This window comes from Artemia franciscana, chromosome 7, assembly GCF_032884065.1.
Source record: "Artemia franciscana chromosome 7, ASM3288406v1, whole genome shotgun sequence".
Classification (NCBI taxonomy): Eukaryota; Metazoa; Arthropoda; class Branchiopoda; order Anostraca; family Artemiidae; genus Artemia; species Artemia franciscana.
The window spans coordinates 39,093,354-39,237,532 of NC_088869.1; the positions used below are offsets into that span (position 1 = coordinate 39,093,354).

General features: G+C 35.1%; 6 protein-coding genes across 9 annotated transcripts in view; 3 read left to right on the top strand and 3 right to left on the bottom strand.

Annotated features, from left to right (window-relative positions):
- Positions 1-3,464: 3,464 nt before the first annotated feature.
- On the top strand, positions 3,465-42,100 carry LOC136029261 (probable 18S rRNA (guanine-N(7))-methyltransferase). The gene is made up of 6 exons (XM_065707502.1): positions 3,465-3,621; positions 11,976-12,013; positions 29,289-29,467; positions 33,482-33,675; positions 35,376-35,611; positions 41,931-42,100. Exons 1-6 carry the CDS (start codon positions 3,586-3,588, stop codon positions 42,076-42,078), a joined length of 831 nt encoding a protein of 276 aa, XP_065563574.1. The 5' UTR covers positions 3,465-3,585; the 3' UTR covers positions 42,079-42,100.
- A 5,442-nt stretch (positions 42,101-47,542) lies between these two features.
- LOC136029262 (lipoyl amidotransferase LIPT1, mitochondrial-like) lies at positions 47,543-67,424 on the bottom strand. Its single transcript, XM_065707503.1, has 2 exons — positions 67,336-67,424; positions 47,543-52,845 (listed from the first exon to the last, which is right to left on the bottom strand). Exons 1-2 carry the CDS (start codon positions 67,336-67,338, stop codon positions 51,703-51,705), a joined length of 1,146 nt encoding a protein of 381 aa, XP_065563575.1. The 5' UTR covers positions 67,339-67,424; the 3' UTR covers positions 47,543-51,702.
- An 85-nt stretch (positions 67,425-67,509) lies between these two features.
- LOC136029263 (translocon-associated protein subunit delta-like) lies at positions 67,510-78,710 on the top strand. Its single transcript, XM_065707504.1, has 4 exons — positions 67,510-67,670; positions 74,563-74,681; positions 76,803-77,024; positions 78,530-78,710. The coding sequence occupies exons 1-4, from the start codon at positions 67,622-67,624 to the stop codon at positions 78,632-78,634; spliced, it is 495 nt and encodes a 164-aa protein (XP_065563576.1). The 5' UTR covers positions 67,510-67,621; the 3' UTR covers positions 78,635-78,710.
- A 1,216-nt stretch (positions 78,711-79,926) lies between these two features.
- Positions 79,927-80,442, bottom strand: LOC136029690 (prenylated Rab acceptor protein 1-like). Its single transcript, XM_065708194.1, has one exon. It carries the CDS (start codon positions 80,440-80,442, stop codon positions 79,927-79,929), a length of 516 nt encoding a protein of 171 aa, XP_065564266.1.
- A 24,154-nt stretch (positions 80,443-104,596) lies between these two features.
- Positions 104,597-144,179, top strand: part of LOC136029265 (methylthioribose-1-phosphate isomerase-like) — a 42,705-nt gene continuing 3,122 nt past the window's right edge. Inside the window, exons 1-6 of one of the 2 annotated variants that reach the window (XM_065707507.1) lie at positions 104,597-104,779; positions 116,449-116,684; positions 124,068-124,273; positions 128,833-129,041; positions 136,001-136,157; positions 141,947-143,493. In XM_065707507.1, coding sequence (XP_065563579.1) covers positions 104,615-104,779; positions 116,449-116,684; positions 124,068-124,273; positions 128,833-129,041; positions 136,001-136,157; positions 141,947-141,954 — 981 coding nt within the window. In that variant the 5' untranslated portion in view covers positions 104,597-104,614 and the 3' untranslated portion in view covers positions 141,955-143,493. Of the gene's footprint in view, positions 104,780-116,448; positions 116,685-124,067; positions 124,274-128,832; positions 129,042-136,000; positions 136,158-141,946; positions 143,494-144,179 lie in introns of those variants that run through there. The other variant, XM_065707506.1, reaches the window with a different exon arrangement.
- The window catches only part of LOC136029266 (uncharacterized oxidoreductase TM_0325-like), a 55,360-nt gene continuing 38,978 nt past the window's right edge, over positions 127,798-144,179 (bottom strand). The window contains exons 4-5 of one of the 3 annotated variants that reach the window (XR_010618005.1): positions 136,339-138,465; positions 127,798-128,160 (exon numbers count right to left, since the gene is read on the bottom strand). The gene's annotated coding sequence lies outside the window, so the exon portion shown is untranslated. The remainder of the gene's footprint in view (positions 128,161-136,338; positions 138,466-144,179) is intronic. The other 2 variants (XR_010618006.1, XR_010618007.1) reach the window with 2 other exon arrangements.

A 144,179-nucleotide genomic window follows, 5' to 3' on the forward strand; every position in this document is an offset into this window, starting at 1 on the left:
TTATTGTAAAAAGACAAACTTTAGCGTAAAGAGTAAGGTATTGAAGAGGGAACGACTTTTCAAATTTGGAATAGTTTCGGTTAATTTTTCAAATAACACCGGTAAACCTGGCTTCATATTTATGAATTATACCCCTCCACCCCACGAAAGAACTCCTCCGTGGAAATTTTATCTAACGTAAAGTGATCCCACCCCCACCAAACTCACTCCAGATAGATTCTTCAACAGATTTCCAAATCGAAAAACAAATCATCGACTGACCAAGTCTTTCTTTCCTTGGAACTCAGGACAAGCAGAAACTTCCTACTTGAAGCAAAACTTCCTAATTCCTACTTCCTGCTTAACTCTTTCTAATTCTTTTGTCAATTGAAACACCCTTGAAGAGCAAGCACATTTCAAAGACCTCTAAAAATGTTTTTTTTTTTGCGTGTACTGATCGGTTTAAATGATAACAAAATTGGTTAAACCAACTTAAATTTTTTGTCGCAAATATGAAACTGTTTGAAACCAAACAATATTAATTTACTTACTTGTAATTGCTCCGAAAACAGACGCAAACATCAAACCGGCATCAAGAAAAATCTATATGGCTGATTTCCACTTGTCATGGTTCTGCGCCATCTCTTCAGCAAACCGGAGTCGGCAGTTCACTATTTTTTTACCAAAATTCTGAAATACACCAATGGTATCGAGGTCATTTTCGACAGTTGCCCACCAATTTTTAATTGACCGCCAGGACTTCTGCACCAATCTGACAAAGGAGCCGATAGAAGCACTTGTTTGATCATATGGTCATTGGGCCTTCTCAGGACATGACCAAGCCAGTCTTCTCTGCTGGACAATCATAGCTATGGGTTGAGTATTACAACAGCGGTGACGCACATCATCTTTTGAGATTCGAACCTTCAGGATTTCTTGTAAAAGGTGGCATTCAAATACTTTCATAGCTAGGGGATAAAATCCTCAAGTGGCCAAGTCTCAACTGTATACTAGAGAACAGATCTAACAGCTGATTTATAGACATAAACTTTATCTTCAAACTAATCTTCAGTTCGCTCCACAAATGGTGGCTGGTTGAGAGAATATGGTTTGGACTCTATTGATTTTGTTCTTTACATATAGAGTACAGCCTCCACGATAGTCTATAAGTGAGCCAAGATAAGTGAAGCAATCGATTTTTTTCAATTTTTGTCCGTAAAGCATAATCTGATAATCTGACTGTATATTTAGGTCACTGACTTTAGTTTTGACTCTGTTGATCTTCATACCCACTAGCTAATAGAAATACGCTATTTCATTTTGCCTTGCTTAGGCAGTTGCTGGATCAGCAGCAAGAGCAGCTCATCGCATTATCTTTATTGTATCTTAAGGGACCAGCAATAGGTGACTTACCGGTCATATCTTTGACAGTTTTACACAACCTTCTCATGACACTATTTCTGATTGTTTTCTCCCTATTTAAATCAACCTCATCCCAGAATTGCTGACGGTCCCCATGTAATCTGGTTTTATTTTTAAAGTAATGACTTTTTTTTATTAATATTAATGTGTATGATGGCTTTCGTCTATCATAACATAACTTTAACAAATTCTAAGATATAATTTTTTCTTGGATTTGCCGAGGCGTAGCCAATAACCTCGGCAGCAGCCTATTCAGTGGTGTCCCAATACTGTTTCCATAGGATAGTGGGATCTTCATCACAGTCTGTCAGGCTTTTGAACTGGTTCTGTAACTTTAGGTAGAAGTCTATTTTCACTGATTGAATTGGCTCTTTTTCAAGCTTAACTTCAGGAGTGTCATTGGATCTACAAGCGTATAATCACTTTCAGAGTTTGATCCCATGCACACTCATCTCTAACCTTGAGAAATCATGACTGAGGAGAACCAACATTGATGGATCAATACATGGTCAATTTGGCCAGCTATGGAGCCATCGTTTGATTGCCAAGTCATCTTTTTAGAGGGTTTGTGATGGAACATAGTGTTTATAATGGAAAATTTTGGGATCTCGCGAACTGGATTAGTCTATCCACGTTGAAGCACCGCTCTCCGTCAGGGCTACCAATTTTTTTTTTAAGGAGTGTACCATATTTGTTCCAAAAATGTGCTTTTTGTATCATCTCAGATTTCATAATGTGTTACAAAATGTGTCATATTTTTTGCTAGAAATGGTCCAATTTTCATTTAGAACTTTGAATATATAATATCTTCCAAATCAGCTCAGAAAGGAGTAAACGTAACCTTATCCTATTATCTAGGGATCATGAACCTTTTATGACGTCATATAAAGAAATAGAAACATTCGATTAAATTAATGTTACACACTATGAATTTGTGTCCGGCGGCCAACGAGGCATGTTTACATTTAAAAAAGTCTTAGGGACTATTCGACAGTAAATTGAAAATAGACTTTTCGCATGAAGTCCTAATCGTAATCGGTTCTATACGTAATCAGCTTTATTAGCTAAGCTTTTTATTTACTCAATATGTAAGCCATTCAACCAGCTCCAATCTAGTATTTTTGTCATATTTGTCGGTGCCTTTTTAAGCGAGATCGATTATTTTGAGGGAAAGACATCTCTGGGAATTTGTAATCTTGTCCGAGGTGGGATACCCCTCCTGTACTCCTAAAAATCGGAATTGGTGCTTATGCATACAGCTTTGGTAAACTGTATGCTGTTTACTTTTTACTATTGAGTACGTACTAGTTGGCTACATCAAATACTCAATCAAGAAGCCAATTAAGTTCAGATATTCGGCATGCATTTTGATCTGAAATTTACGCCTATGGCTGTTTTCTTCGCGTGGTTTAGATTTCAAATATGTTGATGGCATCCATCCTGTATTCTGCACTGTTTGTGTACTACGGCCACAGTTAGGCAGCGCTATTCCCATCCATTAATCTGTGGCTTTTCTAGAGGTAGAAAATTGAAATTTTACTTTTCTTTTATTACCAATTAAAAAACAAGACTTGGATGACAAAAATGTGTCTTTTTTTAAAATGTGTCATTTTTTTTGAAAAATGTGTCATTTTTGTCGATTTTGTCATTTTTTATTAAAAATGAGTCGTTTTCTTTGATTGTGTCATCGTTTCGGCTGAATGTATCATTGTGTCACGCAACATCAAAGTGTGCCATTTTGACAAAAAATTTGTCGATTTGGCAGCCCAGCTCTACGCAATGGAACTGAAAAACAATATTGTGATTGGGGTCTGTTGGGTCAACACGGGAGATCCAATCACACGCTAAAATCAAGAAGTCTCATTTGGGGCATTTTTGAATTAAAATCTTCAGACCAGTGAAGAAAGAGTCTTTGTCAATATTTGTTGCCGTTTCTGCTCAAACGGAATACCCTCCATAAAATGCCGACTGTCCTCAACCATAAAGGAGACAAATGGTTATGGACGTAAATTTAATAAGTTCTACAGCCCTGGGTTCGTTTTAAATGGTTCCACCGAGCTAAAGATGAAGCAAAGGAAAATCTGGCAGATACTTTGAATTTTCAGAACGCGTGATTTGAGATTCGGTTCTTTTATAAAAACCATAGCTAGTTTCTGCAACAGTTAATTCGTTTTCTGACAAAAAATGTCTAGACCTGAACATCAAGCACCACCAGAGATTGTAAGACAACATGATCTATCTTAGAGTACTAAACTCAATTCAACTTTTTATTTTAGACCAGGCTACAATACCTCTTAAATCTCGTCTGTGCTATTATTTAGTAGCTGTTTACTATTTTGGAAAGATGAGACGATTTTTACTTAAGTAATCCTTCACTCATAAGGAAATACTGTAAAATTCTAGAAATTAGGCCTACTTTCAAACACTTACTTAAATCATTCCTAAATGTAGATAATTAAGCTTAAACCCAACTCCTCCACCTCCAATAGACAAACATTTAGCCCAAATGGTAAACTTATAGCAGTTCATGTAACTGGCTTACCAATAAAGTGAATACACCACTTGATGCTTTTTTTATGTTCTTTATGAATATAGGCTACTTGACTTGACTTTATTAAACAAGAAATGATATACATAAATCTTATACAAAGGAGATATTATACAAAGGATACAAATAAATAAATAAATATATTTGCAAATTTGATGGTAGGCTGTTAAGCCTATATTATAATATAGTAATTGTTTCTACTGTATTATCAAATTTAAGCACTTTTTAACCTAAACAAGTTAAAATTCTAGTTGAGTGACTTCTTGCAATCTCAGAAAAAGGTTAGATTAGGAAAATGAAACTTTCAGGGATGGGTCTGCAGGCTGAAGTGTGTCCCAGGAAGGTATTTTGAAGTACCTACCTCCACTCCTTCTCCCTCTAGAGGGCCCTGACTTTGATGAACTTCAAAAATATGTGTGTTATTAAAGTGAAACCTTGTAAAATAGATCTTCTGCTTGAATGAAGTACAACAAAATTGTTTTCATCTTCACAACTTTGCTCAATCCCAATTTATAAGGTTTTAAAGATATGCAAATACATTTCCTAAATTTGGTAAAATTCTAGTTGAGTGACTTCTTGCAATCTCAGAAAGGGGTTATGTTAGGAAAATGAAACTTTCAGGGATTGGTCTACAGGCTAAAGTATATTGCAGGAAGGTATTTTAAAGTACCCACTTCCACTCCTTCTACCTCTAGAGAGCCCTGAAATTTGCCTACATGACAGGTCTATACCTGTTGAAGTTTTGACAAAACAACATTTTACCTTAATTTTCAGTTACCAGTTACTTTTTCTCTGCCTTTAGTTCTGAAAATGCAATTCCTGTTATTTGAGTAGAATTTTGAGCCATATCAATGTTTTTTTTTTGTTTTTTTTTTTAATATAGGAAATGTACTTGCATATCTTTAAAACCTTATGCATTAGGATTAAGCAAAGTTGTGAAGTTGAAAACAATTATGTTCTACTTCATTCAAGCAGAAGATCTATTTTGCAAGGTTTCACTTTTATAACATACATATTTATGAAGGTCATCAAAGGTCAGGGCCCTCTAGAGGGAGAAGGATTGGAGGTAGGTATTTCAAAATACCTTCCTAGGATGTACTTTAGCCTCTAGACCAATCCCTGAAAGTTTCATTTTCTTAACCTAACCCCTTTCTGAGAAAGCAAGAAGTCAATCAACTAGAACTTTACCCTAAACTAACCTTATTATAAATATTTTTAGCACTGAGAAAACATAGCATAACTTTTTGAAAATGATTGAAAAAGATGGTGATGAGAAAATTTAGTATTATTTTGTGGAAAACAACTGATAACTCATACTTTGATTGAAAATTTGTCTTTTTTAGGAGCTCAAAAAGTGCTTCAATTTGAATTTGTGGTATAAGTGATTATTATATTAATAAAGAATATAAAAAAGTTATTGAGTGGTATGTTCACTTTATTAGTAAGTTAGTTATATGAACTGCCATAATTTTTTGAAAACTTATCATTTTTAAGAGCTCAAAAAGTGCTTAAATTTGAATTTTCAGTAGAAGCAATTATTATATTGATAAAGAACATAAAAAAAGGCATTGAGTGGTATATTCACTTTATTGGTAAGCCAGTTATATTAACTACTGTAATTTTACCACCCAAATTACATATACCCAATGAATTTCAGTAGCACAACTCTTTTCTTCCTACAAAAGTAGGCCCAGTTCCTAGAATTTTATAGCCTAGTGTTTCCCTATAGAGAGAAGGAGTTTTAAAGTAACAGGTAAAGTTCAGTATTAGGGACTATTGAGAAAAAAAACATGTTAAGAAAACAATTTTTACTTTACAACAATCAAAAGAGTTATAAGAATTGTTTCTATTGCTTGTTTAGCCTACTGCTTGCTATTAAGTCATTCTACTAAAAATCAGTTTTGTACACCTTCAGGCTATATATTTGCCCATTAAGAGGGCTAGGGTAGAGGAAAGATATAGGTATGCCAAGTAGGTTATCTAGAATTTTTAAGTAGGCCCAGTTCTTGGAATTTTATAGCCTAAATTAATAGTTAAAGGTCTACATTAGAGGCTATTGAGAAGGAAGCATATTAAGGAAACTTTCATTTTTCACTTTCATTTTTGACACAACTCCCACTGTTGCTGGTAATTTTTGCTACTGATTATTGTTTAACTGCACATTTCTTTGTTCTCGTTGTTGCATATCTTGTAAACATAGTTTTCTCTGTTCTTCATTTTCATTTTGATTTGTTCTGATCCTCATTGTTGCATGTATTGTAACTGCATATCGTTTTTGTTCTTCACTTTTGTTTTTGAGATGTTATGATTCTTGCTGCATCTTTTAATTTTTTCTTTTAACTGCACTTTTTTATGTTGATCAATTTTGTTTTTGACTTCTTCTAAGCATAGGCTTCACTAATATTGTATTTATTTGATCTTTATTTTTGTTTATCATTCCTTCCAACATTTTCCTGGTTCCTTTTCCCTCAGCTGCTTGGATTGGTCTTATCCCTTTTGATGGTCTTGGTTGTTCAGTATCACCCATATATTTACATTTCTCAGGTCATTCTCTTGATCTTGTCTCATTTGGTGGTCTTGTTTGTTAGGTTTAACTTACGTTTTTGTCCTCCTTTGTTTTTTTTTGTACTCACTTTGAACTCATCAGTTTCCATTTGTCTCTTTTATATATTATGAAACTGATTCAAATACCTTTTGAATTTTATGTCACCAAATATGGGCACATGAACTTACATATTTCTAAATTTTTGTTCTGCAAATGCTTCTAAAACGGTTTTAATTCCATTTTCATTGTTTCTTCTCTTTCAATTAGCATAATTGCTAAAGTATTTAGTCTTATTGGTTAGTCTTATTTTTCTTATTGGCTTTGGCCTGGAAAATATCTTTCTCCAGAAGAAATGCTTACCAGAGTTATTAATAATATTCCAAAATTTCGAAAATCAATTGTTCATTTTTATGGCAGTGCAGGGCCCAAATGTGCCCAATCATACGAATCATACTTTTCCAGCCCTGAATTTCTGTCCAGTCACTTTGACCTGCTCCTTCAACAAGTCTGCATAGTTTAAATTCTTATTTCCAAGTCCCAGCATGCACAGTGAGATTGCTTTGCTGAACTTTTATTTAGCTTTTAATGTGCACTTATGTGTATCCATTCTTTGTTTTACCCATTGAATACAAGCAATAAATTAATAATTTAGCCAAAAAACAGGGCTAAACCTTTCACAAAAAGCTAAACAATAAATATCTAATTTCTTCCATGAAAAAAAAAGATTTAAAAAGTGCTCCAGTGACAAGCTATTCATCAATCTATCCATAAAAGTGCTAATTAAAAAAAAATTGAATCTTTTTAGATAGGGTAAATTGAATAAAGCTAATAAAATAAGAAAAGCAATTAAAAAGGAAACATGTAAATCTGACCAATCCTACAACAAGAATAAGGCCAAAGAATTGTTTGCCAATAAACCAAAAAATTGGAATTTCCAGGTATAAAAGTTGTTTGGCAGGAGTCTAGACCAGCTTGATTCTGACTTACCTGAATCCCCAGAAGTTACGTCTAATAACATTAACAATTTCCTTGCTTGTATCATCCAGAGCCTTCCAGCACTGTCTTATCAATTTCCTACTGATATTCTCCCATCTGCTTTCCCCTCCTTATTCTCCATCTCAGATCAAAAGAAAAGTTGGAAAGCTACAAAAAACAAGTGTCTGCCCTTTAGATATCCCACTTCCTCTTATTAGTACTTTCAGTGACTTTCTCTCAAAGCCCTTGTCTGCTATTTTCTATGAGATTTCTGAGTTTGGTCAATATATGCAAATTTGGAAACAGGGTATCATAACCCCCCTGAAAAAGAAAAACAGAAAACCCATTTTGAAGGTGTTCATCCTGTTTCACTCACTCCTATATTCTCTGAACTATATGAAGGATTCTTTGCAGACTGGCTAAAGCTAGAAAATCCTACCTTTTACTTACCTGAGACAATTTGGGAACATCAAATCCACTTCTAGTCCCCATTACCTTGTTTTTCTTATTGACTCATTTGGAAAATTCTTGAAAAACTAATTGCTGGCTAAATTTAATTTCCATTGACCTTCAAAAAGCATTTGACCTTGTCAATTACAATATTTGGTTGCGAAACTTTTAATTGAAATCAATATTGGTCCTTTCCTGGTTAAATTGGTTGCCTCCTTTTTATCAAATAGATCACAGGTAGTCAAATATCAGATTCGATATTCCAATTCCCTCCCTGTCCACAATGGAGTATGCCAAGGTACTACCCCTAGGTTTCCTCCTTTTTTCTGTTATGACAAATAACCTTGCTAAGGAATTTCTTGACAGATGGAAATTTGTGGATAACCTAACGGCTGTTGAAACCTGTTACCAAAGTTTAGTAAGGAACCCTATGAGTATCCTCAGTGATGTTGCAGATGATACTGCAATTTTGGACATGAGAGTAAATCCCTCTAAATCTATGATAATGCCAATATGTTTCTTAAAACCTCACCCCTTTTCCTTAACCCTATCCCCCAGATATTTCTTTGTCTTCCTTTAAATTACTTGGGGCTACAATTTCCTCTAATTTAAAGTGGGATATCCATTTTAAAGATATTGTCCCTAAAGCTAATGTGTCCATGTCTCTTCTACTGCTATTGAATAAATTTACCCCCCCCCCCATCCCATTCTTTATGTATCCATACTTCCTTTGTCAGCCCACATCTTGAATATGCATGCCCAGTTTGGCATCCTGGTATATCCCATGATGAATAATGAAAAACTGAATCCACTCAAAAAAGAACCCTGAGAATGATTTTTAAAGAAGCTAAGGTACCATACTCACTCCTTCTAAAAAAAGGCCAAGCTGGTAACTCTTGAGCACAGAAGAGGAACATTGTGCCTCCGTTTTGCAAAAAAATGCAATGATAAACCTTTGTACAGAAAACATTTTCCCCTAAAGACACTCCCTATCCAGACTCTGCCTAACACTTACTGTTTCTGAACCTGTTCCTATCTTGTCCCCTTTCTGTTGCTTAACCTTCAGGTATGAAAAAACCTTTCCCCCTTCATTACCAATAAAATGAACTGCTAGTTTTTTTCTTTGATACTGGTGATACCCAAGCTTTATGTTCATGTGATTCTTTGTTCCCTCCCTATTGTCTATATGTACTCTTTTAAACGTTTTCAACACTAATTTTATCTTGCTCTTTTTTTGTTTTGTTTTGGTTTTTACCTTTTTTTAACTTTCCAACATTCAGAAAAGCCTTTTTTTTTTTTTTACTAATCAATGGTTTTTATGGTTTTGTGACTCCAAAATGCGAATTCAGTTCTTCAGGGCTTGTGATAGTCATTTTTGAAATTAAATATTTATCTTAAAAATAGGGCTACATTTTGGGCTATAAACCTACTAGATATACTCTCAGCCAAAAGATGAGGCCCTAAGGATAAAGGGAGATGTTATTATGTTATATTGATTAACCAAAATGGTGATATCCACCTTTGGTTTCTTCAACATTTCTAAAATTACATATAATTTTGTATATCAAACAAATACAAAGTAGAAACAATAGGGAAAATCTTTTCAAGACAGTGGAAATCAATTCTGTGAATATTTCGGCCCTATGTCCAAGGGCCGTCTTCAGCACAATACTAATTCAGCTCAACCAGGAGTCCTGGTTGAACTTTGTTGAAGTAAGGATGGTTGCTTTATGTTCTTTGAACTACTTTGAACGAAATACCTGTCTCACAATAGGTTTTTGTGCTTTCCATCCTGATCTTTAAATCAATCATCATTACTTCTATAACTTGCTTTATGGAGATAAAAAGTCTCTCCTCAGGAGACAATGCAACAAGATTCATCATCTGTAATTCTTCTTGGGAATATTTTTGGTTTAGATACCCTGTGGGATGTCAAAATTGGCTCTAGACTGACGTGTTCTGCAGTTTCTGTTGCAGTTTTTCACCACAGATTTGGTGTATTGAAAAATTACATCTTTCTTTTCAATTTCTTTATTTACTCTGTTAATTTCTCTTAACATTTCAGCCCATGCTGCCAGATACAAAAGGAAACAATGACAGAATCAGCATACAAGAGGCTTCTTGCTTCTAACTTTGTCTCCAGTGCACTATGCCCCTCTTAAAGCATATATAATCTCTATTATTCCATCAACTTTTTTTTTATAAGTACATGGGCAGCTTCAAATTTAGCTGATCATCTGACTTGTTCAGATGATCATCTGACATCAGTCTGACTTGTTTCTTTTGAATTAGTTTTAGTGTGGATTTTTATTATTTCCCACTTTTGAGATGAGAATTCAAAAAGTGTATATTCTTTGAACCATTCTAAATACTTGTAGAAGTTTCAGCCAAAACAGATAACATATTCACCTCAACTAAATGAAGTGAAGAGCTATACATAAAACAAAAATAACACCTTTGTCAATTTCTTGAAATCTTCTCTTGTACATATTTGCCTGGGCATATTTGCCCAGGAAATCTTCCTGGGCATATTTGCCCGGTTGTCATGTGACTGGCTGTTGCAAAAATTAATATCTACTCTGTTTTTTGTTTTATGATAGCCATATTCAAATGTTAGTGTTCTTCTAACCATTTTTACAAAATCAATAACACTTTCTTTAACTTAGTATTAAGCTTGCTTATTTTGTGTAACATATCAGATGACTTGGCTCATTTTTTGTAATGGGATGCATCTGGGGTGCAAACAGATATTATAATATAGAACTTAGCTTTCGCAGTGTTGCCAAGTAATTTTGCACTAACACAATTACTCATCATTTAAATAAGTTCTTTCCACAATGTCTTGGAGAGGTGTTTAATTACTGATAACCCATGTTTAGTCTAGGAAAAATATATAGTTGAAGAATAATTTAGAAAAACCTACTGTTTTTTCCAATAATACTAAAAATTCATAAGGAAAAACCTAATATGGTAACCCCTTGGGTGGTTCTTTCCTGTGAAATCTGAACCAGCCCACAACTTCACTAAGTGAAGTGAGTCCTTAATTATAACAATATAGATTTCTTTTTTAATATTTAGTTAGTCCTTTTTTCAGGGTTATTTTTTAATTTTGCTTTTCAGATCGTTTTGCTATTAATTGAACTATTTTAGTTAATTAATTAAATTAATTATTTTAATTCTAATTATTTAATTAGTTTTATTAAAAATTGAATTAATTTTATAAATAAATTTAATTATTTTGCTATTGATTAGAACCAGCTCTGCTTGGAGGGCATTTCTAAGATACTGCCATTTTGTGATTGCTTGGGCCTAGAAGATTGGATACATAGCAGGTTTACACCAATCTGAACTCTGCCAATTAATATTTAACCTTAATTTTAAAATTTGAATCTCTTTTTCTTTGGCTTTACTTCTGAAAATGTATATCAACAGTTTCTCATAAATTGGAGGGATAAATTTACAGATCTTTTTAACCAAATAAATTGGGATAAATTAAAGGTATTACTGAGGGGGAACTACTGAGGGGGATTGAAAAAAATGTAAAAAGTATGTATTTCAAGGTAAGGTGGTTTGAAATATAAAGTAGAGTATTTTCAGACCACTGTTTTTAAGGACTTCCAAGGGTAACATCTATTGAATGTCTGTTTTTAAGGTATAGCTTATAATTCTGCTATCATCCCTTGTATTTAGGTAGTTGTTCCGGGTAGGTTAAACAAAAATCTAAGGAAGAGGAAGGTCATCCATTGACCAAAATGTGTATCTTCTGGCGTTCTGGAATCCATTTCTCTAGGGGGAGTGTGTTTGAGGCATGAGGCAAAATCACCCCTCTTCTTTGCTACAATTCGACATAGGCTCACCCAACAAGATGTTTCTGCTTCTAAAAATTTTTAAGTATACTTTTTCCTGAGAGCTATTACTTCTCAATTTTGTTTATTTAGTGACAATTTAGTATACCAATAGAAAGTATTCTTTTTTTATTGGCTGATTTGTGTTTTCTGTCTTCAGTTTGTTGTCTTTAGATCTTTTTGGTCTGCATAAAGTTTTTTGTAATTTCAGTTCTATAATGAAGATGAAGCAAGGAAATACAGTCACAAGTAAGTTTAATTGTTTATTTTTGCTTAAGTTGCAATGTCCAGTTATGTCTTAGTATTAACTTGTTAAAATAACATTAGAAAGTGGAGACTTTATTGAAGCTTTTGGCAGTAGGCTCCTTGCCCTCTAGGCTAGAGGGTCCTCAGGGTATGGTCCTACTTACATGGTCAGGGTATATGGTCTTATCTATTGAGCAGTAAACCTAAAAGGGAATGAAGAAGTGCAATATGAAGAAGGAGCAAGAACCTGTATTACAAATCAAACAATCAAAGTTGAGCACAAAAAAACAACATTTGTCTCTCAGGAATTCATTTTGTTTTTTATTAACCAGTATCATGGTTTCCACTTTGGTCTTTTCTTTTTTGTTTTTCTTATTTTTTTTATTTTTTTTTTATTTGTATTGTGTTCATTTATGATTTCTTTACTATCCAGGGGACCAATTCAAACCATCAAATCTAAGTACACAATAACAACATTTGTCTCTCAGGAATTCATTTTGTTTTTTGTTAACCAGTATCTTGGTTTCCTCTTTGGTCTTTTCTTTTTTTTGTTTTTGTTGCTTTTTTTGTTATTTTTTTATTTGTATTGTGTTCATTTATGTTTTCTTTACTATCCAAGGAACCAATTCAAACCGTCAAAGCTAAGCACAAAATAAAAACATTTGTCTCTCAGGAATTCATTTTGTTTTTTGTTAACCACTATCTTGGTTTCCTCTTTGGTCTTTTCTTTTTTTGTTGCTTTTTTTGTTATTGTTTTTATTTGTATTGTGTTCATTTATATTTTCTGTACTATCTGCATGAAACCTAGATAATTTACTGTGTAGACATGGACTTCAACTGTCAGTGGAGCTCAACTGTCTAGAGTCTATGGCATGTTGCGGTTTTTTGTAGTAACCTTGTTGTAAATTAAATCCTAGATAATCTTAATTCCATGGTTTTCACCCCAACGTTTCCTGTTCTGCAGTTATTTATTTTAATACTGAAAAAAGTCAAAGCTGAGCACAAAAAAATTAATTGTGAACCTACTATTGAAGTAGGTAAAAAAAAAAAACGTACACCACACGTTTAATGCTAGAACAGGTTTGACAGCCCTTATTGAAACAAAATAAGAATTTCAAACTTATTGATAACAAGAGCTAAGAGCTCATATGGCACTTGTGACGAGGTGGGAAGAGCCAAGAGCTCATATGGTATGAGCTCTAGAAAAATTCCAAGAATCAATAGATTGCTTTATAAGGAAAATCAGAGGCTTAATCCCGGTCGGGATTTAAAATAAGAGCTCTGAGTCAGGAGGTCCTTCTAAATATCAAAATTCATTAAGATCCGATCACCCACTTGCAAGTTAAAAATACCTCAATTTTTCTAATTTTTCCTCTCCCTTCAGCCCCCCAGATGTTCGAATCGGGGAAAACTACTTTATCAAGTCATTTTCTACAGCTCCCTGACACGCCTACCAATTTTCATTGTCCTAGCACGTCCAGAAGCACCAAACTCGCCAAAGCACTGAACCCTACCATTTAACTCCCCCAAAGAGAGCGGATCCAGTCCGGTTACGTCAGTCACGTATCTACGACATTTATAAGCATTTTCCAAATTACTGGTTTCCCCCTCCAGCTCCCCCAATGTCAACAGATCTGGTTGGGATTTAAAATGAGAGTTTAAAGCACAAGATCCTTCTAGATATCAAATTTCATTAAGATCTGATCACTCGTTTGTAAGTTACAAATACCTCATTTTTTCTAATTTTTCCGAATTACTCCCCCCCCCCCCAACTCCACCAAAGAGAGCAGATCTGGTCCAGTTATGTCAGTCACCTATCTTGGACTTGTGCTTATTCTTTCCACCAAGTTTCATCATGATCTCTCCGCTTTAAGCGTTTTCCAAGATTTTGCCCCCCCCCTTAATGGCACTGGACCCGGTCGGGATAAAAAATAAAAGATCTGAGTTTCGAGGTCCTTCTAAATATAAAATATCATTAAGATACGATCACTCTTTCGCAAGTTAAAAACACCTCATTTTTTCTAATATTTTTAGAATTAATCTCCCCCCCCCCCAACTACCCCAAAGAGAGCAGATCCATTCCGGTTATGTCAATCCCCCCAACAACCCCTTCACCGGATAAGGTCGAAATTTATTATAAGAGCTCTGAGACATGATTTTCCTCCAAACATCAAATTTCATTTAGATCCGATCACTCCTTCGTAAGTTAAAAATACCTCATTTTTCTAATTTTTCAGAATTAACCCTCCCCCATTCTCCCAAAGAGAGCGGATCCGTCCCGGTTATGTCAGTTACGTATCTAGGACATGTGCTTGTTTTTTCCCATCAAGCTTCATCCCGATCCCTCCACTCTAAGTTTTTTTCCGAAATTTTAGGCCCCCCCCCTCAATTCCCCCCGATGTCACCGGATCCAGTTAGAATTTAAAATAAGAGCTCTGAGACACGATCTCCTTCTAAACTTCAAATTTCATCAAGACCCGATCACTCCTTCGTAAGTTAAAAATACCCCATTTTTCTTATTTATTCAGAATTAACCCCTCCCCCCAACTCCCCAAAGAAAGTGGATCTGTTCTGATTATGTCAATCACTTATCTAGGACTTGTGCTTATTTTCTCCACCAAGTTTCATCCCAAGCCCTCCACTCTAAGCGTTTTCCAAGATTTTAGGTTCCCCCCTAAATTCCCCCCAATGTCACCGGATCCAGTCGGGATTTAAAATAAGAGCTCTGAGGCACGATATCCTTCCAAACTTCAAATTTCATTAGGATCTGATCTCTCCTTCCTAAGTTAAAAATATCTCATTTTTTCTAATTTTTCAGAATTAACTCCCCCAAACAGAGCAGATCTGTTCCAGTTATGTTAATAACGTATCTGGGACTTCCGCTTATTTTTCCCACTAAGTTTCATCCCGATCCCTTCACTCCAAGCGTTTTCTAAGATTTTAGGTTCCCCCCTCCAACTCCCACCAATGTCACTGGATCTGGTCGGTATTTAAAATGAGAGCTCTGAGACATGATATCCTTCCAAATATCAAATTTCATTAAGATCCCATCGCCGGTTAGTAAGTTAAAAATACTTCATTTTTTCTATTTTTTTCGAATTAACCGATCCCCGCTCTCCCCCTCCAGATTGTCAAATCGGGAAAAAGACTATTTCTAATATAATCTGGTCCGGTCCCTGATACGCCTGCCAAGTTTCATCGTCCTAGCTTGCCTGGAAGTACCTGAAGTAGCAAAACCGGGACCGACAGACAGACAGACCGACAGAATTTGTGATCGATGGCATCCAAGTTCCATAAAAATGTGCACATGGTTAACAGAAGAATATCTTGTTTTTTTGTTAAGTAAATAAATGCTGCTATATTTATACGATAAATTACTGAGCTGCCAGCACATGAGATGTAATTACACTCTTCACATTTGACGAGGTGCTTTCTATTAAAGTTGTCTTCCAGGTTCTGTCAGGTTCTCATTCTGGGCTCCTTATTCTTGGTCAGAAAATATTCAAGACTTTTTAACTTAGAGCTCACTATTGGTTATGCCACCTTTCGTTTTCTTTTTAAGAGGATAGTGTACCACCAAAATCACAAAAATGTTTTTTTTTTTTTTTAGCAGCATCCAATTTACAGTTTGTGGTTGCTTTCTGGTGGTTGTTAATCTGCTTATTTTGCTTTTAAGCTAAGGTGATGGCGTATTGCCTTAACTATCGTTTTCAAATTTTTACGGATTTTAAGCTTTTTCTTAGCAGCAAAAACAAGATATTTTGATCTAATAACTCCGGCCCCTACCCTTCAATATTGATAAAATGAGCTAAAATTTATTCTAACAAATTATGTTTAATTAAAGACGCCTATATAAAGGTTAGAGTGTAGACTTAGAGGGAGACAGCGTTCAAGTTAAAGAATCGTGGCATAACAGCCCTTTGAAAGATGGAAATGGGGGAGCGGGAAGGAAACTACCAAAACTTTTATAATTTTTATTTGCAAATGTTTGATTAAAGGGATCCTCAAAGTGAAAAGTTTGAAAATTATAGATAACAAGAGCTAAGAGTTCATATGGCCGGAAGAGCCAGAGCTCATGGTATGAGCTCTAGCTAAATTCTAAAAATCAATAGGTTGATTTAAAAGGAAAATTGCTTCTTTAAAGGAGGGTTAATGCCGGTTGCGAGTTAGAATAAGAGCTCTGAGTCATGATGTCCTTCTAAATATCAAAATTCATTAAGATCTGATCACCCACTCGTAAATTATAAATACCTCATTTTTTTTTAAAATTTTTCCTCTCCCTTCAGCCTCCTCCCCCCTCCGGTGATCGAGTCAGGGAAAACGACTTTATCAAGTCAATTTTTGCAGCTCCCTGACACGCCTACCAATTTTAATCGTCCTAGCACGTCCAGAAGCACGAAACTCGCCAAAGCACTAAACCCCACCCCCTAAATTCCCCAAAGAGGGCGATTACAGTACGGTTACGTCAGTCATGTATCTACAACATTTGTTTATTCTACCCACTAAGTTTTATCCCGATTCCTCCACTCTAAGCGTTTTCCAAGATTTCCGATTTCCCCCTCCTACTCCCCCCAATGTCAACAGATCTGGTCGGGATTTGAAATAAGAGCTCTGAGACATGAGTTCCTTCTAAATATTAAATTTCATTAAGATCCGGTTACCCGTTCTTAAGTTAAAAATACCTCAATTTTCTAATTTTTCCACATTAACACCCCCAGCTCCTCCAAAGAGACCATCCGTTCCAATTATGTCAATCACGTATCTAGAACTTTTGCTTTTTCTTCCCTTCAAGTTTCATCCCGATCTCTCCACTCTCTCCATTTTCACTAAGATCAGATCACCTATTTGAAAGATAAAGATACCCATTTTCATGTTTTCCAAGAATTCCGGTTTCCCCCTCCAACTTCCCCCAATGTCATAGGATCTGGTCGGAATTTATAATAGAGCTTTAAAGCACAATATCCTTCTAAATATCAAATTTCATTAAGATCTGATCACCCGTTCGTAAGTTACGAATACCTTATTTTTTTTAATTTTTACGAATTACCCCCCCCCCCCTCCCCCGCCCCCAACTATCCCAAAGCGAGTGGACCCGGTCCGGTTGTCTGTCGCGTATCTTAGACTTGTGCTTATTCTTTCCACACAGTATCATCCTGATCCCTCCGCTTTAAGTATTTTCCAAGATTTCCAACCCCCCTACTGCCCCTACCCCCAATGACGCTGGATCCGGTCGGAATTTAAAGTAAGCGATCTGAGTTAGGAGGTCCTTTTAAATATGATGTTTCATTAAGATCCGATCACCTCTTCGTAAGTTAAAAATATGTCATTTTTTCTATTTTTTAGAATCAACCCTCCCCCCAAAAATAGAGCAGATTTGTTCCGCTTATGTTAATCACGTTTCTAGGACTCCGGCTTATTTTTACCACCAAGATTCATCCCGATCCCTCCACTCTAAGTTTTTTCCAAGATTTAAGGCTCCGGATCCGGTCATGATTTAAAATAAGAGCTCTGAGACACGATATCCTTCTGAACATTAAATTTCATTGAGATCCGATCACCCGTTCGTCAGTTGAAAGTACCTCATTTTTTCTATTTTTTCAGAATTAAAACCTCCCCTCCCCCCAACTACCCCAAAGAGAGTGGATCCGTTCCGGATATGTCAATCACGTATTTAGAACTTGTGGTTATTTTTCCCACCAAGTTTCATCCCGATCCCTCCACTCTAAGCGTTTTCCAAGATTTTAGGTCCCCCCCCCCAACTCCCCTCCCCAATGTCACCAGGTCCGATCGGGATTTAAAATAAGAGCTCTGAGACACGATATCCTTTCAAACATCAAATTTCATTAAGATCTGACCACCCGTTCGTAAGTTAAAAATACCTCATGTTTTCTAATTTTTACGATTTCACCGTCCCCCCACTCCCCCCCCCAAATGGTGGAATTGGGGAAACAACAATTTCTAATTTAATTTGGTCTGATTCCTGATGCGCCTGCCAAATTTCGTCGTCCTAGCTTACCCGGAAGTACCTAAAGTAGCAAAACCAGGACAGACAAACCGACAGACAGGCCGACAGAATTTGCGATCGCTACATGTCATTTGGTAGATACCAAGTGTCTTAAAATCAAAATCGCAAATAAAAATCACTCTTTAACCGTTACTAAGGAAGGGTCATTATATTTTAGTTTTGTGGTTTGTTTTAAGCTCTTTTTTTTTTTTTATCTGTTTATTCTGCATTGTGGACAGTCAAGCGGATGTCTTGACCGAAATATTTACATAATTTTCAATGTTTTCACTGGCTGTTTATTGTCCTCGTTTTTCTTTTCTTTGCGATTTTGTGTTTTGTCATGATTAACCAGTGTGTTCTCAGAAATTATTTAAAACGATAAATACATTAGAAAAATCTGCTTTTTATTCTGATACCCAGTGTTACGTTTTTCTGGTCATGTTCTTTTGAAGGGCGATCCCGTTTACCCCCACCTTATCTGTGTAGCCTTCTTTCTCATTCGCTACCGCTCCAAATGGGTGCGTATCCATTTGGTGCTATAGATACTGGTCATAGTATATTCACTTTCTCTCGACCAATCTGATCCAGCGCTCCAGTTTGCTGGTTTTGAAGACCCGAGCTAGCGAGGGGTAAACTAAGAAAGTTAAGATTTGTTGAAGGTTCTGGTGAATCCTGAAAGAGGCAAATTTAGGTGACTTCTTGTACTATATTGCTTAAAGAACACAATAGAAATATGGCATCTAATAACGTTTAGCAAAAAACAAAAACAAAAAAAACACTCAATTAAATAACACCTACAATCGAAGCAACCTGGGCCACCCCGAACGTACCATACTCCAGTGGTACCGTGTATCAAGCTGTATCAGCTAGTTGGTGGGGGCGCTTCGCGTCCCCCCAAGCCCCCCCGCGCTCGTAAGTCGTTACTCGCCATATTAGTTACGCGCCATTGTAGTTGTGTCCCTTTCTCCCACCTGTGAATATATATATATATATATATATATATATATATATATATATATATATATATATATATATATATATATATATATATATATATATATATATATATTTTTTTTTTAACTACGTAAAACTTGCGAATATACAACATTCTTGGCTGTCCCATTGTCTGTGCATATACAAAGCCCTATATACCTATAATGCCGTCATATGCAAACGCTCTTTTTACAAACAAACATGCATACATACAACTTATTTTTGTATAGATAGATAGATATACATATACAATACAAATTAACTGCGTAAAACTTGCGAATATACAACATTCTTCGCTGTTCCATTGTCAGTGTGTATAAATGATTGCCCTTGAGCTTTGTTGATGGTGATTGCAAATGCTAATCGAATTGGGAATTGCAATATTTTAAATTGAAAAGGCAGATCCGTTGGAATCATAGGAATGCGATGGGAATGCCTATCATGGGAATGCCTATTTTTAGTTGTAGCACGTGTGGTGGAAACCCTGGGAGATCCAGGGAATTTAAAAATTCAGATGGATAATTAACCGCCTCATTTGGTTCCAGAACTTTGTCGACTGACTTGTAAAGGACTGCCTGCTCTCGAATCTTGGTCAAAACAATATTGTTGATTTCGTGGACGTCTTTATTCTTGGCTGCCAGAATCGCTCGTTCACTTAACCATTTATAATTTTTATAATTGGTTAGAGTATTCGGAGATAATTTTTCAACCAATTCATTTTTGGACGTCACTAAATTACAGAATTCAGCAGGCAGTTGTATATGTCCTGAAATTGAGTCTACTGGGAGCTTTCCGTTTCCAATTGCTAGCAATTGATCTGAAAATGTCTGACCAGAGTCATTGTTTTGCAATTGGACACGCATATTTGTAGTAAATTTTAATGTCTTTACGTGTGACCATAAATTAGAATTTTTCAGGCAAGCATTCATTTCTTCTGCAGGGTCGATCTAGGTATTATAGGTAATGTTTGCCTGAAATCTCCCGCAAGCAATATTAATGTGCTGCCAAAGGGTTTCGAATTCCCTCGCAAATCTCTCAAAGATTTATCCAGAGCCTCGAGTGATTTTTTGTGTGCCATTGTGCATTCGTCCCAAATAATAAGTTTGCATTGCTGCAATACTTTACCCATCCCAGATGATTTGGAAATGTTGCACGTGGGAGTTTCTGTAGAATGAAAATTCAGAGGCAATTTCAAAGCGGAATGAACAGTTCTTCCACCAGGCAGCAATGTTGCGGCTATTCCGGACGACGCAATTGCCAACGCTATGTCATTTTTTGATCGAATTGATGCCAGAATCAATTTTATCACAAATGTTTTACCAGTACCTCCTGGCGCATCCAAAAACAAGATTTCTCCAACGTTGTTATCGACAAAATGCATTATCTTATCATAAATGTCTTTTTGCTCCGACGTTAACTTAGAAATGTTTTTTTGTACATACGACAATAGATCACTCGTGCTGTAACTTTGTTCACGATCCAGTTCTACACATGCTGAAACAGCAGTGTTACGATTAGGTGAAGGCATTCCCAAACCCTGAAGAGGTTTGTTTACCATACATACGCACAAATCTTCAATAATAACTAAAGTGTAGTTATAAATTTCTGATGTAAAATCAAAAGTCATATCTGATATCTTCAGCCGTTTTCGATGGAGTATATCCTCGGCCATTTTCGATTTACATTTTTCCCATAACTCTGTAGGAGCTGAAGGAGCGCAAATTGTTAGTATGATTCCAAACAATGGACGAATTTGACTTGGAGTTGACGTTTCGCACGCGTCATTGATGCAGTTATCCCAGTGTTGGTCATTCTCCAATAAATTCAGAGCTTGACATGCACTACGGTAAGTGTGATGTATAATACCGTTTACAGTTCTCAAATACTCAAAGAACGTCGGACCGGGTACATTTACCAAAAGCAGGCGGAGAAAGAAGCATTCATGTTGATTGGGGTGAATGGTGTAGAATCTTCCTATCGTGGTATCTTTGAAGATGGTAGGTTGGCCGTCGACTGACTTACCCTTTTTTCGACGTTCAAGTACTTTATTTTTAGCATTCCACGTGTAATATGAAGGCACTTCAGTATACAGCAGTTTTTTTGCAAAAGAATCATTTTGACTTAACGAAATAAAGCAGTTGCCTGAGAGTGGTAGAAGGGACCCTGCTCTATGATAAATTTGCCCTTTTACTTTGAAAGTAGGCATAAATTGATCTGGATTTTCGATTTGGGCACCAAACGACGTCATTTGGAAACATGAGTTATATTTTCTGATCTTTGATAAAAAAAAACGCTTAGATTCTGACGTAGTTCCAGTAAGCAAAGTCTTCAATGGCTCTGGTGGTGCAGCCATTAGAGGAAGTTTAACTTTTCCTGAGGCGCAACACATTCCCATTGTTTCACCATTAAATTTCAAGGCCTTGCAATAGGGACAAATTTTAGACATAGTCCCGATTTGAACACATCTATTCAAGCTATAATCATCGACTGGGCTGTACCTGAATGCCAGGCAAAAATTTTCAGGTTGCTCTTGTGATTCCTCGGCACGCTTTCTTTTGGTGATTTCTCTTTATGACGCAAGCCTGTTTTCATGCTGTTGTTGTGATTCCTCGGCACGCTTTCTTTTGGTGATTTCTCTTTTAGACGCAAGCCTGTTTTCACGCTGTTGTTGTGGTTCCTCGGCACGCTTTCTTTCCATACTTTCTCTATTAGCCTCAAGCCTGTTTTCACGCTGTTCTTGTGATTCCTCGGCACGCTTTCTTTTCATACTTTCTGGTTCCTCGGCAAGCTTTCTTTTCTTACTTTCTCTATCAGCCGCAAGCCTGTTTTCACGCTGTTGTTGTGATTCCTCGGCACGCTTTCTTTTCATTCTTTCTCTATTAGCCACAAGTCTTTTGGCATAGACTCTTTGAGCAGCTTCCTCGGCTGTTGCCATTGTAGGTTCTTCTGTCATTTTACAATTAAAAATTTCTCTTCAAACGATCTTCTTAAATACTTATAATGACGTCATATACTAAGCCTCGTCATAACAAACATGACGACAAACAACTTCATGACGACATACAGCTCAATCCTTATAATGACGTCAGTCGACAAACATGACATCAGTCGACACACAAATATGACGTCAGTCAACAGACACAAACAAACAACTTATTTATATGTATATACTAGCTGTTGGGGTGGCGCTTCGCGCCACCCCAACACCTAGTTGGTGGGGCGCTTCGCGCCCCCCCCCCCAAGCCCCCCCGCGCGCGTAAGTCGTTACGCGCATTATTAGTTACGTGCCATTGTAGTTGTGTCCCTGTGTCCCACCTGTGAATATAGATAGATTTATATATGTGTTTCAAACTACGTAAAACTTGCGAATATACAACATTCTTGGCTTTCCCATTGTCTGTGCATATACAAAGCCTTATGTACTAATAATGACGTCATATGCAAACGCTCTTTTTACAAACAAACAAACATGCATACACACAACTCGTTTTTATATAGATAGATAGATAGATAGATACAATACAAATTAACTGCGTAAAACTTGCGAATATACAACATTCTTCGCTGTCAAATTGTCGCTACATATAAATAGATTGTCAGGTTTACCGACCCTCGAACATGCAACGTACAATTGTCCATGGGAAAAACAATCAGTATTAAGATCTATACCACATTTTTCTAATGATTGACCTTGAGCTTTGTTAATGGTGATTGCAAATGCTAATCGAATTGGGAATTGCAATCTTTTAAATTGAAAAGGCAGATCCGTTGGAATCATGGGAATGCGAGGAATAAGAACAGCCTCACCCTCAAAAGGCCCTGTCAAGATTGTGGCCTCTATTAGGTTTTCCATTGTTTTTTTTACGGCAAGTCGCGTGCCATTGCAAAGCTTTGGTGGGTTGATATTTCTTAAAAGTATTATTGGTACGCCTATTTTTAGTTGTAGCACGTGTGGTGGAAACCCTGAAAGATCTATGGAATTTAAAAATTCAGATGGATAATTAATCGCTTCATTTGGTTCCAAAACTGTGTCGACTGACTTGTAAAGGACTGCCTGGTCTCGAATCTTGGTCAAAACAGTATTGTTGATTTCGTGGACGTCTATATTTTTGGGTGCGAGAATCGCTCTTTCACTTAGCCATTTATTATTTTTATAATTTTTTAGAATATTCGGAAATACTTTTTCAATCAATTCATTTTTGGACGTCACTAAATTACAGAAATCAGCAGGTAGTTGTATACGTCCTGAAATTGAGTCTACTGGGAGCTTTCCGTTTCCAATTGCCAGCAATTGATCTGAAAATGTTTGACCAGAGTCATCGTTTTGCAATCGGACACGCATATTTGTAGTTAATTTTAATATTTTTACGTGTGCCCATAAATTAGAATTTTTCAGGCAACCATTCATTTCGTCTGCAGGAGTTGATCTAGGTATTATAGGTAATGGTTGCCTGAAATCTCCCGCAAGCAATATTAATGTGCAGCCAAAGGGTTTCGACTTGCCTCTCAAATCTTTCAAGCATTGATCCAGAGCCTCGAGCGATTTTTTGTGTGCCATTGTGCACTCATCCCAAATAATAAGTTTGCATTGCTGCAATACTTTACCCATCCCAGATGATTTGGAAATATTGCACGTGGGAGTTTCTGTAGAATGCAAATTCAGAGGCAATTTCAAAGATGAATGAGCAGTTCTTCCACCAGGCAGCAATGTTGCGGCTATTCCGGACGACGCAATTGCCAACGCTATATCATTTTTTGATCGAATTGATGCCAGAATCAGTTTTATCACAAACGTTTTACCAGTACCTCCTGGCGCATCCAAAAAGAAAATTTCTCCAACGTTGTTATCGACACAATGCATTATTGTATCATAAATGTCTTTTTGTTCCGACGTTAACTTGGAAATGTTATTTTGTACATACGACACTAGATCACTCGTACTGTAACTTTGTTCACGATCCAATTCTACACATGTCGAAACAGCAGCGATACGGTTAGGTGAAGGCATTCCCAAATCCTGAAGAGGTTTGTTTGCCATACGTACGCACAAATCTTCTATAATAACTAAAGTGTAGTTATAAATTTCTGATGTAAAATCAAAAGTCATATCTGACGTCTCTAACTGTTTTCGATGGAGTATATATTCGGATATTTTTACTTATATTTTCCCCATAACTCTGTAGGATCTGATGGAGAGCAAGTTGTTAAAATGATGCCAAACAATGCACGAATTTGACTTGGGGTTGACGTTTCGCACGCGTCATTGATGCAGTTATCCCAGTGTTGGTCATTCTCCAATAAATTCAGAGCTTGGCATGCACTACGGTAAGTGTCATGTATAGTACCGTTTACAGTTCTCAAATACTCAAAGGATGTCGGACCGGGTACATTCACCAAAAGCAGGCGTAGAAAGAAGCATTCATGTTGATTGGGGTGAACGGTGTAGAGTCTTCCTATCGTGGTTTCTTTGAAGATGGTAGGTTGGCCGTCGACTGACTTACCCTGTTTTCGACGTTCAGATACTTTATTTTTAGTATTCCACGTGTAATACGAAGGCACTTCAGTATACAGCAGTTTTTTTGCAAAAGAATCATTTTTGCAAAGCGAAAAAAAAGCTGTTAATGTTTAATCCGGTGGATTCAGGGCTCTTTGTTGCACGTTGGTTTCCGTGAAATAAACATGTTGACCATTCTGTAAATGTACCGCTAAGTGAACAACAGCTGGACTACGTTCATGTATCGGAAATGAAAGAATTCGCCAAACAGCTTCATTACTGCTTATGTATCTTCCAGCCTGATATTGTACGATTTCGTCGAAATCTTTGATTTCGGGCTGCAAGCCAAAAACTGCCATGTCACTGCCTTTGTTGACGTATTTACATATGTATTTGATTGCCTTTACGGAGTTACAGTATTCAACGTTTATGTGTGCACTAAATGTTTTTGATAATAATGGGGAATATGGAACAACCCAATGGTTATCTACTTCGATGGTGGTACCGTTACGCTTCTTTATTTTTGCTGTTTTACCGCCATCTTCAGTAGATCTTCTTCTATATTGTGGGTAACCATCATTGCCAGTAATTGTCTTTGATACTAAAAGTCAAGGATATTGCTTTGTGCACCTTCTTTTGGCCATGCATGGTGAATTTTCGTTCAGTGCACCGCAAGGTCCATGTATCATATTTTTTACAATAATATCATGTAACCCCTTATCGACATTTTTATCAGGTATTTCAGCGGAAATCACATCATCAATTTCGTTCGAAGTAATTTTTTTATGTAGCCAGATTAGTATATGTGCGTGTGGCAAACCTCGTTTTTGGCATTCCACTGAGTACATCCAGCATCGCACTGACCCAAACACTTCAAGTTTTACTGTGTAGTTTATCAGTGATTTCAACTTTTGCCGGAAGACACGGGCCGTAATGTCATGCCTATGAACTGCCGATTGGCCTTGAAGTAAAAGCTGCAGTATCTCGTCCCAAGATTGATAGAGACGAACATACGCAATAGCATCTTGAGCATATTCATGCATATGACGGGGACTGCCAGCATATGACGAGGGTAAAATTGTTAATCTTCCAACGTTTGTGGTATTACCGTCAATTATAACTGCATCTCGCAAATGAATGTATTGTTCAGAGCGGAGCTTGGTCTGATTCAGGCGGATATATAGCAAACGTTCTGATTCAATTTTAGCATACATATCAACGACAAATTGGTGAAACAATTCACGGCATTTTAAAATATAATTTTCTTCATCCTGCCGAATCATTAGTCTATAGGAATAATAATGCATTGCACTGCATTTCTTATTCATTTCTTTGTTAGTGGCCGGATTCATCAATTTAATATTAAAGTGATAGCCGTCGGCTCCATCCCAAAAAATGATAGGATATTGTATGGCATCGTAGCATCGATGAGTTTCAGCAATTCTTAACAACTGAGCGTTTCGCTTATGAAGAATAATATCTCGAGGTAAAAACTGATCACCGACCATAACGATTGTCACTTCATCGATAGTTGGAGCATTGTATCTACGCACATGTTGGCCAGGAGGCGTTTTGTCAGCGGAAATAACAATTTTATGCGTATCAGTAGGCATCAAATCGATGGCTGTTTTGAACAGACACACTAAATTATTATTTTCGTGGAAAAGATGTTGCAATTGGGAAACGTATGTCCTTTCAACCTTGAGAGAAATTTCGCAACTTGCATTCAATTCAGAATTTCTATCACTGATGAAGTACAATTGTAAAAATTTATGATTCTCGCCTGAGAATGGTAGAAGGGACCCTGCTCTATGATAAATTTGCCCCTTTACTTTGAAAGTAGACATAAATTGATCTGGATTTTTGATTTGGGCTCCAAACGACGTGATTTGGAAACATGAGTTGTATTTTCTGATTTTTGACAAAAAACGCTTAGATTCTGACGTAGTTCCAGTAAAGAAAGTCTTCAATGGCTCTGGTGGTGCAGCCAATAGAGGAAGTTTAACTTTTCCTGAGGCGCAACACATTCCCATTGTTTCACCATTGAATTTCAAGGCCTTGCAATAGGGATAAATTTTAGACATTGTCCCGATTTGAACACATCTACTCAAGCTATAATCATCGACTGGGCTGTACCTGAATGCCAGGCGATAACTTTCAGGTTGCTCTGATTCCTCGGCACGCTTTCTTTTCTTACTTTCTCTATCAGCAGCAAGCCTGATTTCTTGCTTTTCTTGTGATTCCTCGGCACGCCTTCTTTTTTCACTTTCTCTTTTAGCAGCAAGTCTGCTTTCGCGTTGCTCTGGTAGTTCCTCGGCACGCTTTCTTTTCTGACTTTCTCTATCTGCAGCAAGTTTTTTGGCATAGACTCTTTGAGCATCTTCATCGGCTTTTGCCATTGTAAGTTCATCAGTCATTTTCAACTTAAACATTAATAGATTTCTACGTGAACATATATGTCTTAAATATCTTTAATGACGTCACCGTCATAGCAAAAATGATGACAACTACACCGTCATAGCAAAAATGACGACAACTAACTTCATGACGTCAGTCGACACAGAAACATGACGTCACCTGATCCACAGACAGACAACTTATTTTTATATATATAGATATAGATTTTTCCCAACCACAAATTTGGGCTCTTACGCCAATTTCTTATTCCTTATCTCTTATGACTTCTGGGAAGGTAACGCTCATCAAAATGCCCTAAACATGCGGTGGGTTATATACCATCTACGCTTTCTATTTGTTCTAGTGCCAAAATTGCGATTGTTGGCTCTTTTTTCTTTATTATACTATTTATTTTAGTTGATCTTGCTTGCTATGTGAAAAGCTGTAAACCACAACCTAAGACAATTTTCTACAATTTCAGAAAGGAGGGTACATCCCCTCCCCCAGAAAAAGGTGTCAACTTGATGCATATTACGTTGTCAAATTAAACCGGTCTGAAAGCCCTGGGAGAGATTTCATCCCTTTATCTATGGAAATATGGAATTATGTGGTTTTCATGAGAACAATTCACAAATACATGATTAATTTCTTTCTTTTTTTCTTTGGAATGATTATGTAAAACCAGTGCTTACAGAATACCAGATGAGGGCTCATTTAGACAGGCTGATAAGGTTCTAGTGGCACACCGAAGCGTCATTTTCGTCCAGAAAATTATGCCACTAAACAGTAATTATGGCCTACAATGAGACGCCATTCTTTTGAGCAAACTTTGTCTCAATTTATCAAAAAATGTTGCGTTAAATTCACCTGTTTCCGAAGATATATGTCATACAGTAGAGCATTAGTCTATATGTGCAGGTCAAGCAATAGGAACCATTATCTTGAGCAATTTTGTATAAGTAGGGGGAGGCAGGGAGGGGATGCCCCCCTCTTGTTTTGGTCAGCAATATTTAAAATTAATAACAAAGAAATATAAACTTTGGTTGAGTAAAATTAATGAAAATGGATGGGAGTATAGGGCAAGGTTTTTTATGATTTATCTAATTTAGATACAAAAAAAGGATTTTTTGAATTCTATGGGGGTGGGTAGGTATTTTATTCTTTTTTATATTTTTTTTTACCAAGATAAAAAAGAGTATCTAAAGAAAATCTAGACTAGGAACTAAAGATTGGAAGAAATACAGTGAATGCTCATCACCCATTTATTTTGGAATTCTTGTCCCCCTTTTGACAACCAATTAAAAGAACTATAATTGTTTATGCATTTGTTAATTGAGCGTATCTTAGGTAGTGAATGTTAGCTACTTGAAAAAAGGAGGAACACTCCAGAAACTCTGACTAAGAACCTTTGAGCAACTTTTGTAAAGGTCATAGAGCATATTATAACCTTATATTATATTATATTATAATACAATATGATTATATTATATATTACATATAATATATTATAATATAAACTGTTCTTATATTAAAGCGCCACACCAACAGCTAATTATATTATATTATAATAACAATATTATTATATTATATATTGCATACAATATATTATAATATAAACTCTTCTTATATTATAACCTGTTAGCATTAGTACGAAATTAATTTGTCATTAGATTTTGTTTCATTTATTTCTGATAAATTAAATTGTGTTAGATACTATATACATGTATAGAGAGAGAGAGAGAGAGAGAGAGAGAGAGAGAGAGAGAGAGAGAGAGAGAGAGAGAGAGAGAGAGAGAGAGAGAGAGAGAGAGAGAGAGAGAGAGAGAGAGAGAGAGGGAAGAGAGAGAGAGAGAGAGAGAGAGAGAGAGAGAGAGAGAGAGAGAGATCGGTATATTTAAAAACTATCGTAGCATAGCTAAATTTAGTTTTTTACAAAATCTTGCATTTGAACAAAAATCACACACTACAGCTCAGCATTGAAAATCGATGTGAAGAAAGGCACAAATGAGTTGGAGTAACGACTAGCTCGTACTTTAGGGGGTAGAAGTTTATTTTGTAACTGAGTTCGACAGTTGGGAGGGGCTGGTTCGGCTAGTAGTGATCGGTGGCTCGTATTGGCTAGGACGGATTTTCCAAATTGCAGAATAAGATGTTCAAGCCGGACTTTAAGTAGAGATTTAAATAGGTAGGCCGGGAGGGCTTTCTCCTCAAGATTTTTTTCTAGTAACTATTCAGGGTGGAATGAAAATAGACATAGTCATGCACCCCCTCCCTATAATGCTGCAGCAAAATCGCTTGGGACCATAAAATTTGTATTTGTTTGGCTTCATTCTTTTTAAAGGGTTGTTTGAGCTATTTTTTTTTTTATATAATATGTGTTTTAATTTCAGTTCAAGAATTATGGAAATTCAACAAACAATGGCGGAAAGGGCAATAGAATTACTAGCTTTACCTGAAGATTGTCCTAGTTATATCCTTGACATTGGTTGCGGGTCGGGACTCAGCGGTGAAGCACTTACAGAACAAGGTCATCATTGGGTTGGAGTGGATATATCCTCAGCTATGCTAGGTAATACAAATTTGTGTCTTTTTTTTTATCGCTATCATACTTTTGGACTTATTAGTAGACCAACTGGACTTAACATTTATAATAGAATGTATACTGGAATTGGTTTTAATGCATTTGAACATAAAAGTATAAAATATTTCATACATTTAGATTGTTTGATCCGCAATCATCTTCAGCGGAGACCACCATAACAATAAAAGAATTGAAATACAAAACATTAGATATGTTCCCCCTCCTCTTGACTTGTAGACTAAAACCAAATATGATTCGTCGAATATTATACTGTAAAAAAGTAACAAAACTCTTATGGTATAGTTTATATTTAGACAGACGAAAAAACTCTGCCTTCTCCGTTGCAGAGGTCATTAAGTTGAAGGTATGTTATAATTCCGAAAAATTAGGTGTCCATATTTTGTCTTCAATAATTCCTGGGGAAGGATGAATATTGCTAAAGACAGCTTCTCAAACGCTATTTCTCATGTCTGATTTTCGGAAAATTATTAAAATTACTCAATCTCTGGAACAGTTCAAAAAATTTTGAAATTGTTTTTCTTTTGTTTTTTTTTGTTATAGAAAATTGACTTATTAAAATATAAAAGGGGGAGGAGCAGAAGTGGTTTTATGGTGGGGGGGTTGTCTAGGAGAGTACTTGCCCGGGAGAAGAATTCTTAGGGGCCCAAATTAAAAAAAATATATTTAAACGGTTCGTTTTGTAATGTTTAAAATTAGTTTTTATTTAAATAAAGTAGATGGCACAATTGGCAGTAAGTATAAGCAAATTGGATTTTGATGTTTTTTGTGATATTCTGTATTCAAATTTTGTAAATAAATGAATATATTTTTAATACATGAGAATTCTGTTAAAATTTGTTCTGGAAATTTCAGGGAGACAGGGGGAGGGGGAAAAGGATGAAACTGAAGATTTTGTGTTGGGTGCAAGAGAGGCCAGAACCGCCATTGGAGTAGAGGGCAAAATACATTTTCAAATGTAGAGGAGGGGGGATAATTAACCTAAACCGATTTTGACGACACTCGTTAAGAATTGAAAACGTATGATGCTATGCATCATACAATTCGCTGAATATTATAGTTTTGAACATTACATTACCCAAATTACTTCATGAGTACATTCTTATATTTGCACCTTCCCCTCCCAATGAGCAAGACCCTCCTCCTTCCATTCTTTTTTTATTTTCAATGAAAATACCCCAAAAATGGCATGTTTCAAGTTCTGAGGGAGGGGGTTGGTAAATTCCCCACAGCCTCCTCCTTCCGAATTGATCTGAGGAGTGTAGTCTAGGACTTGTTTACAGCAATAGAAATTATTATATTTTGAAAGTGTACTGAAATAGGAATTAAATTGTAAATCTGTCCTTTAGGTAGCAAATTAATCACCTCTTCAAAAAAATTACTATCTGTCCTGTAGATTTGTTTCAATTTGTTTCAGTAGATTTTATTCAGAACACAATGCTTGTCTTAGGCTATAATGCTGGGTGTTCTTTTTAGGGTAAGGAGTAGTAGCAGTAAATAATAAGTAAGTAAGACGGCACTAGACCCTTAAGGTCCAAACAGGTGGTGCTGATCTCCGTTTCGTGGCCCTTCAGCCAGGAAATGCAATGAGGGGTTGGGGGCCAACCATCCTTTGCTTTCACATACCCATCTTGCTTACCTTCCCCAGTATTCTCCAGGTACCTATTTAGAGCTGGGTCGATTCTGGCTGAGCTTACAGAGTCATGCCACTGACCCCCGTCCCAAACCAAATAACTGGCTACGCCTGGGATCGCACCCGTGCCCCTTGGACAAAGAATTCTCAAACTAGCGCAACAACCACTTAGCCAGGACGGCTAAGGAAACAAGGAAGAAGGAGATATCTAAAAAAAAAAAAAAATCTAGTATAATTTAGGCTCCGGATCGATTCCTGAAGTCATTCATCTTTACTAGCTTGCTTCTCCAGATAGTGAATAGTCTTGAAACTAGTAATAATTCGGTCTCAAAGCTTTAGGCTACTTAGGCTACAAATTAATTTCTGGAAGTTTTATATGTAAATTTACCCTTTAACCTAATATAAAACCAGATAAAAGAAACATCGTTTGATTTTCTGTATAATGTTCTTTCCAAATGTAATTATGCTAGCCTACCATTCCAATTGCATTCCAGCCTCCCCCCCCCCTCTAATGTCCAGATAAGTCTTAGGCTACATACAAAGCTTTGCTTATTTTGTGGGTTTGTGATCATTTTCTTAGTGCTTGATTAATAATGCCAAATATTAATACTACTAACTACTCATTGCAGCACCAAGTCACCGGAGGCAAACACAGCTGAACAAGCTTCTTCTCCACATTCCTCTTGTTTGTCAAAGCTTCACTAGTGACCCACTCCCAAGAAGTTCTAATTTTTATGAAATCCTTCCTTATGACCCATTCCCACCCCGTTTGGTAACAATCTGATTTTGTTTGGCCCTAGATGGACGGCCAAAATCAACAACCTTTGGCAATCTGTCAGCCTTTATCTGTAAAACATGTCCTAGCCGTTTTAACGGCTCAATATGTTCAAAATTTCACCCTTTACTCCCTCCCATCTATTCCCTTTTTCATTCAAATCTTTCTTTATAAAGTGTCCCCAGTTCATTTGAAGACATTCTGCCGTATAGAATTCCGAAGCCCAGAGTTTTTTTGGAATATACCATCTTTTATCCATGAAATGTTACCTAACCATGTTAACCTTTCTTTCATTGTAGCCCTAGGAAATGAGGGTGAACCGCTATTTTTGTACAGGCTATTCTTTGATATACGGTCGTATAAACGAGTATCCTAAACTGTCCTTAGATAATTCCATCGGAAAACGTCTGAAATATCTTCTTGCCCTTTCGAAGGGCACATAGTTTTCCGTATCTAATCTTAGTTCGAGACTTACCTTTCTATTCTTGCAAACCTTTGCAACTGTGAAAAAAAACGTGTCTTGGCTGTTAGACTTTTTACATCTTCACTGTACTTACTGTTCTTGCTAATACCGCTACCTAGAGTGGAACTTTCCACTCCGTCAGTATTTTGTTACTTCGAATCGCCTCTTTATCCTCATTTACTCCCTTATTCTCTTTTCCGTAAATTGTCGAACCTAATGTCGCATCTCAAACTCTCAAAACTACCAATACAATTTTTATAATATTGTTATCCATGACAACCAAACCCCCAGCATATTGTAAGTCCAGGAGTGTTATACCTTCGCTGTTTGACACTATTTTCTCCCATATCCCTTTGGGGATATGGGGATATTTGGGGATATGGGGGATATCCCTTTGTTATATACCTTCGCCGTTTGACACTATTTTCTCCCATAACCTTTGCTTTATCCCTTATAACATAGTTCATAAAAATAATCTATAAAGCCGGAATAAGATACAAATCAGCTCAAATCCCGACTCCCTGCCGTACCAACTATTATCTTATGAATACCTCCCCCATTTAACTGCATCTCATTTCCCTTCATTTTCCTGTATTATTATCTCCGACTTTTTTTCTTGCCTTTTACTTTAGCTGCTCGGATTCATTCAAAATAATGTATGATTTGGCATGCCGTCATAGATACCAAAAAACTTCTTTCCCAGCTTTTCCTCAGTCGTTATAATTTTGCTTTATTTGCGTTGTTATATAATTCAGTAGAAGCCAGGAATGTTCCTGTTCAGTATCACTTGTCATCCTGTGTAATTTTGCACGTGTCATAAATACTAAATTTTAATTCCTCCTTTCCATTTATCAATAATAGAATCACACACCCTAAACTAACATGTTCCTTTCATTGTATTATAATTCTACTTTGTCTTCTAACAGCAGATTTTGTTGTGAAACTTTTCCTTTGCTATTCAATGTGATTCATGCTATTCCTTGTTCCTTCAGTAAATGTTTTCTGTCAGCCTATGCGTATAAATGTGTATAAGATAATTTATAAAACATGGTAGTAAATGGGTTTGATAATCAACTGATCGTTGATTGTTAAATAATATTTAGATTAATATAGATGTCGCCATCGAAAAAGAAGTTGAAGGTGATTTGGTTCTGAACGATATTGGCCAAGGGGTACCATTCCGACCTGGCAGCTTTGATGGGGCGATAAGCGTTTCTGCAATTCAATGGCTTTGTAATGCAGACAAAACTTCACATTCACCTGCTAAAAGGCTCCTTAAATTCTTTTCAACTCTTTATGCATCTCTGGTAAGGTCTTTGCCTCCAATTTAATTTGACTGTAATTTTAGATTAAGATTTAGTTAGATACTTATTCTTATTTTATACTTGCTTCTTATTTTTATGTTTCCACTATTCTTGTTATTATTTCTTCTATTCTCCGCCTATTATAGCGCAGTGGGTTGATCTGCTTGACAATACGGAGTGCCAGGGTTCGATCCCTGCTGCAGCAAGGTTAGACGATTATTCAGATGTTCATATTATCAGAAAGTAATTCTTCTATTCTTCTTATTCTTCTTATTTCCACTTACTGCTTATTCTTATACAATATTTGTAGTAGCATAAATATATACATATTTATGTGTTGATTCTATGCAATTTTGTTCTTTCTTAATATTCGACTCTAAGCTTAGATGAATATCTTTAATATTTCAGGGGTCTCTGGGGGAGGATTTTGTACCTGAGGCTGTCATTTTAAATCGAAAAAACAGCTGATGGTGCTCTATTGGGCTAGTCCTCTGAAGGAATCTTGACCCTCTAGAAGAGGGTCGAGATATATATATATATATATATTATATATATATATATATATATATATATAAATATATATATATATATATATATATATATATATATATTATATATATATATATATATATATATATATACTATCTTTATAAACGAGCAATAATTGTATATGTATGTAGTTAATTATTTATGTATCTTTTCTCGAAAACGGCTCCAAATCTTTTCGGGAAAATTGGTATCTTGGGATATTTTCGCATAAAAAAAACGATCTAGATATGTCAGAAGTTTGAAGCCTTAAGTTTGGTTTTTGCAAATGTCGTCTGTCGAGCTAGTCCTTATTAAAGCTAGAGCTATCAACTAAGGTCCCTTTATAAATAGACCCTAAATCTAACGCATTTATCTGCCAAGTTGACATAAAATCTCAAGAGGTCCTTTCGTACTATCATGAGTAAATTTGCCTTGGGGGTGGAAACCAACCTGGCTTACGCCGGTCTGAAGGCCAGAAAAATGAAAATTTGCACCATCGACTGGGACAACACCAATTCGGGCAGCTAAAGCAAAGGCCATTGCTAAATTATCTGAAGTAATCAAAATCCATAAACATAAAATGAAAATGAAGAGCGGACACGGGAGGTTAGAAGATATGCGAAAACGACCATTAGAGCCTGTAAAAAATGAAAATGAAGAGCAAAGACACGCGTTTAAAAGACAAGTGACCCCGAGCATCTGAGCGAGTCAAAAATGTAAATGGAGAGCAGACACACGCGGTTGGAAAAAAGCGGCGGTGTGTCAAAAATGAAAAGGAAGAGCAAAGACACACATGGATAGAAGACATGTGCCACCTAGCAGATGAGATCGGTGTCGTATGTCTCGTCGTACTCAGTGTCAAATTTTTTTTCGTACTCAATATCAAATTATATAAGTATTTCTGGCTATGAAAATAATTATTTATTTTGGGACAAGGGAGCAAGAGCTACTTTAGGGATTGGTGGCCATGACCAAGAAGACCTGTTTTTTTTTACATTAAATATCAAATCATATCGTTTTACTAGCTACAAAAATAATCATTCCTATTTTCAGAATAGAGCCAAGAGCCGATTTTGGCCCGGTGGTCGTGACCACAGTGACCAGGTGGATTCTTTGGAGCAAATGTCAAATCATATCAGTAGTTCTAGTTACAAAATTAATTATCTTATTTTCAGAACAGAGGAGCAAGAGCCGCGTTACAATTTTACCCAGAAAACCCAAAACAAATTGAACTGATAACTACTCAGGCAATGAAAAGCGGTTTCACTGGTGGTTTAGTTGTTGACTTTCCCAATAGTACAAAAGCGAAGAAATATTTTTTAGTTTTGATGACAGGTGGTCCTCAGCCATTGCCCCAAGGCCAAACTGGAATGGAAGAAGGAACCTCTAATCAGGCCATTTTTAGTAAAAGGCAAGTAGTAAATTCAAACACTATATTAGGTAGACATTACTTTAGTAGCATTTGAACGACTATAAAAAATATATTTAAAATCAATATGCTCTGTCTTATAGCCTTACAACTAATGGTTGAAAAATTATATTTATAGATTCTATTTATATGAAATTCTGCTTATAATTCTAGTGATATAAAATCCTATTTATAATGGGTATGTTCCGAATTTGTTAGCTATTCTGTAAGAACTCTGTCTGAGGCTTATTGAGTGTTACTAAATACCCATATTACCATGTTTTGGTTTAATTCCAAAGTGTATCAGAATAAACATCAGTGCTGGAAACAGACTGACAAATTATTGTGTAGCGAGATTAGAAATATAACAGCACATTGTTCAAGCTGAAATTAATATATTACTACATTTTTATTCATGTAAAGATATTAATTATTTATGAATCCTACTTTTTTCTAAGCATTGTATTCAAATAATCTGTTTTTCATACTTTCTTAAAATGATTTCTTTGAAAAAACTACCTTTCGATTTGTAACTAATAGAAAATATAGTTTGATATTTTTGTTTTATTTTCCAATTTTCTATCTTTCTCACTTTCATTAAATATGACTGTGGTATGCTTCTTCTTGTTTGGATTGTTTTTGAGACGCTTTTGCATAATCTCATCACCAGAATCAAGTTCCGGGCCCGGCAGTCTGTCGTTGCAGGCGAGTTCGAGCTCCTGGTCCCGCAAAACCAAGCAGAGATCAATCTTACTGGGTTACTACAGGACGCGTAGGCATATACTTACGATTTCTTGAATATCCCTTGTTAAGAAGCCAGCCCCCTACCTCCCAAACTAAGAGACTTGGAGCTAGTTCAATTGTGCAATTTCTCTCGTTCAAATAGTTTTAACTCCGTGTACCCGGGCTCATCTAAACTCCTGGAACGGTCCAGAGTAACTCAAGGTTAAGTCTGAAACATAATAAATGTTACAAATACTCTTTGAATGCAATAATTATATTTTACGTTTACCTCGTGTACTACTTTAGGTGTATTATTTGTCAGCTCATTTATTGAACAGATGGTGTTGTGATAGTTTATCACAATGTTTCAGTAGATCTTTAATTGAACAGATGGTGTTGTGATAGTTGTATCACAATGTTTCAGTAGATCTTTAATTGAACAGATGGTGTTGTGATAGTTGTATCACAATGTTTCAGTAGATCTTTAATTGAACAGATGGTGTTGTGATAGTTGTATCACAATGTTTCAGTAGATCTTTAATTGAACAGATGGTGTTGTGATGGTTGTATCACAATGTTTCAGTAGATCTTTAATTGAACAGATGGTGTTGTGATGGTTGTATCACAATGTTTCAGTAGATCTTTAATTGAACAGATGGTGTTGTGATAGTTGTATCACAATGTTTCAGTAGATCTTTAATTGAACAGATGGTGTTGTGATGGTTGTATCACAATGTTTCAGTAGATCTTTAATTGAACAGATGGTGTTGTGATGGTTGTATCACAATGTTTCAGTAGATCTTTAATTGAACAGATGGTGTTGTGATAGTTGTATCACAATGTTTCAGTAGATCTTTTCACTAAATCTAATTTACATTTAAAGTTCACCGAACCCTCAAAAAGAGGTAGAAAGCTAGAGCTCTGGTGTCAAGATCCGTGAAGTGATACGACATCTGTAACCCATGGGTCCTAGCTGCAGTAGCTTTGCAAATCTGTTTAGCTTCAAAATTACTGTTGATAAAACTTAAAAAAAAATACTTTGTTGGTCATACTGTAAATGATTTGAATTTCAACAAAATCTCAACTTAATTTTTTCTGGTTTCAATGTTTACATTGTAATATTCTTTTATAGAAATAGCCTAACATTTTTGAAACATTATTAAGAAACTTCAAATTTTTTTTAGTTTTAGTCGCATACGAGTTACCAACTCGATAACCAAAGAACGATAATTTTCCAAAACCAAATGTTTATACGGTTACTCCTCTTGAATTATCGATAAATATATGCGACACTCCATAACTGACATAGGGATAAGGTGAATATTTCGGGTCGTCATTTATATTCCCTGTGTCCCGGTCGTCATTTGTGTCCCAGTCTGTAATTTATCTTTGAGTGTCCCGGTCGTCATTTATATTCCCTGTGTCCCGGTTTTTAGTTTTCTTTTTCTCCTTTATTTTTCAGTTTTTTCCTTTTTTTTAGTTTTTTCTTTTTTGTTTTTTTTAGTTTTTTTTATTAGTTTTTAGTTTTTTTTTCTTTTTAGTTTTTTTTGTAGTTTTTACCTTTTTTTTATTTTTTTAAATTTTTTTTTTATTTTTTAGTTTTTTTACCTTTTTTTTATTTTTTTTAGTTTTTTTAGTATTTTCTTTTTAGTTTTTTTGTAGTTTTTATCTTTTTTAGTTTTTTTTCTTTTTTTGTATTAATGCTAAAGCCAAGGTTCGAACCTGGAACCTCTCGGACCTGGAACCTGGAACATAACGCTTTACCAACTCAGCTACTTCGGCTTGAATATTTTTCTTTGAGGTTCCCGGTCCGTCATTTATATTCCCTCTGTGTCGGTCGTCATTTGTGTCCCGGTCTGTAATTTATCTTTGAGTGTTTTTTCTTTTTATTTTTTTTAGTTTTTTACATTTTTTCAGTTTTTTTCTTCTTTATTTTTCAGCGTCACTATGAAGTACATATCGCCGAACCTTTGTTTTTTAACTTAATCTGGTAGGCATTGATGACCTTATCCAAGTCAAAATCCCAAACCCAATCATCATCGCTATCATTTCCAGTTTTGATATGTTTTGACCCTCGCTTTCCAGGTGGATTTTCATCTAACTGCGCGGTTTTGCGTTCTTTAGCCGCAAGCCTGTTTTCTTGCTGTTCTTGTGATTCCTCGGCACGCTTTCTTTTCTTACTTTCTCTATCAGCTGCAAGCCTGTTTTCTTGCTGTTCTTGTGATTCCTCGGCACGCTTTCTTTTCTTACTTTCTCTATCAGCAGCAAGTTTTTTGGCATAGACTCTTTGAGCAGCTTCCTCGGCTGTTGCCATTGTAGGTTCTTCAGTCATTTTACAATTAAACATTTTCCGTGAACGCATGTCTTAAATATCTTTAATGACGTCACCGTCATAGCAAAAATGACGACAACTAACTTCATGACGTCAGTCGACACAGAAACATGACGTCACTTGACAGACAGACAACTTATTTTTATATATATAGATTATATAATATTAATAATAGGCATTCTGTGTCAACAAAGATTTGAATCGGTGGTTCATGCAACAGGAAAGTTTCAAAGCTATCAAATTATTCAATGATACCTCTTTGGTGGTTTTTAATGTTTTCTAAACAGGTATACTAGAATATTTTTAGAAACTGTCCTTTCCTGCACTTTAAAAAGAGAATTGTGATGGCAACATTGCTGCGTATAATGGCACACCACCTTACTTCCCTTACCACAATGCCGCAGCATCTTACTTCCCACCAAGTACGATTCATGTAGGACCTTCTGTTTTTGCGGATGTGATGGCTAGAATGGAGGACCCCTTCCCCCCACCCCCACGAGGGTCAAATTGGGAATAGGCCTCAAAAACCAGCTATGACACGGTTCTCTTGCTTTCTACCAAATGTAGCTGGAGTTTGATAACCCTCTCTGGTGGATATTATGATAACTAGAATTTACGTACAATCTTACCTCGCCCACCCCCTCCCCAAAGAGATGGGATTGGGTTAGTATACATAACAGGCACAATTAGGATGATAGCTATTACTTTCCACTAAGCTTGGCTAAGATTTGACGACGCCTTCTATAAGGTGTCGTTTTGGGTCACCTTTCTTCTTTTCCTCAGGGGTCGGACTAGGTATGGACGTTCAGAAAGCGGACATAGAACACTTGCTCTTACTTTCTATTTGAGATCCAACAGCCACATCTGGTAGATATTCTGATGACAAGAGTTAAGGAATCCACCCAACTCCCCACAGAGATTGGACGGGATCAGGACTCCAAAAGGGTTTCATGGGGAAAATTAACACTCGCTTTCCGCCAAGTTCTTTTGATATTCAGTAATCTGATCTTTTAGATATTGGATTAGAAAAATTTGCCCTTTCTCTAGCCCCCATAGAGGTAGAATCCGGCACAAGTAGGTTACTAGCCCTTATTTCCAGCCATATTTGTTTAAGATTTTTAAACTTTTACGGTATTAGGAATTTATGGATTAAGCATAGGTTGTACCAAGCTAACCCCCCCCCCCTAAAGGTCTAACAGGACACTACAACTAGGGCTAAAACGGGCATTAAAACTAGGGCCAAAATATACATTATAGACATAGGACATTACAACTAGGGTTAACTAGGGCTTAAGTTTTAGACTTCAGATAAATTTGTATCTTTCATTAAGCGATCTTTGTATTGAAAGAAGTTTCTAATTTTTTGTCTTACTGTTACTACACAAGAAACAAAATATTTCAACGCAGTAATTTTGCTCCACAGCATAATGATAAAATCATTTTGATACCAGCAGCGAAACCCGCCGGATAATGGGCATGGAAAAGGCAAAAAGATTATATAATGTTTTATGAGGATCGAAAACCTTGTGACTGTATAACGAGATATACCTACTTGGTAGGGTAACTTCAGGTACTCGTTGTGCACCGTGCATTCAAAGCTAAGAGTTACTGCGGTTAATAGCAAAGCATATGGGATATATCGAATCCCAATGTACCCAATTGTTCAGTTAGGGACGGGGGTCAGCGGCGTGACTCTGTAAGCTTAGCCAAAGTCGACCCAGCTCTAAATGGGTACCTGGAGAAATCTGGGGAAGGTAAACAGGAAGGGTGTGCGAAAGCACAGGATGGTTGGCCCCCAACCCCCCATTGCACTTCCTGGCTGAAGGGCCAAGAAACGGAGATCAGCACCGCCGGTAGGGACTGTAAAGTCTTATGCCGTATCCTTTACCTTTTACCTTTACCATATAGGTATTTGTTATTGGGCGTATAATTGGATATACTATTTCTAATGTTGGTATATTGTTCTAACGTTAATTACTTTTTTTGAAAGTGCCCTCTAAAGCGGAATACATAGCTTCCGATTGATACTTTTACTTATTTTTTAAGATGGCACTGCCTATTTTCCATAAAAAAATAAAGAGACTACTTTACAATTTATGGTTCATGGGAAACCAAAGAAAACCAACTGAATTATATTAATTTACTCATATAAACTTATTAATTTTCAATAGCGTTATTTTCGTAAAAAATTCTGATTTCAGAATTTTTTTCTCTGATAAATTAAAATTTTTGATTTAATGAGATTAAAGATACAAGTTCTATAGATTATACTGTTCTAAATCCCCGTTTGTTCCGTTTTATTGTTATCTTTTTCTCTCTAACTACTTTTAAACATATGTTTTCGTGTCTACCAGTGTCCCTCCTCGTGTGTGAATCCATCAAAAAAAAAAATCAGTTTCCAGCCTCTCTCCCCCTCCCTACTCCGTGAAATAGAGCAAAGGGTAGAGTATACACACGCACTGTAAAAACTTCAATGATTTTTTGTAAATAAACTATTCCTAGGACTTATTTAATAGAAATGTAGTTCATCATGGTTAATAGATCAAGAAAATAACCTAAGGTTTTCGGTTCTTGGTTTTCGGGGTCTGACTAAAAAAAAAACGATTAAAAGTGCGTTCCAATAGCGAATGACAATTTCGAGTATCTAATTTATTTAATCTGTTTTCTTTTAGACAATTTTTGTTCCTTCTCTTTAATTCATTAAATAAATGATTCGTTTGTCCTCCCTCGCCTCCTCTTCTCCTTCCTCTATTCTGTTTGTCTCTTCCCCCTTCTCTACACACCAAGGAGTCTTCGTGGGGATTTTCCGGGGGTACAGTGTGTTCATTGTTTGTTTTTTTTGTTTCATGATGCATAAATATTATTATATTTATTATTACGTTTATCCTACACAGTGGTAGTTCTTTCCTCTGTTACGTCCGGGATAAAAATTTTGATTAGCACCCTTGTTTCCCAAAAACCTGGTGCATTGAAGAGGCATGCAATATCTCCTTCTTTTATGCGCGGTATGTCAGTTTTGAATATGTAGGAACATATTGTCAGGGTCCAAGTTACCTCTTAAATGTCAAAATCTATCATTTTTGACAACCCCTATAATAACGCCAATGGACCCCTCCTCCTTTTACTCAAGATATATATCTAGATACACAACTGGATTCCAAGAATTAGACTGAAGGTTGTCTCTTATCTTGCCTATGGAATATATGTTTGGATAATTAATTTCGATTCAATTAACTTATCATATTTATTTGTGTTTTTTCATTATAGGGAAAGGGTAAAGCAAATAAGACAATCAAAATCGGTTAAAAAGAGTCGAGACTGGATTTTAGAGAAAAAGGAGAGAAGAAAGAGGCAAGGAAAGGAAACACGTGAAGCTACTAGATTCACTGGACGTAAACGGCCTGGTCATTTTTGATAATAAAAATTCATACACAGTTTTAAGTTCTTTAAACGTATTGCAATGGCTTTGGAAACGAAAGAACGCTGGTCCTTCAGAAGCTAAATTTGTTGAGGCTAATTAGGGTAGAATATTGGAAGCTACAATAATGACAGTGGTCAAATATAGCTCTGAAGCATGGGTGCTCCGAAAAGTGGATGAAAATTTACTAGATGTTTTCCAGAGAAATTGCCTACGGATTTTTCTGGATACCCGGCTGACTGACCGTATTTCAAACAGTAGGTCGTACGAAAAATGTGGTTCAATCCCGCTTTCTTGGGCTATAATGAAAGAAAGGTTGAGATGGCTAGGCCACGTTCTGGGGGTGAAGGATGACAGATTGTCCTTTTGGCCATCCGTCTGGGGCTAAACGGAGAGCAGGTCGTCCTCGTTTGGGGTGGGGGGATGTCATAAATAAAGATTTAAAGGAAATGGGAACTTCCTGGGAGGGTGTAAAGAGGGGGGCCTTGAATAGATTGAGTTGGAGGAGGAGCGTGCGTAGCTGTGTTGGCCTCAGACGGCTTGGTGATGCGGTGAGTTATTAGTAGTAGTAATTAGGGTAGAAAGATAAACAACCCGAAACGAAAAAAGAAATTATGGTCTTTGAAGATTGAATCATTCTTCTGGCGTCAATTTGACTATTCGGGAATAAATGTATTGAAATATATTTTCTTTATTCAAATATATTTGAGCAAATATTTTAAAGTTATGAAATTTATTTTTCTAGCCGGATGGTCAAAACCAGCCGTGTACCTACTTTGATACTTTTAACTGCTGTTTGTTTAATGGAATATTTTTAACTGTTGCTGAACAAAACAGTTTTACTAAAAGGAGATTTGTGACGGGGTTCTCCCCCAAGTGAGGTCTTCAGTACCCGGGCCGGTGCTTCATGGGATCTTAAATCAGGATAGTAGAATTTTAGCTTCGGACCCAAAGGCATCTGGAATCTGGTGCCCTAGACAATCCAATAAATGAAATACATTCTATCAAGGCCTTATCCAGGGGGGTTACTGGGTTTTAATCACCCCCCCCCCGGACAAAAATCCTAGATACGCCCTTAGGTTGTATGATAGTATCTCCCTATATAGAAGGAGGTCCCTGTATTACTTACATACTGTATCAACTAAAAAAAAAAAACACTCTGACAAGTTTTATAATTTCGGTACGGAGGGTAGGATCTCTGAGAATTTTTATCCCAGATTTATTTCTCGGTTAGGGTAATCACCCGCATTACAGCTACTGCGCAAGACTTTTTAGTTATTTTCACTCCATTTTTATTCTTGGTGGCAGGGGAGGTTTGGAGGTAGTGGGCCAATGACGATTTATCCCCAGTTTTTCCCCTCTATATTATTGAATTTTATTCTCCTAACATAGCCGTTTTTGCAATTAATGATCCTATCTGTGACCTTTTTATGTTGGGGTAATCAAGGGGTTGCCCGCTGTCCGCCACCTGGCATTCATCTCGGAGCGCCACGTGTGCCACGTGTGCCATACGGTTCAGCCACAACTGGTAAAGTTTCACCACGCTTGATATGTGCCACCGGGTTTATATGACTTCTGAAAGTATGTGACCCCTTGGAGATATATCTTTACACATTATTTTATTAATCTCTTTATGTCACTGAAGTTAGCAGTCAGCATTGCCAGTTTCAGTCACCTCTATGAGTGTACACGAGCATCCCTTATTAGGCCACGTGCTTGCTGAAACTCTTATGGACAGCCAGGCAACCAACGCTTATGGTAATCAGGATGGGAACGAGGAATACCAACAATGGTCACGTGCATTTTAATGGAAACATCGCTTATTTACAGGTCACTGAAGGTTTACCATTTTCACGACTTTACCCTGTTCTGGTGACAACTGTCAGGTAGACAGTCGCTTCCCGAGTTCTACAGTTTAAACCCATTCCGTGATAGCAGAAGCCTCAATATCCATTTTCATTCTAGTTAGTTAGTCATAGTCATGATTCTAAGGGACATGGGTGTTCTTTACAAAATTAGTCAAGTCCATTTTCGGAGCTAATAATCATATTGGCTTTGACTACTGAATCAGGTAGGCTATTCAATCGTGTACAGCTTAAAAGATCAAAAACATGCCCGAGATTTACTTATTGCTGTTAATTTAAACACCTTGGTTTAAAACCAAAAAAAGGTTTACCCTTTTGTTCTCTGCATATAATCTCATATATTCTTCAATTTTTGAAAGGATCTTATGGTTTGTTTACAAGTAACGTCACTTATCCTGCATTTTCTGGGATTAGCAGGTATAGCTTATTCAAGAGCTGATCCAGACCGGTTCAAGTAGCTCTCCTAATAATCTCTGATGTCAATAAACTCCCGTGAAACGCTAAAGATAAGTAATCAAGCTTGTTGGATAATTGGTCTGATCGACCCCATCACGTGTTTCTTGAGCGCCGAAAATAGAAACTTGCTGTCCCGACTTCAGATCCACAAGGTCCCGACCCTGGTATTGAGCAACCAAATTTGATTGTCATTTAAGCGTGTCAAGTATGTATCCAAAATGAAATTATACCATGATAAGAACTCTTTCTCCAACATGAAACTAACTTGGCTATAGAATAATAAAAAAAAATAGTAATAATTATTTTAATGATGTGTAATCACTGAAATGCTCGAATATACTGCAATATATATATATATATATATATATATATATATATATATATATATATATATATATATATATATATATATATATATATATATATATATATATATATATATATATATATATACTCTGCAAATACACCTTGTATATACAAATGCTCAAATACCAAGAGCATATCCAGGATTTTTTTTTCGGGAGTTGGTTTACATTATTTTTTTTTTACAAAACGCATCGAAAGTTTTTTCAGATACATTTTGATACGTTTTCACGGATCTGACATTTTTTTTTTGGGGGGGGGAGTCAAAACCTATTACTCTCCCCCCCCCCCCCGTTCGGCTTTGTTAAGTACATTACTCAACTTAAATACTCAGACGTATTAAAATACACTTGATCCTCAAAAACATAGGCAAACACAAACAAACTCTGAATATTACCCACCAGGTTACTAATAATTTACCAGGTAAGAACTACAGGTTTGACTTCTTGACACCAGCATTTCGGTATATAATAGAGGTAATTTGGCTACGGTAACATGGAAGGCGCCTTTTATCTATAGCTTAGATTTGCTCCACTCCTAAAAACTAAACATGCTACATTGATTGGTCCAATCTGTCCTCGCCTATTTTAATTGGTTCTCAGAAATATTTAGAGGTTTCAAGTTTGTCGATTAAACATTAAATTAAACGACCGCTTTCCGGTCAAACTTAATGGTATGAAGAAAGTACTTGAGTTTGGTGAATGAAACCTACGGAGATTCTTAGGAGTTTATATTAGTGGAAATTCCTGTAAGTTTCATTCACCTGTTTTTTTTAGGTTCTTTAAATATCGGAGATTTTTTCTTTTTGAAAATCAATTCCTACTAACATAACTCACTGCACCACCAAACTTTCTGAAGCCGACACAGCTGCGTGCGCTCCTTCTCCATCCCAATCTATTCCGAGCTTTACTCTAAACGCGTTCTGAGACCATACTGGCTGTGTATACGACAAGCTTTACTCTTTACCCCCTACCGTGAAGTTCTATTTTCCTTTAAATTCTCCTTTACGACCTCCCCCACCCCATTAGGGACGACCTGGTTTATGGGTTTTTGTGTCTCTGAAATGCTCCCTTTCTTACGAACACTTAAGAAATAATGTGATTTGTTTGTGAAATACGTTGCAAACGTCAACCAATGAAACAAATTCACAATTCTTACCCCAAAGAATAGTAATTTCTTTTTACTTCTTTGTTTTAATCTTTAGATAAGTATGTCTTGCTTTTTTAGAAGTTTCATCAGTGAGGTAATTTCGTCAAAATCCTGGGGAGGGCAAAGTTAGAGCTAATTTTCCCAAATCCAGTCAAAATGACAGTAAAAACTGAAAAATGAGTCATTTGGTACCATAAAGCTGCTTTACAGTACTACAAAGGTAAATGTAAACTAAAAAAACTGATCCCCTTCTGTTGATACTTGAGTTATGCAGACTTATCTTAGTTTTGACAAGATTTTTGAAGAAACTATGTTTCGGCCAGGGGAGGGGGGTCAAACCTAGTTTTGGAAGGGACAGTTGCCGCCCCTCCCAATTTTGAATTCCCCTTTGAACCCCACTGAATGCAAATATAAAATGATAAATTACTTTTTATTCACCGTGAAAACAATGCTCCTTGTAGCACTTGCCCCCCCCCCCCAAAGAAAAAGAACTTTAAACACAATACAAATTTGTTTCTATGCATTTTTTTTACGTTTTAACGAGTCGGATAAAAATATCGGAGGGGGGGGGGGGTCAAACAACAGTTGATGAAGTGTGCGAAGAGTATTGGGTCAAACTTTCGCTTTCCTACCGTATTTACAATTATATATTTGAGAATGGCAGACTAGTCTCAAATTCTGCAAAGGTTTTGTTGATAACGGCATGAAATAGAGGAGCAGGAACAGATTTGGATTTTTTGGCCTGATAACCCAGTGCCCTGGAAAAATCTAATGCCCTTCTTAAGCGTTAGGATGAGTGCACCGACGATGAGGAAAAGGTATTTAAAGCAGGTAGGATTTCGATTCTAACAGTCCCCCTTCTACTAAAATAATGGTAAGAACTCGTTTTTTTTTGTCGATAATTTTGATGTAGGCTACTCTTTGTCATCATGGGAATGCATCAACCTAGCTGATTTTATGTTGTGGTAGCTGGTGGTAGATGCTCTAATTTTATGTTGTGTTATGTGGTATGTTTTTATGGTTATGTTGTGGCACTTTGGTTTTGACTTGCATTTATTTTCATTTTCGGTGCCACCGACTTCGGGTTATTCTGAGAAAGTGGTAAGGGGTCTAATCTCTGCAGTTTTACGGAAAGTGTAGTACTTAGGGTGGATTGATAAATACGACAACAAATTTTAGAAAGGTCGGTGTGATTTTTGCCTGGGGCAGAAATGAATGTTTTTTTTTCTTTTTTTTTAGAGCCAGAGTCAACAGTGAGTGAGAGGAAATTAAGTTTTATTGTCCATGTGAGAGACGCCTGAAGGTGTTATGCCACGAGTTTTTTTTCTTCGACCCATGTTCCGGCTTTGACGTAGAAAGCGCTGTTTAAACAAGCAAACAGGCACCGCACTAGTTTCAAACTGAAGTTGACCAAAACCTAAAAGTGCTGGAAAGGTGCAGCGGTTCCCTGACTCATCGCAAAAATGTCTTCTTAAAATAACGAATAAAAAAAGAATTGTTTTTCCAATGGCCCAAAAGAACTACCATTTACTATTACAGGCTATTGATATTACGCTTGTTTGTTTTCATTTTGTCCTTCTTTAGCGCAAAACTATCCTATCAGCTTCGTTTTATAAAAAAATAAAATCTACCCAAAAAGCAGACTAGTCTTTTTCCTAGATTGTAAATACACTGTTATAGTTTGCTTTATACATACATATATATAAATTATTGAGTAAAAATATTAAATAAAAACCTTTTATATAATAATAGTAAGTGATAATAATGTACAACAATGAATAAAATATAATAATCATAAGTTTCGTAACAAAAATAATACACTGCGTTAATTGAAACACAAACTCCAGTAAAAGTAAAATAAACTTGAAAAATATAACAGAAGTAAAAACTAAGAACAAAACATATAAATACGAAAATAACAAATGTACATAGTGAGAAATATACATAGTAAGATAGCAGTCAATGAATTTCAAACTTTTACTAAAGTAAAAAGAAAAGTATAACCCACATTTTTAAAGGTGGGTCATAAAATCACTCTTAGGGGGCAGTTTCACCCCCTGTGTGCATATATATATATATATATATATATATATATATATATATATATATATATATATATATATATATATATATATATATATATATATAATATGGAAAAAACTTCGTTTTCTTAAAGAGTTAAAGAGGCTGCGTCCCAAAGTCGAACCTTAAAACGTACAGGAATTAGGAGAGGCAGTTGGGGGGCTGCCGCCCCCCAAACCCCTCGCTTTTAAAGACTATTTTGTAAAGGTTTTTTGTTGTGGGGGCTGCCGCCCCCTAACCCCCCGCTCTTGGCTTCGGAAAGGCCCTCTTTTAATTAACAAAACAAAAAACCTGTACAAAAGTCTTTAAAAGCGGGGTTTTGGGGGGCGGCAGCCCCCCCAACTGCCTCTCCTAATTCCTGTACGTTTTAAGGTTCGACTTTGGGACGCAGGATAACGTTATAGGGGGGCTGGGGTTGGTGGGTCGAAACTTTCGGCCAGATTTTCCCCATGAAGGAAAAGTCGGAGGGGGATGAAATTTGGCAGGTTTCTTAGTTGAAGCTCGGGCTACGAAATGCATCCCTCTTCATCCCTCTGCGACCACTGGAACCGAAGATCGCTTAACATTGTCGTGGTTCGCCTCTTTATAGAGGCACGAGTGTGCCTCCTTGATATATATATATATATATATATATATATATATATATATATATATATATATATATATATATATATATATATATATATATATATATATATTGTACAGGTTTAAAATACGCAATACTAAAATAATACATAAAATGAACGTTCGACAGTGTGATTGCTGGAAGAAGAAGAAAATAAAATCAGTAAAAGAACAGAAAGTATGGTCGCTGAAAGAAGAAAAAATAGTAGACGAACTGAAGATCCCTAAAATTTCAAATAAAAGTGAAACTGATGAAGCCTACGTATATGAAACCCAATGAGTAAGAAACATTGTTTTGCTTTACGGACAGTTAGATAAAACGAAACGGGAGGTTTATGGACGAGATAGTCGTTTTGGAATAGACCGAAAGTCGAAAACTTTCTATGAAGTTCGAATCTGCAAGATGTGGGAGGAGGATTTACCCCCAAGGAACTCCATTCATTTGGAAGAATGTATCTGGACTAAGCATGCAATTCCAGTACAAAGGAGAGAAAGACTCCATTTTATTGTGGGTGTATTTGGATTTAAAATAAAGGACTATATTCATACGGTTGCATGTACTCAGGCAGGTCTCTTCCTTGAAAACAAAATTCTTTAGAAGTTTGGAAGAACTCTTAACTATTCACAGACGCAGGATTGTTTTGGTGGGGGAAGGGGCACTATCTTGGGCTTAGAGCTGAAACTTTCTGTGGGGGAAACCTCAATTCCATGTTTTCAGATGTAATTTTGATTTTTGTAAAATCAAGTTTTTGGGGGAAGGTGAGAGAGATTTCCCTTAATTATGGAAATACTTTGATTGCAAAATTGACAATTTTATTCATATACCCACTTGCACAAAGATGGGAGAATAGGGGGCATCCCTAAAAATTATACATATATCCTCTTGAAGAACCTAAAAATTATAATAACTTTTTGAAATAAACTTGTTTGATAACTTTTTGAAATAAACTTTTTTGATAACTTTTTGAAATAAACTTTTTGCTCTAAGAAACTTTTTAAAGCTTTATACTAAACAGCGTGGGTTGGTGGTAAAACTAGCCCTGTTCATATTTAAGATAATCTTATTTGATTCTGTAAGGCAAATATACTTAAATAAACTATTTTATTGTTGAAAAAAATGCATTTTTTTCTGAATCTTTCTTGTGTAGACACATCTGAATATACTGAAAGTCAGACGCAAGTTGACTTCGAATTGCGTGTCGGGGGTATTGTGGGTTAATATTTTTTCTTCAATGCTTCAATCTAATCACAAAAGACCAAAAATTACAGTTTTTTTTTTAATATTAAATCTTTTAATTTAATGTAGTGCACACTTTCGTCAATTTATGTATAGCTGGCTTCAATTTCTGCTTGTTTTTCTAAAAATTACAGTGATTGGAACGATTAGTGATTAGAAGTGATTAGTATGTCCAACTACAAAGTTACTGGTCATTGAAAAAAAATAAATTAATGTTCAAAAACTTAATGTCATCCACTAGGCTCGTTTACTAGTAAAGCATAAGAGAAAAAAAAAGTTTAAAAAATTTAAATTAAAGAGCAACATCAGAAATTACAATGAAAAGCAATATTCCTGTGCATGACAGTGACTCCCTTCGACTTAACCCATTGCTCTTTTAATAAAGTTTATCATTTTTCTAAAAGTCTCAAGCATGAATAAATCAAACATAAGTTACATAATCGGAAAATTTATCCCAACATTTTAAAGATAATGGGTAGTTTCAGTTGTATTTGCCTGAAGCAATAGATTTTTTAGTACAAAAGTTTTAATAAGCAGCCATTAAATAAAATACTTGAATTTACTAGCTGGTTACACCTGTTATATTCTAAAAAGCTTTCAGGAAAGCACTTAATAGGCCCCTTAACAGTACTTAATAGGAAAATAGGCTCCCTTATTCAGGATAATCTGTATTCATTCTAAGTTTTAACTTTGTTTTTTATATTATTAAAAAAGGAACATTTTATTTTATGATTTAATAGCTTCCAAGTTGACAGCTAAATTCTTCCGTCATTTGTATTATTTTGATTATACTGAACAGGGATGTTTTACCACATAACCACAGTGTAATTTTTGACTCTTCACCAATTGTACTTATTCAAACACTATACAAAATTAGCAATTCAGGGTTTTAAAGTTAAAAAAAAAATAAAAAAACAATTGACAATCATTAAAATGTCTAATATCAAACTTCGTCCAAGTTATACAATCTTTTAGTAAGTAAATCCGATTTTTTTTTTCAGAACCACGTTTCAACTATCTTTCCATGCTTTACTGAAAATATTTAAAGAGCTTCCAATTTGACCGCTAAATTTTATAGGCACTGGTATTATTTGATTGTACTGGACATGGTTTTATCACACAACCATTATTTAATTTTTAACCCTTCACCGATTGTACTTATTCGAAAATTATTACACTATGCAAAAATTAGCAATATCCAAGTTATACAATTTTTTTTAGTAAGTATATTCAACGATTTTAAAGAATCACTATCGCACAATCATTGTGTAATTCTTAACTCCTCACCGATTGCGCTTATTCGAAAAATTGTTAAACTTGATCTCCTTTCTCCTCATATTGCCCTTTCTGGCTATACCAGAGTACTAAAATCTTAGAACTCGCTGATCTCATTCAAAGGTACGAATAGAAAACTGAACAGAAGACTTCGACGATATTCTATCGAAGTCCTTGCACCACCAATCACAGAGTAAACTCTGATTATCTGAAACAAAGGCAGAGCCTTTCATCATATTTTTCTTAGCAAATCTTCTTTTTGTCTAAAGATATCAGAACAAAGCAGACTGGGCCTTATTGTAAAAAACGGAACTTGAAGAAAATTTTTCTAATGCCCCATCGCCAAATTTTTTTTGCTGTGTACATAGGCATAAATTCCAATTACAGTTCTCCTAAGATTACACTAAACGATAATATAGGAGCTCATTTACACGTGGATATAGGCAAATGATTGCAATAAGATTGGAAAAGTCATTCGAACTAATACGTCACTAAAAGCAATCTTTTCTTAAAGATTAAAAGCAAACTATTAGTTTGTCAAACTATCTTTAAAATGGAGGTTTAAAATTGCTACACTATACAAAAATTAGCAATGCAGGATTTTAAAACTTCAAAACAAAACAACTGACATTCATCAAAATGACTACTATCAACTTCACCCAAGTTATATAATTTTTTAGTAAGTATATCCAAGGATTTTAAAGGATCACTCGTTTCAACTATTTTTCCATGCTCTACTGAGAGGAAAATATTTAAAGAGCTTCCAAGTCGACTCCCAAATTCTATAGGTACTGGTACTACTTTTGATATGCTAAACTTGGGAGTTTTGTCATAAATCCACTCAATACTTTTAAGTTCGTTGATAATAGCACCTATTCCAGGAAACCATGATTCTGTAGGGTTAACACTTTGTATACCACAATTTAAGGATGAAGATCCAACTTCTAAATAGGTATTAGCTACAGCAGATGCTATACCTTCTACATTCACTGTCGGGGTATCTTCTACCAAATTTTTTGTCATAGATGGCACACTAGCTGTTGCTCTACTAATAATTCCTATGTCCTCAGGGGTTAGTATTGAATTTAAAGTGCTTGTATCAACATCAACAAGCAATGTGCAGTGATGATAAGAGTTGGTTGCACCGAGTTTTGAGGCAGTGCCAGATATTTTATAAAATGTATCTAAAAATATATCATCTCTTGGGTTAATGCTCACATTCATCCCATAGTTTTTATAGAGGGCATCGCAAATTATTTTTAGATTCTCTCTTCGGTTATATAAATCCCGCGGTGCCAGAAATGACAAATTTAAATTTCCTCTATCATGATAAACAGTTCCACCGCCACTGTTTCTCCTTGCTAAAACTACACCATTTTCCTTCATTTTTTTAATATTTACTTCACAAAAGGGATTTTGGTGTCGACCAATAACAACACAAGGATCATTCCACCATAAAAGCAGGATCCTTTCAGAACTAAGGTCTACATTCTGATAAAGCCAATGCTCTAAAGCAAGATTGCTGAATATGTCTTTTGCTTGAGAAACATAAACATTGCGAGGGGCATCTCTCTTACTTTTTTTACGCAAAAACTTGGCCTCATGACCTAGTGCTGATGTGATGGTAGCTACTCTTAAGCTGGCATTGCGCCAAATCTGAAGATTACAAATGGCAGTCATCCCTATATTTGCCACAATGCCATAATGACGAACCTGAAAGAAAATGATTCAAATATTTATTTTATTAAAATGATTTTTTCTTATTGGATTAAGATTCATTTATTGTAAACAGAAATTATAAATATGATAAGTAGCCATCTATGGGAAGACATAAAATGTATTGACACTCGACAGCTACAACACTAACATAACTTTTGAATTAATAATACTGATAAAAAAAGCTGAATTAAACAATCAGTTATTTTAAAAAAATTGCTACAAAAAAGGCAAGAAACGAAAATAATTAGGACAGTGAATAGCAATGAGAATAATAAGAAGAACATCTAGGATGATCCAGGAGCCCCAGGGGCCACCTCCCCAAGATTTTCCTGACCCCCTTATTCCGTTTTTTTTTCTTTTTTATTAATAAACTTGTACATTTGGTCAACTATTAGCGCCCTTGTCAAATTACCCACCCCTCCCCCAGATTTTGCTCTAGATCCACCTTTGGCACATCTAACGAAATGTAAATAGATTCAACAGTAATGTGTACATATAAGAAATAATTTGAGTTTCTGGGTATTTCCATAAGACTACAAAAAACTATAGGTAAATAATAAATGTATTTTATTGTCCAAAACTTTCCAGCTTTATACTGATCGTATTATAATAAAATATATCATTTATCTAATTTGAAAATATACACCAGTTAGTTTTACTTTGTGGAGTATAGCCTGGTCTCTGCAGAAAAAGTCCTTCACTGAGCATAGTAGCTAAAATATCTAGACTAGCATGGGGCTGGTTGATTCTATCAGTGGCACTTTTGAGTAAAAACAGGTAGAGAATACAGCATTGGACTAGGCAGTCCCTACCGTTGGTGCTGATCTCTTTTTCATACAATGGGGGGGGGGGCAACCATCCTGTACTTTCGCACACCCTACCAATTTAGAGCTGGGTCGAATCTGGCTGAGCTTACAGAGTCACGCCACTGACCCCCGTCCTAAACCAAATAATTGGGAACACTAGGATTCGAACCCTCGCCCTGAGAGACAAAGGATCATAAATCCCGCACACCAATCCACTTGGCTAAGAATAGCAGTCAATTTGTTTAATTAGTCTTAACTAGTGCCAATATCTAGACTAGCATGGGGCAGGTTGATTTTAGCTGTGGCAGTTTTGAGTAGTCCATTTGTTCAATTCAAATTGTACCACAGAAAATCTAACTTGTCATACTGTGTCGCGCATTCGTATTATTTGCACTATCAGTCTATTGGAAGTGATATTGATATTGGTTTAATGATGCTAGAATTTATTAAAATGTGAGTTTTATTTCTTGTTTTTTTTTGTCTTTTCCTTTATACGTTGTGTTTAATTTAGTTTAATTCATTTTTTCCGTTGATAAGGCTCCCGAACGTGAAGTCAAAATATTCAGATTTTTATTATTTTAACTTTGTTTTCTTTTTGTCCACTGCTTTGTATATTATACCCGTTTTCTCTCTATATTTTCATTCGTTAAATTCTATAAGCAGAAAAAAATAACCGCATTAGGATGTTATTACTTTAGACAAAAAAAGGTATTTCATAATGTTTAGATATGATCTGAATTCACTTAATTTGTAACACCTTGTAGATAGATGTAAATTAGATAGATGTAGATCAACAATTTTTTGACCAATTTTAAGTGAAAGTGTCTCAGCAGTGTTAGGATTCTTGACTAGCTTAACAAATTTGCATCATGGCATGACATTCTATATACTCCAAGCCGGAATAACAGAATCCCTGGAGTTAACATTATGATTACTTAGATTCTGATTTCAAATAATATAAAATAGCATTTCCACAGTTAAAAATTTATATAACTACTGACTAATAATGCTGGTGAGACTAATGAATTGGCTTATAAATCAGTCTGTCATGTTTTATATGCTGCTAAATGACTTTTAATAAAATTTCTTATTTTCTGCTCGAGTTTCCAAAATAATTAAAATTGTATGCTAAAGCTATCAAAATTATTGCTGATGAAAGGTTATTGAGACTACAATTTATTTTTGCTCCTAAAACACATTACTGCTTCCTTTTTCGTGGATCTTGTGTTTTCAGTATATCTTAAAAGTTTTCAAAATTCTAGAAATCCAGGAAAATACCATGTATTGGTTTATTTGAGCGAATTGCATAGATAGATGTTGTATAGACCGTGAAACAATAATTTTTGTTCATTTTAAGATTCGATTTTACTTTTTACTTCCACCAGAACAACTTGTTTTTAATAGATTTCTACCCGTTTCATTTTACTTTTCTCTACTAAAAAAATAAGTCAGCATTTTTTTTTTGTAAAGTATAGGCACTGATAAAAAAAGTTCAACATCCGTTTTTATCACCAAAAAGAGCTTTATTCCTACCTCTCTGAAGATTTCCAGCAAAAGATGTTTAAATCTGTCGCAATGGTTATATGTCATTTATATATCTATACTAGCTGTTGGGGTGGCACTTCGCGCCCCCCCCCCAACACCTAGTTGGTGGAGGCGCTTCGCCCCCCCCCAAGCCCCCCGCGCGCATAAGTCGTTACGCGCCATTGTAGTTGTGTCCCTGTGTCCCACCTGTGAATTATATATATATATATAAATATATATATATATATTTATATTTATATATATATATATATATATATATATATTATATACATATATACATACATATATATATATATATGTATATATATATATATATATATATATATATATATATATATATATATATATATATATATATATATATATATATATGTGTGTGTGTTTTTAACTACGTAAAACTTGCGAATATACAACATTCTTCGCTGTCCCATTGTCAGTACATATAAATAGATTGTCAGGTTTACCGACTCTTGAACATGCAACATGTAATTGTCCATGGGAAAAACAATCCGAATTCAGATCTATACCTCATTATTCTAATGATTCCCCTTGAGCTTTGTTGATGGTGATTGCTAATCAAACATTCCCTGTGTCCCCCGTTGTCATTTATATATCCCCCCTGTGTCCCCTGGTGTCCCCGTTGTAGTTGTGTCCCTGTGTCCCGGTCATTATTTGTGTTCCAGTCTGTAATTTCTCTTTGAGTGTCCCGGTCGCCATTTATATTCCCTGTGTCCCGGTCGTCATTTGTCCATGGGAAAAACAATCCGTATTCAGACCTATACCTCATTATTCTTATGATTGCCCTTGAGCTTTGTTGATGGTGATTGTTAATCGAACATTCCCTGTGTCCCCGTCGTCATTTATATATCCCCCCAGTGCCTCCGGCGTCCCCGTTGTAGTTGTGTCCCTGTGTCCCGGTCGTTATTTATATTCCCTGTGTCCCGATCGTCATTTGTGTCCCGGTGTCCCAGTCTGTAATTTCTCTTTGAGTCTATTGGGTCTCTACTAGTATAAAAATTCCGTTTTTTTAGAGTTTTGGTTACTATTGAGCCGGGTCGCTCCTTACTACAGTTTGTTACCACGAACTGATTAATAACATTTTCTACACAATATAAGGTTCGCTAACTTAGTGTTATCAAACCAAAGTAGACAATAAGACAGCAGAAAATCAATCATCCATTTCTTTTAGGCTGAATCAATTAAAATAGAATTCTCAAAAAACAAGCTTATCAAAAAGTAAAGAGCTATGTTAATCTCAAGGCCAGCAAAAATAAAATCCTATGATAATTCAAACTCAAAACGAACAGAAATTACTCTTAAAAGTGCGTACTGTCTTCCTTACCCTATCTCCAAACGTTAAAAAGTTTTAAAGGGTAGCCTATTGCATCATCATTTGAGTTTTATTGAAAATTAAATAAAAAAAACTAATTTTTTTTACTGAAAGTAAGGAGCGACATTAAAACGAACAGAAATTACTTCGGATATGAAATGAGTTGTCCCCTCCGCAATCCTTCGCTCTTTACGCTAAAGTTTTTACTGTTTCAAAAAGTAGAATTGTGACAAAGAGTCAAACTTTAATATACAAATTAAACTCAAAACGAACAGAAATTACAACAAATAACCGAGTCAAACAAGGAACAGCAAAATTAACAATAGTAGGGCTGATACCCCCATGCCTTTTCAATACCAGAACATAATTGCACTTTACTGAAAACAATAACAACAAATGACCATAAGTTCAATAAAGTAAAGGGCTTAATGGAGCTCTTTACTTTTCTTTGAAAAACTTGCTTTGTGAAAAGTGTTTTAAATAAGATTCTGTTCGTTTTTTTTTATCGACATAGTTTTTTCATGGGAAAAGAATATTTTATAACTCTTTGGTTTTCGAGCGCTGTAGCGTTACCAATGCCTAGAGGAAAGCGATAAGCCTCCGAACTTCTATTCACTTGTTTATTTATTATTTCCCAGAGGCACTTTATATGGAAGAGGTGGTCTTATAGACTTCCGAAGGGACTCATTCGATTGGAAATTGGAGTTCTAGTGGAGGGCAACTAGCCCCCACCCACGTCGTTTCCCCCCAAATTTATCTGATAAAAATTTCAAGATAGTCATTTGGTTAAAGATAGTTCAAGGATCAGATAACAAAACTCCGGGATCGACAAAACCCCCCAGGGCCTGGGGGCAAGTGTTGTAAGTTATACCCCGGGGGCATATAAGGTTTTTATTAAGGGATTGTTATAAACTTCAGAAGGGGCTCATTTGATTGGAAATTGAAAGTTCTAGTTTCTTTTTTAAGAGTTAAAAGTGATCGGTGGGCTTCTCCACCCCCACACACATACACACTTTTCCCAATTACATCCGATGAAAATTTTGAGACAGCCATTTAGTTCGAAATATTCCAACGATCAAATAACAAAAACATTGGGGTCAGCATACCCCCCCCCCAAACCAAGGTGATGGGTTGCAACTTATGTCCCTGGGGCATATACGGTTTTTATGGAACAGGTGGTCGTGTAAAATTGGAGGTGACACAAATAATATGAATTGAAAATTCTAGTTCCCTTTTAAAGAGTCAAAAATCAGGTGGGAACTAGCCACCTCACCAGCCCTGTTTTCCCCAGATACGTTGAATCAAATTTTTGAGATGTAACTTTGTTCAAAATAGACCAAAGATCGGATAAAATTTCGGGATCGACACAACCGACAAATTTCGTCGTCCTAGCTTATCTGGAAGTGCCTAAACTAGCAAAACCAGGACCGACAGACAGACTGACAGAATTTGCGATCGCTTATGTCACCTGGTAAATACCAAGTGCCATAAAAACTTTTTAACGATATTTTTATTTCAAAGCTAAAGGTAGCTGACCCCTGACCCTCCCTCCACGGCCCCAACAAAAAACGACAATAATATATTGACGATATTTTATTCCGAAATGTATGGGAGCTAACCCCAGACCCTCCATGGCCTGATCCCCCCCAAAAAAACTTATCAATGATAAATCATAGGAGCTTACCCCTGATCCTCCCTCCACGCCCCCCCCCCAAAAAAAAACTTATTAACGATATTTTAGTCCAAAAATATGAGAAATGGCCCCTGGCCCTTCCTCCATGGCCCGACCTACCCCCTGAAAAAATATTTTTATAACGATTCTTTATTCCACAGGTCACGGTAGCTGACCCCTGGTCCTCCCTCCATGGCCTAATTCTCCTTAAAAAACAACTTATTGACGATTTTCTACTCCAAAACTCATGGGAGCTTACCTCTGTCCCTTCTTAGCCTGATCAACTTCTTCCTAGAAAAAACTGATCAACGATAAATCATGGGAGCTGACCCATGGTTCTTTCTACATTGCCCATACTCCCCCTCCCTAAAAAATAAATAGAAACTTACCAAAAATACTTCATTCCAAGAAATATGGGAGCTGACCCCTGGTCCTCCTCCATGGCCTAGCCTCCCCTCCCTACTAAAATAAATAAAAACTTATCAACAATAGTTTATTCCAAGAAATATGGGAGCTGACCCCTGACCCTCCGTCCATGGTCTGATGCTCCACCCCAAAAAACTTAATAGATATTTTGTTCTAAAAATCATAGAAGCTGACCCCTGGTCCAACCCCTCCCTCCCAAAAAAACGTATTAATGATGTTTTATTCCAAATTCATGTGAACTGACCCCTGGCCCTCCCTTCATAGTTTAAGCCCCCCCCAAAAAAATCATTGATGTTTTATTCCAAAAATAATGGGAGCTGACCCGCTCCTTGGATAGCCCAACCCCCCTCCCAAAAAAAACTTATTAATGATTCCAAAATTGTTCAAGGTACATGAAATTTTCTTTAAAAAATGCCTGAATTTGTTTTAATTTATATTCTATAAGAATCCAGTTTGGCTTGCTATTTGTACGTTGGAGATTTTTTTTTCAACTATTTTTGATCCTAACACAAATAGTATTCAATTTTATATCTCAGAAGGAGACATAAAAAATAAGACTTAATATTCTTCCCGAAAATTCCATATATGCTCTTTGACAACCTGGATACATTTGTACACTTTTTTGATTTATTTAAATTGTAAAACAGAAGTAGTAGTAGGCTAGTAGTAGCCTTAAAAGTTTCAATACCCTAAGTTGCACTCGAAATATTGCTGAGGTGTCTTATTGGGAACCATACACACAGTGCCTTTTGAATTGATTTTAAGCAACATTAAGTTCTAAGCATAATGGGCCAACTAAATAATTGTGGGAGGTTGAGATTCCCAATATCCATAGAGACATAGATACTGGACTGTTCTACTATACTGAGCAAAATGGCTGTCTGAAGATTTCAACTGGTTGTGTTCGGAAAATGAATAAGCTTGGAAGGAGGACGGCTTGCCTTCTATCTCTTTTGCTTCTTAAAAAGGGCACTCTAATTTTTAATTTCCGATCGAATTAGCTCCTTTAAAAGTTCAATGATATTTCTAGCTATTATAGAGCAACACTGCCTATGATATTGCTTATATGCCCTTTTGAAAACTTGCATACATATAGTTTTTTCGTTTAATTGAAACTCCCCCTAAACCCTCCTTAAAAGTTTCGCCTTAATGCCCTTAGCGTTATTAGTTACAGTAACTGTAATGATAGTATTGAAAGTATACAAATAATCCCTTCTGGCTAGTTCAACATCCGCTCCACCACGACTTACCCTTAAAGGTCTAACTTAATAATGTAAGCTGTTCTGATACTGCTCTTTCACCTTTTTGAAAATCTACATGCTCAAATTTCATTTTGATTTAGATCAATATCTGCCAAAATATCCTTTGAAAGCTTCACCTTAACACTCATAGCTGGCATAGTAGCAATAATTGTAGCAGTATGTACATAGTACCTCTAGTATCTTCAACATCCCCTTCAGCACACGCTGTAAGTTTCAATATAGTATCAGCAACGATTCATGAACATTTCTGATATGTTCTCTAGAGAATCTATGTGAGCATAGTGTGTTTCAATTTATTTCCATAGAGTTTCAAAATCTACGAAATTTTGGCCTGAATACCCTTAGTTTTAGTAGTAGCAGTAGCCTTAGCATTAGTGGCAGTAATAGAAGCATTAGGAAGCAAATATTTTCTTTTGGTTAGTTCAACATCCCCCATAACAAGCCATGCTAGTTACAACTTCACACACCAGACTATTCCTAAGATATTGCTGTTATGTCCTTTTGACAACCTGCATACAGATGATATGTTGAGATTCATTTCACCTTCCTGCCTCAAAATTCCTTGACAATTTCACCTTCATAACCTTATGCATAGTTGTAATTGTGGTCACAGTAGTGGTATTGTTAGTACTAGCAGTAGTATTAGTAGTAATAGTGGTAGTACTAGTAGCAGCAGTAGCATTAATGTATTGTCTATTGGTCAGTTGAACATCCCTCTCATCACGTCCTGGAAGGTTCAACTTGACAAAATTAGCCATTGCTACAACATTGCTGGTATGTCTTTTGATAACCTGTTTGTTCATATGCTTCTTGAAATTTTCATCTCATTGCTCTTAGCCTTAGAACTAGTAGTAGTAGTAAATGTAGCAGTGATAGTAGTATTGGGTAGCAGCGTACACAAGTTGCCTCTTGGTCAGATGATCTTCCCCTTTCAGTATTCTCTGAAAGTTCAAAGTTTCAAATACCCAAATCAATTCTTGAGATATACTCTTTTGACAATGTACATGCACATCGTCTTAGAAGTAGTAGTAGTAGTAAATGTAGCAGTGATAGTAGTATTGGGTAGCAGCGTGCACAAGTTGCCTCTTGGTCAGATGATCTTTCCCTTTCAGCATTCTCTGAAAGTTCTAACTTAATACCCAAATCAGTTCTTGAGATATACTCTTTTGACAATGTACATGCACATAGCATCTTTTGATTTAGTTCAACTTTCCTGTCAATCTTATAAAAGGAGTAGTGTGGTAGTAGTAGCAGTGATGATACTTGTAGCAGTAGTGGTAGCATACAAATATTGCCTTTTAGTTATCTCCCCTATCATTTCCTGAAAGTTCCCAATTAATGTACTCAGTCATTCCTGAGTTGCACCCTTTTTACAATCTGTATACACATAATGTGTTTTGACTTGTTTCAACACTCCTCAACACTCTCTGTAAGGGTCACCTGAATGCCCATTGTCTTTTTGGAAAGTAAAGTTCAAACATGCTTACCTTTCTCAATAACATATACTAAATGTAAACAATGAATGAATTGTCTAACTTACAACCCTTGCCCTATAGACTGCGGGGAGCTTGACACTCCCAAAGAAACAACTACTGGACCTTTCAACAATGCTGAATAAAATAGTCGTCTTAAAATTATGCTCAGATTTGTTTTGGGGAATGATAGGCTTGGGGGAGAGAGGGGGACAGGTTGCCCTCTATTCGGTTTTGACTCTTAAAAGAGCACTAGAACTTTCGGCTTCCAATCAAATGAGTCCCATCTGACCAAAAGATTAACGACCACCCGTTTTATAAAAAAAAATTAAAACTTATAACCCTTGCCCCTGGGGGTTGTGTCTACCCTGAATGTATTGTTATATGCTCTTTGGACTATTGTTAGCAAAATGGCTATCCCACAATTTCATTGGATACATTTGGGGAAAATAAGGTGTCAGGGTCAAATCAGAAAATAATAGTCAAATCAATTTTGACCATTAAAAGGGAACTAAACATTACATTTCCAATCAAATAAGCCCCCTATAAAGTTCCCATCACCACTTTTCCATACAAAACTTGTGTGCCCCATGGGCATAACTCATAACCCTTGCCCCCCCCCCCCAGACTCTGGGTGGTTGTGTCAACCCTGAAGTCCTTGTCATGTCCTCTTTTGACTATTTTTGGACAAATGGCTATTTCAAAATTTCTCTTGGATGAATTTAGGGAAAACAGAACATGAAGGGGGGGGGGGCTAGTCACCCTATAATTGCTTTTACGCTTAAATAGGGTAATAAAACTTCTGATTTCAAGACGTTTCAACTATGATGAACAAAATGGCTATTTCAAAATTTTGATTAGATGTATTTGGGGAAATGATGGGCATGGGAATGGTGGGTCTGGTTGCCCTTCAATCACTTTTGACTAGTAAAAAGACCACTAGAACTTGCAATTTCCAATTGAATGTGCCTCTTTTGAATTTTCTACAATAACACTTTCTATAAATTGCTCTGGTCTAAAAAATAAAATAAATAATACACTGTGCCCACATTGCTCTTGTGGTGCCTATGACAATATGTATTTTGAAGTGCGTGGTTTGTTTTTCACAACATCAACGACAAATAAAAAATCAATTACAACAACTATCAAGACAATAGGAAATGTCCACTGAAAATAAAGTGACCATTCAATATATAATGATATTAATTTCTGAAAATCTCAGCAATTCAGGATTTTATATCACTGTATTTATTCTTTTTTTTTTCAATATTACAGAGGAGAGAGGAAAGGGTAGTAGCCGAACTCCGGTTTGTTGTAATTTTTCTTTTTGTTTAGGATTGATTTGAATATTGAATTTGATTTTTACTTGTTTTTTTTAATCATCTATATCAGTATATATAATCTTTGTGCTTTATATGACCATTCATTTTGATTTTGTTTATTCTGGATTTCATTTTTTCTTAAAAAGTAGTTTATGGTCTTTTTGAGAATGAATTATCATAGAACTTTGGAATTAATATGGCTCTTTACTTTTCTTTGAAAAACTTCTTATTAGGGAAAGTTTTTTAAAACTAATTCCTGTTTGTTTTTACTACCAAAGTTTTCGTACTGATACATATAATGATATTTCTATAATGTTTCACATCTTAATACAATGGTAATTTATTTGTTCTAATTAGTGTCTTCTGATTTATTTCATCATCCCCTGAAAGTTTTAAATAGATGCCATAAGCCATTTTTGAAATATTGCAGATATACTCTTCTGACAAACAAGGATGCTCATAGTATCTTTTGATTGAGTTCAACATTCCCCTCAATATTTCTGAAATTTCAATGTAATATAGTTAGCTTTTCCTGAGATACTATACACACCATTTCAGCAAGTTTGATATACATAGTATCTTTTAATTTAGTTCAGCATAACCTGTTAGTTTCAACTAAATAGCAGTAACTGAGTTTAAGATATTGCACATACACCTTTTTGACAACCAGGATGCAAATAGATGTGTTTTGACTGAGTTCAACACCCCCCTCAATTTTCCCTGTAAGTTTCAACTTAATACCCTTACCTTTTCAAGAGATATTGTAGATATGCCATTCTGAGAACCAGAATGCATATGGTGTCTTTTGATTTAGTTCAACATCCCAATTGACATCCTCAATGTTTCTTCTAGACAATCTTCCCTACCTGTTCTGGATGTATATTTAGGGCGACAATCCCCTCACTATTCCAAAATTTTTAACTTAGCCATTTGTTAAATATTGTAGATACACCCTTATGAAAACCTTGATGTACTAAGCCATTTGGACAAGTAGGATGCATTATCACTTAAAAATTACAACCTACCTTGTGGGCAGCAAAGATGCCCTCCTTAAAGTTTCAAGATCCCTTCACTACAAAAGGAACTGTAAATGGGGATAACAATGAACACTGTTGTCAAGAACCAAACCAAAAGGAAGAAGATGAACTATAGACTTCCATCATCATTGAGACAGATTAGACAGGTGGCTAGAGTTACCCCTGTGTTGAGCTAACCACAGATCACCCTACTTTGATTATCCTCATCATAATGACCCATGTCATTCAAGGGAGGGGCAGTCACCATGACAAGGTATCCTAGACACTGTCACTGGAGAGAGAGCACCATGGCTGATGGGTTACCCATTTTGATCAAATTTTTCACACTGATTTGGCTTTTTTGGCTATATTTGAGTTGGGAGGAGGTTCTGTAGTAGATTTTACCCTGGGTGCCAACAGCACTAGGAACAGCTCTGCATGTAAAACTTGGATGCTAAAGGAATGTGAACAGTGTTAATTTTCAGCATTTGAAACTAAAGGTCTCTGCTGTATTACTGGAATTACATACCTTGATTGAATCTCAAATGTCAAGCTATTTGAGTGCCTTAAATCCTGTCAATAGCCTAATCCTTGCAAAGACCAAACTTCAGTGGCTTGGTCACATTACATGGATTACTGTTTTCCATCCCCCAAAAATTATCTTTGAAGACCTACTTCCCAGTTCTTGTCCTTGTGGTTGTCCCCCAAAGAGGTGGAAGGAAAATTTTGTACCTCATTGCCTTTCTGACCTTCTTTGCCTAGCAGAAGACCACAAGACATACAGAATATATATCTACATTACTACATAGAAAGAGACCCCATGACCTTCTAAGGCAGATGACACTTAAGTCAAGTCTACAGGTAGGCCCATTCAAAAGGAAACATTATAACATTCTGAAAACAACTTCAAAAAATCCTAAAACATTTACATCATTCATACAAGTTCTTCATTTTACATTAACCCTATTCTACTCTAATGTGCAAATACACAGCCACAATTATATATGTCCTATGTATTTTTTTTTTGTTTTTAGATTTTGTTGATTGAAAACTTACTTTTGTTGAATAAATCAGCATGAATGAAAAAGATGTACTCACTTTATTGGGGAACTACTGAGCAGCTCATATTATTGACCTAAAAGTAAAGTTAACATACCACTAGATGCTGTTTTTTATGCTTTTTCTGAATATAATAATTGCTCTTTTTTGCAAATTTATTTTAAACCTTTTTAGGACCCTTGTAAATAACAACTGTATTCTATATATAATGGATATATAAATGGGTTATAACATTTGTTTCAAACTTATTATTTTATTATAAATCTATTTTGTAAAAGTCGTATTGTTCATAAACATTGATCTGTCAAGACTGAGTTGAATAAAGAAATTCCTAACAAATCTGCTAAGTCTTCTTCTTATTCTGTTAGGCTGCTTAGTGTTTCACTTATATGTTAAAAAATATCAAAGCTGACAGAAGAAACATGGGGGATAGAAAAATTGAGAAATTTTTTTGAATTTCCTACCCAAAATAGGCTAATTGCAACAAATCAATGCTTGCAGATTATTAAACTGAAAAAATAGATTTAATAATGAAATGATAAGTTTGAAACCATTTTTTTAACCCTTTTTGTACCAATAAACATAGAAAGAAATTATCATTTTCAAGGGTGCAAGAGGCTTAAAACCAAATTTGCAAGAAAAATAATTATTATATTCAGAAAGAGAATAAAAAAATGGGGTAACATTCTAGTTAATTGACTTCTTGCTATCTCAGAAAGGGTTTAGGTTAGGAAAATGAAACTTTCAGGGATGAATCTACAGGCTAAAGTATGCCCCGGGAAGGTATTTTGAAACAACTACCTCCACTCCTTCTCCCTCTAGAGGGCCCTGACCTTTACAAATATGTGTATTATAAAAATGAAACCTTGCAAAATAAATATTCTGCTTAACTGAAGTACAACAAAATGGTTTTCAGCTTCACAGCCTTGGTCAATTCCATTTTAAAAGGTTTAAAGATATGCAAATACATTTTCTAAATTTTGAAAAAAGAAAAACATTGATATGGCTCAGAATTCTACTCAAATAACAGGGATTGCATTCCCAGAAACAAAATGCAGAGAAAAAGCAACTAGTAACGGAAAATTAAGGTAAAATGTTGTTTTGTCAAAATTTCAATAGGTATAGACCTGTCATGTGGGCAAATTTCAGGGCCCTCTAGAAGGACAAGGAGTAGAGGTGGGTACTTTAAATACCTTCCCAGGACATACTTTAGCATGTAGACCCATCCCTGAAAGTTTCATTTTCCTAACCTAAACCCTATCTGAGATAGCAAGAAGTCAATTAACTAGAATTTTACCAAAAATGGTATCTAGTGGTATGTTCACTTTCCTTGTAAATTAATAGTATGAACTGTTGAATATTTACCCCTCTGACTCTTTCTTGCTGCTTTTGCAATTAAATTAATAAGAAGACATGAGTTGTGGCAACACAAAAACAATATAAAATTTGGGCTGCATCTTGTGCATTATTAATGGGAATGGGTAAATTGAAGCAAACTACATTTAACAATAGACCTAATATAAACAGCCTGAGGATTTTGAATTATATTAAGGTTCATAAAATTTTATTTGTCCCCTTATTTAGGATGGAATCCATTATATATTTACCATAAATAGTATGAATTATAAGATAAATGCTAATTAGCCTAGCCTATTACATAATTTACTATATAATTTGCTCCCTTGAGTAGAAACAGGTAAAATTGGTGCTAATAGTATTACTGGCTTTCATATAAAGTGAATATACCACTTGATGCCTTTTTTAATGCTGTTTACAAATACAATAATTGCTTCTACTGCAAATCCAGATTTAAGTACTTTTTGACCTTTTGAAGCACTTTTTGACCTCTTAAAAATGACCTATATATGGGGTCATAACAAATCCGTAATAGTTTAGAGACAAATTTGGGCTATATATTTGCACATAAAGAGGGTGGGGTAAAAGCATATCATATATTAAATACACAAACTAACCATTGCTTTTTTTTCTTTTTTTTATGTATTTGTGCACATCAAATTTTGATTAGAAGAGAGATCACCAGTGCAACAGCACTAAGAAAAAGGAATGGTTAGTTTACATATTTAATATATGCTATGCTTTACCCCCAACCCCCTGATGTGCAAATATATAGGCTAGCCCAAATTTGTTTCTAAACTATTAGCCTACAGATTTGTAATGACTCCACATATAGGTCATTTTTAAGAGATCAAAAGGTCAAAAAGTGCTTAAATCTGAATTTATGGTAAAAGCAATTATTATATTTGTAAAGAGCATATAAAAAGACATTGAGTGGTAGGCCTATATTCACTTTATATGAAAGCCAGTAGGCTAATACTTTTAGCACCAATTTTACCGAAAAACAAATGAGAAGAAAACTTGGGTAAATGAGAAAAATGGTTAAATTGAAGCAAAAAACATTTAAGAATAGGCCTAATATAAACAGCCTAAGGATTTTGGATTATATTAAAGCTTCATAAAATTTTATAGTTTCTCCCTATGTAGGGTGGAATCTATTAAATATTTACCATGCATAGTGTAGATTATAAGATAAACGCTAATTATTTCATAATTTACCATATAATTTGTTGCCTTTAGTATAAACAAAAAAGAGAAGAAAACTGAAAATTGAAGTATTTTATCTAATCCAGATAGATAATTTCTAACATACCATGGTTTCCAGACATTTTGCCGTAGCATAGAAAGTGCCTTCAAGTTCAGTTTCAGCTAGAAAAGAGTACGCGACAACATTGCCAATGTCACTTAACGAAGAAGATATTACACGGCTACGTGGAACAGAGCTTAGAACTGATACATCATTTTCATAGCAAGAATAGTTTAATCTGACAAGAGCAGATTAAAAATGCTCGTCAAAGCTTGTGTTTTATTTGCTTTCCTTGGATTAATTTCAGGTAACAAAATATGACTTTAATGTTTGGATAGGCTAAATGAAGAAGTTGTAGCAAGGGATTTAGCCTATAGGCTAAGTTAAATTAAGAGTCCAAAAAAAAACATTGAGAGTTCTACAGTATCATATGGTGCTAAAAAATTTCGATTTTGGAAGAAAATAAGCATTTATGGACTGAAGACCTAAGCTTAATCCATGTCTGAATTTGAGTAAAAACTATGGTAGGCCACCCTAATTTGGTAGCTAATTTACCCTTAAGCCTTTAAGGGTAAATTGTGGTAGATGGTGAACTAGCTAGAAGGGGTTATCTGTATAATTTTAATACTATCATTACAGTTCCTGTAACTAATAATGCTAAGAGCATTAAGGTGAAACTTTTAAGGAGGGTATAGGGGGACTTTTAATTAAACAAAAAAAAAACAGTATGTATATAAGTTTTCAAAAGGGCATATAAGTTACTTCTTTAAGGGTAAGTTGTAGTAGATGTTGAAATTAAAAATTAGAGTGCCCTTTTTAAGAAGCAAAAGAGATAGGCCTAGGAGGACAAGCTGTCCTCCTTTCAAGCCCATTCATTTTTCAAACACAACCAGTTGGAATGTTTAGACAGCCATTTTGTTCTGCATAGTAGAACAATCCAGAAACTATGTCTCTATGATTTTGGTTATCTCAACCTCCCACAATTGTGTATTTGGCCCACTTTGCTTAGAACTTAATGTTTCTTAAAAATTAATTCAAAAGGCACTGTCTGTATGGTTACCAATAAGACACACGTCCTGTGGTGGTGCAGTGGATTTGACCTTAGCTTGGTAATATGGGACCCAGAGATCAAATCACTCTGCAGAAATGCACTGCAGGGACCTTAGTAGTCAAGAAGCATTGTTAATTCTTAAATAAAAATAATAAACCAATAAGACACCTCAGCAATATTTCATGAGCAACTTGGGGTATTGAAACTTTTAAGGCTACTACTAGCCTACTACTACCTCTGTTTACAATTTAAATGAATCAAAAAAGTGTAAATGTATCCAGGTTGTCAAAGAGCTTAGATTAAATTTTTGGGAAGAATATTAAGTATTTTTTATGTCTACTTGCTGAGGTATAAAATTGAATACTATTTGTGTTAGGATTAAAAATAGTTGAAAAAAAAAAAATCTCCAACATACAAATAGCAAGCCAAACTGGATCCTTATAGAAAGTAAATTAAAACAAATTCTGAAAAAGAAGTTTTTCAAAGAAAATGTCATGTGTCTTGAACAGTTTTGGAATCAATAATAAGTTTTTTTGGAAGGGGGTAAAAATAACAATAAAATATTGTTTTTTGTGGTGGGGGGGACTTAGGCTATGAAGGGAGGGCCAGTGGTCAGTTCACATGATTTTGGAATAAAACATTGTAGATAAATGACAAGAGGCAGGAAGGTGAAATGAATCACAACATATCATCTGTATGCAGGTTGTCAAAAGGACATAGCAGCAATATCTTAGGAATAGTCTGGTGTGTGAAGTTGTAACTAGCATGGCTTGTTGTGGGGAATGTTGAACTAACCAAAAGAAAATATTTGCTTCCTAATTCTTCTACTACTGCCACTAATGCTAAGGCTACTGCTACTGCTAAAACTAAGGGTATTAAGGCAAAAAATTTGGTAAATATTGAAACTCTATGGAACTAAATTGAAACACACTATGCTCACATAGATTCTTAAGAGAACATATCAGAAATGCTTCATGAATGGTTGATGGTGCTATGTTGAAACTTATAGTGTGTGTTGAAGGGGATGTGGAAGATACTAGACATACTATGCACATACTGCTACAATTATTGCTACTATGCAAGCTCTGAGTGTTAAGGTGAAGCTTTCAAAGGATATTTTGGCAGATATTGATCTAGATCAAAACAAATTTTGAGCATGTAGATTTTCAAAAAGATGACAGAGCAGTATCAGGACAGCTTACATTATCAAACAGTTTGTGGTAACAAACTGTAGTAAGGAGCAACCCGGCTCATTAGTAACCAAAACTCTAAAAAATTGTTTTTTTATATCAATAGCTACATCAAAAGAATCACATTTTAATGCTGATTTTAAATTTATAAGTTTCATCAAGTTTAGTCTTACCCATCAAAAGTTACAAGCCTGAGAAAATTTGCCTTATTAAAGAAAATAGGGGGAAACACCCCCTAAAAGTCATAGAATCTTAACGAAAATCACACCATCGGATTCAGTGTATCAGAGAACCCTACTGTAGAAGTTTCAAGCTCCTATCTACAAAAATGTTGAATTTTGTATTTTTTGCCAGAAGACAAAACACAGGTGCATGTTTATTTGTTTTTTTCTTTTCTTTTCCCCAGGGGTAATTGTATTGACCAACTGGTCCTAGAATGTCGCAAGAGGGCTCATTTTAACGAAAATGAAAAGTTCTAGTGCCCTTTTTAAGTGACCAAAAAAATTGGAGGGCATCTAGGCCCCCTCCCATGCTCATTTTTTTCCCAAAGTCAACGGATCAAAATTTTGAGATAACCATTTTGTTCAGCATAGTCGAAAACCATAATAACTATGTATTTGGGGATGATTTACTCCCCCACAATCCCTGGGGGAGGGGCTGCAAGTTACAAATTTTGACCAGTGTTTACATATAGTAATGGTTATTGGGAAGTGTACAGACGTTTTCAGGCAGATTTTGTTTGGGGGGAGGGGGCTATGTTGGAGGATCTTTCCTTGGAGGAATCTGTCATGGGGGAAGAAAAATTCAAGGAAAAGGGCGCATGATTTTCTAGCTTTACTATAAGAAAACAATGAAAAATAACCATGAAAACGTTTTTCAAATGAAAGGAAGGAGTAGCATTGAAACTTAAAACAAACAGATTATTACACATATGAGGGGTTCTAAAAATACTTTAGCATAAAGAGCGAGGTATTTAGGAGGAGATAAATACCTTGCTCTTTATGCTAAAGTATGTTTAGTAATTTCAACTATTTATTCTATGGCCTTTCTGATTCAGGGGTCATTCTTAAAGAATTGGGACAAAACTTAAGATTTAGTGTAAAGAGCAAGGTATTAACGAGGATACAAACCCCCTTGTATACATAATAAAAATATAAGATTATGAAAGTTTGTTATGTAAGTTGCTAATTTATATGTTATGTATATGTTTTACTAATAAAAACGTTTGTTAAAAATTAAAAGTTCTAGTTGCCTTTCTAAGCAACCGAAAAATTGGTGAGCAACTAGGTCTCCTTCTCCACCCCTTATTTCTCAAAATTGTCTGATCAAAACTAAGAGAAAGCCATTTAGCCAAAAAAAGAATTAATATACAAATTTCATTTTAATAATTTATGTGCGGAGAGCCAAAACCAAACATGCACTAATTCAAAACGTTCAGAAATTAAATAAAAAAAATTAATTTTTTTTAGCTGAAAGTAAGGAGCAACATTAAAAACTAAAAGGAACAGAAATTACTCCATATATAAAATGGGTTGTCCCCTCTGCAATCCCTCGCTCTTTACACTAAAGTTTGACTCTTTACCACAATTCTACTTTTTAAAACAATTAAGCTTCCAGATAATTTAGGCTTTCAGCTTGTTCCTGAAAGTTTTTTTGTCCTAATGTAATGTTTTCCTAGTTGGAGAAAAGCCACTCATCAAGAAATCTAATGATTTCATGTCATGTAAAGGTTTGAATCTTCAAACTAAACCACACTTTTTAATTCTTTTAAGTTTTATAAATCAGGACATAGCAAAGATATGAGGCTCAAAGCACTTTCTTTGGTTAAGTTGTAAAGAAAGAACCAATGTAGATACTTCAAAAGACCTTTCAAGGTTAAAATTTTCATTGTTAAAATTCTGGGACCATTTGAAACCAAAGGTCAATGAGTAAATATCAGGCAATGGATATTGTTCTCTCAGTGAAAAAACTAAGCTCAAAATTAATTGATGAAGTGCCAATCCATCTTGGTCTTAACATCATCTTATCTTTCTCTTTTGCTAAATTTGTATTTCTTTTTCTTTTATTCATGTTTTTTGTGTTTATTTGTAGTTCTTTTTCTCCTTGTACTTCACTTTTTCCCTTATGTAAGTGGGTAAGAAATAAATTATTATTATTATTTATTCCTAAAAGGTTCATTCATCTAACTCAACTAATTTCCAAGATATCAAAAAGCCCCTTGTGTAGAACTCTACCATTTTTTATTCCCTATTCCATGGCATTTTCAAACACAGTAACCTCTGCTCTCATTATTAAACCATTGCCCCTCCCTAATGTTTTCAGCCAGATTGATAATAACTTTGAGATAAATAAAGGAGATCAGTCTCACATGGTAAAAAAATGAAATAATTTTAGTGGCAGCATTTGCTGAATCAGTTGGTAAAAATGACCAAACAGTTGGTAGAACCTGGTTGATACCAGATCAAGTCCATGGAAAGTAATTGTTCATAGTTCTTAGTCCCAGCTTGTTTTCCATATGCACATTTAATATAGGGCAACTGTCATAGGAGAGTTGCTACCAGTTTTGTATTTTCAAACTATTTTCTTTATCTATTGTTTTACCTTGCTGTTATAACTTAGCCTCCAAGAAACTGAAGATAACAAAAAGATCCAAAACAAATACTATTGGATATTCTGCTCTACTAATGCTACATATACCTTAAATTGTAGCTAGGAGCAATCTAAGGATTTCTCCTTGTAGAGCTCCAGAATGATAACTTTAGTTGTATACAAAGTTCATTAGTGGTTAAGTGCTGTTCCATGTTCAATAGCATCCCAATTGAGTTTACACTCTCAGTAGGACCACTCAGCATCTAAACTTCATTTCAAAATATCAATGGATTCAGCAGTAACTGTTTCATTAAGTAGTTTCTTCTAACTGTTGACAATATGCAGAATGGAGTGTAGACTCTAGATATTGTGGATTGCTTGACAAGTTTCAGGTGATGACCTATAGTTCCTGAGTTGATGCCAACAGTAGAGAATAATGCTGGGAGAGTATTAGGCCTCAATAACTTGTACACTAAAATGGCATCCCATCTATTTCTCCTGTAAACAAGCGTAGTTCAGAATATCTCTGAACTACCCATTTGGCATCCCATCTATTTCTCCTGTAATTCAGCTTTGATAGTCTTACAGGATAGGAAAGCTCCTGCATGCCAGATATCACTTTAGTGGCATGTCTCTGGAAATCTTCAAGAACTGTTATGTCTTTTTGAAAATAAGGGGAGGCAAGAGATATTCTAACTTCAACCTTTGGATGCACAAGTCTCTTAAATAGAAGACTGATAATTTTAGGGGAATGAAAGGGAAATAGTATATAAATCAGTCTTCCTTGCAAACATATGTATATTGAATTTTTTTCTTTTGAAAGGTATGATTTTTTTTTCAGCCTACATTGTGGCTTGCAACAAAAGGGAGGCTATGTGTATCATTACATTTATTTCTTTCAGATCTTTCTATTCACCTAGCCAAATTATGATGTAACTTAGAGTTTTGTTAAAGGATGATTTAAACTTGACTAAAAACAGATAATTCATCCTGTATTTGTATATTTTAATATGTTTTTTAATCTAAAATAAGATGTTAATCGCATTTAAAAAACTTAACATGGTGTATAGACAAAGATGAATGTCAGCTATGAAATGATTGCGAGTTTGTGCCTTTTTTTGGAGACAGTAAAGCCACAGGATGGAAGGGAAATAGCATAACAAAAACGGAAATATCAAAAAAAAAGGGAAATATAATTACATTAATTTGTTTCAGATCTTTCTATTTGCCTAGCCAAGTTATGATGTAACTTAGAGTTTTTGTTAAAGGATGATTTAAACATGATTAAAAAACAGATAATCCATCCTGCATTTGTATATATTAATATGTTTTTTAATCTAAAATAAGATGCTAATCACATTTAAAAAATTTAACATGGTGCATAGACAAAGGTGAATGTCAGCTATGAAATGATTGCAAGTTTGTGCCCTTTTTTTGGAGACAGTAAAGCCACAGGATGGAAGGGAAATAACATAACAAAAACGAAAACATCAAACAAATAAGGGAAACATCATTACATTAATTTGTTTCAGATCTTTCTATTTGCCTAGACAAGTTATGATCCAACTTAGAGTTTTTGTTAAAGGATGATTTAAACTTGAATAAAAAAACTGATAATCTATCTTGCATTTGTATATTTTAATATGTTTTTAATCTAAAATAATATGCTAAGCACATTTAAAAAATTTAACATGGTGTATAGACAAAGATGAATGTCAGGTATGAAATGATTGCGAGTTTGTGCCTTTTTCTTGGAGACAGTAAAGCCACAGGATGGAAGGGAAATAACATAACACAAGCGGAAATATCAAACAAAAAGGGAAATATCATTCATATATATGCTTATTTGTTTCAGATCTTTCCATTCACCTAGCCAGATAAGATTTGAAACTTGACTAAAAAACAGATAATTCATTGTGTATCTGTATATTTTAATATGTTTTCAATCTAAAACAAAATGCTAAGCAGATTTCAAAAATTTATCACAGTGTATAGACAAAGATGAATGTAGCTATGAAATTATTGCAAGTTTGTGCCTTTTGTGGAGACATGTGCCTAAAGCTTAAGCCTACGCATTTTTCACATTTACACATTTTATGTTGTTATCCCTTTGCTTTTTGATACTTTTTAGGGGAAGTTTTCTTTGCATATCTCTGTGCATATATATATATATATATATATATATATATATATATATATATATATATATATATATATATATATATTATATATATATATATATATATATATATATATATATATATATATATATATATATATATATATATATATATATATATATATATATATATATATATATATATATATATATAATAGTTACTGTGCTTAACTTGCTTGAATTATTGCAGCTGAAGAATGTAAGAACCCTCAACTTTCCTCTCAGTCTTTTTCAACATTAGATGGCACTGTTCTCACTCATATTGGCTATGTTGTGAAGTTTTCTTTGAGCTGTGACAATACTGTGGATGTAAGTTCTCTTTATTGTATGTTAGGGTACAATCACCCTTCCTGAGAATATTTTAAAATACATGGAAATGTATATACAGTATTTTTTTGTACAAAGACTGTTTTATTATTCTGTCAAATTTTTTATTTTATATTGATCTATTATTTCTTTATAACTTAATTTACATTCTTATTGCTTTCTAGATATTCATAGAAATTTCCGAGCTTTTAGAATAATTTAGTTACAAATCCCTGGTTTTGGTTTGTTTCTGTTTATATTCTTCTTCTTTGGTTTCAGCATTCAGCCCTTTTCCTTTTGACTTGCTCATTGAGTTGAGATGAGCTACAGACAATGATTCCACTTGTTAGTGTATTGTATCACAAGGGTTTACAAACAACATAAGTAAAATCGAACTCAAAATTTTCAAGTTATATCATAGCAAAGTTTTTTTTTATGTATATACAGAAAGGACAGAACTTCCGTAAAATTACTTATTCTCTTCTATACCTTCTGTAACTATTATAAATTAGAACAAACAAAAAGAGATCTGGCGAGTGACACCAAAATAGAACACTGAGATTTCCATAATTTTCCTCCAATATCTTATATTTCCTGTATAATTTAACAGTTTTTAGGTCTTACCAGAACTATAGGTTTCCTCGTTCGCCTGCGAGTCCAAGGGACTTGTCTGTCATGTGTCAATCCTAAAACACGGTAGTCCATCTGAGACTCTAAGTTGGGAAGCATATTAGACTTAGATCACTTGTTCGCCTGTCAATCCAAGCAAATTCACTTCCTTCTTTTGCATACAAGTCCCGTGTATATTGTCTGTCATGAGTCAAACCACACATGTTGATAATTCTTCAGTTCTATGGCTACCTACCTTAGTTGTACACTAGTATGGATAAACTAAACTGATAAACTATACAGGAAATATAAGATATTGGAGGGAAATTACGGAAATCTCAGTGTTCTATTTCTGGTGTCACTTGCCAGATATCTTTTTTTGTTCTAATTTATAATAATTACAGAAGGTATAGAAGAGAATAAGTAATTTTACGGAAGTTCTGCCCTTTGTATACATAAAAAAAAGCTTTGCTATGAAACAACTTGAAAATTTTGAGTTCGATTTCACTTCTGTTGTTTGTAAATCCTTGTGATATAATACACTAATAATTGAAATCATTCTGTCGGCCTGATATTCTTGATTTTCTTCTTGCATAATAATTTATTTGATATCAAACATATGCAGGGGGGGAGCCTTTGGTAAGACATTTTTGCGAGAAGTCTCTATATGGTTGGAATTCTTTAACACGTTTCATAGATTTATACTGCTTTTCTTTTTTCAAGTTCATTCCATTCCCTTGTCCATGCAAAAAAAATATTGCACACATATTCGATTTCAACCTAACCTTCCTAGGTTTAGGGGTCTAGTAATGCATCTTTTAATGAACAGACTAATATGTTTTTTTTTATAATATGGATCTACTAAGTAAATCATCAGATTTAAAATACATTTAGACTTCACACAAGCCTAAAAGCACAAAGAATAAATTGAAGCAAGAAGCCCTTCTTCATAGCCATGTGCTGGTAATAGCAAGTTCTTTTTTTTTTCATAGTTTCTTATCGGGAAACAAATGTTCAATCTGTCAAATCAGACAATTCAGCTGACGGTTTCTTTGAATGGATTACATTACTTTCTAGGGCTAAAAAATCTATAAAGTCATTGAAAGGTAACAATGCTAATGCTCACTTAGAGTACACTGGAAGGAGCAGGGGGTCTGGGACTGGTCTTCCTGAATTCCCAAGATTTGTACAATTATTGCAGATTTATCACGTGTCGCATCTATAAAGTCACACCTGTGGAGGTTGGGGGGGGGGGGGGGGGTAGATAGGGATCTGCCATGCCTTGTACAAAAACCAATCCAAGTCTGCCTGTAAGACCAACAAACAAAATTTTAATAACTATTCTACAAATTGTTCATCTTTAAGAGGCCTTTAGGTATTTAGCTTATGCTTGACATACGGTTATATTTTGCTTGGAATAAATTGCTGTTGACAATCTATTTACTGAATTGTCTCCAATCCCCTGCTATGTACATATATGACCAATTTGCTACTGATAATAAATCTTTATTCTAGATTCCTCTTTATGCTGAGTTGAATGGCATTCCATTGGCAGTTAGCAAGCCATCATCTGGTGGCTATTTAATTGGTTGGAGTGAAGAAGTTAAAAAAGCACCGAAAGGCGAAATTAAGATTAACCTATTTGATGAAGAAAATTATTCAGCTTATAGAAAAGCTCAGAGAGGTGGAGATGTGTCTTCGTTCCAACCCACTGCAGTATTGTCAGTTCACCACCCAGTAAGTTCCTCAGATGATATTTAGGGATTGCGTAGTTTAAGTTATTTTCAACTGTAAATACTGTATGCTGCTTAGAATTACTGTATGAATAACATATAATGGTGATTGTTTATTTTACAAAGGTTTCCTTTTTCTTCAAATTTAGCACCTGCTATTACCTAAAACTGCATTTGGAGGTCTTTTGAATTAAAAATAGAATATTTTGCAATTTTAGTTTGTTTGATTGTATCTTCAAACATCCACACAAAGTAAAAGTCGAAATTATGGTAATCATCACGGTATTTATTACGGTAATATCATTGAAAGTGTTGATTGGCTCTGATAGGTACATCAAAATTAATAAATATAGAATTAATAAAATTAAAACTACATTATTTTTCAGTTGCCTTATGGATTATTACCCATTCGTTCAAAGTTTCCTCAACATTGCACAAGATACTTTCAATCAAAATTAACAAATGTAGAATTAAAAAAAATGAAATTAGATTATTTTTCAGTTGTCTTATGGATTATAACCCATTCGTTCAAAGTTTTCTCAACATTGCAAAAGATGACACGAATTGCTTTCAATCTTTTCTTTTGACTCAGGTCTGAAATTTTTCTTCTGCAAATTGATTGCTCTCACTCTTGCTGTTGCCATTGTATAAAATAGATAGTCCGTTTTATATATTTCAACCGATGTTTTACAAAATCTTCCCATTTGAGAAATTGGGAGTGTTGACAAGTTGGAAACTATCATCTTGGACTTCCTTAGAACTATGAAGTTAGCTCCAGACTTTGAAGGTTACAAATGGCCTATTATTATTGCCATACTCCATACCTGAAACTCCTATACTCCCAAGAGTCCTTTAAAGGGTTTTGATTTAGTGGACATATTTGCAGAGGGTATTTACTTCATGGATAGTGGCAATGTTTTTTGCAAAAATTTATTAGCACCTCTGGCTTATACCCAGTACAATGTTTTTTTTATGCCTAAGCTTTATTATTAAGTATTTTTTTTAGGTTTTTTTCTGTTTATATTACTAAAAGAATCCCCCCCCCAATTCAATTTTGATAGCCCTGCGCCCTTTTGGTCAGTTCTATGAGCTTAGAATTATGAAGTTAGCTCCAGACTTTGAAGATTACAAATGGCCTATTATTATTGATATACTCCATGCCTGAAACTCCTGTACTCCCAAGAGTCCTTTAGTGTGTTTTGATTTAGTAGGCATATATGCAAGGGGTATTTACTTCATGGATAATAGCAATGATTTTTACAAAAGTTTTTTTAGCACCTCTGGCTTATACCTGGTATATTTTTTTTATGCCTAAGCTTTATTATTAAGTAATTTTTTTTAGATTTTTTCTGTTTATATTACAAAAAGAGGTCCCCTCCCCCAAATTCAATTTTGACAGCCCTGCGCCCTAATGGTCAGTTCTCTGAGCAGCTATGGTGGATATGTTGAGAAAATACCATTCAGTTCTGAAAGTACTTACATCCCTTATTTGAGCTAATTCTTTTTTAGGGATCCTACACTGGTCCATGGATCAATGCTGAATTAGCTGCAACAGTTTTATCTTTGGCAGTACTCTATGTAGCCGTCAACTCAAGAATGAAGATCTCTTCCTAATTCCGTTAAGACAGGATTTTTTGTATAATTTTAATAAATTAATTTTGGATTATGGGAATAAAACAGATAAAAAATATTAGTAATAGCTTAACCAGAAACGAATAATATAGGATATGTTTGAATAATAATTGCCGTCACAAATGATTGTTCAAAATGTTCTTCTTTATGCATTTCAAGATTATATGTAACTATTTCTAAAAATCTAGCTTTGTTAGTGTCAAGGTGCCCACGTAAAAGGTCTGCTCTCTTTCCCACCCTTCTGAAAATTGAAAATGTGCAATATTTGGGGTAATTGTGGTATGCTCTTTAAAACACTTTTCAAAAATTCCTCTCCCCTATCAAATTGTATGCAGGGGCCCTTTATTAAAGGAATAATTGTTGTCTACTTTGGTTCAGAGCAAAATAGGGCTAGGTCCAGACCAGTGTTGCTCATTAGCTGCCATAAGTAACACTAAGGCATAAGTAAGGAAGAAGGAACTACTTTTCTTTGAACATCATTGATTGCAGCATTAATAGTTGTGGACCTGAAAGAAAAAAAAGGGGGTGGGGGGGGGGGGGGGTAAATATAAACTTTGAAAAAGGGCTGTATAATATTTAGGATAGTATACAATTGAATGTTTTCATAATTTTTTTTCAGCAATTGCGATACTGTTATCTTTAATTCAAATTAGTACTATTACAAAAGTCTGTGACCAAGCTTCAAAATTAGGATAAATGCAGTTAATCATCTAGTGTATTATAGTTCGCCCTGGGCCATTTATGGTGAATAGGGTATTAACAAATGTTGTTAGAATATATTTAACCAACAGGTCCCTTCCCCATGGCAGCTGGGTTAGAACCCTTGGCCCCGTGTTGCCAAGTAGAGACATAGACCACAGGTCAATCAACCATCTATTAATTTCAGTGAAAGCGTAAAATTATGCTTTTTTTAAAACTTTACTTGTATATTTATCTCATCAAAGTTATACTTTTATTTTTAACCCCTTGTGAGATGTTATCATATTAGACTATGATACCCGTGTGAACTAAATAAAATTGTTAATTAGTATGCAGCTATCAATTAAAACAAGATAATTACAAATATACCCTCAACCTAGAGCGGAAATCTAATGAGCATAAGCATTTAACATAAATTCCTCTTCACTCAGCTAATTTTTTTCTCTTTATTTACTCTTTATTAGGTGTACTATTAAACTCATCTGAGTTGACAAAACCGAGTTTGAAGCTATTCATTATAGTAAGAAGATCCCTAGTACACCCTCAATATAGAGTAGATCTTAACAAATAATTAACTACACAGTTTCAATAGGTGTTGCAAATGATTCATCAGGATTTTTCAAAGCATCAGAATCAAAGAACGCTGCATGTAAAACAATCAAAAACACAGAAGCACCAAGGATCCAGAAAACTGCAGCACCTGCTCCAGCAATATAGAACAAGGGGAAGGACAGCACACCCACTACTGCATACTGTTGAGGGAGCGTTAATACATGGCTTCCAATCTTCAAAGGATTTTCAGAGCTCCTTTTTGACATGATATAACATCCACCAAGGCAAGCTGCTATAGCAATAAGTAGGAGTGGTGAAGTTAAAATACAAAAAATTGTAAGAGCCAGGAAAACACACAAGTAATTGCTTTGGAAGTGTTCTATGTTGGTGATTAGTCTGGATGATAGTTGTTGGATGTTGATAGCTGTTTTGAAGTTGGATGGAGCAAAAAAAACAGCCCAAGATTTGAGGTTCTTTCTTGCCTTTCCAATTGCTTCACGAGGTGATGGGATTTGAAGTTTAAATCTTTGTTCTGCCATCTCTGTAAAAAATAAGAAGAATGTAATTTATTAAATAATAAAAAAGGCTGCACACATTTTGAAGAGTCTGATATGTCAAACCAGAGATTTTCTATTAGTGTTTTTTTAATGTTAAGTTTATTTTGAGAGCAAATCAAGCATGTGTTTTGATGGAAAATAACAATTTTTTTCAAGAATTTTTTTACAATACAGATTTTACCAAAAGTACATCATACCACTCTCCAGAAAAGCAAAAGACATATCTTCATATTGAGCCCTGGTTCATGTCCTGTCAAAAGGAGTGGTCTCAAGACGTCCTGTGAAGATGGAAACGTTTTGAAAATGTGTGCTTAGTGCTCCCTAAATTTTTTCTTATCTAATTATTATTGTTTTTTAAAGGCATTTGTAACACTTTATGAAGGACATCCTATGTACAGGCCACTTTACTGAACAATTTAGGATGATTATAAGGTCTTATTAAAAAAAAACATATTAGGGCACCACCCTTAATTGAATCCCCCAAAATGATCTCGGTTCAAAAATACTGTCACTGTTCTAAAGGAGTTCTATTCTGTTTACACTTTTTTTTAAATTGAAAAGCTCTCAAGAGAAGTTCCCAGACAGCATTGATTGGGTTATTATAATTAAAATTATGGTTAGCATAGGAGTATTTTAAATTATTATGCGTTTTTGTGGCTTAATAGAGCAGTGAAATTTTACATAATTGGCTATTAAATTTGGGTTTGGAGACATTTATTAGTTTATGGGCATTAATAAATGTATTAATACATTATAGTGTGTATACAATGTAAAGTAAGAATAAGTTGAATATAGACATTAATGATTATTAACTTTTACTAGGATACAGTACCTTAAAATCATTGCATGCCTCAGCATTGGCTGACGGTCACACATACAAAGGGCCAATTAGCAAATTTTCCCAGAAGACTAGCTATCATTAAGAGTTATTGAGAATTTGCAGTCTGATTATAAAATTTCATTGAATAGACAGTGCAATTTTATGTCCCTTTTGTTGGCATGCCTAAAAGTGAACAGCAGCAAGAGGGAACTCAAAAAGCTACCAAATTGCTCAAATGATATTTTCTTTGTACAGATTTTTAGCGCTTGCCTAGCAGATATGGTAGAACATCTTTAGGTAACACCTTTTCCTGAACTTCAAAAAAAAAATTGGTTCACTTAATTGGAAAAAGAAAATTCACATCTTCTGATAATAAACAGAATATCTCAATCTCCAGTACAAAACAAGAGAAGTTGAATGGTTTTCATAAGATTTCCAGGAAAGTAGGTGTTAGCTTTTAGTTTTCTTTTGTTTATTTGGATCTCTTATCCAAGCTCTACAAGTTGTAGCAAGACTGTCTAATCAATTCTAAATAGTTTGATCATACAAACTAAAAAGTTTATAATAACAAGGTAGGGTGATCCTTTAAGGGACTGTGCCCACTTAATTCCTTTTATATCTCAAAGAACATTAGAGCTCTTCCTGACTTAATCTTTACGCGGTATTGACTGAAATTATCATTTAAGGTTTTTTGTTTGGAAAGTATTTCTGTAAATATATATTTTTTGTAGCTTAACACTGCAAAAGAATTGTAGTAGTTTTTCTTGTTTATTATGAATTCTTTCTATTATTACCAGTAGAACTACGCCAATTTCATAATAGGAATTGAGTGAATGTTGATCTTTGTTAACCAAACTAAAGTCCATGGAAAATGTTCTAATTCCTTTGGCTACTGCATAACTGCCTAATTGCCTCAATTAGTCTCTACCTCAACAAAGGGTGATCAAACTGGTTCACTGGGTCAATTGCTTTAACTTCAAACAGTTTGCAAAATATGCATCGAAAATTCCTTATATAATACAAACTAGGGCATTTCATTTGCTGCAAGAATCGTATTTGTTTTCATATTGAAGAATTCTTCAATATGAATATGATACACGTTTTTCGGTTTATGTGTGTTTTTAGAGTAAGAAGAAGGCAAATACTGGCTGGTACCCATGGCTAGCTAGAACCAGTTAAAAAAAGAATCCGCTGGCATTTCTTACTCAACTGAACTTTCAGATAACTTTGTCTTCTAAAAAATCATTGATCCTAAAAATAAAAAAAGATGGAGCATTAAGAATGCCAAACACAATAAAAAAAAACCCTTTTTGTCCTTTATTGGTTCTGAAAAGAAAATACCAGCAACATCTAAAAAGGCTGATGACATCAGCCGTAACATCGTTTGGAAAATGTTTATGAATATGTTCAACTAAATCAGAAAGTACAATGTGCATCCAGTTTTACAAGAATACGTATCTGCACTGTGTCAAGAACAAATGAAGGTGTAAAGTTTAAACTTGCAGGGCATGTTGAAGGAATGTTGAAAAAAGGCCGGTGGGCAACCAGTCCCCCTCCCATGTCCTTTTTAGCAGGTATCTTCACAAAGACATCTGATAGCACAAATCACATTTAATTTGCTGCAATAATCGTATTAATTTTCATATTGAAGATTCTGCTGCTCAAGCAAGATAAGCTCACACGTTTTTCGGTTTTTAGAGTAAGAAGCAGGCAACCACTGGCTGGTACCCATAGCTGGCTGCCACCAGTCAAAAAAGGAATCCGCTGGCATTTCTTATTCAATTAAAGTTTCTATTCAGCCAAATGACTTTGTCTGCTAAACTGTAGAGAAATGTTTTATATTCAAGTCTATAGGTAAATTTGATATGAACTATCATTCCCCTCGCTATTCAATTAGATTTTGACAACTGTTTTTTTGAAGAAAAGCATATTGCCTTCTGACTAGTGCTTATAAATGCAGATAAAAAACTTCTTAATCCTGAGGCAAACCCTTGAAAACTAGAGTTTTTAAGAACATGGTTGAACCAACATGAAACAAAGACTGATTTTATAGGTAAATGACTAAAACCAAATACCGGTATGGCCCAAAGTTGAAAAAAAATTGGCATTAAGTACACTTTGGCTTTACATTTCATTGTCAGAAAAAATACAATCATACTGAGAGAGAATAATAATTTAGTACTGCAAGAACAAATTGGTTTTCTCTCAAAAGCTAAAATATTTAGTTATTTTAGTGAAACATTAGTTGATTCTTCCTTATATTAAATAAAAAAAAGTTTTTTTTTACTGAAACTAAGAAACAGCATTAAAACTTAAAATGAACAGATATTATAACTCATATGAGGGGGGTTTCCCCTCCTCAACACCTCATTTTTTTCCCCGCTAAAGTTTATTAGTACTTTCAAAAAAGATTCTTATTGTTCTAATTACACGAAGCTCGTGTTTCAGGAGTCGTTCTTGGAGAATTGGGACAAAATTCGAACTTCCGAGTAAAGAGTGCGGTGTTGAGGAGGGGGCAACCCCCTTATACAAGTAGTAATTTCTGTTTGTTTTAAGTTTTAAAGCTGCTCTATTCTTTCAGTTGAAAAACTCCTTTTTTTCTGATCGTTTTAAATAATACCAGGAAATCTGGCTCCACCTCCACGGTAAAATTCCTCCTTCCCATGGATATTTTCACTAGACAAGTCAATCCAGGTGAAAATTTACCATGAGCAATTACCCTTAACATCTCTGCATGTAAAATTGAGTTGAAAAAAGCAAGACATAAGAAGAATTTCGTATAGGAATTCTGGCAAATTTCTCTAGTGTAAAATTTCCCCTGGAAAATTCATCCCCTTGAAACTTCCCTCACACGGAAAGTTCTCCCCATGCAAAATTCCCACAGCAGAAAATTCATCCCATCCAAAAAATGTATGCATACTTCCCATAACCAATACTGTACGTAAACGACGGGCAATTGTATAGCTTAAAAACCTTCCCCGAGGGGCTGTCAGGGGTTGTGTTATCTACAAAGGCATAGTTATTCAGCCTTTCAACTATGCTGAACAAAATGGCTATCTCAAAATTTTGATCAGACGAATTTGAGAAAAAGAGGCGCTGGAGGGTGTCTGTCTATTTGCCCTCCAATCCTTTTGGTCACTTCAAAACGGCACTAAAACTTTTCATTTCCATTCGAACGGGCCCTCTCCTGATATTCTAGGACCACTGGGTCGATACGATAATGTCTGGGGAAAAAGATTAACACGCATCTATGATCTTTCTTCTGGCAAGAAGTACAAAATTCCACATTTTTGCAAATAGGAGCTTGAAACCTCTACAGAAGGGTTCTTTGATATGCCAAATCTGATAGTGTGATTTTCGTTAACGTTCTGTGAATTTTAGGGGGTGCTGCCTTCTTTTTTCGAAAATCAGGCAAACTTTCTCATGCTCATAGCCTTCGATATGTAAAACTAAACTTAATGAATTTTGTATATTTGGGATCACCATAATAAGCCGATTTTTAAAAAATATATATATTGGTATCATAATTTAAACTTTTAGAGTTTCATTTACTATTAAGCTGGGTTGCTCCTTACTTACAGTTTGTTACCACAAACAGTTTGATAGTCTGATAATATTTGCATGCATTTGCAGTTGAAGGATAAGATAGTATTTTGTTAAATCCTTGTGAAGCTTGTAGAAACCCAAAGGGGATCAAACAATTGAAGATGCATAGGGGAGATGGGACACCTTTGTCAAGAAAATTTTATTCCAAAAGTCTGCCTTAATTACATCCATTGTTCCACCTATCAGGTAGTATACCATGTATTTTCCTGAAGACATCAGAAAATATTGTTTTCAGAGATTTCAGGTAAGAAATTTTTCTTTGTTGTTTGAGTAAGAATGAGGATACGGTTTTCATAACATAACTTCTGAACAGTTTATTGTATGCTACTCAGTGTGTTCTTGTCAGAAGCTGTGTTCTTTTGACTGCTGAACACTGTTCAGTGATTGATTTACGTTGCCATCTAGTGATATAAAATTGAACCTTTGTAAAAAGTTTCCTGCTTGAGTACTCTGAGATATGTATTCCTGGGTACCCTGGCATACTTTTCGTTCATTGTGTCCTAGGGAACTTCATATCTACATCAGGCAACACCATCCAAAGGTCAAGATGAGAGATAGGGTTAGGTGATATACGTCAGATTATAATTCAAGCAGTGCCTTTAGCAATCCCAGTGGTCCAAAGTCTATGGTGGAGGGCAAGACTGAACAGCAGAGTTGTGCAGGTGAAGAGAGCAGCTCATAAGGCAGGCTGCCAGTGCCTGTGGCTTAGTAGGCTGATAATTCTGTTCGTGTTCTCTCAAGTCAGATACTGCCTTTTCCTGAACATCAAGTTCCATTCAGAAGAAAAGGAGAGGAAGAAAACCTGGCCAATCAAAGATTTTGACCGCAACCCCTGTTAAATACGGCAATTTTGAACCAGAAAGTCAAATAGATCTCAAAAGAAAGAAGAAGCCAAGGAAAATAAAAAGCAAAAGACCTCAAAAGGAATGCAAACAGAAACAGGGAGCTAGTAAAGGTGACTTTATATTTTAATGACAGTAGTAGTGATGCTGCTTCTGTTGATCTCTGTGCTGATACTAATGATTGATTGACCTGGTCACTGATGATTGATTGACTTACCTGAGTGACCTGGAAGAGGCTGTAAAAAAAACATACCAAGGAGATAAAGCCTGGTGATTTTGTACTAGTTCTATATGCTACAAAAAAAAGTTCAAAGTATTATGCTGGTGAAGTCTAGGAGATTGAAATGGAAGGATTTAATGGGAACTTCCTGAAACTAAAGCTCCTAACTTGGAAGTTCGTATTTCAAGAGACAAAGGATGAGGCCTTTGTGATGGAAAGCGAAATTGCCTTACGCCTGACAAAACCTAATCTGATTGGTGGCACAGAATATACAGCGAAAGCCCTAACCTTTGATGTTGACCTTTCACAGTATGCTGTTGAGTAAATAATGTTACAAGCTTCGGTCTTATATGTTTATTGTAATTTAAGTACATGGTAGGTTTTTAATAAATAATATTTGGTAAGAAGAATTCTGTGTCCCAGAGTACCTGGGGTTTGGGTACTCTAGGACAATGGGAGGGGGTTAGGAGAATTGTTGGTACCAAAAAAGTTTATCAAGGGGATAATCTGCCAAAAAAATCTGGGAGAAAAACCATTTAGTTCCATGTAAATAAGTAGCAAAATCAAGTAATTGGACCAAAGCATTCTCCATATATCCATCATAAACTTGAACATGTCCCAGGGTACCCATACCTCCCCTATACTTTAAATAAATCTTTATTTTTTCCTACAATGTTTGGCTCCAATACCTCAAAGAATTTCAAACTTCCCATGAGACGATACGTTTGTTATTTTTGCCTCTCTGACTTGAATATTTTAGGAGAGCTGAAGATTAAAACTTTATTCTGATGAAGAATGCCAGGTTGGCAAAAAAAATTCCCTAAAATTATAGAGCAAATCTTAGGACTTAACTTTCTTTAACCTTTAATCAAAGTCATATAAGAAGGAAAGAAAATGAATTGGAGAGATAGAAATAACCCTTAATCCAATAGCCTCTGGTATCTATTAAAATGGAAGATTTTTTTTTATCTCCAATACTTTTGATAAAACAAGGCACTATTTTATTGAACCATATTTAACAAATAATTTAGTTTCTATTTGAAATTACAGAACAAAAATGACGATTCTGTAGATGCTTGGTGCAAAACAAATAATGCAACAACTACACAGTCTGCAAAACTGTATGAAGTGTAATTTACTAAAAATTTCACAAGAAAAGGCATTAAAAAAAAGCTTGAATACAAACAAAATCAGGTAAACAATGAGGAACTAATCTAAGACAGTGCAAAATTTTTCTAGATGAACATTTAAGCTTTATATCAAACAGTTCATGGTAACAAACTGCAGTAAGGAGCAACCCGACTCAATAGTGACCGAAACTCTAAAAAACGGAGTTTTGATATCAATAGTTACATCAGAAAAATTGCATTTTAATGCTGATTTTAAATATATAAGTCTCATCAAGTTTAGTCTTACCCATAAAAAGTACCCAGGAAGTCACAAATGAAAACTGTATGAGAATTGTTGGTACAAAAAGAGTTTATCAAGGGGATAATCTGCAAAAAAAATCTGGGAAAAAAACCATTCAGTTCCAACTGTAGTAAGGAGCGACCCGGCTCAATAGTAACCGAAACTCTATAAAATGGAATTTTGATACCAATAGGTACATAAAAAGAATCATATTTTAATGATGATTTTAAATATATAAGTTTCATCAAGATCAGTTATACCCATCAATAGTTACGAGCCTGAGAAAATTTGCCTTATTTTAGAAAATACGGGGAAACACCCCCAATAGTCATACGATCTTAACGAAAATCACACAATTAGATTCAGCGTATCAGAGAACCTTATTGTAGAAGTTTCAAGCTCCTATCTACAAAAATGTGGAATTTCGCATTTTTTGCCAGAAGACAGATCACGGATGCTTGTTTATTTGTTTGTTTTGTTTTCCCAGGGGTGATCGTATCGATTGAGTAGTCCTAGAATGTCGCGAGAGGACTCATTCTAACGGAAATTAAAAGTTCTAGTGCCCTTTTTAAGTGACACAAAATTGGAGGGCATCTAGGCCCCCTCCCAAGCTCATTTTTTCCCAAAAGTAAGCAGATCAAAATTCTGAGATAGCCATTTTATTCACCGTAGTCAAAAACCCTAATAAGTATGTTTTTGGGGACGACTTACTCCCCCGAAATCCCCGTGGGAGGGGCTGCAAGTTGCAAACTTTGACCTGTGTTTACATATAGTAATGGTTACTAGGAAGTGTATATACGTTTTCAGGGGGATTTTTTTGGTTTAGGGGGAGAGTTGGGGGTAAGGTTATGTAGGAGGATATTTCCATGGAGAAACTTCTCATGGGGGAAGAGAATTTCAATGAAGGGACGCAGGATTTTCTAGCATTATTTGAAAAAACAGTGAAAAAGTAAATATGAAGTTTTTTGTACTGAAAGTAAGGAGCAGCATTGAAACTTAAAACGAACAGAAATTACTCCGTATATGAAAGGGGTTTTCCTCCTCAACGCCCTGCTCTTTACTTTAAAGTTTCTTACTGTTTTAAAAATATAGTTAAGAGAAAGAGTCAAACTTTAGCGTAAAGAGCGGGGCGTTAAGGAGGAAAACCCCTTTCATATACAGAGTACTTTCTGTTCGTTTTAAGTTTTAATGTTGATCCTTACTTTCATTTAAAAAAACTTGTTTTTTTTTTTATTTAATTTCTGGACGTTTTTGAATTAATGCATGTCTCGATCTTGGCTCTCCTCACATAAATAATTAAAACGAAATTTGCATATTAATTAATTGCAATTAATCGGAAGATTTTGAGAAAAAAGGAGCGTGGGAGGAGGCCTAGTTGCCCTCCAAGTTTTTGACTATTTAAAAAAGAAACTAGAACTTTTAATTTTTTACAAACGTTGTCATTGGTAAAAAATACACGTAACTTACGAATTAACTTACGTAACGAACTTCTATATTCGTATGTTTTTATTGCGTGTATGAGGGGGTTCAACCTTCGTCGCTCTTTAACACTAAAGATTAGATTTTGTCCCAGTTCCTTAAGAATGACCTCTGAATCACAAAGGCCGTAGAATAAATAGTTGAAATTACTAAAAATACTTTAGCGTAAAGAGTGAGGTATAACGAGGGAGTAAACCCCTCATATGCGTAATAATTTTTGTTCGTTTTAAATTTTAATGCTGCTCCTTACTTTCAGTACAAAAACTTTTCATATTTATTTTTTCATTGTTTTTTCAAATAATGCTAGAAAATCCTGCGCCCCTTCATTGAAATTCTCTTCCCCCATGAGAAGTTTCTCCATGGAAATATCCTCCCACGTAACCCCCCCCCCCTAAACCAAAAAAATCCCCCTGAAAACGTCTGTACACTTCTTCATAACCATTACTATATGTAAACACAGGTCAAAGTTTGCAACTTGCAGCCCCTCCCACGGGGACTGCGGGGGAGTAAGTCGTCCCCAAAGACATAGTTATTAGGTTTTTTTACTATGGTGAATAAAATGGCTATCTCAGGATTTTGATCCGTTGACTTTTGGGGAAAATGAGCGTGGAAGGCGGCCTAGGTGCCCTCCAATTTTTTTGGTCACTTAAAAAGGGCACTAGAACTTTTAATTTCCGTTAGAATGAGCCCTCCCGCGACATTCTAGGACTACTCAGTCGATACGATCACCCCTGGGGAAAAAAACAAATAAACACGCATCCGTGATCTGTCTTCTGGCAAAAAATGCGAAATTCCACATTATTTTAGATAGGAGCTTGAAACTTTGGGTATAACTGATCTTGATGAAACTTATATATTTAAAATCAGCGATAAAAAGCGATTCTTTTGATGTAACTATTGGTATCAAAATTCAATTTTTTAGAGTTTCTGTTACTATTGAGCCGGGTCGCTCCTTACTACAGTTCGTTACCACGAACTGTTTGACAATAAAAAACTTTAGCGTAAAGAGTGAGGCGTTGAGGAGGGGACAGTCCCTTTCATATAAAGAACAATTTCTGTTCGTTTTAAGTTTTAATGCTGCTTCTTACTTGCAGTTAAAAAAACTTTTTTTTTATTTAATTTCTGGACGTTTTTGAATTAATCCATGTTTTGATTTTGACTCACCACACATGAATAATTAAAACGAAATTTGCACTTTAACTTTTTTTTCTAAATAGCTTTCACATAGTGATCTGAAGATTTTGATAAAACCAAAGGGGTGGGGGAGGAGGTCTGTTTTCCCTCCAACTGTTGGTTACTTAAAAATTTTGGCAACTACTTAATTTTTTTACAATCGTTTTTGTTAGTAATAAATAATGTAACTTACGAATTAACTTACGTAATGAACTTCTATATTTGTGTATTTTTATTACGTATATGAGGAGGTTCGCCACCTCATCAATACCTCGCTCTTTACATTAGAGCTTCAGTTTTGTCTCAATTCTTTAAGAATGACCCCTGAATCACAAAGGCCATATAATAAATTGTTGAAATTACTAAAAATACTTTAGCGCAAAGAACAAAGTATCGTGGAGGAGACGAACCCCCTTATATACGTAATATTTTCAGTTTGTTTCAAATTGTTATGCTGCTCGTTACTTCCAGTTGAAAAAAAAATTATTTATTTTCTCATTGTTTTTTTGTAAATAATGCTAGAAAATCCTGCGCCCCCTTCATGGAAATTCTCTTCCCTCATGATAAATTCCTCCATGGAAAGATCCTCCCATGTAACCCCCTCCCCCAACGCAAAAAGGTCCACCTGAAAACATCTGTACACTTCATAATAACCATTACTGTATATAAACAATGGTCAATGTTTGTAACTTACCGCCCCTCCCCTGGGGACTGTGGGGGATGAAGTCGTCCCCAAAGACATAGTTATAAGTTTTCTACTAAGCTGAACAGAATGGCTATCTCGAAATTTTTATCCAGTGACTTTGGTGAAAAATGTGCGTGGGAGGGGGCCTAGGTGCCCTCCAATTTTTTGGGTCACTTAAAAAGAGCATTAGAACTTTTAATTTCCGTTAGAATGAGCCCTCTCGCGACATTCTAGGACCACTGGGTCAATACGATCACCCCTAAAAAAAAAACAAATAAACACGCATCTGTGATCTGTCTTCTGGCAAAAAATGCAAAATTCCACATTTTTGTAGATAGGAGCTTGAAACTTCTACAGTAGGGTTCTCTGATATGTTGAATCTGATGGTGTGATTTTCGTTAAGATTCTATGACTTTTAGGGGGTATTTCCCCCTATTTTCTAAAATAACGCAAATTTTCTCAGGCTCGTAACTTTTGATGGGTAAGACTAAACTTGCTGAAACTCATATATTTAAAATCAGCATTAAAATGCGATTCTTTTGGTGTAACTATTGGTGTTAAAATACCGTTTTTTAGAGTTTTGGTTACTATTGAGCAGGGTCGTTCCTTACTACAGTTTGTTACCATGAACTGTTTGAAAAGAAATCACCAATACAACAGCACAAACACAGAAATAAACATACACCATAAAAAAATTAACCATATAAACAAAAAAGAAAGACAGAAGGAGAAAGGAAGACTGTTTTCCTACTTTAGTAATTAATATAGGTCAGTACTTGAATGAAACCTTAACCCTACTATTCCATCCAATTACATAGGTCAAACAGCACAGCCATACAGAATTATAATCCAAGGACAGGCAGTCGTGTTTTAAGTAAGTATAATTATTAACTATAATTACTATTGAATATAAAATCAGTTTTAAACCACTACTTTCAAACTCATGTAACAAGCAAGACAATTTTTTTTTCTCCTCCTCCCTAGATTTTGGGAAATACCTCTTTTGGGGTATTCTATTTTTAAAATTCTTTTTTTTTGCGTTTTCACAGAAAACATTGAAAAAAAAAATTTACCCCCTACCTAGATACTGAAACATACATTTTCCCCCCTTCTCCCAAAAACTTTGCGAATTGATACACTGCATCAGTACTATAACATCTAATATCAATCAGAATTGCATAATTTCTAACAATTTTAACAAACTGAATTCCTATTTAGTGTGATACTACTTGGCAAATAATTTACTATCTACTTGTGGCTACAAAACAGAACTGAAAATAATGTCAATTTTCTGGACAGTTTAAAGAGGAACTTAATATGTAGGTTGCGATAGCAGTTTTCTTGAACCAAAAAAGGATGAAAATAATAAAACAAATTTATGAAACTTTGAAAATCATAAGACCCTGAAACTGCTTTTTTTTATTTTACTCTACCACATTTTTATCAAGAGTAATTCGGATAGGGTAAAATTCTAGAATAACTTTTAAGGTTCTATTTTAGTTAAAATCTTATCAAAATCATATGGGAAGCAAAAGATGAGGAATGGAAAGGAGATTTAAATAGCCTTTATTGCTATACACTAAAATAGTAACAACTTTCATGTCCAGTGTTTTAAGCAAATTAGCCCACAAATATATTTTAACTATACTTGACAAATAATTTAGTTTCAAATTGGACCTACAGACTAAAATAACAAATAATTGGATACTTGATAGATAAATGTCAATGTCTTGGTATTCTACTTATTGACAGAAAACTATTTTTCTTTATCTGAGGAGGGGGCAGCTACCCCTCCCCCAGTTTTTCTCATATCTGACTGTAAATTCATTTTATTTATATTATTATACTCCTATGGTAGCCCATAGCTCAGATTGGTTCTATTGCAACTGAACCACTGTGTAACTGAACCCCAAGCATCTGAACAACCATGCAGCCAAATCACCATGCAACTGAACTCCTGTGCAACCGAACCCAATTTAACTGAGCCCTCGTGCAACTCAACCCCTGCATAACTGAACCCCCATGCAACTGGACCACTGTGCAACTTAGTCCCCATACTTATAATGGGTAGTAAAACAAAATATTCCCTCATGAAAAATATGGTTTTCCAAATTGGAATGTTTTATCTGGGTTCTGTTATTTTTTAGTTTAGCTGAGAAGCATTAAGGAAAGTGGGAAAGAGGAATTTATGTGTAAGCCTTACCCCCCCCCCTCCATGAAAAAGTGTTCTTCTCATGGAAAATTCTCCAGAAACTCTCCCCCCCCCCCTTCAGAAAATTCCCATGTGAAAAAGGTCTGTATGTTTCCCAATAACAAACACTATGTAAGCAATGGACAAATTACAAAACTTGAAAAGGTACTTAAACTTCTGCAATGGGGTTCCCTGATTGTTTCGTAGCTAGGGAGAGAGGGAGATACCTCAAAAATAGCATTGTAATGGCATAACGTCTCAACTCTCATTAAGCCTTTGCATAAATACAGAATTAGCTCTAGGGGAGAGATGAGAGGAGGATTGAGGTCAGTGGCGGATCCAGGGGGTGCAGCCCCCCCCCCTAACATAATGATGGATTTACCGTTTGGACCACTTACTCTGGTTTGGGACAAAGGTTTTTTTTGTAATTGGTTTTTAATAGTTGAGTTTTTAATCAGTTTTTAACATTAAGACATTGTTTTTTCGTCAAGTTTCAGACAAGGTTTTAGTTACTTTATGTGGTCTTTGTTGGATTTTACTAATGACACATGCCACCAAAAAGTATTTAATTAGCTTCAGGTTTATCAAGGGAATCTGTCCGTATTACCACAAAAGCCAACTGGAATGTGAAAATCAACATTTTGTAATCAAATGTTTATTAATAAAATGAAGATTCACACAACTTGAGTTAACCATGGAAACAGAATGCAACTAAAATATTACTTCAGAATTTTTCACCTTCTCAATACCAGCCAGTCACAAAACATAGTTTTGTTTTTGTATAGGGGTTCATATTCGTGTCCAAAAAATTGTCTAAACTGCTATATATACTGCTGAGGATCTAAATATGAGTCAACTTTTTATTTTTTGCTTGAAAGACATATCAAGATTTAAACATTTGAACTGAACTCTGAAAATCTCAAGATTAAAAAATAAAAAAAATAAAAAGTATTAGAAATCTCCACAGCTTGAAACGCTGAGAATTTAAATCACCAATCTATACCTATTAAATACAAAGCTAACAAAACATAATTATTTGTTTTTTAAGGAGCATCTCGACTCATATGCTTAGTTTGGAGCCCATACCTACATCCATCTTTGTTAGAGTTCATATATTTCTGACAATTTTGGTCTTTATTTGACTATTTTAGGATCAATAGAAGAGGAAATACTAACAAAGAGCTCTAAACTGACAGGACTAGCCATTATTAACATTCATCAAAATATTGAGGTAGACATTGAATGAGTAATAAATAGATATGGCAGGAGTGAAACAGAGAAATAGACCTTTTTAATAAAATTGTGAATTCTGTAATTTAAGCAAAATATATTGAACTTTAAAAAGTGGAAAGATATGGTAATATTTGTTATGAAAAGTAAAATTTTGATGAGTAAATTTTCGAGATTTGGTCAAAGTTGATACTGTTTAATAAAAAACTATTTTTAATAAGAAACAGTAATTAGTTAATGCTTTATTGCCTATACTTAATATATTTTTTATGAATATACAAATTGTATCTTTATCCTTGTTTCCTACTCTTTGCTACTATCATAGTTACTAAGCAATGCCACAAAGTTAGGTGACATGATAAATGATTTGACCTATAGAAGTTGTCACAAAGAGTATATGATCCCAAAAGATGGTTCAAGACCAATTTTTCTCTCTTTTTGACAATGAAAAGCTTAACTCACTTGCTATAGTGTTCAGAAGAGCAAAAGCAAAAAATATTACATTTTCTTTACAGATGGTGCACTGATTTTTATTTTTTTATGATGGGGTGGTTTTTATAACTTGCTATTATTTGAATTAATATTTTTATACCATTTTAATTTCAACAGATTTATTAGAACTTTAAGCATCACCAGATTTTAAATTAAATTTACAACCATTTGCACTACCTACCTACAACACATAATTGCCAAGGTTCCCTTGAAATTACGGGTTTTTCTTTGTTTGCAAGTTTATCAAAGCAACATATTATGCCCCCTCCCCCTCTAAAGAAAATCCTGGATCCATGCCTGATTGTGGTAGAAATTAATTATAATACCCATGCAGTTCCAATCTTTTTCTATAAGTTGAAAGTGATTGGATACTAACCAACCACATTATTGGGGGCAGACTTGTCATGATGAGGTATTTTCCAGGAGGGAGGTATTTTCTGTGAGGTGGTATTTCCCAGAAGTATTTTCCACAGAAGGTGTTTTTCCTGGGGGTGGGGGCTGGTTGTCCCCTAATCACTTTTTACTTTTAAAAAGGGCACTAAAATTTTCAATTTCCAATCAAACATGATTAACAAAAACCCCCTCAGTCCTTGGGACAAGGGACATAGGTTATTGCAAATTATCTATAGTTAAAATTTAAGGATTTTACAAAAGGGATGGTTGTGCAAACTTTGGAGAGGCTCAATCAACTCGAAATCAAATTTCAAGATCATTTTAGAAAATAATCAAAGGTAATCAGAGACAATCAGTCTCTCCCTGTTAACTGCCATTTAACCCCCCCCCCCCAAAAAAAATGCTTCTGATCAAAATTCAAAAATAGTGTAAAGGTCAACACTATGCCTGTGGGGTTAACAACCCCACTGGCAGCTCCTGGAGCAAGGACTGTAAGTTAAACTAGTTGCTCTATGTTAACAAATAACGTTTTTATGGAATTTTTTTATAAACTTGGGGGGGGGTGAACATTTGATTGCAAATCAAAAGTTCCAGTGTACTTTTTTAAGAGTTAAAAGTAATCAAAGGGCTTCTACCCCACTCTTTTTTTCCTCAGATGCATCCAATTGATTATGTTGAGATGACCATTTTATATATAACACATCAAAGGTTAAATAACTATGCCCCCAGGGCTCACAGCCCCCTAACCCCCGGTGCAAGGGCTGTATGTTATGCAAGTTGCCTATTGTTAACATACAAGACGTTTTTTTTTTCAAACAGTTTGTGGTAACAAACTGTAGTAAGGAGCAACCCGGCTCAATAGCAACCAAAACTCTAAAAAATGGGGTTTTGATATCAATAGCTACATCAAAAGAATAACATTTTAATCCTGATTTTAAATATATAAGTTTAATCAAGTTTAGTCTTACCCATCAAAAGTTACGAGCCTAAGAAAATTTGCCTTATTTTAAAAAATAGGGGGAAAACAACCCCTAAAAGTCATAGAATCTTAACAAAAATCACACCATCAGATTCAGCATATCAGAGAACCCTATTGTAGAAGTTTCAAGCTCCTATCTACAAAAATGTGGAATTTCGTATTTTTTGCCAGAAGACAAATCATGGGTGTGTGTTTATTTGTTGTTTTTGTTTTTTTTCCCAGGGGTCATTGTATTGACCAAGTGGTCCTAGAATGTCGCAAGGGGGCTCATTCTAACAGAAATGAAAAGTTCTAGTGCCCTTTTTAAGTGACCGAAAAAATTGGAGGGCACCTAGGCCCCCTCCCATGCTCATTTTTTCTCCAAAGTCAATGGATCAAAATTTTGAGATAGGCATTTTGTTCCACATAGTTAAAACCATAATAACTATGTCTTTGGGAATGACTTACTCCCCCACAGTCCCTGGGGGAGGGGCTGCAAGTTACAAACTATGGTCAGTGTTTACATATAATAATGGTTACTGGGAAGTGTACAGCGTTTTCAGGGGATTTTTTTCGTTTTGGGGGTGGGGTTGAGGGGAGGGAGCTATGTGAGAGGATCTTTCTTTGGAGAAATATGTCATGGGGGAACAGAAATTCAATGAAAAGGACACAGGATTTTCTAAAATTACTATTAAAAAAAAAACAATGAAAAAATAAACATGGAGAAGTTTTTTCATTTGAAAGTAAGGAGTAGTATTGAAAAAAACGAACAGAGATTATTACGCATATGAGGGGTTCTAAAAATACTTTAGCATAAAGAGCAAGGTATTTAGGAGGAGATAAATACCTCACTCTTTATTCTGTAGTATTTTCAGTAATTTCAACTATTTATTCTACGGGCTTTCAGATTCAGGGGTCATTCTTAAAGAATTGGGACAAAACTTACGATTTAGTGCAAAGAGCAAGGTATTAACGAGGGTACAAACCCCCTCATATACATAATAAAATTTAAGAATATAAAAGTTTGTTATGTAAGCTAATTCTTAAGTTATGTATATTTTTTACTAATAAAAACATTTGTTAAAAATTAAAATTTATAGTTGCCTTTTTATGTAACCAAAAAATTGCAGGGCAACTAGGCTTTCCTCACCCCTTATTTCTCAAAATCATCTGATCAAAACTACAAGAAAGCCATTTAGCCAAAAAAGGAATTAATATGAAAATTTTATTTTAATAATTTATGTGTGGAGAGCCAAAATCAAACATGCATTAATTCAAAAACGTTCAGGAATTACATAAAAAAACTAGTTTTTTTTTTAACTGAAAGTAAGGAGTGACATTAAAACTTAAAACAAACAGAAATTACTCCATATTTGAAATGGGTTGTCCCCTTTGCAATCCCTTGCTCTTTATGCTAAAGTTTGACTCTTTGTCACAATTCTGCTTTTTAAAACAATTAAAAACTGTAATTTCTGTTCATTTTAAGTTTTAATGTTGCTTGTTATTTTCAGTTAAAAAAACTAGTTTTTTTATGTAATTATCAAGGAGCAAGGGCATGTTTGATCCTATAAACAAAAAAAGGCATGAAGCATTAAGGATAAACCTTAGGAAAATGTCAAGAAGAATGCCAAACACAATCAAAAGACATTTTTTCCTTTATTGGTTATGAAAAGAAAATACCTGCAATATCTACAATGGCTGATGATATCAGCCATCACATCATTTGGAAAATGTTTAGGAACATCTTCAACTAAATCAAGAGATACTTTGTGTATCCAGTTTTACAAGACATCATATCTGCAATGTGTCAAGAACAGTAAAGGGTATAAGCCTAAGGGTATGAAGGTTGAACTTTCTGAGCATGTTGGAAAAAATGTTGGAGGGCAACAAGTCCCCCTCCTATATCCATTTTAGCTGAAATCTCCTCAAAGACATCTGATAAAACTAATCATTCAGATTGACAAAATTCAAATATTTAAACACATATATTTATTACTTAACATCCAGAAGGGTCTGATTCATCTGAACAAACAGACAATTAAAATCAGCTTTAATGGTTTTATATATATTCACCTTTATTATTGTAAAACTTAGTTCAAAAGAGCAATCTTTGTGTACAATTACTATTTTTTCAATTACATGTATGTGATATGAAAGAATAGCCTGTTACTGAATGATTTATGCAGAGAACAATTTGATACACCCAACCAATTATTAAAAGGATCTTGCTGAAATTTGAAGCTTCCTAAGAATACTAGAAAAATTGGTAAAATTCTAGTTTAGTGACTTTTGGCTATCTTGGAAAGAGTTGAGGTTAGGAAAATGAAACTTTCAGGAAATGGTCTACAGGCTTAAGTAGGCTATATCCTGGGAAGGTATTTTAAAGCACCCACCTTCACTCCTTCTCCCTCTAGAGGGCCATGAAATTTGCCTACATGACAGGTCTAGGCTATATATATTGAATTTTTACAAAACAACATTTTACCTTAATTTTCAGTTACCAGTTGTTTTTTCTCTGCCTTTAGATCTCAAAATGCAATTCCTGTTATTTGAGTAGAATTATGAGCCATATCAATGTTTTTTTTTTTATTTAGGAAATGTATTTGCATATATTTAAGACCTTATAAATTGGGATTGAGCAAAGTTGTGAAGCTGAAAAATTTTGTTGTACTTCATTCAAGCAGAATATCTATTTTGCAAGGTTTCACTTTTATAACATACATATTTTTAAAGGTCAGGACCCTCTAGAGGGAGTAGATGTATGTACTTCAAAATACCTTCCTGGGACATACTTTGGCCTTTAGACCCATCGCTGAAATTGTCATTTTCCTAACCAAACCCCTTTCCAAGATAGCCAAAAGTCACTACACTAGAATTTTACCGAAAATTTTAATTAATAAGAATATGTTGTGAATTCAAGAGAAATGATATATTGACCAATGGAAATTATTTAATACTAACTCAAGGGTTACACTAGTACTGGGTCACTGGCCTTAATTTTTTTTAAATATTTTTGAAATTTCGCCATCTACAAAATAAAATTGTTTAAGACACAGCTAAATGAGGTGCTCCCGCATAGTAACATTATAGCCCGTTCAGACGCATAACTGATCAGAGTTCTACAATGATCATAATGATCTACAAATGATCAGAAATCATAATGAAACTGATCAGAGCTCTACAATTTAAAAGAGCTACGTCTATGCTTGGCGCAAAGTGTGAGCAACGGACAAACCTTGTAAAATGTCAAGCCCAAGCTTCAAAATTCGGGTAATGTGTTGGTAAAAAAGAACATCTAACTCGATACAGAACAAAAAGTTCTGGTTCGGTGTAAGAAAAGGTAAATACCATTTTGACAATAAGTAGGGCCAAGTCCTGACTTAGGGCAAGAATAAACAAAGTTCTAAAGCGGACTATATTCAAATTTGGGTCAAAGATGAGGGAATGCAGAGAGGTAAGCATATTGTATTTTTTTTTACCGTAGTCACTTGAGAATTGTCGATCTATGTAATTATAGGGCAAAGTGGGCACGCGGTCCCTTCGATACCACGTCCCGTTACTAACCCCATATAATAAAATATAATAATTTGGCACATAATTTTAAATAGAAACGCTTAAGGATTTTCACTTTATCTGATATTTACTCAAAGTGTCATATTTTAACCAAAGGCATTTAGAGATTTTTAAATCTATGTGACTAGAGGGCCTAAGTGGCCGAGTGGTTCCTTCAATATTGCGTCCCATTAATAACCCTTTGTAATAAAACGTAATAATTTGGCACCTCATTTGAAAGAGAATCACTGAAGGATTTTCAGTATATCTGATATCTTAATCAAAGTTTTTTTACTCTCTTTGCGAGTATTATGCAATTTTAAATAAGAAGTTGAGAACAAACGCCATTCTAAGCAATTGGTAGATATGCCAATGATATTTTTTTTTGTACCATTGATGTGCCGAATGCATAAATATGTTTTGTTGCAAAGACATATCAAATTTTGGAAAGACAATCAGTGCCTTTTTTCTCATTTATGAGCCTTAAGACTCTCTTGCTCTTCTTTTGAAACCAAGGTATTTTGGGAATCAATAAATTAATATTCAAGTTTAATGATTCGATAATTAATGAAGCATGTCATGAAAGAAAAAAATATATTCCTACATTATAACTTAAGAATCAATATCAATCAATCAGAAATGATTATCAAAAGTTAAGTTGATAGACACATCAAATAGAGTTTTTTCTAAAATATAGATATTTGCAGTTCATTATTAATATCAGTAAATTTGTATACTGCATAATTGGTATTTACTTCATGAGCAACACAAATATACCAACTTTTTTCTTCGCTAAACTTGCTGTAAAAGTGAAAGCAGCGTTTAGCCTTGTTTGTTTTGGACATATCTTTTTGCCTGATCGCTGGGTTATACTGTTATACCCTAGGAGATTAAACAGATGAAGAAGGTCAAGACCTTGTTTAAGTACTTGCTTATATAAATTGCCAAAGCAGGAAATAAGTTGTTTTTTTTTGGTTTGCTTTTTAAACCAATTAATTGCCTTTAATCCATTATATTGGTGTATCTGAGGTCCTTAAGAATGTGAACTTAATTCTGATGTGTATATTGTTTCAACTGATCGATCGTAGACATTTTGTGTTCTTAGCTCCCTCTCTAAAAGAAATTATTCCATGTCTTATATGAGATAAAGTTTTATTCGTTGGTGCATTTACGTGAATATTTCTTCTGCTTTCAGAAAATTAAAAATAACTCTAGTAGGCTGAAATTTAATTTTCATGAGAAGTGGGATTTTAAAAATAACTACTTTCACTGATGTAATATGTCACTGTTAAAGTATTAAGCGATTGCATGATTTCAAACTGTAATCAGCTCCTTGTAATAAAAAATTATATGAACCCCAGATTAACCCCGGATAAAATAATATTAACCCCGGATACGGTAATTCACGTACAAGCACAATTATTTGGCCGGATGTGCAAGTATTGCAGCTGTGTGAGAATGAAATTTGTTCTTTTCCCAAAATATCGTACAAGTTCATAAGTCTAAACTTCTACGATAATTTGAGGATAAATAATATCAAATCAATATGCTGGGCAAGACTAACATGATATTGATAAATTGATTTTGTCAGTTAAGTTGTAGAAAACTATACTGTAAAGCTGCTAAAGACCGTAATAATAAATTGCTTTTAATGAAAGCAATGGAATTAAGTCTGAGAAGAAGTTGGAGTTTAAAGTAAGATTAGTAAGCTAATTTAGATGGCTAGGCCTAGTTTGAAAAATATGGGCCAGCTTGTTTCTTTTGTGCATTCTAGCCCGTGCTCTTCTCAAAAAGATTTTCATTGGGCATAGAAGCTAAATGTTTATAATTGCATGGGGCAGGTTGATTCTAGCCAGGGTCGTCGTTTTGGGGGCTAGGGGGGCAGTTGCCCACCCCTAATAAGTTTACGAAATATTATACCGTCCAAGCCCAATAACTATACGGATATGAATGCCTCTCGTCCCCGATAAAAATGGTGAAGATTCACCACTGATTCTATCAATGGTGATTTTGAGCAGTCAATTTGTTTTTAAGCTAGAAAAGAAGTCAAATAGAGGCGCCATTTGGACCAAATCTTGGGGTGGGCATGAACTCCATCTTGGACCCCCCCCCCCCCGACTCACTTCGTGTCGCGTAAGAACAAAATGTGGGTTTTGGCAGCACATCGATCGAATATCTAAGTAAAAACGCATTTTCAGCACCCTTGTGTTGCTTGGAAATGTACTGTAACCGAATTTGGAACTCAGCCACACTAACCTCCAAGATTAATTCTAACATCGAAGATCACAATCAACGAGGTTAAGTGATTAAACTGAAAGTGGAAAATTCAACCAGACTACAGGCTGGCATTCCTCAGCGAGAAACTTTCTTATTTAAGTAAACATTACGTCGATGAAAGAATCTTCATTAGCATGCTGAGGGTTGCAACCAAAATCTCGGTTTTCCTTCAGCAGAATTCTTACAGATCAAATATATTTACAAAAAGGAAAAATATAACAAGAGAAAAAAACATTACAACACTCAAGGTAACAAGGGGAACCGCCGAGGTTTCATCTTTGCAAAATCATCAACAAGCTGGTTGTGGTCCAATTTTTTACTAAATCCTTCTCTGCAAACATCAAAAGGAGGTGAATGAGACAGTCGTCTCCTGTTGTATACCGCAGGTAGTTTTTCACTATTTCTAAGCGAGAAAACAAACGCTCATTGCTCGCTGTTGTCACAGGAAATGTGACAGCAATACAAAGTACTTTATTACTTCTGAGTAATGCACTGGTAATGCCTGAAGATGCAATGTCTAGAAAGTTTTCCGGTTTTTTCTCCTCATCGAGCAAAAAAAGGCTTGGCAATACCAGCTTGAGATTCGAGTAGAATGTCGTCGATATCCAGCTTGCCGTAAAGAGCAGAGATACGCTTGAGCAACTCTGTGTCCATAAACTTTGAGGAGCTTGGATCCAAGGCTTCGAGTGTGCTCAGCGTTGGTAAGTTATCTGTAAACCTTCTATAAATTCGGCTAGTAGACTGTCGAAAGTCTTGGAGTGCTCTCGCTTCATTTCATCCGCCAAAGTAATAGTCCGATTTCCAGATTGGATGAAGTTCTTTCCTAGCGTCAATGTTGTCACAAATTGTTTCAGATTCTTGGTGATCTTTTGAGTTCTAATGCTAATGGCTATTAATACCTTTATATTTACCTAACTAAAAAGTTAATAGGCTTAATGATGTTAAGTCTTCTACTTCTCTGTGCTCTCGTCTTTAGAGTCTTATTGTAGCGTTGGCCTACAATCTAGGGTTCGACCAGTAGAGGATGTCAAGCGTCTCTAACTTTCATAAGGTTTATGTGTCGAGCATAAAAATGTTTATTTACACATATGACACAGTAATTGTACATAAGACAAGGACAGAAACAGAATAAGAACTGACTCGAGCAATCTAAAACGGTGGCTTATATTCACTAAAACAAGAAAATAAACATCAAAACATTTGACAGGAACTGACCTATTTTAATCTGTCAACTCAGAGGAATTACTATAAAAATTCAGAATTTATACATCTAGGATATGGGTATTTGACAGAACTCGAGAATTTTATTATGTATCTAGCCTACTTTCAGAGTTTACAATGATTAATAGCAAATAGCGTAATTACCCCAAAGGTCGTCAGGTAATTACGCTCTTTGGTTACTAGGCGTGCAGTAATTTCAAATCAATTGGACAGAATGGGTTATGTTGGACATAATGGATTAATATGGCCAGCAAAGGGCCCTTTGTGGTGGAGGCTTGGGCCCCCTGGAAAATCTAGGGTGGGCATTTGCCCACCCCTGCCCCCCCCCCCCGATGGTGCCTCTGAAGTTAAAAAAATAGACCATTTCATTTCTCTTTTACAGCTATTTTTAAGTATCATCATTACTGACATTTTTCACACATCCCAGTTCCTTACTCTAACATGACAAGGTATAGACTTTGTCGTAGGCTATTTAAAAAATCTGAATTAATATGTTTTCTTCTTAAAGTCACACAAAAATATTTTCTAGAGTGACCCCTATACTTGCGTTAAGATGTGAAATTCGTGTCTGATTTTTTAATGCGACATTTCCCCATTAGAAGTTGTATATATGAGAATCCACGGTAAAAAATATGCAAAGGAAGTTGAATCATCATTTTAGGTTATTAATGTGCTTTTACTTCCTTAAAATACTTTCTAGTGACTCCGGGTCATGCAAAGAAACATCACATAATAATGTGATAACATTGTGTATTTTAATGAGACTTTTTGACGTTTATATGACCACATATACAATGTTCAGATGGGAATTTAAAAGGAATCCTTAAGCTAAAGCGTCAAACATATGTCCAAAATATAATCACTACTTAAAAATTTTTCTATAGTATAATGACAAAAAATATTTTTAGTAAGAAAAAGAGGAGCTTATTCTATGCAACAGTAATATGAAACCACTATTAATTGGATGCTTTTCGGAACAATCATGATTGACTTTAGACTAATTTTGGAACGCATGTAAATAAACTAGAGTATAATTCTTTAGAACTTTATTGCTATTATCCAATGAAATACTTTGGTGCAAGAAAAAAGTAAATCAAGTATAATAAATTCTTTACTATAGATATTTCTACAAAATTTTTGTGTACATTTGATATTCGAGTCCGATTTTATGATGAATCGTAATTTGTTGGGCTCAACATTTTCGAAATAACACTAGGCTACTTATAATAAAATAATGTATTCTCCAAAACAGTACGAATCTTCATTACTATTCAGCTTAATTAGAACCGATATCGTTGGAATTTGTAAGTATTTCTAGCTCAGCTTCAGAATGACACCTTAATTCGCAGTTCAGAGCGATAATATCTAATGGATATTTGTTGCTCTGTGAGTGATTATGACTGAAATCTGTTACAGATATGGATCTTTCCAGAAGTATTTCCAGCTCCTGCATGGCCACTCGCTATCCAGTGACTTCTTGAAAGTTATAGGTGAAGTTGCTGACACTGTAGACTTGCAATTCTTCTTGAGAACAGCGGGCAAATCAAGGATTTGAGGTAAGGGTTAATTTTATTTCGCCATCTATTTTTCATTACGTTTGATAATATGAACTTTTCAAAAATGGAAAACGTGACAAATTTACAATCTATTTCCTATAACCAGGAAAAGAAATTCCTCCAAATCTTAGATCAGCTTGAACTTCCCCATAAAACAAAATATTTGGATATAAAAGATACAAAAGATGCTTGGACAGCTGTAAAAACTATGCAGGTATGATGTTTTTTACACCAAATGACTGGACCCAACTTTCAGTAGGCTATAACAAATCTATAGCTAAAAATGGGACCTGTAAATATATTAAATTAAAAACATTAGCTACAATAGTACTACTGAAAGTTTAATTTTCCTAACATTACTCTTGTCCAAGAGAGCAAAAAGTAGGCTAGCCTAGCTTGTTTAGGACTTTACTTTAAATTCAATTTGAGCCCTTAAAAGGATACTTGAAGTAACACCTTGCCTCATGTTATTGTTAATAGAAAAAGGTTACTTAAATTGTACAATTGTTGAGTGACTAATTTTATTTCTTACTCAAGACTTGTCCTGAGTTTTCTATTATGCAAAACCTCATATTTATTTTTGGTAAAGTTCTAGTTAATTGACTTCTTGCTATCTAAGAAAGGGTTATGTTAGGAAAATGGAACTTTCAGGGATGGGTCTACAGGCTAAAGTATGTCCTAGGAAGGTATTTTAATGTACCTACCTCCACTCCCTCTCCCTCTAGAGGGCCCTGAAATTTGTCTACATGACAGGTCTATACCTATTGAAATTTTGACAAAACAACATTTTACCTTAATTTTCAGTTACTAGTTGCTTTTTCTCTGCTTTTAGTTCTGAAAATGCAATTCCTGTTATTTGAGTAGAATTTTGAGCCATATCAATTTTTTTTCTTCCAAATTTAGGAAATGTATTTGCATATCTTTAAAACCTTATAAAATGGGATTGAGCAAAGTTATGAAGCTGAAAGCAATTTTGTTGTACTTTAATTAAGCAGAAGATCTATTTTGCAGAAGATCTATTTGAGGTTTCACTTTTATAACACATATATTTTTAAAGGTCATCAAAGGTCAGGTCCCTCTAAAGGGAGAAGGAGTAGAGGTAGGTACTTCAAAATACCTTTCCAGGACATACTTTATCCTGTAGACCCATCCCTGAAAGTTTAATTTTCCTAACCTAAACCCCTTCCAAGATAGCAAGAAGTCAATTAACTAGAATTTTGTCTTTGTTACACTGGAATGTGTCATGTTAAACTATGCTAGGCTTAAATAGCCAAGGCTACTCATCTCATTCCCAAAACTGAATTGCTTTATTAAAAAAGAAAGAAAAACAACAACAGAATGAACAAAATTATATATAGTCTAGAGTAATGTCTGAACCTGTTATTAGGGAGAGCTAGAATGCAATTGTAAACAGTAAATTATTTTGTATTAAAGAGAATCACATAGGCTAAAATGTGATTCTGAAGCATGGGCAATTCAAAAAGTGGATAAAGATTTGCTAGATGTTTTCTAGGGAAATTGCCTACAGATCATTCTGGGTACCTGGCTGACTAACAGTATCTCAAACAGTAGGATGTACAAAAAGTATGGTTCAATCCTGCTTTCTAGGGCTATAATGAGCAAAATGTTAAATGGCTTGGGTATGTTGACTTGACTTAATACTCCTGCTGAAATGCTTCCAGTGTTGAGAGTGATTCTACATGGTGCCTCCATTTGGAATGGTCTCTTGCAAGGATGTGGACATCCTCCTGAATATTTGCCATGACTAAGAAGGCACTTGTTGTGTTCTTCCATCTGGCTGGGGGACAACCTCTTGGGTGTTTCCTGCCATGCAGCATGGGATCAAAGTCATAAATTGTTTGTGCGGGAGTGTTGGGGTGCATGTGAAGGAGATGTCCATACCAGCATAGTGTTTGTTGGGCAAGTTGGATTGAGAGGGACATTTGAGCAGTTAACACCAGGAGGTTCTCGTTGCTAACAAAATTGTGCCAGCATAGTCTGTCAATGTAGTGAAGATGTTTTGTTTGGGCTATATTTACAGTGCTAAGCACAGACCAAGTGGCCGGCCAAGTTTCAGCTCTGTAAAGAATCACAGATCCCACTGAAGCATTGTATGGGTGCATCTTGGTCCTATGGCTGATGGAAGGTTTCCTCCAAAGAGCACTTAGTCTCCCCGCTCCTGCTGAGGCTTTGGCAATTTGGTGCATTAGATCTTTAAGGATTGATCTGTCATTTGAGAGGATAGAGCCAGGTATGTAAATTCCTCAACAATCTCAGCTGGTTGGTCACCAACCATTAGGACTGGCAGGGGACAGAGCAAGTTATGGGGTTCAACAAACATCACTTTTGTCTTCTGCCAATTAATTGACAGCCCTATCTTTAAGGCTTCATCAGCAAGGATTTGTAGGGCTTCTGTGAGCTTCAATGGTGAATTGGAGACAAGAGCAAGGTCATCAGCATAGTCATTGTCTGAAAGTACTCTATCACCACAATGCAACCCAAACTGGAGGCAGTTTATGGTCCAAGTCATAATGTAGTCAATGACACAATTAAATAGTTCTGGGGCAGTAGCACAACCCTGACGGACTTCAGTATTGATTTTAAAAGATGACCTTCATGGAGCTGCTTGAAAAGGTTGCAGTACTTTGCTGGTAGTCTTGTTGTTTTCAGTATGAGCCAGAGTGATTGCCAGTAGACAGAATCAAAAGCAGCCTTGAAATCCACAAAGGCAACATATGTTTTTTGTTGAAATTCTTGAGTCTTTTCTATCAGTTGCTGCTGATATGGTGGACCTTCCTGGCATGAAGCCAGTTTGTTGGCTTCTGAGGAAAGCGGTACAGCAGTCAAGGAGGGTCATAACAAACAGCTTCCCAGGCACAGAGAGGAGTGTGATACCACAATAGTTGTAGCAGATTCTGCAACTGCCTTTCTGTTTCCAGAGAGGCAGAATGATGCCTGTTCATTGCCAGTCTTTTGGAATCCATTCTGTACAAAATACTATGAAAAACAGTGCTTGGAGCAAGAGAAGGGTTGCTGCCCCACCATATTTCAGCAGTTCTGCAGGGATACCACAGATTCCTGGGGCTTGGTTGTTTTTCATCCAGTTCAGAGATCTCAAGATTTCTGTAGAGGTGAAAGGGTGGTGCACACTTGCACACTGGGCCTCAGGGTTGTTGGATGCAACTTCAAGAAGGTTGGGGTTGGGTTGGCTAGCACAGTCCAGGGTTATAAGTGAAGAGAAATGATCCTTCCAGGCAGACAGTTGAGCACTCTTGTCAGTGATAATATTTCCATCATTAGATATGATAGGGCCTAGGGAGGATGGCTTTCCATCTGTAAGATCCTGAAGGTGTTTCATGTTGAAGGTGGGCATGTTGCCTGGATAAAATATTGTCATAGGTTGTGCTTTTTTGGCCAACCATCTTAGGCTAAATGGAAAGCAGGTCATCCACAGTTGGGACAAGAGGCTTTAATAAAGAATGATTTAAAGAAAATGGGAACTTCCTGGGAGGGTGTAAAGAGGGAGGCTTTGAGTAGATTAGATTGGAGGAGGAGCATGCATAGCTGTGTTGGCCTCAGGCAGCTTGATGCTGCAGTGAGCTGTTAGTAATAGTAATCAAATAGGCTTCTATAATTTTTGTTTACTATATGCTTTAGAACATAAATACACAAAATAGATATATGTCATTCACTCCTAATCCCTACTCTTTTTAAATGTTACTTTCATTAAAATTATAATCCCTTGCCTAATGCCCTGATACAGCTGTAGGGTAGGCCACAAATATAAAACTAGAACAAATGATTGGCTCCTGATGCAAGTTAAAAAAAACCCTGCAATTTTCTATAATTTCTTCATTATTATATAGCTATTATTGTTTAACTGAACTATTCTAATCAAATCAGATATCTATTCAAGGGCACCAGCTGACAATTTTCCTGGGGGATGGGCAGATGCCAAACAAAGCATTGGTGGCTGGGACACAGGGAATATATTTCAGGATTTTTTATAGGAATAAGTGCATTTTTAAATATGTTAGGAAAAACTCTGAAATAAAAAGAGTAATTGAATTGCATGCAAAATAAAGCAAAATAAACACTAAGTTTACTGTGAATAAAGATTTTTTGCAAATAGTCAATAATATATTTAATTATTATGTATTCAAACTTAAAAGAAAATCAAACTCAAACCAAAATTAGAGAAAGATTTATTGCTGTCAAAATTCCAAAAAGATTATAACAGATGTAGACTTGTCTTTATGCAGTTTCCTATTCTTAGAATAGTTCACAGAAGGAGTAGAGATACTTAAGACGCACCCTTTCTCATTTATACCACGTTGTGATTTTATAACAGCCATGTAAAATGTACCTCTTTCATAACAGGACAATTCTCCGCCTCAAACTTAAATCCCTTATTTATTCAGACATTAAAAAAACAGAATAGTAAAGGAAAACAAAATTTAAACTTACTATCCAGCTGTCAAGTTGACCCTGTTTCTTTTTATTGTCCTATTCAACTAAATAGAATGAACAGGTTAAAACAAAAAAAAAATTCATCACAAGAGAATCTTATATTAGATAAGATTTTAACTGGAAGTAAAAAGTGACTTGGTTTAATATTCACCAAAAATAAGAATAGAATACTCATGACAATTGCTACACCAGCAGTATGAGATAAAATTTTGAGATAGCTTTTTTGTTCAGCATAGTTGAAAGACCCAAATAGCTATGCCTTAGGAGATAAAATAACCCCCTACAGCCCTGGGGAAAGGTTTTTAAGTTATGAAATTTGCCCATTGTTTACCTATAGTATTTGCTCTTGGGAAGTATGCATATATTTTTTGGATGGGGAGAGAAGGATATGTTTCCTGCTGGGAGGATTTTACACAGGGAGAATTTTCTATGGAAAGGGAAGTTTCCAGGGGGTGGACTTTTCAGGGAAAATTGTACTGCAGGTGAATATGTCAGAATTCCAATGCAAAATTTCTTTGTATGTCTTGCTTTCTCTTAACTGATTACATTTTTATACTTGGAGTTGTTAAAGGTAAATCTCCAGGGTAAATTTTTGCCATAAGGGCAGAAATATTCATTTAAACTAGAATTCCAGTATCTTACAAAAAGAATTCCCCATTGTTCTTCTTTTTTTTATGTTTGTGATTCAATTGTCCAGAGGATATTTCTGTAAGAGGGAGATTTGTCAGTGGAGGTAGAGCTAGGTATCCTGGCATTATTTAAAAAATGATCAGAAATTAGATTGAAAAATCAAGTTTTTTTACTGAAATAAGGAGCAATATTAAAACTTAAAACAAATAGAAATTATTACGCATATAAGGGGGGCTAACCACCCGCCTTAACACCTCACTCTTTATGCCAAAGTTTAAATTTGGTCCCAATTCTTTAAAAGCAACTGGAACACAAGGGCTGTTTAATTAAAACAATTAGTGACTTTTTTTAAAGTGCCAAAAAAACTGTGAAATGAAGAGCAAAGTGTTGAGGGGGGGGGGAACCCCCTCATATATGTAATTATTTCTGTTAGTTTTATATTTTAATGTTACTCCTTACTTTTAGTTGATAAAACTTGTTTTTTTTTTTTTAATGAAGTTTAGAGACAAACATTTTTCTAAAGGCAATGAAAAAAGCATGTCAATTAAAGCAAAAGTATATAAAAATGAAAAAGTAAGTAATTACATAAAATACACAAAACAGTAGTCTACTTACAAAAACTGAGATCTAAACTTGCAGCATTCAGTTCTGTTGAGCAGTGCCAAAGCATTGGACAGATATTTTTTTTTTTAACAATATCGACAGTTTTGAACTTGGTTGTCAAACACCAAAATATTTAATGCTTTTAGACTCAGTGTTTATAAAAAGTAACGCCTTATTAAAGTAGTTTTTTCAAAGTAAAAACATTAACAATAAGATTAAGAAAATCAAATAAATTTTTTTATTCAGTATTCTTAATTTAATTTTGAATACACAAAACCAATATATTTGACACCAGTAGTATCCCATCAGTGTTTCTTATGGGGGCCATACCCCTTTGATCCCTGGTATCAGCACTTTTTTTAAGACCACATAGAAGTGGGATTTCCAGTGTTGCTATTTACATAACCAAGGCATTATTGTTAATTACAGTAGTATATGGCGATATGTTTTCTTTCCCAACAACACATTATTTTGGCCACTGAGTAGTTTTTCCATTGATTTTATGAAATTAATGTCTGGTGTAGGAGTCAAATGTGAGACACAAAATTTCCAATGGTAAAAGAACAATGCACTAGTCAACTGAGCCAACTTAGCGATGATATAATTATTTTCTTAGAAATACATTCTATGAAATCAGTTCAATTTTTCCAGGTGCTAGTCAACTGATGTTAAGCATCACCATATTGTTAATATGCAATTGCTATGGCTTGAAATAAATGTTTAGGGTCTTTTTTTTATTTATTTTTTTTTTTACATGGACAAACAGACAGACATACAAAAAGACACATATATGCACAGATAGGCATACAGAAAGATAGACAGAAAAAAACGCAATGACACAAAGACAGACGGACAGACACATAGACACACAGAAAGAAAAATGACACAGACAAACAGATAGAAAGAGCCAAACGACACACTAACATATGCACAAAAGACACATAGACATACAGACAGACACATAGAAACATAGACAGGCATTTAAAAAGACACAGACAGACAGAAAAAAGCCACATAGACACATGGACAGACAGACAAAAAATACACAAAGACACACACAGTCACACATTTGGAGAGAAAAAAGACACACGGACAGACAGACACACAAACAAACAGACATTCAGAAAAAGACACACAGACAGATATACAAAAAGACACACACAGAAACACCAATAAATGAACAAAAAGACACATAGACACACAGAAAAAAAAGACACAGACAAACAGATAGAAAGAGCAAAACGACACACTAACAGATGCACAAAAAGACACATAGATATACAGACAGACACATAGAAACATAGACAGGCATTTAAAAAGACACAGACAGACAGAAAAAAGCCACATAGACACATGGACATACAGACAAAAAATACACAAAGACACACACAGTCACACATTTAGAGAGAAAAAAGACACACGGACAGACAGACACACAAACAAACAGATGTTTAGAGAGAGACACACAGACAGATATACAAAAAGACACACACAGAAACACCAATAAATGGACAAAAAGACACATAGACACAAAAAAACACTTTGACCCACATAAGAATGGACAAAAAGATGCATAGACAATCTCAAACATGGACAAAAAAGATATACTGACGGACACACAGGCAGACAGAAAAAGACACATGGCCACACAGAAAGACACAAGGACAGACAGAAAGACATACAAAAAGATTCATACAGACAGAAGACAAGAAGACACAAAGAAACAAAGACAGACACACAAAAAGAAAAAAGACACATGAAGACATAGGCAGACGGACAGAGCCACAAAAAGACATATTGACACACTGACAGAGGGAGCAAACAGACAGATGCACAAAAGGACACATAGACATGCAGACAGGCATATAAAAAGACTCATGAGAACACAGACAGGCAAAAAAAGACACATAGATACATACACAGATGGACAAAAAGACACGTAGACAGATGAAAAAAAGGCCAAAAAACTCACAGATGGACACACAAACATAGCATCAGAGAGAAAAAAGACACATAGACAGAAGGATAGACACACAGAAAAAGGCACATAGACACACAGACTGAAAAATGACACATAGACAAAAAGACTGTTGGAGCAAAAAGACAAACGGACAGACACAAAAAAAGACAAATAGACAGACAAAAAGACACCTAGACACAGACATGCATATGAAAAGACACACCGACAGGCAGAAAAAAGGCACATGGACACACACAGAGATGGACAAAAAGACACATAGACACACAGACAGACAAAACGTTTATCTCAAGGCATAGCAATTGCATATTAATGATATAGTGATACCTAACAGCCATTGGCTGGCGCCCAGAAACATTGAATTGATTGCCTAGAATGTATTTCTAAGAACATAATAATGCCATTGCCCAGTTGGCTCAGTTGACTAAAGCCTCATTCTTTTACCATGGGAAATCTTGGGTCTTATGTTTGATTCCTACACCAGACATAAATTTCATGAAATCAATGGAAAAACTGCCTAGTGGCTAAAAAAAAATGTGTTTTTGGAAAAGAAGACATTCCACCATCTATAACTGTACTTATCAATAATGAAATTATTGACTTTGCTTATGTAGATGGCAGCACTGAGGAAATCTCTGTTCTGTGGGTTTAAAAAGAGTGCCATTACCTGGCAACAAAGGGATAGGGCCCTCATAGGAGCCATTGAAGGGATACTGATGACAGCTTTATACTTCATAACTGTAAAGAATAAAATCTTTTTCAGAGTGACAACTGGATAAATACAATCACTCCGGGAAAAAATTAATTGGTAATAAAATACAAAAAAGTATCCGTTCATGGGGAAAATGCAGAAATTTCCAGCATTCTGTTCAAGGAAAACATTTCTGTTATTATGGGTTCGTTTATTAGCTCATGGGTACTCCTGCAATGCAAACAAAAGTTGACGGCATATTTTTACAAAAATTGCCCCTTTCAAACCTTCTTGTGTGTTAATAACCCCACTAATTACTAATAAAGAAATACATATTTAGGATCACCATATAAAGCTGATTCTTTACTTGAATCTTATCAATAGTTAGGCTCATATACTTATGTTATTAACAAGGATTGTTATATACTTACCATTCGTTACTATAAAGATTTTTTCTTCACTCCAAACCCAATACGGGTGTAGCCTCTTTATTTAGATTTTATTTTGGAAATTTGATTTAACTTATGATTTTCAATGTATGTTTTGCTAGGTTGCAGCTATTGCTGCAACCATGATAAACTTATTCATATAATTATATGAATAATTATATGAATGAATATAATAAGGAGGCCGGAAGAGCCAAGACCTCATATGGCATGAGCTCTAGCAAAATTCTAAGAATCAATAGATTTATTTAAAAGGAAAATCAGAGGATTAATGCCGGTCAGGATTTAAAATGAAAGCTCTGAGATACGAGGGCTTTCTAAATATCAAAATTCAGTAAGATCTGATCACCCACTCGTAAGTAAAAATACCTCATTTTTCTAATTTTTCCTCTCCCTTGACCCCCCCCCCCCAGATGGTCGAATCGGAAAAACGACTTTATCAAGTCAATTTGTTCAGGTCCCTGAAACACCTACCAATTTTCATTGTCCTAGCACGTCCAGAAGCACCAAACTCGCCAAAGCACTGGACCTCCCTAACTCCCCAAGGAGAGCAGATTCAGTCTGGTTACGTCAGTCACGTATCTACGACATTTGGTTATTCTACCCACCACGTTTCATTCCGATCTCTCTACTCTAAGCATTTTCCAAGATTTCCGGTTTCCCCCTCCAACTCCACCCAGTGTCACCAGATCTGGTCGGGGTTTAAAATAAGAGCTCTGAGACATGAGTTTCTTCTAAATATCAAATTTCAAAAATTTGGTCACCTGTTTTTAAGTTGAAAATACCTCTATTTTTTATTTTTTTGAATTAACACCCCCCCCCCCCAACTCCTTCAAAGAGAGCGTATTCAGTCCGGTTATGTCAATCACGTATCTAGGACTTGTGCTTATTCTTCCCACCAAGTTTCATTCGATCTCTCCACTCTGAGCGTTTTCCGAGATTTCTCGTTTCCCCTCCAACTCCTCCAATATCACCCAATATGGTCGCGAAAGAGCTCTGAGACACGAGGTCTTTCTAAATATCAAATTTCAACTAAGATCCGATCACCCATTCGTAAGTTAAAAATACCTCATTTTTTCCATTTTTCCCCTCCCTCCATCTCCCCCAGATGGTCGAATCGGGGGAAAAACTGTTATAAAGTTGATTTGTGCAGGTTCCTGACACGCCAACCAATTTTCATTGTCCTAGCACGTCAAGAAGCACCGAAATCGCCAAAGCGATAGAAATCCCCCCAACTCTCCCAAAGAGAGTGGATCCGTTCCAACATTGTCAATCACGTATTTAGAACTTGTGCTTATTCTTCCCATCAAGTTTCATCCTGATCTCTCCACTCTAAGCATTTTCCAAGATTTTCGGTTTCCAAGATTTTCGGTTTCCATGATTTCCGTTTCCCCCCTCCAACGCCCTATGTCCCCGGATCCGATTCGAATTGAAAATGGAGCGTCTGAGACATAAGATCTTTCTATATATCAAGTTTCATTAAGATCCGATCACCCATTCGTAAGATAAAGAAACCTCAATTTTTCACGTTTTCCAAGATTTCCGGGTTCCTCCTCTAACTCCCCCCAATGTCTCTGGATCTGGTCGGGATTTAAAATAAGAGCTCTGAAGCACAGGATCCTTCTGAATATCAAATTCCATCAAGATCTGATCACCCGTTCATAAGTTACAAATGTCTCATTTTTCTAATTTTTCTGAATTACCCCCTCCCCCCAACTCTCCCAAAGAGAGTGGAACTGATCCGGTTGTGTCAGTCACGTGTCTTGGACTGGTGCTAATTCTTCCCACCAAGTTTTATCCTGATCTCTCCACTTTAAGCGTTTTCCAAGATTTTACGGCCCTTCCCCCAACTCCCCTCCCCCCGATGACACTGGATCCGATCGACATTTAAGATAAGAGATATGAATTACGAGGTCCTTCTAAACATGAAATTTCAGTAAGATCTGACCACTTCTTCATAAGTTAAAAATACCTCATTTTTTCTAATTTGTTAAAATTAACCCTCCCCCATCTCCCCCAGTGAGAGCTGATCCGTTCTGAAAATCACGTATCTAGGATTTTTGTTTCTTTTTCCCACCAAGTTTCATCCTGATCCCTCCACTCTAAGCGTTTCCCAAGATTTTAGGTTTCTCCCTCCAATTCTCCCGATGTCATTGGATCCGGTCGGGATTTAAAATAAGAGCTCTGAGACACGATATCCTTCTAAATATCAAATTTCATTAAGATCTGATCTTTGCTTTGTAAGTTAAAAGTACCTCTTTTTTTCTGTTTTTACCGAATTAACCGCTCCCCACTTTCCTCAGATGGTCGAATTGGGGAAAAGACTATTGTTAATTTAATCTGGTCTGGTCCCTGATACGTCCGCCAAATTCCATCGTCCTAGCTTATCTAGAAGTGCCTAAACTAGCAAAATCGGGACCGACAGACAGACAGACCAACAGAATTTGCGATCGCTATATTTCACTTGGTAAATATCAAGTGCCATAAATATGACAAAACAAAAAGTAAAACAGAAAGCCGGTAAGGGAAACTTCTTATACTTACATGCAAGTATGGAGGAACTCAATTTTGGGTAGATTCAAGCTTAATAAAAACAGAAAATCATACAGAAGACATATAATAGAAAAATTGTATAATATTTCGATTTTTTCTTTAAATAGAGTTTGGTGCCTGTTTCTGGGTACATGAAAGTTTTTTTTTATTAACCAGAAAAAGAGAATAACTTCTTATTCAAAAATGAATTAGAAGGTTAAGATTTGAAAAGAGGGGGATAGTCTTGGGTTGTTACCACTATTTCTACATTAGTTATTGAAAATATAGTAGGCCCACATTAGAACATAGTATATAGAAAAATTATCTGACAGAGTATACAGAACAAGAGAGAACACTAAACTTGTATTCAAAGTTGCCTACAGTAGCCTATAATAATGTATATTATGAAGAGAATATTAAAAAGGCCAATTTGCTGAATGACTGAGCTAATTAGATGGGTCAACAATCTTATATCGTTGATCGATGGTTAGATAGCAGTGACTTGTACATTAACTGCTTATTTACTCTTCAAGGTGAGGGGTGCTCCAGCTATTGCTATTGTTGGTTGTCTAGGTGTTGCTATTGAACTGAGTACAGCCAAATTATCATCAAAAGAAGAACTGCACACCTTTTTTGCTGAAAAAATGGAATATATAACCACAGCCAGACCCACTGCTGTGAATATACATGGAGCAGCTAAATTTCTTAAGGAGTACTCAGCCAAACTTCTTGAGGACACATCTTGCAGTTTGACATCTATGAAAGAAAAGTAAGTTGAAAGCTTTACGAAGTAATGGAATCTCAGACCCTATCCTAAAAATACAAAAAAACAAAACAAAACAGGAAGGTAAGGGGGAGGAGTAAGTCATATGCCATGTCTGCACATTAGGGCATATGGTTTCAAACGACCTATAGCTTCATTTACCTAAGTAGTATCATTAGTGAAGATCTTAAAAGGAGTATAGCCAAGGTCCAGTGTATTTTTCAAAGTTTAAGGAATTTTGGAAGAATAGGAAGATAAGTCTACTAACCAAGATTATGATATTGGAAGCTACAGTGATGACAGTAGATAAGTATGGTAGTGAAGCCTGGGTAGTTCAAAAAGTGGGGGAAGTTTTGCTAGATGTTTTTGCAGAGAGATCACCTGCAGATTGCTTGGTACCCAACTCAAATATTAGGCTTTACAAAAAGTGTGGCTCAATCATGCTTTCTAGGGCAATAATGAGAGAAAGGTTGAGATGGTTAGGGTATGTTTCGTCAATGAAATATTATATATTGCCAAAGATTATCCTTTTCGACCAACTGTTTGGTCAAATTTTTGACCAACTGTTTGGGCTAAATGAAAAATAGGTCGTCCTTGGTTGGGGCGGGAGGATGTTTCAAGGAAAGAGTCAAGGGAAATTCGAACTTCCTGGGATTGTGTGAAGAGGGAGGCTTTGAATAGACTAGGATAGAGGGGAGCGTGCATAGCTCTGTTGGCCTCAGGCGGCTTGGTACTGCAGTGTATTGCTTGTAATAGTAGTATACCCTGAAATTTTTGCTGAACGCATTTATGGAATATCTTTCTACCTAAGATTTTAACTCCCTTTTAAAAAAGCAGTACTTACAAACACAAAGTGTGAAGTTTTACTAATGAATGAGGATAGGAATTATGACAAAACAAACAAAAGTAGGAGATAGGTCAAGAAGATGTCATAAGAAAAGGTTTTAGTATGTTTGGATTTCCAGGGGAAAGTTTTATAGAATGAGGCAGAGGGAAATGAAGGAGGGTTGTGTCCATATATATTTTATTTATATTCTGGGTTTATTTATAAGAACAAACAACAACAAAAAATAAAGAAAACACAAAAAAGCAATACAACAAAACACTTAACCCTCTTTAAGCTTTTCCTTGCTTGGAGTAACACTTTAAATATAGGAATAAAATAAAAAAAGGGGAAGAAAAGATAGAAAGAGAAAAAAACTGCTCTTGCTCATGCGCGCCTTTTAGTCGCAACAACCCTGAATAACAAAAACCCATTCCCATTACCAGCACACACAAAAAAACCTGTTTCCCATTCAAAAAATTTAAGCATATATTTTTCTTTTTTTTTGTGGGGGGGGGGGAACTTGAGAGCGAATGAAACTTAATTTATTCCTCTAAAATCATACAAATGGAGACATATTGCTTTAAGATCTCTGCTGATGTCACAGACATTCGCTGACTTTTTCTAAGATTTGAACAAATTATTCAAAAAATTTGGCCCAATATAACGTATTGAAAATAAAAATCAAGTTCTGACAACTTGAGGTGTCCTTACATTATTAGCATATCATGCAGGATAATTGTGTATTTAATCACCATAAATAAATAAATTTAGGAAACGCTTAGGAACTAGTTTGGAATATTACATTTACATGATTAATGCATGATAAAATTTAAAAATAACTTCTTTAAAGCACAATGGCCTGCAATAATATAAAGAAAATCGATAAAAAATGGGGCTCTTAAAGACATTAAAATATGAAAAGACAAAGAAACCAAAGCATCGCAGAGAGTCAACTTGAAAAAAAGCAAACCAGCAAGATAAAAAAAAAACAATTAAAACATGAACAAAATTCAATAAAAACCAAAATGTGAAAAATTAGGACCAAATACCTAACAACCAAAGGAGCGAAAAATCCAATCTTTGCCAAATCTAACGACCAGCAAATTGAATACTCGGAGAACAATATCATTTGATTTTGACAATCACACCCTGTGCAAAAGCCATTTGAGATCTGAGGAGTTGATGACATGTTTCATTTTGCGAATGCGAAGGTGATTTAAGATTTGTTTCATGGATGACTGAAGTATTTGGCATCTCTTTTGACAAAGACCGAAATAGGAGTCGCTTATTTTTAAGTCACTGGTATCACTGTTCAGAGATGGACCTACATTTTGTATTTATAAATTTCAAGAGCCTCATATGAACTGATGGCATTGCCAGGTCTATAATAGGTACAAATGTTATTTTTCATTTGATCTTTGGGAATGTCGTCTGGAACCTCTTTCACATAAGGGAGACCAAGATAAACTGGATTTTCATTTTGATCTGTCATTTTTGTGTCTGTATTTGATAACTTTTTAGTAAGTATTTCAACTAAACCATCACAAAAAGACGATTAACATTAAAAAAAAAATGCCAATGAACCGGGGTTTTCTACATTAATTCCCAAAATATAAAACACAAAATATAGTCTTCCTAAGTTTAGCAGCGCCAAAGAGGAATGAGATGTTGGCAAATTACTATTCAAGTATTTGTAAATATTTCGTCTTTGTTGCAGTCAAATCGAAGGCTCTGTATAATACGAATTACAAGAAATTGAGTCAATTCTGGAGTCCTTAAAAAATGTATGAGAAGTTAAGACTAACACAACTGGCAAATTACCTGTTTTAAGCATCCTGTAAAGCAAAATAAGAAGAGGGTATATAGGATCATACTGGGCTAACCTTTTTGAAAGTTTAGGAGGTGGTACCCTTAATCCTGTTTAATATCAATAATAATTATTTATTGTTATCCTCTTTGCATAACAAAGGCGCACTAAGAACAGTATAAAAGAAGAGAATGAAAACAAAAAGGACAACTCTAATGAAAGAGGTGAGACGCCTGGCAAAAAGAGGAAAAACGATGAAACTCGTTCACCAGTGATTTCTAAGCTTTTTCACATTTTTGGGTAAAAGTAAAGGCTTTTTAAAAATACAATAGGTGGACAAAGAGGAGAGTTAATGAAAGAGGAGACTAAATGAAAGAAATTTCTTTTTTTTTCATTTAGATTATATAGAAGTTAATCTAAAAAATATTGTTACTACTAACGACTCCCTGTAGCATCAAACCTGTTAAGGCATCACAGCTGTGCTCACTCCTCTTACGCACCCAAGAAGTTTCATTTGCTGTTTGGGTGTTGTAACTTGTTTTTATTTCCCGCGAACAATTTTTTTCGATACAAAGGGTGAACGCATGAAGTGAAACGTATGAAGGATAAATTAACATTCCATAATTCTATGGGCGAAAACGTGGCCAACACCAAAATTGGATAGACATATTTTTTGTATTGAACGCAAAACAAAACAACTTGTAGAAATATCTTTTATAATCTCTTCGTCACACATTCCAAAAAAAAAAAATTTCCTCTTTATCCATTGCACGGCATCAGATTTCGTCAAATTCCACCATTGACAAAGGGAAAAAAGAAAATGTTTCGTATTAAGTTCTCGCCAATCTACATTAGTGAAGATTGTCAAAAAATATTCAATAGTAACAGACATTTCGGCTTATAGGGGGCGTCGGAATAGGCGGGGGCCCAACCTATCCTTTATGGTACATCTGATACAGCATCTCAGAACTCGCCGTCTTCGCTCCCATAATTTAGCCTCTCACTCCTCATCCTGAAAGATGATCGACTTGAAAAGAGAAAAAAGGTTTTGCCAGCATTTCAAACATTCCTCTGGAATCAAATTTCAACAACTCGGTAATTTAAGGTAATGGCTCCTTTCTTTTCTCAGTTAGAGAATTCATCTGCTTTGTACCAAAATAACTCGAAAGCCAGGCGACAACGTTGGTAAGCTGATTCAAATTAATATAATTGAATTAGCTAAACCACAGTTATAAAAATAATGCAGAAATATTAACAATAAACTGTTCCTGAATTTTATTCAATGAAATAAATGAAGCATCTATCTTTTTGAAGTAAATCTTTGACTAATAGTTGGAAAAGGTAGTCATTTCAAAATTTACACCATTTATCAATTAAATGGTTAAAACATATATAAACGGTGAGAATCAAAAGCCTTCTAAGACACTTTAATTTAATACTCAATGAGTTTTATGAATGGGACTTGAAAATTAATTCTACTAATGGGTTAGATGTCATGGTAACACCAATATAACGTAAGCACGAAGATCGTGCTTACGTTTCGTAAGGTTCTCAGCTACAAATAAGCCTGAGCTATTAAGCTGCTTCTTCGCTCTAAACGCAAGGGGAGCTTTTTTTTTTTATCGAAACTGGACGACAACAGGGGCAACTTTATTTGGTCTCTGAGCATTATTTGATCAAAATGTAAATCGCTGAATACTAACTATGTCTGAATCCTTAATATTAGTTAAAACCACCTTGACAAACAATACGCGCTTCATCGTGCCCCCCGCACTCTGCAAAGGAATCTGCTTCACATCATTAAGGAACAGCGAATCACCTCTCCCTTCCCGCTCTATGTCGTCTAGCTTGAGCTCAAACTGATTCACGCGGTTTTGCATCATATGCAGGAATGTTTTTGGATATTTTTCAGTCAGTACAAATTTAGGATATAACTCAACATGTACTCATCATAGATTTCAGAAATCATTGTTTCAACTAGAAACTTAGCATGAAAATTAGCTGCAGTCTGCAGTGTATTTTTTTTAGGTTTTTGTTAATTTTACCTAAATTTCTTTAGTGAATTTTGGGTACCGCATCATAGATTTCAGAAACCATTGTTTCAAGTGGAAACTTGACATGAAAATTAGTTTTTTTTAGCTTTTCGGTAATTTTACTCTCAATTTCTTTAGCTAAATTTGGGTGCTGCAACATAGATTTCAGAAACCATTGTTTCAACTCGAAACTTACCATGAAAATTAGCTGCAGTCTGCAAAGTGTATTTTTTTTAGCTTTTCGTTAATTTTACTCTCAGTTTCTTTTGCTAGATTTTGCTTTGTAGCCGCAAGTTCACTCTCTGTAGCAACTTCTAGTCTAGGGAGATCAGCATTGGGATCTGGAAATTGGCTATCTGTTACTGAATCTAGCCCTTTTTTAGAAACTGTCAGGAAACATCCGGAGGATTTTTTAGTTCTTCAAACGCATGATTAACACCCTTAGTTATCTTTGTTGATGCTTTCTTCTCATTCCAAATTTGCTGTCTTCAGTATTTGTCTTCATTCCTTCTAGAATTCGAACTGGCCAAAGGGGATGACTCGCAAATTTGGCGAGGAACAAACCTCTGGTTTCAACGTTAGCCGGATCCATGACGACAGCAACAAATATTAAAAATCAGTAAAATAAGAATTTGATTAGTATCAGATAGAGACTAAAAGATACATATCTTTATCTTTATGTGGACAGGCCTACGGATGGCAGTGGTAATCACCTTATTGGTAGGTGGCCCGGTGGACCGTGGAGACCTGCTGATTGTTATCTATCGTACTCTGACACACAGAACACCTTCCGCAAATAATATCCGATTTTCTCCACACACCACACTTGGCTATCGTATCCAATTTTCTCAATTTAAAACGCCAAAAAAATTCAAAAATCTGACTGCATAAAAAAAATTAAGTATCAGATTGCACAATTTCTGTAATCACTGAATTAATTGAAGATTAAAGTATAAAGTGCAAACTAGATTTTTGTGTAGTGAGCGCAAGATTAAGTGTTCATATTTAGTAAATATATGGTAAAAATGATTTACTAATCTTTTTGCGAATTTTGTTTTTTTTTTCGGATTTTACTGGGTTTTTTTTTTCACGTTGACTGTCCGCGTTGTTTTGGTTTTATTTGTCTTTTCACATTTTTGGGCATTTTCCGTGAATTTTCTTTTTTTTGGTTCGCGATGAAGAAGACAGACGGTTGTCTTCCTGAAATATTCGCTACGTTTTTCAGTATTTTCGTTTGGCCTTAAAAAGCCCATTTTTAGTTGTTTTTTCTTTATATTATTAAATTTTCCTAGTCCTGACAGAGAGATAATATTTAACTATACATATTGAGATCTAAATGATGTGCCTTTGCTATCTCCAGTCAACACTGGCAGCGCCAAGTTTTGCATCACACGTAATTGTTTCAAAGTGAAATGAAAACGTACTAGACTATATAGAAAGGTAAAGGATACGCCATTAGACTTTACAGTCCCTACCGGCGGTGCTGATCTCCGTTTCTTGGCCCTTCAGCCAGGAAGTGCAATTGGGGGTGGGGGGCCAACCATCCTGTGCTTTCGCACACCCTTCCTGTTTACCTTCCCCAGATTTCACCAGGTACCCATTTAGAGCTGGGTCGGCTTTGGCTAAGCTTACAGAGTCATGCCACTGACCCCTGTCCCAAACTGAACAATTGGGTACACTGGGATTCGAACCTGCTTTCTCTCAGACGAAGGATCCTGAATCCATATATTCACACAATATACTAAATACGGATGGACTAAAGAGAAATAAATTTATTTTATTACATAATTCTAGAGTTTACCCTTTAACATTCTCGTCATTCCAACATTTCTTGCAATATGACTACTGATAAAAGATATATGATTGTTAAAGTAAGGCATTCATCAATAAAAACACTATGATATTTAATAATAACAATGATAATTTATTTGAGCTCTCTAAACATACAAAATACACTTAGAGGAGTATATGCTTGACTGATTGATATACTTAACTACATATTTGTATATGAGTAAAGCAGGGGTAAAATTAGAAGACCTATCATATACAAGGAACCCTGACATTTTATGATTTTTCAACATTTATTCTCATTCACTTATCTGTACATTGCATGCTCTTTTTTATTATTTCTATTAAGTCAGCTAAAGTCTTTGCTGCCACAGTAAAATGGGTATCATCAGAAAAACTAGGGAGATAATCTTAGAATTGGTATGGAAACTTCGAGCATTATTTATCAAACTAATAACACAGAAGCTTACGTCATTAAAGTATATTAGAAATAAAAGCAGACCCAAAACCAAACCCTGAGGCACACCTAAGTCTACTACTCTTTCGCTTGACTAATTTGCCTCAGATAAAGTTGATTGCTGCAATGATTTACTAATAGTCAACGTGTGTACCCTCTGAGTGTGTATTCTTCATAACTTTCTATGAAATTACATTGAGGTAGTTTAGGGTTGCTGACAATTTCGTTGTAGCATTGTGGACTTCTGCTCATATAGCTAGGCAAATGTCAATAATTAATAAGTTGATATACAGATAAATACATAAACATTGGCTATTTTTTAAACAGCAATGGTAGTGTATTGGTCATCAAAGGACTTCCTTGTAAAACCAATGAATCACAAAGCTTCAGTGTTTTGCAGTTCAGGTGAACCTAAAACTATTTAAGATCCAAAGTGCTTCCTCAATTCTCATAGTTGAATAATTTGATTTTATTGCAGGATCATATCACAGATAGAAACTATGCTAGAAACTGATGTAGATGACAATAAGAGAATTGGCAAGTTTGGGGCTGAGGATATTGTTTCAAGGCTAAATGGAGGAAATGCTAAGATTTTAACACATTGCAACACTGGCGAACTTGCAACTGCTGGATATGGCACTGCTCTTGGTGTTATCAGGCACTTGAGAGAGCTTGGTAAATTAGGTAATTTTTCTATTATTATAAAATTTTATGTTTGTCCGTTGATTTTTTTTTTTATGTTGGTCTATTTTTGCTTAGACTCTGAAATACGATTTCTGTCCAGCTGGGCTTGTGATAGGTATTTTTTAAACAAATCTTATCTTATTACTACCTTATATAGGTGAATCTCCTCCTTTGACTATTTATCTGAGTCTTGGGATGAAGGAGGGAACATTGGGGAATTATTTCATGTGGGGGGTCATGAAAAGAAACAATGTATTTTGTCTGTCATCTTGTTTGATTTTTAAGGGGAATGGCCATTCAATCAGTTTCACCTTAATAATTCCCCTTCCCCTGTATTTGCCTGAATCATTGAATGAAGGAGTGTGCATCTGTGGATTTTTTCAGGGGGGGATGAAAAGAACAAATGTGTTTTTGGATTAATTTGTTGGGTTTTTGATATAATTCATGTCCCCCTCTTAGTATAAGACCCAACCCACTCCTCCCCCATGATTGCAGTGGTTTCCTTTGAAGATCGCCATAGAGAACCTATATGGGAGGGGGTGCTTTGGCCTGCATTTGACTTCGTAATTTAATTCTAAAAATAGAGCTGTCCAGCAAAAGAAAAGAGCAATATTGAAACTGTAAAACTGTTCCTCTTCCCCTGTATTTGCCTGAGTCTTTGAAAGAAGGAGTGTGCATCATTGAATTTTTCAGGGGGAGGGTGAAGAAAAGAACAAATGTCTTTTGTGCATTAATTTGTTTGGTTTTTAATGTGAAGGGGCTTTTCAGCCACTTTTATCTGTATAATTCCCATCCCCCTCCTCCCCCATGATTGCAGGGGTTTCCTTTGAAGATCGCCATAGGGAACCTATGGCGTTTCATTTATCGTAATTTCATAATTGTTTATCATAATAAATGAACATTATCTTCTTCATTTATCATAATAAATGAACAGAGATTGGTGTAAACGGAGATGTAAGACCCGAAATGATCAGGAATTATGTTGAACTTAATCTTTTATTTTTGTTGATTTTTATATTAAAACAATCGAAATGCTATATATAAGAACATATACAATCTCTGTTCATAATAAATGAACAGAGATTGATGTAAACGGAGATGTAAGACCCGAAACGAACAGTAATTATATTGAAGTTAATCTTTCATTTTTGTTGATTTTTATATTAAAACAATCGAAATGCTATATATAAGAACATATACAATCTCTGTTCATAATAAATGAACAGAGATTGGTGTAAACGGAGATGTAAGACCCGAAACGAACAGTAATTTTATTGAAGTTAATCTTTTATTTTTGTTGATTTTTATATTAAAACAATCGAAATGCTATATATAAGAACATATACAACATATGCAATCTCTGTTCATAATAAATGAACAGAGATTGGTGTAAACGGAGATGTAAGACCCGAAACGAACAGTAATTATATTGAAGTTAATCTTTTATTTTTTTTGATTTTCATATTAAAAATAATCGAAATCTCATGTATAAGCGTGTTGTTGCCACCCTCTCATCGAATTCCAAAGTACCGGTCATACAGGGATACCGACCATACAGACAATACCGGCATTTCAGCTTTACAAAAATAGACTACATAAACTGAGACTTTTATTTAGCAAATAGGTTCTCAATACGTAGAGAAAAAATCGATTGTGGAATAAAAACTTATTTGATGAAATTGGGATCTTTTTATATTAATTAAACTAAATCGATTGCTATAAAATGTGTTGACGTCGAAAAAATCATTGTAGATTTACTGCCATGTTCTTTTTCTTAATTTTTTTCTTATATGCTAATGTAGAAAATTATAACTTTTTGTATATATTTAAAATGATGAATAAATCGTCCGACAAATAGAAAGAGGAAATATGGCCCTTAGGGAAACTGCTCTCTAAATGCTACAAAATTGCACTTATATGCCTGAGACATAATCAATATCACATGAAGGGCATATGATTAGCTACAAAAACTGACAGAAAATTTTAGTATGAAAAGCTCTGAATTCTAATAATTTATGAATTTTAGGAAAGGCAATAAAACACGTTTGGGAAAAAATTCGAAATTTGTAGATATCTTAAGACCCAAATAAGACGTAGAAAAGCCGATTGAACCTATCAATTAAATGCATTTCTAATTATCTCTTTAATAGTGATGACCTGGAAACGAAACGATAACGCCTTTGATAGGTTCAAGTTGACATTAAGAGGCCAAGGTAAGGTCAGGACTGGGACATACAGAGGGGAAAACTCAAATGCTTAGGACAACTCGACTCTAATTACAGGGAAAACGTATCTTTTGAAATATAGAGGAGGGTTGCTGTTTAAAAACAAAAATACCAAAAATTTGCTATGTGTAGTTGTGGGGGGGGGGGGGGGTGAAAGGGGTTCTTTAATTGCGAGTCATATCGTGTGGAATAAGTTGCCCGAGTCAGCTCGAAGGTGCCACTTATTCGGTTTATTCAAAAAAATTGTTAAACATTCTTTGGCTTCTTAGAAGTTATTTTATCTATTTACTTTATTTTTTTCGTATATGTTATACATATATATATATATATATATATATATATATATATATATATATATATATATATATATATATATATATATATATATATATATATATATACATTTATTATTGTTTCATTGGAGTCTATTTAATCTACTGATCTACTTAAATAATTTAGTCTATTCAATCTATTTAGTTTTGTTTTCTATAGTTTGTATTTTATTTATATTTTCTTTTCTTCTCCTTTTTGCTCTTCTCTCGGTGAGTAAGTGATTTCTTCAACTTTTTTAGTTTTTTTCTTCTTTGAGTAAGTGACTTGTTTGTCTTCCCCTTCTTTACAGACCAAAGATCCTTTGAGGGAGTATTAATATGTAATATTGTATGTGTATTTCATGATGAATACATCTTATCTTTAATTGGTATCTTAAAATCAGCTCTGGGTCTCAGAATTTACGAATATACGAGCCCTCCCACTACTTTCTAAGACACCTATAAATAATAAAAAAAAAAATAATACATTGAAGATGCTCTTTAACACGTCAAAATTGTTGTATTAGCTATCATGGCTCCTAATTGTGGGTTTTTCGCCATCTCTGAAAAATAATTGGCATAGCTTACCTTAGATCTTCCTGTGCCTCCAGAGGTGCTTAGGGCATCCAAGAAGAGAGTCGCCAGTCGTTTTCATCGCTGTGGTCACCCAGACATCTTCCTATTCAGGTTAGATTGAGCTGTTGAGATTTGCGAGGTCAGCCCGGTTGCTGCGTCGTAGTTGGCAAAATCTCAACACCTTTAAATACTCTCCCTGACTTGACATATTATGTTCTGAGTCTGCCACATCTTTAGTTTCAACTGTGTAATGGGCCTTTTCTCGCAACAAGCCATCTTTAAGAGGCGAAAAAGTGGCAGTTGTCACGGAAAGCGAAGCTGGCTTATATGACAAACTAGTGGAAATTATACTAGCTAATCGCGAATAACGAGTGAAAATGCAAGTTATTCAAAGTTTGACTCTGCTTCCATTATCATAATCAAGTTTATGGGAATAATTGGTGAATAATTGTTACTAATTGTGACAAACCAGTGTGAATAATTGGTCCTATTCTCTATCTTTATAGGTATTCAAGAAACGGATGAACCCTCGGCATTTTTTTATTTTTACATAACTAAGTTGTTATGTGACATAAAAGTCTAAAGTTTTGTACATTTGTTGTAAACCTTAGTTGAAAATGGCTCAGCAATCAGGGAGGTTCAATTCTGCTTTCCTGGGCTATAATGAAAGAAATGTTGAGATGGCTAGACTACATTTTGTTGTTGTTGTAATTGGATGGAGCTTCCAGAATCTCTTCTCTATGCTCCAGGATCTTTTTTCTGTTTTATCATCAACCTAGAAAAACCAAAAAAAAAAAAAAAAAAAAAAAAAAAAAATCTTCACAGTCATGCTTTGTCATACTGATTAATCTACTACACACAAACTAACACGTAGGCTACGTTTTGCGGATGAAGGATGACAGATTGCCGAAGATTGTCCTTTTTGGCCAACCGTCTGGGGCTACACGGAAGGCAGGTCATCCTCATCTGGGTTGGGAGGATGTCACAAATAAAGATTTAAAGGAAATGGGAACTTCCTGGGAGGGTGTAAAGAGGGGGGCCTTGAATAGATTAGGCTGGAGGAGAAGTGTGTGTAGCTGTGTTGGCCTCAGGCGGCTTGGTGCTGCAGTGAGCTATTAGTAGTAGCAGTAGTAATCAAGGAGAGTCATTTCATAAAAATATCAGGGATCTAAAATTGGAGAGGTTGAGGGGACCCTTCTGCAATTGACATTCTTGACCATGGTATAAAAATAGAAAAACTGTACAACAGGTTTAAGACTCCAGCTGTAACGGCACAATTGTTGCAAGAGCCGCCAATTTTGTAGTTTTAGCCATTTTGAAGTTTTGTCTCATATTTTCCCTAAGTTTTTTGTTTCATTTCATTCCTTGTTTTCTTTAAAAGCTATTATATCGTTTCCCTTTAAGTTATTTAATGTTTTTAAAAAGATAATACAGATTTTAATTTAAGAGAAGGTATACTGTACAGAAACCCGTCCGTATAATCAAGGCGCAAGATTAACAGCTTATGAACTTTTACAAGAAAAGATAGACGGTACACTCATTTGCGATAGTATGGTTTCTCTTTTAATGAAAATGAAGAAAATTGATGCTGTTGTTGTTGGAGCTGACAGAGTTGCCGGCAATGGTGATACAGCAAATAAAATTGGAACCTATCAGGTACGTGTAATATGTAAGTAAATAAAAAAAATAACTTCTTTATTCTCCATAGTATCATGGAGCTGATAAAATTTGAACCTGTCAGGTATGTGTAGTATATAAGTAAATAGAAAAATAATTCCTTTATTCTCCAGAATAGCACGGAGCTAATAAAATTTGTACCTCAGGTGCATGTAGTATATAAGTAAATAGAAAAATAACTCCTTTATTCGTAATAGTATAAAAAACACGTTAACATCAGATTGTCACTTACATATTAATGCACATATTTACGGTACTTTTAGAACAAATTCAGGAATTATTGAAATTGTTCACAAAATAAGGCACAATTAATGCCAATTAGTCAGTCGAATTAACAGGTGATAGGCTTTGCTTATGAAGACCGTCTGACGCTCTAAACTATCTGGTAGAGGGCTTATGTCGTAAATCTGATGAATAGTCAGGGAAAGCATCTCGGAGGGTTTAAAAAGACACACATTTGAAGATAAGGTCACAAGTCAGGTCATGTCTTATTTCTTTAAAGGGTGGTAGACATAATACACCAAGACTATTTTCATAAGAAACATACTATGCTCCTTAAATAATTGTGCACGCTCGCTTTTGGATACCCTCAAGCTTATCAATTTGAATTTTGGTGAGGCTAGTGTTCAAAATTGAGCTTGCAAATTCCGACTTTGGCCGAATGTAGCCTAAGTGTAGCCTTTGGCCGAAGTGTAGGAAGAAGACCTTTATTGATGGGGAGGAATCGCGAATCAACACAACGTAGCAAACGACCATAACAACAAACCACAGTTCTGAACTATGGTGGTGATGTACAAATTCTATTTCTGGTCGCTGTCAACCGTAACACCAAGGATTTTAAAATTGTCCTCAACAGCGAGGCTGATATCTTCAGAATGTGTCATTTGATGATTTAAAAGTGACCTTTTCATTGCAACACTTTTAGTTAGGCTAAAAAAAATTTAAGGTAGAGATACTGTTCCACAATGTTTAGGTAGACATATTAAAACAACACTTTTAGGTAGGCATACTGTTAACACTATTGACGTCACGTGTCAGTGTAGAAAAATATTTGCGAGAGCGAAGGCGGAGGCAACTTGAATGACAGAACTTGCAGTGTGAGACTAGATAAGTCGTCAGCGAATTAACGACTCAATTGACTTTTAAACTTGACAAAAAAAAGAATTGACCCCAACTTCATCCCTGGGGTGGGGTGCAGAAAAAATTTAGAAAGGACGAAACACGATCATGATTCAATATAAAGCACTGTTCTTGACACATTGATAAGCTAGCTATCACCCAGATTAGTAACTGTTGAACGCCCATGGTCCTAGCCTCTTGTAAACTGATTTCACGATCAAAACTGTCAAAGGCCTTGTCTATGTCATGTAGCCATTTTAGCATAAGCATCACCGATTCATGGACTTCATCAAGCAATTGTTTGGACAATTGCTTACAATAACACTATTGCTTGGACGAAAACTGAATTGATGAGGATCAACCTTAGACCTGATATCCTTCAGCAAAAACTCAAAAATAAAAATTGCCAAGACCTTAGACTGAAATTAGCCGGAGGTCATTTACAGAGATCTCCTCCCTGTAAATATGGGCGTCACATAGGCACAATTACAATATTCTAGGAAAACCCCATTGTCAAAACACTGATTGAAACCAGTGATTAAAACAGGGCTAGGACTCATTCGCAAATTCAATGATAAGCCTAGTAGTATATTAAATCGGGTAAGATGCTTCCCAACCCTTTTGTAGCACAGTGGATTCATGCTCTACTTGGCATTATGGGTTCCGGGAGAACGATATTTGTCTCTACCGCAACAAGGTGTGGTGGACAGTTGGTTACATGTTCCTGTAAAAAAAAAAAAAAAAAAAAAAAAAAAAAAAAAAAAAAAAAATGAAAGTTGGTTTGAAGCCCTATACGCCAGAAATGGCTCTGGACGATCATCATCCCTTATTCAAGATGCTTTCCGAGGATGAAGGTTAGAGTTTCTTTTCAACTGCAATAGCCTGGAGAATAAGTATTTCTACCTATGTTACTTTTATTATCATATGAGAATAATTATACAACAGTAATATGAAGATATATGAGTAGTTATATTTATATAGCCGACTGTTATAATAGGCCTAATGTTGTCTGACTATTATTGTCAGGTCGTCTGACTATCTAGGGCCAAATGAACAGCAAGTCATCCCCGAATGGGTTGGGAGGATCTCGTAAGGGAACTTCTTGGGAGGCTGTAAAGTCGGAGGCTTTGCATACATCAGGATGGAGGAGGAGAATGCATAGCTGTGTTGGCCTCAGGCGGTAAGGTGCTGCAGTGAATTGTTAGTGGTAGCAGTAGTTGTAGTCGTCTCCGAAAAGCAGGTCGTCCCCAAATGGGGTTGAAGGATGTAAGGGAACTTCTCGGGAAACTTCAAAGTGGGAGGCTTTGAATAGATTAGGATAGAGGAGGAGCATGCATAGCTGTGTTGGCCTCAAGCGGCTTGGTGCTGCAGTGATTTGTTAGTGGTAGCAGTAGTTATAGTCGTCCCCGACAAGCAAGTTGTCCCCAAATGGTGTGGAAAGATGTTGTAAGGGAACTTTTTGGGTGGGTTTAAAGAAGGAGGCTTTGAATAGGTCGGCTTGGGGGAGGAGCGTACGTAGCTGTGTTGCCCTGAGGCTGCTCGGTGCTTCAGTGAGTTGTTAGTAGTAGTAGTAATAATATTTGAGATAAGGTAAAAGCTATATGATTGAAGTGTATATAAGTAATATTGGATTGTAAAATAGTCAATAGTGTGGTAACTAAAGCATCAAGTACATAGTAATATAAAACTCCACCCACTATATCCCTCCCGTTTTTTTCGTTGTTTTTTTTCTAATGTTTTGGCCAACGTGACCTTGCTTAATTTACTAACTTACATATAAAGAGCCCCCAACTCAGCTTATTGCTACCCTTAGATTGCCAATAACCATAGTCGTAGTGGGTTTGTACAAAACAATTCTGCAATAGATCATACTCAATTTGACTTGTGTCCCAAAATGTTGACAATGAGGTACAAAAACTCTTTCGTTCCCTATTTTGTTTCGCATTTTAATAATTGATTTAACTTTGCAACTATGTTTATATCTTAACATTTATTTTATCATTGTAATTGTTCTGACGTGCTTATGCTAGCTTGTGTGCTATTTTAGCCAATAAATCATATTCTATTCTATCATTCGGCTATCGTTGAAAATAATATGGCTATTTTTTGATTGCTGTCTAATTTTTCTGACTGTTGGATAGGGCATAGAACAGAGGGTGAAATGTATTATAACAGAGGGAGAGAGAGTAGTAAAACTTAAGGATTAATTAGATTGTATATATGAATCATGTGTGTGTAGAGTTAAGGGAGGCTCTGGCTCGCCCTCTGGCCTTGGTAGCTAATGATGTTTTCGTTTTTATATAATTCGTTTATAGTATGTTTTTACGATTTCGACTGTGTTTTTCGTACAAGTCGTATATTTTTCTCCTTATCTTTTTCTATCTATCTATTTCTCTTATCCTTTTTTGGCTCTGTGCTCTTCGTCAGAAATATTGGTTCCTGGTGTAAGTTCCTGTATATATATATATATATATATATATATATATATATATATATATATATATATATATATATATATATATATATATATATATATATATATATATATATATATATATTATTTAATAAACAATTGGTGCAAAATTGACATTATTAAAAAAACTGTAACTAGATTATGAAACGCGTTAGATCTACGTAATTTGTTAGTCGATTTTTTGCTTTAAAAAGTGGTTATATATTTCCTTATTGAATACCAGGCTCGCACTGTGGAGAGAGGGGTGGTAGCGCTTTCGCAAAATGTGTGTATAAAATTTGTTCCAGTGAAATGTATGTCGTCTATATAATTCCCCTATTTTATTTATCAAACAGTTCGTGGTAGCGAACTGTAGTAAGGAGCGACCCGGCTCAATAGTAATCGAAACTCTAAAAAACGGAATTTTGATCGAATTTTCATGCTGATTTTAAATATATAAGTTTCATCAAATTTTGTCTTTGCCATCAAAAGTTATGAGCCTGAGAAAATTTGCCTTATTTTGGAAAATAGGGGAAAAACCCCCTAAAAGTCATAGAATCTTAACGAAAATCATACCATCGCATTCAGTGTATCAAAGAATCCTATAGCAAAAATTTCAAGCTCCTATCTACAAAAATGTGGAATTTCGAATTTTTTGCCAGAACACAGATCACGGGTGCGTGTTTATTTATTTTTTTTTTCCAGAGGTCATTGTATCGACCAAGTGGTCCTAGAATGTTGCAAGAGGGCTCATTCTAATGGAAATGAAAAGTTCTAGTGCCCTTTTTAAGTGACGAAAAAAATTGAAGGGCATCTAGGCCCCCTCCCACGCTCATTTGTTTCGCAAAGTCAACGGATCAGAGTTTTGAGATAGCTATTTTGTTCTGCATAGTCGAAAACCATAATAACTATGTCTTTGGGGATGACTTACTCCCCCACAGTCCCTGGGGGAAGGGCTGCAAGTTACAAACTTTGACGAGTGTTTACACATAGTAATGGTTATTGGGAAGTTTACAGACGTTTTCAGGGGGATCTTTTTGGGGTGGGGTTGAGGGGAGGGGCCTATGTGGGAGGATCTTTTCTTGGAGGAAACGTCATGGGGGAAGAGAAATTCAATGAAAAGGGCGCGGGATTTTCTAGCATTACTATAAAAAATAAAAAAACAAACATGAAAAAGTTTTTTTCAATTGAAAGTAAGGATTAGCATTAAAACTTGAAACGAACAGAGATTATTACGAATATTATGGTTCTAAAAACAATTTAGCATAAAGAGCGAGGTATTTAGGAGGAGATAAATACATCGCTCTTTATGCTAAAGTTTTTTTTAGTAATTTCAACTATTTATTCTATGGCCTTTCTGAAGGGGTCATTCTTAAAGAATTGAGACAAAACTTAAGATTTAGTGTAAAGAGCGAGGTATTAACGAGGGGACAAACCCCCTCATAAACATAATAAAAATATAAGAATATAAAACTTTGTTACGTAAGTTAATTCTTAAGTTAAGCATATTTTTTTACTAGTAAAAACGTTCGTTAAAAATTAAAAGTTCTAGTTCCCTTTTAAGTAACCGAAAATTTGAGGGCAGCTAGGCCTCCTTCCCCACCCTTTATTTTTCAAAATCGTCTGATCAAAACTAACAGAAAGCCATTTAGCCAAAAAAGAATTAATATGCAAATTTCATTTTAATAATTTATGTGTGGAGAGCCAAAATTAAACATGCATTAATTCAAAAACGTTCAGAAATTAAATAAAAAAAAAACTAGTTTTTTTAACTGAAAGTAAGGAGCGACATTAAAACTTAACAGAAATTACTCCGTATATGAAATGGGTTGTCCCCTCCGCAATCCCTCGCTCTTTACGCTAAATTTTGACTGTTTGCCACAATTCTACTTTTTAAAATAATTAAAAACTTTAGCGTAAAGAGCGAGGGATTGCGGAGGGGACAACCCACTTCATATACGGAGTAATTTCTGTTCGTTTTAAGTTTTAATGTCGCTCCTTACTTTCAGTTAAAAAAACTAGTTTTTTTTTTTATTTAATTATTTTGTAAATGGCACCCGTCTCCCTAAATGTTGCTGGCGCCTAAAAATTAAAAATTCGAACAACCAAAGGCTTAGAAAGTCGGGTTTTTTTCATATGAATAGACCAAAGATGGGTCCAGAAAACAATTTTATTTTTTCTTTTGATATCCTTGATACATTAAAGTAATCGTAGTATAGTGGATAGCCCCGGAAAGTGTACTCACACCATAAAACAAGACAAGAAAGACACTCTGTTAGCGACAGTTCAACTCGGGTGGAGCTGGTTAAGCATCCTGTAGAGCCCAACACTCAGCAAGGGGGCTATAGGCCACACTGTCCTTAGTCTCATCACTGGGCTTTAGTCATCTCTGTTAGGCTGTCGAACAACAAGCCATTTTTTTTTCTCCAAATATTCGGTCAACTGTCGGTGGGCTATAGGTCGAATCGGTGGGCTATAGGTCACACTGTCCTTAGTCTTATTACTGGGCTTTAGTCATCTCTACTAGGCTGTCGAACAACAGGCCATTTTTTTCTCCGAATATTCGGTCAACTGTCGGTCGGCTATAGGTCGAATCGGTGGGCTATAGGTCACACTGTCCTTAGTCTTATTACTGGGCTTTAGTCATCTCTACTAGGCTGTTCGAACAACAGGCCATTTTTTTCTCCAAATATTCGGTCAACTATCGGTCGGCTGTTGGTCGAATCGGTCGGCTATAGGTCACACTGTCCTTAGTCTTATCACTGGGCTTTACTCATCTCTGCTAGGCTGTTCGAATAACAGGCCATTTTTTTCTCCAAATATTCGGTCAACTATCGGTCGGCTATAAGTCGAATCGGTCGGCTATAGGTCACACTGTCCTTAGTCTTATCACTGGGCTTTAGTCATCTCTGCTAGGCTGGTGAACAACAGGGCATTTTTTCTTTCTCCAAATATTTGGTCAACGTCTGAAATTGTTTGGCTTAGGAGTTGTTTGCCCATCGAGGTTCCACTATATTGGTTTTTAGATAAATATTTAAAAGTGTATATTATTCTTAAAGAAATGTCGTACAGAGGGATAAGAAAACTAAGCTATAAATTAGATATGGCAAGTGAATACCAACGTCTCCTGGTCGTTTTTGCTTGAAAATATTAAAATATTCTGTTAGTATCCGAAATCATACGATTTTACCAATATAGATATTTAGCTAGTGCTAATTTAAGCCTATCAGATTTTGCTTTAAGTCTTCGGATTGGCTGAAAAATTCTGTGAAAAATTTTGATTAGTTCAAATTCGCAGTAGCTAAATCTCAGTATTAGTAAAGCCTCACTTCGAAATTAATTAATAAGAAATTGATTTAATTTTCAGATTGCCATTAGTGCGAAGTACCACAATGTTCCTTTTTACGTAGCCGCCCCCTTTTCATCAATCGATTTGAGTTTATCAAATGGTGATAGCATACCAATTGAATTTCGCCCTGATGATGAGTTAGCCTATATTAATGGAATCCGGATTGCCGCACCAGGTAGAGAACTTCTTAACCCCTCCCAATATGTATATATTCATGGGTTTTAAGTGTACAGCCACATGGGCTGTGCTTCACAAAACAATAAACGGAGATAAAAAACTAACAAAATACTGACAGAACTAAATTTAGAATCACTATTACCGGAAGAAAATATAAACAGATACAAAAATTTCCTTACCCAGAAACAGCTGAACATGCCGTATACCCCGTATAGTATACCGTGTGGTATACGTCATCGGGAGTTAGCCCAGCTTTGAAAATGTCTTCAAAAATAAGGACTAACAAGGGATCGGATTGCGAAAACGTCCTAAAAATAAACTATCAGAGATAAAAGTGCGCTTATTAACGTAAAGGACAGCAACATTTCCTTTTCCCTTCAATCGAATTCGAGATGGCACCACCAGGCTCAAATACAAACATATCTCTGTATTTATAGGCTATGTAAATAAAATTCACATTATGAGCATAATTAAACCTACTACCCTTCTCAATTTACAAGGTGGTTGAAGTAGCACCCCTTTTTTGCAAAATCTTGTGGTGATGTAGTTATGCGAAAAACCAGCAGTTAGGTGGAATGACGAATTTTTCTGAAGAGTGGATCAAAATGAAACCTAATCTGTTTTGGCTACTTGACTTAATAGCTATCTTCATTGAATTGAAAGGAAAAAAACTAAAACAAAGAAACATGTATAGTCTGTCTAGCGATCACAAAGTTTATCGGTAAAATTAAGATAAACTGTAAATTAAAATTAACAAATGTAAAGCAAAAACTTAAATAAGGGAAAACTAAAGCAAATAAATAGGTATGTCTCGATAAAAAGTTTCCCATTAAAAACAAAGACATAAAAATAGAAAAAGCAAATATAAAACAAAATCAAAAAATTGGTATCGTACTATCAGAAAGTTCCTCGATAAAAATAAAGACAAGCTAAAAATAAAATTAACAAAAATAAAGCAAAAACTGAAACTAAAGCACAGAATCTGATGATTAAATAATTTCTCAATAAAAATTAACACAAATTTAATATCAAAATTTAGAAAAACTGTAGCAAAGTACCAAAAAATAAATAGATAAAAAACTAACAAATTGAAAATTAATATTAACAAAGGTAAAGCAAAAAATCCGAATTGGAGAAAACTAATCAATAGGTATGTGTCGATGAGAAAGTTTCTCATTAAAATTAAAGACAAAAAAATAAAAACAGCAAATATAAAACAAAACCAAAAATCAAAAATTGGTGTCGTACCATTAGAAAGTTCTTTGATGAACATAAAGACAAGCTAAAAATAAAAATAAAGCTTAAACTAAAGCAAAGAATCTGACGATCGAAAAATTTCTCGACAAAAATTAGCACAAATTTAAAATCAAAATTATGAAAAACTGTAGGAAAGTACCAAAAAATAAATAAAAACTATAGCAAAGAAATCACTATCTCACCTCAAAAAGCTCCTACATAAAAAGAAAGATAATTTGTGTTAACAGAGCCATATCACCATCATTTCACTATGTTCAACTAAACTGGGCATTTACGGCTTGTGGTAAGGAGTTTCTCCACGACAATCTATAATTTTAATTTCAGTTATTCACTTCAGAAATAAAAAAAGTCGCTAATTTAGATTAAAATAGGTCAATCCAACGGAAGCCAACTGGAGAAGTGTTTAGATGGGTAACCCAAATTCTAATAATTGTAGAGTCGCAGATCTCTGCTTGTATTGGAGGAAGTTCTAGTCAGCTAGGCTATCCTGTCCTGACTTTCGTGTCTGACATAGACTTCGTCGATGCTTACTAATTTTAATATCAAAAAAATTTGTTTGGATGGTACCTCGGCCCACTTAACGACTCTTTCCTCAGTATGGCCTTCTCTCCTAACTAAAGAGACACTGTTCTCACTCAGAAAACTGATCAAAACTCTCCCCCCCCCCATAAAAATGTTCGTTTTAATCGGCCCCAGCAAAAAGAACTTATCAGCTTCTAAAATTCAAATATTCACTCAGTACTTGTCTAAAAATGGGGAAAATTAAAAAAATGTCACAAAATATTCTGACCCTCTGTAATCCACAGAGGGCACAGAGTAATCCACAAATGCCATGTAATCCACTTCGGCAATCATAATAAACATCAGCAGTACTATCTCCAAGGTAACTCTCTTTTTGCAGTCTCTGAAAAGAGAGATCTGGGAGTCATTGTTGATTGTCAGTGTAAGCTCAGCATCGATGCTAAATCTGTATCGTCGTCTACCTTCCAATCTCTCAAAATGATCAAAAGAACTATCTCCAGCACACGGCCAAGGGTGTTTATAAAGCTCTACAAAACAATAGTTCTTCTGAACTTAGAGGTTTGAACATCCCTGGTGTCACCCTATTTCAAGAAGGGCAAGGAAATACTAGAAAGAATAAAAAAAAGAGCAACCATTTCTTCAGCCATCAAGTAACCAACTTGTGGAATCAAATCTCTGAAGATTCAGTGGCTTTCGATATTCTGACCCTCTTGACTGTGATGTCACATATGATATTGCTAGAAGTATTATTCTTGTGCTCAAATATCCCATGTGAAGTGGGGTGCTACTATGTCAAGTAGGGGGCATTCTGAGTGTCATGGGTGTGTGTAGAGTGCATGTCAGATCAACAGAAGTGGAGGCTTTGTAGATAGATTTTTGCCAAGTAGGAGTGATGAAATACTCTGCAGACATTTTATATTAGAATTATATTTTATTATTATTATATTATTATTATATTATATTATATTATTATTATATATTTTATATTAGAAATAAGAAGTTCTAAAGATTTAATCATATTCTATGTTTAAGAATTTTCAATGTTGCTGCTGATACTTGAAATTCAGTCAAGAATCTTGCTCTCAACAAAGATTCCTTTTTGATTTTTGGGAAAAATTTCAGTACGACAGACCGTTGGCATATAAGACAATCTACAAAAAAGAAGGGAAACGTGGTGCCTATAGTTTTTGAGGATAATATCTTCAATAAGCTGTGTGCAATAAAGAATAATGTTTATTTTCCTGTACCTGACCGTGGAGATGATAATAACCTGACTCTAAAACATGACGGGCTTAGAAAAACTGACCACTTAAGAGACCATATAAAAATTTTTACTGATGGCTCCAAGTCGGATAAGGGTGCAGTGGTGGTCCCCAGTATGTCAGTTTCATGTAGCTTTAAGTTACCAGGTAGGCTGTCTATTTTTTCAATTGAGATGATTGCTATATATAAGGCATTGGACTTTATTAAGTCATATGGGAATGCTCGTTAAGTTATAATGTATTGACTTTTATATTCATTGTATTGACGTTTTTACCTCGTCTTTATGTTTCTTTTATAGATGTTTTAATCGTTGTAACTGTATTGACTTCTATATTTACTGTATCCACCTTTTTATTTATTTATTTTTTCTGGTATTTTAGCTTTATTCAAATTTGAGTTTGTTTCTTTTCAATGTTAATTTAAGCAATAATAAAAGAATAGAGATGTGATATACATACCAGTGCCAGTGATTAAAGCAAGAACACTCTGTACAACGTTCTAGTACTCTCTCAAGATATCTTAAGTGTTGACGTGGCCTCTGCCAAAATTTTATTTGTGTGATTTTCAAAGTAACGTGGCTTCACTGAACCCAAGTTTTAAAAGAGGATCGCACGCATATGAGCGGTTTGATTTGCTCGTACGTCAACTAAACAACAGTAACAACGTCGTGCCTGGACCAAACTTTTATTTTAGAATTTATTTAGTATAATTAAAGCTAATTAAATAATTAGGCTAAATTAATAATTATAATAAGTTATATATATATATATATATATATATATATATATATATATATATATATATATATATATATATTTATAAATTTTTTTTCTTTCATAGGCATGTATTTTGGGGGTGATACCTGACACGGGGATGCCATGGATCTTCTGTTGTAGCCACAACACTGTGCTGGGTAGAGAATTTAAAGTGGCGAAACCCTATATAGGCCAGTGTATTCTCCTGATGAGCCCTTGTGTTGGGTTGTTGCCTCTGAATTATTTGTCTTTTTTATATTTTTTTTTTTTCAATTGTTTGGTAAATGACGACTTATACTTATTGACGACATGACTGCCTGTCCATGGATTATTCTTTATGGTTGATTATGTGTGGCTATGCTGTTTGACCTATGTGATTGGATGGATGAGTAGGGTTAAGGCCTCATTCAAGTGCTGGTCTATATTAATCACAAATTTAGGAAAACAGTATTCCTTTTCTCTTCCTGTCTCTCTCTTCTTCTTTTTTTTCTTTCTTTTTTTATCTTTCTTTTTTTTTTTTTGTGTTTGTGCTGTTGCATCGGTGATTTCTCTTTTCATGATATATATATATATATATATATATATATATATATATATATATATATATATATATATATATATATATATATATATATATATATATATATATATATATATATATATATATATATGCCTAATAAACAATCAGGCTTAAGGCCGTGATTAAGTGAACTTGATCAATGATTAAAACATGAAAACATAGAGGTTCAAAATTGAATTTAGGGTAGCCTTCTGTCTTTCAATTCTCTAGAGACCGTCGATTGTCAAAAGCCCTTCAAATAGCACTTATTCATTGGTGGAAACAGCAGGTCAATTATATCAGCTTTTCAATCTGGTCTCTAGGGTGATCTGAAACGATTCTTTCTGGCAAGAAACTTATAAAAATTTCAGGAAGCTGAAAATATTCTGTGGGGCTGCTCGAAAACAGGAAAATACATCTTAAGTCATCTTACATGTTATTGTCTTCTGCTCATGATAGTACCGATTTTGTTCTAAAAGCAATATCCTTCATAGAGTACACTTGTAAAAGAGAACTAGACATTTTCTAAGATTTATTAGCAATTAGAGGAAATAGAGCAAAATCCTAGAAAACATTTTGTAGCATCTTCAAGAAGCTACGGCCTGATATTTAAAGCGGTATATTCCACCAATGAATATTTGAGTACTTTTTAGAAATAAATTTTCAATTTTAACATGGAATTTTCGAGTTCCATCAGTTCACTTAATCATTGCCTTAACTAAAGCTAAACTGTGTTTAGGATTTGAATTATCTGAATTTTCATTAGGCTCTGAAATACGATGAAGTGAAAAACAGAACGTGAGAAGTAATCAGGGTATTATGAATAGGGTCAAGATAGGTAGTCGCTTTACACTGAGGACGGTTGAGTGGAGGTCTTGGCTAAAACATTTGGATTTCTCTTCTTTTTTTTCTTAGCCTGCGCTAAACCACCTCCTTTTTTTAGGGTTTATCGTTCTATTGTACCTAGCCAGTGTTGTCTTAAATATTATTTTTCAAATATTTTGAATAATAAAAAGACAGAGGATTTGATAGTGCTCCATCAATAAGAAAAATCGTCAAAAAAGAACATAAGTCGGGCAATGACTGAATTATATAACCAACCGAAGTTTTTTTGTGAAATTAGCCCGCAACAATAGGGATCAAACATCAGGTTCCCCCATTCGTTCCTTCAAAGCAATAATAATGAGTTTCCTTATACTTTTAACAGATGCAATAAGCAAGAAACCGAGATACAAATGTAAAGTGGAGGTTGTAGTCGATGTATTATATTTAATTAATTTATATTTAATTGATTGATTAATTAATATATATTTAGTTAATTTAATTAAGATTTTTTATTTTCCATTAATGTGTGTAATTTATGAAAGAAGGCTAAATTATTCATTGTCAATATTTAACTGGCGTTATATGTACTTACTTTCTTGGTTCTAGTCATTTGAAGTCCCTGGCTGGTCTATCACCCTTCTAAACTCAAGCCTACCCCTTCGTCGTATTTGGTCCGAAAATTTATATCTTAATCTGTTGCGTATTCAGCGTGCGCCCGTGCATGGTTGAAGGTATTTTCACCTTTAGACTTATCTTCAAAGACCATCTATGACTACTAACTATTTGTAGTACCTGCTGTCTATCTATGACTAAGGCCATCTATGACTACCGACTATTCGTAGTACCTGCCATCTATCTGATATCTATGTATTATCTGCTTGCTGCACAATTGGGTGTCTCGTTTCCACACTGTTTGCGTTTTGTGTCAGATGTATCTGCTATTTTGTGCCAGATTATTCTATGACTACTAACTATTTGTAGTACCTGCTGTCTATCTATGACTACTGACTATTCGTAGTACCTGCCATATATCTGATATGTATGAATATTCGTATTATCTGCTTGCTTTTTGTGTCAGATGTATCTGCTATTTTGTGCCAGATTATTCTATGACTACTAACTATTTGTAGTACCTGCTGTCTATCTATGACTAATGCCATCTATGACTACCGACTATTCATAGTACCTGCCATCTATCTGATATCTATGAATATTCGTATTATCTGCTTGCTGCACAATTGGGTGTCTCGTTTTCACACTGTTTGCGTTTTGTGTCAGATGTATCTGCTATTGTGTGCCAGATTGTTCTTATGACGTGTTATCGGCTGCGTTGTAATTTTTGAACTGGGCTGTTGAAAAGCTTTATCACTGTTTAGCTGTGGAACTTGACTACAATGCTACTCGTGTTTGCCGTGGGGGAGCTGGGATCAAACCCTGAGCCTCGTATCAAACAGTTCGTGGTAACGAACTGTAGTAAGGAGCGACCCGGCTCAATAGTAAACGAAACTCTAAAAAACGGAATTTCGGTGCTATAAGATATATCAAAAGAATCGGATTTTTATGCTGATTTTAAATATATAAGTTTCATTAAATTTAGTATTTGTCATCAAAAGTTACGAGCCTGGGAAAATTTGCCTTATTTTGGAAAATAGGGGGTAACACCCCCTAAAAGTCATAGGATCTTAATGAAAATCGCACATTCGCATTCAACGTATCAGAGAACCATATAGAAAAAATTTCAAGGTCCAATCTACAAAAATGTGGAATTTCGTATTTTTTGCTAAAGACAAATCACGGGTGCGTGTTTATTTTTTTTTCCCAGGGTCATCGTATCGACCAAGTGGTCCTAGAGTGTTGCAAGAGGGCTCATTCTAACGGAAATGAAAAGTTCTAGTGCCCTTTATAAGTGACCAAAAAAATTAGAGGGCACCAAGACCCCTCCCACGCTGTTTTTTCCCAAAGTCAACGGATCAAAATTTGGAGATAGCCATTTTGTTCCGCATAGTCGAAAACCATAATAACTATGTCTTTGGGGATGACTTACCCCCCACAGTCCCTGGGGGAGGGGCTGCAAGTTACAAACTTTGACCAATGTCTACCTACAGTAATGGTTACTGGGAAGTATACCGACGTTATCAGGGGGATTTTTTTGGTTTGGGTGTGGGGTTCAGGGGAGGGGGCTATATGGGAGGATTTTTCCTTGGAGGAATATTTCATGGGGGAAAAGAAATTCAATGAAAAGGGCGCAGGACTTTCTAGCATTACTAAAAAAAAAAAAAAACAGTGAAAATATAAACATGAAAAAGTTTTTTCAATTGAAATAAGGAGAAGCATTAAAACCTAAAACGCACAGAGATTATTACGCATATGAGGGGTTCTAAAAATACTTTAGCATAAAGAGCGAGGTATTTAGGAGGAGATAAATACTTCGCTCTTTATGCTAAAAAAATTTTAAGTAATTTCAACTATTTATTCCGCCTTTCTGATTCAGGGGCATTCTTAAAGAATTGGGACAAACAAGATTTAGTGTGAAGAGCGAGGTATTAACGAGGGGTCCGACCCCCTCATATATATAATCAAAAATATAAGAATGTAAAAGTTTGTTACGTAAGTTAATTCTTAAGTTACATATTTTTTTTACTAATAAAAACGTTCGTTAAAAATTAAAAGATCTAGTTGCCTTTTTAAGTAACCGAAAAATTGGAGGGCAACTAGGCCTCCTTCCCCACCCCTTATTTCTCAAAATTGTCTGATCAAAACTAAGAGAAAGCTATTTAGCCAAAAAAAAGAATTAATATGCAAATTTCATTTTAATAATTTATGTACGGAGAGCCAAAAT

Bases quoted from the DNA above. Each gene is read 5' to 3' on its own strand.
- LOC136029261 (XM_065707502.1), top strand. From the start codon at position 3,586: ATGTCTAGACCTGAACATCAAGCACCACCAGAGATT. The intron at 3,622-11,975 runs GTAAGACAACAT...TTGTAATTTCAG, and splicing joins ATCAAGCACCACCAGAGATT to TTCTATAATGAAGATGAAGC. The intron at 33,676-35,375 runs GTAAGGTCTTTG...TCTTATTTTCAG, and splicing joins CAACTCTTTATGCATCTCTG to AACAGAGGAGCAAGAGCCGC.
- LOC136029263 (XM_065707504.1), top strand. From the start codon at position 67,622: ATGCTCGTCAAAGCTTGTGTTTTATTTGCTTTCCTTGGATTAATTTCA. The intron at 67,671-74,562 runs GTAACAAAATAT...GAATTATTGCAG, and splicing joins TTTCCTTGGATTAATTTCAG to CTGAAGAATGTAAGAACCCT. The intron at 74,682-76,802 runs GTAAGTTCTCTT...TCTTTATTCTAG, and splicing joins GCTGTGACAATACTGTGGAT to ATTCCTCTTTATGCTGAGTT.
- LOC136029690 (XM_065708194.1), bottom strand. From the start codon at position 80,442: ATGGCAGAACAAAGATTTAAACTTCAAATCCCATCACCTCGTGAAGCA.